Source organism: Ambystoma mexicanum, chromosome 1p (assembly GCF_040938575.1).
Source record: "Ambystoma mexicanum isolate Mex_15411 chromosome 1p, UKY_AmexF1_1, whole genome shotgun sequence".
Classification (NCBI taxonomy): domain Eukaryota; kingdom Metazoa; phylum Chordata; class Amphibia; order Caudata; family Ambystomatidae; genus Ambystoma; species Ambystoma mexicanum.
In genome coordinates this window covers 116,293,649-116,437,827 of record NC_090921.1, presented here as the reverse complement: position 1 = coordinate 116,437,827, position 144,179 = coordinate 116,293,649, and the positions used below count along the sequence as shown (strand labels likewise).

Here is a 144,179-nt window from a genome sequence, read left to right as displayed (position 1 = left end):
GAAAGACTTACTGAGGGGTGGATACAATGTAAAGTTATATTCTGAAGTGACTTGAAGGTTTATAACAAGACTGGCTGAGCTGTGGATTTCAGCAGTTTAAGTAAATTTGGACTGAAAGACACTAAAAATGTAAATGTTTAAAAGAAATGAGTGACCTACTTCTGAGTGTCACATAGGTTTCAATTGTTTAAATGTCATAGTTTTAAACTTAGAATCAGCATTCTAGCTGCATATGTAAAAATGGTTAGTTTTATTTGAATGCAGAAAACTGGGTAACTAAAAGTGACATTAGCTGGGGCCTGGCTTAAGGAACTGAATTCTGCCCACCAGCTACCCCCGACAGGAGACTTGCACAACAGCTGTGTTCCCAGACCTAGCTGCCTTTTGCTGTTCCCACCAAAAGGGATATGACACTTCTCTGATTGAATTACCTGGGCTCTGCAGGAAATTGAACAAAGCCCTGTCCTGACTCAGGCAAATGTTTTATTGGTGGGAGTCGTAAATGTGGCTTCCTCCTGGAAGGAAAGGGGAGGAGCACTGCCTGTGAGAGCAAGCTGGCTTGGCAGAACTGGAAAAACCAGAAATTCAACCTTGTGCTGGGGGGAAACCACACCCCTTTGGGGCCAGAACATAACTCTAAAAAGATGGATCATTCATAGAGCGGACTTGTGAAAATTATTTAAATGATATCATAATTCTTGTGATTTTTCTGCCCACATTTTAAGAGGTTTTTACAACCGGTGGTATGATCTGGGGGCAAGCTAGCAGTTAAGAGGGTATAACTTAAAATGTATGCATGTTAAAAATCTGACACTTCATCAATTAATGTCCATACTCCTTGCGCACATGTGTGTAAATTTGGGTTAATGTCCGATATTGCAAAACCAGTTAAAAAGTGCAAATGTTGCCATTTCTGAATGCAAGCCCCCAGGAAGAGCAGATTTGGACAGGGTATACCTCCTGTGATATGTGATGGGTGCATGTAATTTTAAACAAATGTGTACCTGTGCAAATATGTCGTTTTGATCAAATATAGATTGTGTACAATTTGACAGGGGAGTGTCCTTTCTGAAAGCCATTAAATGACATCATTCTGACACACAATCCTGCTCTCCAGTGAGAACGCAAAGAATTCTCCAACCTATCAGAACTCTGAAGGGGTTGGGCCTAGAAAGCTAGCCTCTCCACCCACTTTCAAAACACATAAAAGCAGACAGTCAGGACAGATAGGGACATTCAATTCCATTTGCTGCAACACGCTCTGCCGGACCACACAACATCCAGAATTTATTTATTTATTTATTCAAATTTGTTGAGCGCACATCAGCCCAGAGGCATCGTGGCGCTTGTTACAGACATCTTAGTTGCAAAGGAAACCGTAGTTACAAGCAGTACATAAATTACAGAGGAAATATATACAATAGCAAGGCAGTATATTTACATGGCTTCCTGAGAGTTTGCTAATTATTTGCAAGGAACGATGTTTTTAGTTTCCTGCGAAAGATGGGAAGTGAGTTTTCCGTTCGGATGTCTGAAGCGAGGCCTTAGACTTTAAAACTCCAAGGAACTTGATTCAGAACTCAAAGCAAGGGCCTAAACCCACAAACTGAGAACTCTTCTCAGTGGGCCTCAGCATCCAGCAAACCTAACAGCGATAGCAGCATCCAGGAGCCGTGCAGATCAGCGCTGGGTCCAGAGAAAGCTGTGCAGAAAGATCCAGAAGCAGTGCTGTACCCAGAGAAAGCAGAGCAGTATCCAGAACCAGAGGCAGAGCAGAGCTGACCCAGACTGCTGTTCACAGAACTAGAGAGCTGACTCAGACGCTGTGCGCAGAAACCGTCCGTGGCAAGTGAAGAAAACCTGTTGACCAGATCCGTGGCGAGGCCCATTTATTTCAAAAATATATTGTGAGTACCTAGCAGAACTGTGCAGAACCAATCTCTTAGTTAAAATAATATAATTCAATCTATTTTAATCTAACCAGAACTGTCTCCTAACTGTCACCTGTCATTTGCAAAGCTGTCACCTGTCATTTCTAGTTGCTAGCTGTAACTTGTCACTTTGAACTTTTAAAATTTCAAATCTGAAATACGACCTTTACCATATCGTTCATATCTCCGTGACCGTTTGTCTTAGAGACTTGCAGTAACTTTCCTCTGAAAGCTGGGAATCTTGGCCTTTCAACGAACCTAGAACCGCATTCCTACTCCCTATACTTGTGCCGCAATCGCGAAAAAAGCACTCACGAATTTACCGCGATTTGCAAATTTCTCCACGTGTGAAAACAGCAGCTTCCTTGCTTTCATTTGCCAAAAATTTGTTTAACCTGCCAATCATTCCTAGAACATTGCTAAAGTAAGCCTGAACTTATTTAAACCAACTAATCCTCAACCTGAACCTCCAGAGGGAATTACAATCATTTTAGCACATTTTCCAATATATTGCTATCACATTTTAAAGCATTTTGAGCCTGTGTAAAACTCATATCTATTCTCCTCTAAGCTTGCTGGGAAACTGGAACTCTGTATTACATTGTGATTGTATACCTGAACCGTGTGCTCTTCCTTCCATCTCCTTACATTGTATAGGGGGGGGTGAATTGCCACAAAGGGAAAGTGATTACCTTGTCTTTTGTGAAACCATATCAGTTTATCTTCTATACTGCATTTCATTCATTCAACCTTGCATTTCCTTGAACCCTATAAAGCATTCTCTACCACATTATTCTTCTGTCCCTATTTACCAGTGTGCTACCTTATCCATTTCATGTCAACTCCTTAGTGATTATAAAGAAGTGGGCTAGTGCCAGATTCTCCGTTGTTAATCTTTATCATATCAGATTAAGTGTGATATTCAATTATTAATTTATTATAAAGTGTGATATATATATATTGTTTAAATTCTCAAATAAACCTTTTAACTTGCAAAACAGAACTACTTCTGGCTCAGTGGGGTCAGGGGGATTCCAAGAGAGGGGTGTTATATAGGGGTAGTCATCCAGAACGCATGAACTGGACATAAAGATATATCAATAAGGGTTTCCATTCAGTATCCCAGACTAGGCATTGACTTAGCTGTAGTGTTGAATTGAATCCTCTTACAGCACTCGCATGGCTGCCCGAAATTGCAGGAAAGGTTTGGAGGAGACCAGGTGAGTACCTCTTTAGGCCAGAGACACCAGAAGATGAAAAAGAGGGAGCATTTGTATCAATAGACATTGAGGGAATTGTGGCAAGAGAGGATAGGGTTGCTGTACACGCCCTAGATGAGGAGGGGATGGCATGGAGGGCGATCATTGCACTGTCCGAAGGATGTTGATTGACACAGGAGTCCGATGAGGAACTCTTCACACAGAAGATAGGGGAGAGCGAGAAGATGTTGGGAATGAGCGTTTACTTTTGAGTATAACATATAGAGAAGTGGCAGAGGAAATGGCAATATCACTTGAGGCACCACGTCCCTTTTGTGAAGAAGACCTAGCAAATGTACCCAACACACTATGGACAACCAGTCCGTATGACGTGGAATGCATAAAAAGCATAGGGAGAGTGCAGATAAAGTTGAAACCCAGAGCAAACCTGCCACGGATCAGAAAATACCCCCTAACTAAGGAAGCAGATGAAGGTATTTATGAGACAATCAGTGCCCTTGTCGACAGAGGCATCCTAGTGCCATCAGAATCTCCATGCAACACTGCAGTGTACCCCATTCGCAAGGCGATTGGGGTGTTGTGGCGTGTTATACAAGATTTACGCCCACTTAACCATATTGTAGAGGCAGAATACCCAGTATCAGCCAACCCTGATTCACAAGACTTGATAAGTTTCATGTACCGCAACCAGAAATGGAAACACGTTAGACTACCCCAAGGTTACTGCGAATCACCCTCCATCTTAAACAGAGTAATACAGATGGACTTGGGCAATGTACAAATGGATAGCACAGTTCTACAATATGTAGATGACATCCTCATTTGCAGTACCACCGAGGAAGAATGCAGGAAAGACTCAGTACACATGCTCACAATACTGGCGGAAAAGGGGTACAAAGTTGACAAAGCCAAGCTATAATACTGCCAGAAGGAAGTACTGTACATTGGCCAGATAATCTCGCAAAATGGCAGGCCCATAGCACCAAAAAGAGCACAAGCAATACTTGACACGCCCCAACCAAAAACGATACGGGGCTGCAACAATTCCCCGGGTTATGTAATTATTGCAGGACATGGGTCTTTCATTACAGCACCTACATATGTCCTCATCTTACAGCACTCAAGGAAGCCCAGAGGGAAAGGAAGCAGCTGGGTTGGCCCAGGGAGATGACAGAGGCATTTAATGAGCTAAAGGAAGCGATGTCCATGGCTCCAGTCTTAGGGATCCCAGACTACAAAAAAGAAATCTTTCTATTCTCACACTCTGATGTCTTTTGTGTCAGTACTGCTTTCATAACCAAACCAAGTATGGGTCACAAGCCAATTGCCTACTACAGTGAGCAATTATATCCAGTTATGAAAGGACACTTCCCTTGTGATAAACACTTGGCTGCTGCAGCTTTCGCAGTAGAAAAAGCATCATCAATAACTATGGGAAGCTCCACCACACTATATGTGGAGCACACCCAGTTTGGATTTCTGCATCAGCCAAAAAGCACACTGACAACACAACGGGCAACAGGGTACGAGATAATATTATCCCGGTCTGAATTAAAGATAGTAAGGTGCAAAAATGTAAATCCAGCCCAATTCCTGACAGAACAATACGAGGTAGGAGAGTATGCTCATGATTGCACAAACAATATTGAATTTTACACAGAAACTCGGAAGGTAGAGGAAGATGCGCCTAAGGGGGAGAGGTGCTGTACATTGATGGGTTTTCCACAATTGATCAAAGCGATGGCATCAGGAGAACAGGGGCAGCTGTGGTCAGATCGAAGGAGGATTGGACTGGTGAAGTAGTGAAGAGTGTTCGACTACCCCCACAATATTCAGCACAGGCAGCAAAACTAGTGGCTCTAATATTAGCTCTCAGGGAATGTGAAGGGAAAAGAGTTACGATCTACTCTAACAGCACATACGTAAGAGGGTTCAGGAGAGCAGATGGGACACCTGTGCAACATGCGTTACTGTTGGGAGAATTAAAAGAGGCTGCTATATATCCAGTGGAACTAGCATTAGTAAAGTGTCAAGCTCATAATAATGGAGAGGACCCAATCTCAAAGGGGAACGAAGCAGCAGACTACCATGCAAAGTGTGCATTATACTTTGGAGAAATGTGGGACTTGAAAGAAAAACAAAAAGAGAGAGGAGGGGTGAGACAAATGCTGATGAAAGAGGGGTACAACCACTTACCAGAAACCCAAATCATGAAACTACAGGCAGCCGCACCCATGAATGAAAAAGAACTCTGGTTAAAAGAGGGTGTTCAATGTCTCCTGCTGATGCCTTGTGGCGCCAAAATAATACAGGAAAGGTAGTGATGCCCCTGGCTTTACTGAAAACAGCACTAACACAACTGCATCACCCCACACATACAGGGAAAGAGGTAATTGCAGCACGCATTGGAGAATCATGGTTCTGTCCCGATTTAAATGCCCATGTTGCCAACATTATCAGCAATTACCTTACGTGTCAACAATTAACTGCTGTGCACACACTAAGAGTGATATGAGGAGCAATCCCTCATCCTGAAGTCCCATTTCTGCACCTCCACATTGACTACGTGGATATGATCAATGTATGTCAAGGCTACCGCTACATGATTGTGGTGGTCTGCCCCTTTTCAAGGTGGATAGGGGCTGGGCCATGTTCCCATGCTGACTCCCGTAGAGCAGCCAAATTCCTGGTCCAAGAAGTTTGTTTGTTTATTTATTTATTTCTATAGCGCTCCGGACCCAGGAGTATAGGGGCGCTTAGTACAAAGGTTACAAGGCACAGTACAAGGTAATAAACAGTGAAGCTGGAACAATTTAAATAGCAGTTATATACAGTCAGTGAGGGTGAAAGCACCCAATAGTAACATAAGTGAGGAATAAACAGTCAATACATTATATAGCTAGGTCTGACTTCAAAGTTGGCTATTTGTCAGAAGCCACCCAATGACCAGTTTCCTGAATGACTGGAAGGAGTTGGATGATTTTATGCTCAGTGGCAAGGAGTTCCAGAGTTGGGGGGCGAGGACAGTAAAGCTCGAGCCTCCGCTCTTTTGGAGTTAAATCTAGGCACTGGAAGGCATAAGGTGTTGGAGGATCTCGTGGTTCTAACGGACGGTTTCATGGTGAGTTTGTTGGTCAGGTATGGGGGTGCTAGATTGTTGAGAGCTTTATACGTCAGGCAGAGTGTTTTTAGGTCGATTTCATGTTGGATGGTGAGCCATCTGCATGTAGTTCTGGTGGCCAAGATGTGCTCACGTCTGGGGATATTTATCGCTGCCCGTAGCGCATTGTTTTGAAGGACTTGGAGCTTGTTAATTGGCGCTTGATTGGCACCTAAGTAGAGACTATTGCAATAGTCTAGTTTCGATTGTATAAGGGCTCTGGATAGTATGAGGCAACTGTTAGGGTAGAGAAATGGTCTGCAGGCTCTAATGAGTTTTCCGTTATATGCCGTGGCTGTTGCATTGATTTGTTTGGTGAAGTTAACGTTGGCATCAAGATAGAAGCCAAGTGTTTTCACATTTTTGGCGACCGGGATGGTGTTGCCATCGATTATGATGTTAGAGTAGTTAGGACTTAATTTTTGTAGGTTATTCGGTGAGCCAACAATGAGCAGTTCTGTCTTCTCGTCATTGAGGCAGAGGCCATGTGTGGCCATCCATGCCTGAATGACGGAGAAGATTTCATTGATCCTGGCTACATCAGTATCGTAGTTGCCCGAGATAGTGAGGAGTATCTGGGTGTCATCCGTGTAGTTTGTGTAGATGACACCCAGGCGGTCCAGTTTATCGAAGAGGGGCTTTGTAAAGATATTGTAAAGGGTGGGTGAGACACATGATCCTTGTAGGACACCACAAGGTATGGGGATAGGGTCTGCTGCTGCCTCCAGAGAGAAGACCCTCATAGTTCTGTTGGCTAGGAAGGTCTGTATCCACGAGACAGCAGAGGGGGAGAAGTGGGCGGCAGAGGAGAGGTGGTTACAGAGTATTTTGTGGTCAACCACGTCGAAGGCCGCTGAGAGATCTAATAGGAGTAGGATGGCAGCCTTGCCCTTATCTTTGATTTCGTCAATCTGATTTTTAAGGTCGACAAGGGCAGTTTCTGTTCCATGCTGAGGCCGGAAGCCAGACTGACGCAATCCGAGTAATTGGTTAGACTCTAGGTAATGCTGAATTTGCAGGTAAGCAACTCTATCGAGTATTTTTAGCAGGAAGGGAACAGTTGTAATGGGCCTGTAATTAGTGGGGATGGAAGGATCCAGAGACTGTTTTTTTAGTAGCGGGAGGACCCATGATTGTTTCAGATTGTTGGGTACCAAATTAGTGGAGAAGGATGCGTTTATGAGCTTGGAAATGAAGGGGGCGATGTCTCTAGCAGCATCTTTTATGATCTGTGCAGGGCAACTGTACCCTTTACAGTTTGATGGTTTGAGGGAAGCTATAATTTTTTTCACTTCTAGTGCGGTTACGTTTTTGAAGGTGAATCCCTGGTTGGTGTTAGGGGTGGTAGGTGGGCTGGGCATGATGGGGCTAAAGGTGGGGCTGCTATTGGAGAGTTGAAGTCTTTTGTTTTCGATTTTAGTTTGTAGGCCAGTAATTCTGTTTGCCAGGACATCTTGGATATTTGTGCACCAAGATTGGTCCTTCACAGACAAGTCCATAGGTGGATTGGGGTTTTCTAGCTCCTTCAGGATAGTGAATAGCTCTTTGGTACTGGAGCTGGCATTACTTATTCTTGTGTTGTAGGCTTCCTTTTTTGTGCGGATAATTTCTTTTTTATAGAGGGAAGATGCATTTATGAGATTGACTTTATGTTCCGCGGAAGGGTTCTTTTTCCAGAGGGTTTCCATTTTGGACTTATTTTTTCTTAGTATTTTGAGTTCTGGAGTATACCAAGAATTGAGGTGTGCTTTAGGTTTACTTTTACGTAATTTTAGTGGAGCAACACGGTCAATAGCATTGGTCATGACGTTATTGTAGGTGTCGACTAGAAGGGTAGGGTCTGATGTGTTAGGGATCATGTTAAGGGTAGGTAGAACCAGTGGGATGAGGGCTTCAGCGGTGATGTTCCGTTTGTTTCTCGTCAGGCATGCTGGTGGAGGCGGGTGTTGTCTGTGGAGGGGGTTGTTAGTACTAATGTCGAATGAGAGTAGGAGGTGGTCAGTCCATATCAGTGGTTGTGGGTCCCTGCAGATGATGTTGCAGTTATGGGCAGCGAGCCAGTCTAGGGTTCTGCCTTTTTGATGTGTGGGTAAGGTGTTAAGTTGAGTGTAGTTGTGTTCACCAAGTACATTGGCGAGGGAGGAAACTGGAATGTCATGAGGGTCATTGTAACCCAGGTTGAAGTCACCGAGGATAATATTCTGTGATAGAAGTTTGGATTTTTCGGCTATGAGGGTGGTTATGTCTTCTTCGAATGAACCTATGGGCCCAGGGGGTCTGTATAATAGATCCAAGGTAATGGAGTTCTTTTCGGAAGTTTGAATTTTGATGGATAAATATTCGCAGGACTTTAGAGGAGGGGCGGTCACCGGTCTAATGTCAAGCGAGGATTTGAAAATGAGTGCTACGCCTCCTCCACGGGCATCCGGTCTGTCGGCCCTGAGGATGGAGTAGTTGTCTGGAACTGCAAGAGATAGAGAGGGGCCTGCTGCAGTATGGAGCCAAGTTTGTGTGGTGGCGAGGAAATCCAGGTCTGCTGAGCAGATGATGTCTGCAATTTCCGTAGGGTGGGCCACAAGGGATCTAACATTGAGTAAGGCTCCTTTGAGTGGCACAGCGTTTGAAATGGTGTTTTCATTAGTGATTTTAGTGAGATGATTCGTGGTCATTTTGCTAAGTAGGGTAGGGAGTCTACAACCTAGTCTGCCGTTACGGGTCAAGATGTTGGGGTAGGCTACAGGGCAATGTTCAATCAAACTGCGCAAGTTTAGGATGTTGTCAGAGTGGTCATCTGTAATGAGGCTGAGTGGGGTAGTACCTAAAGTAACGCTCGTTTTAGTAGTAAGGTCTATGGATGCGCTCTGGGAGAAAGGAGGTAGGGAAGGTAGGAAGGGTGTAGGGCAAGGAATGGGGTGATGTCTAGGCCAGGCAAGCTTAGCGAGTCCATTACTGAATGGGATATAGCTATTTCTACTGCATGGTGTGCAGTCAGGCATAATGCAAAAGGGGAACATGATGAGTATTAGCCAGGCTGGCATAGTTTGAGTGTGGATTTGGGTAGTATCTGGCTGGCAACCAGAGGGCCCAACACAATCAATGTGGTCTAGTAGCGACCAGAGGCACAACACAGTGAGAGTGGTCTGTTAGCGAGCAGAGGGCACAGTACAATCAGAGTGGTCTAGTAGCGACCAAAGGCACAACACAGTTGCAGAGGTCCGTTAGCGACCATAAGGCTCAACTCAGTTACAGTGGTCCGTTAGCGACCATAAGGCTCAACACAGTTACAGAGGTCTGTTAGCGACCATAAGGCACAACTCAGTTACAGTGGTCCGTTAGCGACCATAAGGCACAACTCAGTTGCAGTGGTCCGTTAGCGACCATAAGGCTCAACACAGTTACAGAGGTCCGTTAGCGACCATAAGGCACAACTCAGTTACAGTGGTCCATTAGCGACCATAAGGCACAACACAGTTGCAGTGGTCCGTTAGCGACCATAAAGCTCAACACAGTTACAGAGGTCCGTTAGCGACCATGAGGCACAACTCAGTTACAGTGGTCCGTTAGCGACCATAAGGCACAACACAGTTGCAGAGGTCCGCTAGCAACCATAAGGCACAACACAGTGAGAGTGGTCCATTAGCGACCATAAGGCACAACACAGTTACAGAGGTCTGTTAGCGACCATAAGGCACAACTCAGTTACAGAGGTCTGTTAGCGACCATAAGGCATGACAGGCCAGGGTAACATAATCAGGAGCCAACTGTATGCAATGGGCAGGGTGGTAGCTATGCAAATAACGTTGGGCGCAAGTCATAATAGGCAATGGTGGTAGTTTGGGGTTTAGCAGATACCAGTTTGGAAATAGGTCAAGGTGAAGTGCAGGATAAGGAAGATTGTTTGCTGTGCGTTTAGAATTAAACCGCAGATATGTACTCACAGGTGTTGTTCACTGGTAGCCGAATGAAAACTGCTCCTCCGACTTTGCAGGAGGTTTCACTCTGCCGTGCTGGTGGCGCAAAGTGGCGAACAGGGGCAAACAGGAAGGGGCCTTGCTCACTTGGGCCTTCCTCAAAGTGGGCCGGCTTCTGCCTGCCGGTGGCCCTCTGGGGGAGAAGTACGGTGTTGCTAAGCAACACAGTAAACAATAAAGGCGGCGGCCAACTTTGATTCCGAGTGCCTACGAAAGGGGGCACGGCGTGGGTGCGCACCGCCGGTGGGCTTAAGGCTCACCTGCCACGGGCGGGTGGGGGATCAGCTGGGCGCTTCCACGCGCTTCTGAAGTTAGCTTGATGATGCACGGCTGCTCCTGCAGTCCGTGTTGTAGATAGGCGGCGGGACGCGGGTGGTGCATCAGGTGCACGGTGAGGGGGCTCCTGCCCTCTCAGGCGTCGGGATGAAGTGGAAGTATTCCTAAGATGGGGCATCTGTGAGATCCTGCGGTCTGACAATAGTCCCAACTTCGCCAATGAAATGTTCCAACACATAACTGCCCTGTTAGGAATTAAACACAAGTTTGCGTGTGCATACCACCCGCAAGCAAATGGCATGTGTGAACGCCTTAATGGACTCCTGAAAGAAAGCATAGCCAAAACCCAGCAAAGCACCAAAAGAAACTGGCTACACTGCCTACCCCTGACCTTATTTGAAAAACGAAATAAACCCGGCTCCGACCACCATCTCACACCCCATGAGGTGGTGACAGGTCACTGCATGCACCTCCCACTAGCTCCACCAACAAGAGCTGTAAGGGATTGTGAGGGGGATTCTGAAATATTTGGAGCCGAGATGTATGAATACGTGAATTCACTTGTTTCTAGTGCCTCTTTTATTTCTCAACATATTCAACGGACACAGGGGAGGTCAGATGACAACATACAAGAGGGCAACAACATCCAAGAAACTACAAAGGAACTGCCCATTAAAATAGAAGACCAGGTGCTCCTTAAGAATTTTTCGAGGCACTGAAACGCGCCTTGATTTACTGGCCCCCACATAGTCGAGGCACTAGCAGAAAGGGGCGTTAAACTTGAAGGACGGTCTATCTGACACCACCTACAAGACCTCAAGCCCTACATAGCATTGGCCTCACCACAATGCACCTCCACAGAAGTCGACAGGGCCAACACTGCAGCAAGTTACGCCCCAGACAGTTGCAGTGCCCCAATCCCAAACACTCCAGAACTTGATTATTCCCTAAATATAGTGAACAAGAGTGTACTGGCCATCCGATGGTCAGATGCTCCCAGGTTCCTGATATCCCCACAGCAACCTTGATACAAATTGACCAGTAAAAAGAACGTTGTCCCCATGCCAGGAACAATCAGCACCCAAAAACGATATATACATAACTTGTATAACATCTCTTCTGTTGCCTCGAATCACATATCGCAACAAATTGCTGTTCTTTAAGTGAATCAGATCATTCCGCACACACAACCTCACAGGTCACTGCACTGTGTTAACACTGTCTTAACATTCTTCTTATTCACACATGCAGGGTTCTGCGACTGTTGATTACATGTACAAACATTGATATGCGTAGGCATTAGGATCTAATTTTGATGTTGCCTCCTATTAAACACCCTGAAGCACTATCTCATCAATTCAACCATGTTATAAGAAGGCCTACCCATTTTAGACCCCGATCACCACTAATTTTCTACTACGCATTCTTGGAGTATCTAGTACAGATATACCCACAACTTGAGCAAAGGGCATACCCAGTCCTGCCCACACTCAGACACTGTTCCATACGGAAAATTGTGGAACAAATATTTTCATGGCCATTGAACGACTATTTAGTACGCTGAGCTTAAAGGTACTTACAAATACTAATACAATAACGCTTTTATCAGGATTTTCAGGCTGGCTACTCTATCAATTCATCAGCCACTCAATAGTGGCATACGTAAAGGGGAAAAATGGTTTTAGTAATAAAGGTCATTAAAACACTTGTGTGGTTACTGTTGTCGACTAGTCTCTTAGAAACTGCCTTTTGGCAGTCGTACCTAGCTTTGAATGTCTCTGCTGTATCCAATACTAACATCCCCCCACTCCAAGCCGCAAGGACCACTGTGTCAGGTGGTACTGAAGACACCAGAGATAAGGTAAGGGGAGGTAAGTGTAGCGTTGGTGCTGATTTTAATGTGGTTGACACATACCTCACAGGCACCACACATATAACAAACAACATGTATAAGCACATGTTAATAATTGGCAAGGATACAACCCAGGAGAGCTGCTATGTCTGCTCGCTGATCCCATATGCCATGAGCACCTCCAGAACATTTGTAGCAATGGAAGTAACGGTAGCGACAGCACAATGCCTCCTATACCTCACACTGTTCCAAACAAGAGGAGGATTCCAAGGGAAGACAGCAACCTTAAGATGGAGGTCGAAAGCAACATTTCCTTATGAAGATAATTTCATCAAAACATTACCAGTGATGGACAACTACTGGCAACACAATGAAGCTCTACGATACGTAACTGATGGTGCAGAAAAGGGTGAAACTAAACAGGTGACCCTGCAAATGGAGAGCAAAGGAGATAGGATGAGAGCCCGCCTCCGGGGAAAGACCACAGTTATTGGTGTACCGGGAAAGTGTACACAAAAGACGGATGGTAGGATGGAGTAGTGGGAAGCAAGGCACTGATGTTAACTAAAGCAGCAGTAAACTAGGTACAAGAAGAAAATGACAAGTGCCTCAGGAAATGGGCTAAAAGTGCAAGCCTGCTGACATGGTTGGATAAGGAAGATGGACCACTCAACATAATCCCCTTGACGACACCTGTGTTACCAGCACAATGGCAAAGATGAAGTGGGTGAAAATGAAGGCTGCAAAAGAATAGAGAAGATCCCAGAAGTGGGATCAGGTACGGCGGTACTGATGGACCACTATTAGGCATGTGGGTCCAAAGCATACGACAAACTTCCAGAGAACTGGGGAGGAATATGCTCCTTTGCACATGCCAACATACCCTCGTTGGTAGTACCAAAGAACCATGTCAAAATAGACGACTGTCATGATGCCTACCCCCAGGAATCAGGACCAAGCCCATCAGCTCCGGGAGCAGGCATCCAGATACTTATTAAAACCCCAACAGCCCCGGCTGGGGGCTGTTTCGGTTCAGTCCTGGCGCCTTAGGCGCCAGGCTCATCATGGAAATCAGTCCTGGCGCCATAGGCGCCAGGCTCATAGACTTTACTTACCTGATGCAGACCATGCTGCTAGTGAGTCCAAGCCAACGTGAGGCCTGGATGGGACTATTTTTCTACAGGGACTATTCTTTTACTCGGGCGAGGTTCCTAAAAGGGGATATCGGGGGTGACAAGAAGGGAGAACAGTGGGAGGGAGCTATCACTCATGTCCAAGGGTGGCTAAATCCGTTTCTCCACTTGCAGGAGAATAATTCTACGGATCAAGCAGACGAGATTAGGCGGGCCAGTCCAGACAGTCATCTCGGCATTATGCATCACGTTGGTGGAGACCACAGCTGTCCGGGGCCGATCGACGCCTCTGTGGGAACCAGGTGAGCGTAACAGAACGCGAAGCCAATCTACAAATCCCCACCCGGGCGTCATGGAAACCTCAGAAACCGACCAACTAGCCCTATTGTTAGGGGAACTTAGGGCAGAAGTGCACTCTGTGCGCCAAGAAACTAATGCCCTTAGGAGAGAACTGATTGTGTCAAAGGAGCGCACTGATGATCTTGCTAGACAATTGCTGCAAAACCAAGCTGGGCAAACACCATTACCTGGACTCGGGGGGAATCCAACTCCTGTTTCATCGAGCAATCCTGTGCAAGTGGTTCTACCAGGGAGCATTCCTTTAGCTCCACCTGAACGTTTTGCTGGGGACCCGAAAAAGTTTGCCGTGTTTATGAACCAATGCCGATTGCACTTTTTATGCAGACCTGGAGCTTTTCCGAACGACCAAGCCAAAGTAGCCTTTGTACTATCATACCTTAGTGGCAGCGCAGCGGATTGGTCAATTCCACTAGTCAACCAGGATGACCCTCTTCTTCGGGATTTCCAAGGGTTTCAATTGAGCATGGAGAGACTATTTGCCAGACATTCACAGGGACAGGCCCTGGATAGCGAATTCTTATCCTTACGACAAGGTAACCAGGATCTACTAACCTATATCGCAACCTTCATTAGGTTGGTGGTGGAAACCGGATAGCCAGAGGTAAAACGAATTACATTATTTCATCGTGGACTTCGGGGAGAACTCAAAGATGTTTTGGCCCAAGTTGTGAACCCACCTCCTGATTTCACAGAATATATAGACTTAGTGGTCCAGAAAGACCACCGACTTCAGAATAGAAAGGCTGATCGAGCTAAGTTCGAGAATCGGGTATTGGTTAAACCCAATGTTACCCTCAAAGGAATAGATGCACCAGAACCGATGCAAATCGGGGGGGTCAAGGGACTAACTCAAAAGGAAAGAGAAAGGAGACGGCAGATGCAATTATGTCTGTACTGTGGGGCCTCAGGACATTTTCCTACGGGATTGCCCTATAAAACCATCCAAAAAAGTAGTCGGAGTTGCTGATAAAAATCAAACAAAGCCTGATTCGGGAAACGACCACACCCGACAAGCGTAGAGGTCCACTTGCCGAGCTTGAAGAAGGACACTCAGACCTCGCACTTCATCATACCAATGGTCCTTGTGGATCCAAGGCAGCCATCACACATGCACGCAGTAAGGGCATACATTGATAGCGGGGCCATAGGAAACTATGTGGACCACGTATTGGCTACTAGGATGAATCTACCTCTCTGCAAAAAGACCACTTTGGATGTCATCACCACAGTCGATGGAACTGAAATTGCCTCTGGGCCTATAACTCATTCCACCGCAGAGATGACATTATTAGGTCAAGATGGGCATCGAGAGACTATTGTGTTTGATTTAATCAAAGCCCCGTAGTTCCAAATAATACTGGGGATACCTTGGTTGGAAACACATAATCCTTGTATTGATTGGCGAGAGAAGAGAATAACCTTCCCGGATTGTGCACATACTTGTTACCCGGAAAAACCCTTGAACCAAGGCCTGGCCACAGTTGCTACTCTAGTCGTGCAGTTACCTCAGGAATATCAAGAATTCCAGGATGTTTTCCAAAAAGAACAGGCCAACACCTTACCACCTCACAGATTATACGATTGTCAAATCGATCTCATACCCGGTGCACAACCTCCATTTAGTAGGATCTACGCCCTTACGGAACCCGAAAACCTTCACCTGCGACAATATTTGGACCAATACCTTGCTAATGGCTTCATTCGTCCATCCAAGTCCCCTGCATCTTCAGCTTTGTTCTTCGTGCCTAAAAAGGAAGGTGACCTCAGAACGTGTATAGACTACCGCGCATTAAATCAGATCACGGTTAAAAACCGATACCCATTGCCTCTGATCCCCGAATTACTAGAACAAGTAAAGGACGCTTGCATCTGCACTAAATTAGATCTCCGAGGAGCATATCATCTGATACGTGTAAAGAAAGGGGACGAATGGAAGACTGACTTTTGCACTAAGTACGGGTTATTCGAATACCAGGTGATGCCCTTCGGGTTGTGCAATGCACCAGCAGCCTTCCAGTATTTTATGAACAATGTCCTTTGTGAACTCATAGACGTCTGTGTTGTCGTATACATAGACGATATTCTAGTGTACTCCTCCTCAGAATCAGAACATGTGAAGCACGTTCGTGCAGTCCTCGAGAAACTACGCCAGCACAAGTTATATGCAAAATTGGAAAAATGTGTTTTTCATGCTACGGAAGTTGAATTCCTTGGATTTATCCTGACTCCAATAGGAGTCCGAATGGACTCTCGAAAGGTGGACGCAATTCTCAAGTGGCCATCACCCAGTTCAGTTAAAGGGGTACAGAGCGTGCTCAGATTTCCTAATTTCTACCGCAGATTCATTCCGGATTTCTCACATGTTGTACACCCTATCACAGCACTTTTGCGAAAAAACAAACGCTTCTTGTGGACCGAAGAAGCTGAAAAGGCCTTCCAAGAGCTGAAAGCGAAATTCACGTCTGCACTTGTCTTAAAGCATTCACGCCCTGAATTCCATACATAGTTGAAACTGATGCATCCAGTTTAGCCATGGGAGCTGTCCTCTCCCAGAAGGATCCTGAAACCGGTCAACTTCACCCAGTAGCATTTTGCTCCAGAAAGTTCTCGGCACCCGAATTAAACTATGCGGTTATCGATAAAGAGTTATTAGCCATCAAATCCGCCTTCAAGGCTTGGCGGCATTATCTTCTTGGTGCCAGGCATACCATTACTGTAATCACCGAAACCAGCAGTATTTAAAAACAGCCAAGGCCCAATCATCGCGCCAACTTCGATTGGCAATGTTCTTTGCCGAGTTCGATTTCGTGATCACTTATCGACCAGGATGTAAAAATGGCAAGGCAGATGCCTTATCCCGAATAGGGATGGGAGAAGCATATGCGAACCCGGAACCGGTGCCTATAATTTCAGAACAAAGAATTCTTGGCATAACTACTCTACAGACACTAGAAGATATTCAGGTAAAGATTCAACAACTCTTCGATCCAACAGCCCTGCAGGACTGGGTAAAGAAAGGCCCGGACTACTCAGTCATCAATGACCTACCTTATTATCAAGGGCGACTATTTCTACCACACAATGAACTACAAAAACTAGTCATCTCCAATTATCATGACACCCTGATGGAACATCACCCAGGTATCGCAAAAACTGAAGCTAAAATTAAGAGACAATTCTGGTGGCCTACCTGGCGAAAAGACGTAAAGTCATTTGTGATGTCTTGTGGCATTTGCGCCCAAAACAAAAGTCAGCAGAAAAAACCAGCTGGCCTTTTACAACCTTTGGATATTCCACCTACACCATGGCACACCTTATCTTTAGACTTTATTACAGATCTAACTACATGTAATGGATTTGACATCATTCTAGTTATTGTGGATCTGTTTTCCAAAATGGCCCACTTGATCCCTTTAAAGGGATCACCTTCTGCTTCAATTCTGGCCAAGGAGTTCCTCGAAAACATTGTTCGAATACACGGATTTCCTTCCGTATTGGTCTCTGACCGAGGTAGTCAATTCATTTCACATTTTTGGAAGAAATGTTGTCAATTGGCACAAATCGACGTGAGGTTATCAACCAGTCCCCATCCCCAGAACGATGGTCAGACAGAGAGGACCAACCCGACCCTTGAACAGTACCTACGTTGCATGCTACACCAGACCGAAAGTAATTGGAAAGATATTTTATGGATTTCCGAGTATGCATACAATAACTCTGTACATTCAGGAACCGGACAAAGCCCCTTTTATACCATATATGGACATCACCCTCGAACCTCAGAACTAGATTCGCCTCAGCATTTAGAAATGCCCGCAGTTAGTCATTTACACTCAACTATTACACAAGCCTTTAAAGAGGCAACAGAACATTTGAAACAAGCAAAAGAGAAATATAAGAAAAATGCTGATCAACATAGAAATGAAACTCCACAATACCAGATTGGGGATCAAGTTTGGCTGGCTACAAAACACATACCTCTGAAGGGAACTTGGACTTTTAACCCTAGATATTTGGGACCTTACACCATTAAGGCCATTATCAACCCGGTGGCCGTTAAATTGGAATTACCCTTTTATATGCGAATTCATCCTGTCTTTCATGTTTCACTTTTAAAACCAGTTCAACCAGGAACAAGATTAACCAAACCACCCGACCCCATCTTGATAGATGGAGAACCTGAATTCGAGGTAAAAAATATCCTGGACTCCAAGATGGTTAAATCAAAACTTTTTTACTTAATCGATTGGAAGGGCTACGGACCGCAAGAAAGGTCATGGGAGCCTAGTGACCATGTTCATGCACCTCGGTTAGTGAAGAAATTCCATCGAGACTTCCCAGACAAACCAGGGCCAAGGGGAAGAACAACTTTAGGAGTGGCCTTGCGGGGGGAGTGCTGTCATGATGCCTACCCCCGGGCATCAGGACCAAGCCCATCAGCTCCGGGAGCAGGCACCCAGATACTTATTAAAATCCCAACAGCCCCAGCTGGGGGCTGTTTCGGTTCAGTCCTGGCGCCTTAGGCACCAGGCTCATCATGGAAATCAGTCCTGGCGCCATAGGCGTCAGGCTCATAGACTTTACTTACCTGATGCAGACCATGCTGCTGGTGAGTCCAAGCCAACGTGAGGCCTGGATGGGACTATTTTTCTACAGGGACTATTTTTTACTCGGGCGTGGTTCTAGGGAACTTCTTACCTGGAACTACTTTGGAGGCTATTTAAACCACGCCCGAACAACAGCACACGCTTGGCGTTATTCTGCATCCAGCAGCGTAACGCTCACCATGCCTGCAGTCTGCATCCAGTCTTCTGCCACGCCCGCCTCGAATCTGGAGCTCCTAAAACCAAGAGGAAAGAAAAGGACAAGATTAGAAAATGAACTATTTCGAATTCCTCACCTGATTTCGGCTCCATCTCGCCTCCGGACCTGGAAAGAACATAATTTCTGTATGCGTCGCATCTCCAGCTGCAGCGCCGCACCATACTCACCAGTCCTCGCAGCATCTTTTGATTCGGCACTGACTCCAACATTTCTAAGCCGAACTCCGGCACCTGAGGGACAAAAGAAAACAACAAGGTGAGCCGAGAAAACCAACAAATAAAACACTTATCATCATAGACTTACCTGATTACCACCGGAGGCATTATTCTATAACTCTCCACATCTTCATGTGCCGCACCTGCAAAGGGAGAGAAAACAACACGTTAAACACCGGCAACATTTACCGGACAGCGTCGGGTAATACAGACTCTTACCTGAGCGCCACCAACTGCCACGAGGGGTATCTTCTCACAATCTTAGTTGCAAGACAAGGAAGGAAGGGGGGAACAAGAGTGAATCATCGGACATATTGAACTCTATGAAGTTGATACTTACCGAACCTTGCCAGGAACCTCAGAGTCAATACTCTCCGGAACTCTCCCACGCCTTCAAACCAGTGAAGTAACTGGCATCAACGCGCCCCTGCAATCCACGCAGGATGGAGAGCTCATCATTTAAATACATAAGGCGAGGTTCCTAAAAGGGGATATCGGAGGTGACAAGAAGGGAGAACAAGAACAGTGGGAGGGAGCTATCACTCATGTCCATGGGTGGCTAAATCCGTTTCTCCACTTGCAGGAGAATACTTCTACGGATCAAGCAGACGAGATTAGACGGCCCAGTCCAGACAGTCATCTCGCCACTACGCATCACGTTGGTGGAGACCGCAGCTGTCCGGGTCCAATCGACGCCTCTGTGGGAACCAGGTGAGCGTAACAACGACTTCTCCCGGTGAAGTGTGCAAGAGGCTGGGCAACCTAGCGGACCCGCACTTGCTTATCTTGTTTCTGCATACTAGAGGTATGGACACCCAGCCGCTGGATTTGAGGCAGGCCACCATAGTTGTTCTTCCGAAAAAGGGTAATCACCCTGATATGTGCTCCTCATATCGTCCTATCTCTCTCATGAATGGGGAAACCAGGATAATGGCATAAAGTGCTTGCCGATCGGTTGTTACAGGTGATCACCTCACTGATCCACCCAGACCGATGTGGTTTCCTGCCAGATAAATCCACTTGTGTGAACATAAGGTATCTCTATCTGGCAATGGAGCATGCTTTGGTCTTACCTGAGCCACTGGCACTCCTTCCGATACATTTTGAAAATGCATTTGATTCTGTTTTGTGGGAGTACCTGTGTGAGGTTTTGGCAGGGATGGGTTTTGGGGAGCAGTTCATTCGCTGGGTCAAATTCTTATACACGTTGCCCGTGGCAGTGATCAGGGTAAACTGAGTAGCATCACAAAGCTTAGGGTCAATTGCCATAAGTCAGTCCTGTTCCCAGTAAAGGGAGGCGACCAGGTGATCCACCCAGACTGCCCCTAGTATGACTCATGGGAGGGCTTTATGTTCCTTGGGGTCCATATCAGTCCCGGTCGACTTGACTAACTTTCTCGCAACTGTTAGGAAGGCATGGTATCAAAATAAGACAGACACAAGTAATCACAGTTCAAGAGAGATTAGTAAACTGTAAAATGGGTGTGATAGACTCCTAATCTAAACCTAAATCTAAGATGGGAGCAAGCTACGACAATCAAATCATAATAATACAGTCCTAGTGGAGTCTAGTCAAATAAAAGGGCCTATACTAAGAGAACCTATTGCCAATCCTTACAGCTATGCTACAAAAGTGTGTGGGATAATGTTCACAAGAAAAGAAAGAAGTGTTAATAAATGATAGGTCAGGATGTTATGGCCGGGGTCTCCCTTCCCCACGTTTTAAGCACGAGACAAGGCTGGACTTCTCAAGCACAGCACACTCCTGGACTCCTCCAGTACGAGGTTACAGTTCTTCTTCGAGCATTAGGGTCTTCTGCGCTTAAGTCTCTTCCCAAGCAGAGTCTCTTGCTTCAAAGGGCCTGATATGCCAAAACAACAAAACAAGGTTTATAGTGATTCCCTCGAAAACAATTTGTCGACATGCTAAAGCAAGGAATACAAACAGTCGAATGCCAAAGCATCGACAACCTATATTTTATATGTAAAAGTGCAATTCCATCAAAACCAGTCCATCGACAATATACATGGACTGGTTTCAATGGAAATGCACTTTTACATGTAAAAAGTAGCATTTCCATGCATTTTCGTGTACCTTTAAAACGTTACATGGCGCTGTCCAGTGCTGCAATTTCCGCACTGGCCAGCCCCTTGTAGAGTTTTATTTTTTTTTATATTGGGGGGGTTCCAACCCCAGCACCCCCAGCCCCATGCCCACACCCCCAACCCTAACCCAAGCCCCAACCCTAACCCTAAACTAACCCCAGCCCCAACCATAACCCTAATTTAACCCTTAAACTATCCCTAGCCCCCAACCCTAACCCCAGCCCCAACCCTAACCCTAGCCCCAACCCTAGCCACAGCCCTAACCCTAATTTAACCCTTAAACTAACCCAAGCCCCAACCCTAACCCTAGCCCCAGCCCTAACCCTAATTTAACCCTTAAACTAACCCAAGCCCCAACCCTAATACTTACGGTTACATGTCGATGGAACCATTGAGTTTTTTTCAACTAAATGGCAATTCGATGGAATGGTATTTCGATGAAAGAAAATCGATGCTTTGACATTCGATGGTTTGGGTTTAGATGGAATGACCGGATACCCAAAACAACAAAAGTTCCTTTGGTTTTTCTTTACGGTGGGCGAATCCTCTTCACCCTTTATCCCCCCGCTGCCGGGCTCCGATGCTTTCCTTTACGATAAACTCCTTCGATCGGACTCAGACCATCAATTCACTGTGGACATCCCTCAGTCGGGTTCATGCTTGTCATCACAATGTTCACGGGTATCATACTATGTACCCCAATTCACAGGCATCACTCATTCGGGTTCACCTTTGCCAATTTCTCACAGTTCCCCTAGTTTTCACAATGTGGGATTCACTTCCCTTAGTTTTCTTTCAAGCTTCCCCCCGTCGGGTTCATACTGCCATTCAGACTAAAGATCCTCATATTGTAATATTCAAGAGTTTTAATGTCCTTTTACAAAATTGTGACGCTTATTATCGACACTTTACGGTTTCCCAAAGCACTTGCCAATTCACATCTTGTTGGATCACTCAGTTATTTTATAATAGATGCTAGTTTCACAAAATCACATGGCGTTCACCTCATCCATGTGCAAGTGCCATTTTCACAGTTCCTCTGATTTCGTGCACAATTTCACAACGTGTCAAAGACTTTCAACTGTACAAGGGGTTTGGAGTACCCCTTGTATGACCACTTTGACACTTCACGTTTTTCTTGGGACTTTCGCTAACCACAAAAGTAAAAACAAAATACTTTCTCTTTCTCTCAGGAGAGGGGTACCAACTAGAGTCTTTCGAATGAGCACCCACGTGGTGCCGGACCACTCTATTTCTCATACCAATTTTACTGACAAGAGACTATATGTCTATTATCTTCTTTCTTCACATACAATGTTGCCAATGCAACTTTGTGCTTAATACAGTCCGGTCCACTATCAGCTTCTTTCGTCTCGCTGGCTGTGCTGAACTCGTAGGCGGTTCCTTTGCCGCTGGAGTCAAGGACAGTACCACGATGGCAACAGCTTCTCCCCAGCCTGGCAATCAGTGTGGGAGAGTTCCACGTACTGCTGACATCTGACTCACCATTCGCCAGCTGCGATTCCCAGTTTTATGCTTCTTTCATCAAAGGCTTTGCGGCTCTGGGTTGAAAAGGGCAAGGGCAACTCCTCCTTGACGTCCTTTCAGCTCTTGCCACCTTTCTCCTCCGTTTGAACTGCTGTCTTGGAATGGCTGCTTCATTGTACATGCAGCCTTGCTTGGAGTGTGCTTGTTTGCTCTGCCTTTAATACCAATGAGGGAGGGAAAGGGTGGTCAGGTGTGTGTAGCTTTCGGTAATTGCCTGACTCTGCCTGACCCTTGTGTTGGGACTTGTCAGGTAAACGGCTCGGATATTGGTCTATTGTCGTCACGCTGTGAAAAGTATTTGTGTTGGAAAAAAAGGGGGCGGGGCTTCTGGATATCCTACTGGGCAGGATGGGGAAAAGGTGTCATAAGGAAGGGGGTACCGTGTCTCACCCTTCAGTGTCCCACTTCCACTCCCTGAGGACCCCTCATCCAGGTAATCCTCTGTCACAAGTCCACCCCCAGGAACTGGATCCAATAATGATGGCTGTGTCCTGGCCACCTGGATGACAGATCCATGGGGACTAGTCAGTGAGACACCTTCAAGTTTCTTACAACCTATATCCCGTGACAGAGCGTTTTTTGCAGGATGTGAGGCGCTGGCAGACCCTACCCATAACACTTCTGGGAAAGGCAACACTTTCAAGATGCTTATGTTAGCTAAGTATTTCTATGCCCTACAGAATACCCTCTTCTGGTGCCCCGGAGGGATTTTGCCAGAGAGGTTTCAGCCCTCAGGGACCTGCTGTGGAGCAGCCTAGGATTGTCCACGCTACAACGGCAGTTCAGTTTAGTGCACAAAAGAAGAAGAACACGTTCCGCGACTCAAGCGCAGCCTCCACAGTGGGCAGAAGCAGAGCGCGAGTACGGAAAAGGGTGCTGTTTGACACAGCGGGGAAAAGCAAAGGGCTCCTGCAGGAGGGCGACCAGATCCTAGCTATGCTACTCACCGGTCCCCGATGCAAGCAGACCCAGGCTTCTCCACGTCCGTTTCAGTAGCTGGCAGGTTCAGAAGAGCAGGGAACGCCTCGTCATCGTGTTGAGTAAAAAGACGTCCCAATCGAAGAAACCCGCACTGTTTGTTACCACAGCAGGGCAACGGGGCGGCCGTGTGTATCTGAACCAAATGTACACTACTCACTTCAGACCTGGGAACGCCAAGTGTACGAAGCGTGTGAGAGTGACAAGGACTCGAAATACTACACAACCTGGCGGCGGTTACAGAGCAAGACTCCCGTGTAAGCTGGTCAGTCAGCTGGATGGCCCAGAGACGCTTCCGAAGGCTTACTGGCAGGAGATGGTGAAGATGCCGAGAATAGCTGTTCCCGCTATTCCAAGGGTCGAAGTACCAGTACAGGCCTTCTGGTTCGATCAAAGGTGAAAAGGGTTTCACAAGGCGACAGCAGTGCAGAGGAGAAGTCCTTCAGCGGGTCACCAGCGATTCCTCGGTCCAGCCTCTTGGTTGCAGGATACTTGGCTCCTGTATTCCTTCGTTTGTGAGAACTCAGGAGATCGACATGGTAGTGGTGTTTCCAGCCCCCTCTTATCCACGGTTCCCTTCGCGCCAAAACGGAGGGGACCCAATGGGAGATCTGCTCGTCAACACTCACACCATTCGTGGACCAATCACGGACCACGGTGGTCCCAGGCATTCACACCACCTTAGACTCTCTGGCACCCAGGATGTGTATTAGGACGAGACATCCCAGCCCACATCCTGGAGGCACACACAAGACATGTAGAAGCCCGCGAAAGCATCCGTGTTTCGCGGGAAAGTACATGCCCAAATAAGGAAGGCCCCGGGTCGGCTCGACCTGGGGAAGGTGAAGGGACCAAGACGGTCAGCGGACAGGACAAAGGAGCCTCGTGGTCTGGCCATTTTGGGAGCCAGGCCACCATTTTGGGTTAAGCGCGAGAAACGCGCTTAGAACGCCAAAAGGAGCTCAAAACACAAGAAACGATCGCTGCAACCATTCCCGTCCCTGAATCACTTGCACCGATCAGATACAATCCTAAACGAGTATCTAGGGCCTGTAGAAGGCTAGAGACCCAAGAGAGCTGTAACTTAGCTTACAGTGCCCTCTTGTGTCATGTTGCACGAAAGCCGCAACATGATAAAAGAAACTACGGGAAACAGCGTTCCCCGGTACTGACTGTCTTAAGGGCATGTCAGTTTCCCCGTAAGAAAGGAGCGAAAGCCCAGAGGAGTGCGGCAGAAGGCTGCACTTCTCTGGCAAAGTCAAGAACAAGGTGAAAAACAACAGCAAAAAGTTTAGGGGTTGCCACATGGAAGGAAAATTACCTACAATTACGAAATCTTTCCTAACACTCGCCCCTCCCAGACTATGGACAGGGGGAACTAATTCACCCCTGGATGAGTCTCTTGTTCAGGTCGGTTAAACATTCTGGACAACCCATCAGCATTGCTATGTTGGACACCTGGCCTATGTTTAATAGTGAAGTCGAAGCCTTGTAGACTTATGGACCACCTAAGCAACTTTGGATTCTCCCCCTTCATGTTCATTAGCCACTTTAAGGGCTTATGGTCAGTTTGCACAGTGAAGTGGGTCCCATAGAGGTAGGGCCTCAGCTTCCTTAGGGCCCACACAACAGAGAAACATTCTTTCTCTACCGTGGACCATCTGAGCTCTCTGTCCTTAAGCTGGCGGCTAATAAAACCAATAGGGTGTTCCTTACCCTTCTCATCTACTTGTGATAGTACAGCTCCTATCCCAGTGTCAGAGGCGTCCGTCTGCACGATAAAAGGTCTTTGATAATCAGGGGCCCTGAGGACGGGGGCCTGGCACAAGGAGTCTTTTAAGCCATTGAAGGCCTTCTCACACTCGTCGGTCCAAGTTACCTTCTTGGGTTTCTTCGGAGTTGTGAGGGCAGTCAGAGGGGCAGCTATGGTGCCATAGCCTGCCACAAAATTGCGGTAATACCCCGTGAGCCCTAAGAAGGCTCTCACTTGGGTTTGCGTAGTGGGGGTAGGCCAGTCTTGTACTGCTTGTACTTTATTGGGAAGAGGCTGTTTCCTCCCTCCACCTACTTCATGGCCAAGGTAAACCACTGAGCCTTGTCCAATCTGGCATTTACTAGCCTTTATGGTCAAGTGTGCTTTCTGAAGAGCCTGGAGCACAATCCCGAGGTGTTTCACATGGTCTTCCCAGGTGGCACTGAAAACTGCTATATCGTCCAGATATGCAAGACAGAATTCGTCCAACCCATTCAACACATGATTCACAAGCCTCTGGAAAGTGGCAGGTGCATTCTTCAACCCGAACGGCATTACCCGGAATTGGTAAAGGCCGTCTGGAGTAGAAAATGCTGTCTTCTCCTTGGCATGTTCTGCTAAAGCTATTTGCCAATAGCCAGCAGTGAGGTCAAACGTGCTGAGGTAATTGGAGGCACCCAAAGTATCCACCAGCTCATCTGTTCGAGGCAAGGGGTGTGCATCTGTCTTGGTGACAGCATTCAGAGCCCTGTAATCCACGCAGAACCTCAATTCAGAAGTGCCTGCCTTTGGAACCAAAACCACAGGGCTGGACCAAGGGCTACTAGAGGGTTCAATCACCCCAAGGTCTAACATCTTATTGACCTCTGTCTTAATATAAAGCCGTACTTTGTCTGACATCCTGTATCCCCTACTTTTGGTAGGTACACTGTCTCCTGTGTCAATGTTATGTTTGCACCAAGGTGTCAAACCAGGCGACTGTGAAAACAGGGGGGAAAACTGCCTAAGCAAACTTTTCACCTCAGCCTGTTGATCAGAGGTCAGGTGAGGGGCCACTCGGACACCCTCAAAGGATCTATCTGAAGGACCGCTTTGGAACAGGTCGGGGAGAGGTTCAGACTCCTCTTCCTCAACATCTGAAGCCAGTAGCAGTGCTGCGATTTCGACTCTTGGGACAAAAGCCTTCAGCCTATTCACGTGAAAAACTTTTGGAGCCTGTCCAGGCCTTCCAAGGTCCACTAAATAGTTAACCTCACCCAGGGGCTCCACCACTGTGTAAGGGCCTGACCGTTTGTCCTGTAAAGCTCGAGGCCTTATGGGATTCATGATCAGGACTTACTGACCAGGTGTAAAGTTGATGAAGGAAGCTTTCTGGTCGTACCAATGTTTCACCAGCGCTTGTCCTGCCTTCAAGTTATCACTAGCCAAGCCCATCAGAAGTACCATCCGTTTTCTGAGCCCTAGCACATAATCAACTACGTTGGTAGTAACAGGGGGAGTGGGCATCTCCCATCCCTCTTTGACGATGGCTAAGGGTCCCCGTACGGGATGACCGAACAGAAGTTCGAAGGGGCTGAAGCCAACACCCTCCTGTGGTACCTCTCGGTAGGCAAACAGTAAGCATGGTAAAAGAAGATCCCATTTTCTTCTCTGAGGTTCCTCCAGAGCCCCAATCATGCTCTTTAACGTTCTGTTGAAACGTTCCACCAGACCATTGGTCTGGACGTGGTATGCAGAAGAGAACTTGTAGGTGACCCCAAATTCTTTCCACATAGCCTGCATATACTTCGACATAAAGTTGCTGCCACGATCCGACACAACTTCCTTAGGGAAGCCAACCCTAGTAAATATGCCAAGTAAAGCTTTTGCAACTGAGTTGGCAGTTACAGTTTTCAATGGGATGGCCTCATGATATCTGGTTGCATGGTCGACCAGCACCAGGATAAACCTATTGCCTGAGGATGTTTGCGGGTCAAGGGGACCAACGATGTCGATCCCTACCCTTTCAAATGGTACCCCCACAACTGGGAGCAGTACCAACGGAGCTTGGATTGCCGCGCCAACCTTACCAGACAACTGGCAGGAGGCACAACTCCTGCAGTGACTTTCTACTTGCACCCCCATCTTGGGCCAGTAGAAGTGCATGGATAACCTTTGCTTGGTCCTCTTCATACCAAGGTGACCAGCAAGGGGAACTTCATGCGCCAACTGCAGGAGGAAGGGCCTAACAGCAAGGGGAACCACCAACCTCCTATGGTCTCCTTCTGTAGACTCTGTGGGCTCACTATACAGGAGTCCACCTTCCCAATAAATCCTATGCGTCCCAGGAGGTTCACCCTCAAGCTGGGAGCAGGCCTGTCTCCTTAGGCCTTCCAGAGATGGGCACTCACGTTGGCCTTTACTGAATTCGTCCCTATCAGGACCTCCTTCAACTAACAAGTCTTTTAGTTCAGGATGATCGTTGTGGTCAAATACTTCAGGCATCGCCACCTCCTCGTCAGGCCCGGGCGATTGACCAACTTCCTCCACCGCAGTGGTAGGCGAGCTCGGGGGAATATTCTCTTTCCCTCGTCTTGACTTGTCGACTCCTTTCGCCTTGGGTTTCCCCTTCGGCTGGGGCAGCGTATTGGTCTTGGCCAATGCTGCCCGTGCTTGAGACCGTGTGTAGGGTCTTTCGGCAGTGTCTCCTACGAGCCCTAAAACTCTGAGATCATTACCTAACAAGACCTTTCCCGGGACGTTTCTCTGAATGCTCACTGGAATCCTGACTGCTGTACCATTTAAAGTAGGATTTACAGGTATTACTGGGAACATACGGAGTGGGCCGTCAGCCAACTTAGTGGGCATCAGAGTAGCTCTGGCAACTTCCTCTGAGTCTACCAAGGTAGAATCCACTACAGTGCGACTGCACCCACTATCCCTAAGAGCTGGAGTGCTTGGTATTATCCGGAATCCTAGCATAAGCCTCTGCGACTTTAGGCTCCCAGGAACCCAGGGACACTAAAACTACCTCAGCCTCTATCCCGCTGGGAAATGAGTCTGAGGAGAAGGATGCTCCTGTAATCTCTTCTTCCTCGTAGGAGGAGAAGGCCAGATTAGCAGAGTGGACCCCCAAAGGTCTAACCTTACACCGGGGATCCCCCTTCACGTGGTCAGTTGCTCCACAAGCAAAACAAGATCCATTGGCTCTTTTTACATAGGGAGGCTTATTGTAACCAGAGTTCTGTTTCGGAGGCTGACCTCCACTACCCTGTGAGTTCTCTTGTGTCTTACCCTTATTTTTCTTTTTGTGGCCCTTATGAGAAGAAGTTTTATCAGATTCTCCACCCTCCTTATCTTTGGACTTTTTCCCTTCCTCCTGCTTACCAGGATGAGTTTTGTCCTTATGGGACACTCGATGTGACACCCATAAGTCGGCTGCAATGGCCAGCTTCTTAGGATCTATCTCCTTCGAATCGGCCAAATGCTGCTTAAGCTCCGGGGAAGAAGATGCAAAAATGTGTTCCAGCATGACAAGATTTATCATGCCTTCGAAGGTAGAAACCTTATAACCTTCGACCCAGCCAGTTAAGTTTTTCAAGGATTCAGTGACATAAGATACCCAAGTACCACCTTCCTTTTTCTTATACTCTCTGAAACTTTTCAAATATTGGGCCGGAGTCTTCCCAAACTTTAAAATGAGAGTTTGCTTTAACATTGCGAAATCAGCTCGCTCAGCCTTCGACATTTCCATAATGGCACTACAGCCAGAATGGGGCAGTCTGCTGAGTAACCAGGCAATCTTATCAGCATTGTCAACTTGTTGAACTTCGCATGCATACTCAAACGCATTCAGCCAGTCCATAATGTCATTCCTTTCCTCATATACACTGAGCAGATCTTTCGGAAACCGTGGATGAGAGGAGGCCCCAGACCCATGTCCAGGACCCTTGGACCCATTTGCAACCTGAAGCTTGGCCAGTTCCAACTGGTGATCCCTGTCTTTTTGTTTTTCTGCCTGTTCGATTTTTAGTTTGGCTATGCTGAATTCAAGCTCCTGCTGCCTAAACCGCAGCTCTTGCTTCTTGAATTCAAGCATAGCCTCCCCATCAGCACTGGCAGAGGAAACATTCGACATCTCATCCTCCCTGTCCTCGTGGTCGCGATGGATCAGTGCAGCGGCAGAACCGTCGGTTCTACCAGTGAGAGCAGCCCCACCTCCTTCCGCACTGTCCTCAGAAGTTATAGCGTCAAGCTGCACTTCTTGCCACGCCACGATTCTTTGGATCATTTCCAATTTCGTGCTTTGAGAGGAAACACCTCTCTCCGCACACATCTTTTTCAAAGTTTCTGATTTGGAAGCATTTAAAGTTAACAAGGTATTTGTTTCCATACTGTTAGATAGGACTATGGCCTTTTTAAAGTTATACTACAACAATTCACTACGTGTCCTGGTTGGAATAACCTGAAATGCCTTAGTTCGTGCGCAACACTGGATACCTTCAGTCGTATCCCACCGCTGTACACCAATTTGTTAAGACGGATTTCTGAACTCTGTCCTGGTGGCGCAGAAGTTCAGAAGGCCAACCTAATTACTTGGAACAGGGTAACCTCTGGACGAGCCAGACCAATCAAGGTAGCGATCGCGGCGGTCAAGACTAGGTCTCAAGAGGGGTGAGGGTGACTGAAAGCCCGCAATGAGCACACAAAGCAAGAACACTTACAAACTACTCCAAACAGTTGTTATATTAAAAATATATACACATTTATTTCAAGGCCTTTAAAACAATGACCGTAGCGAGAAAATCACAATATAACGATAGTAAACCAACACATACCAATCAACACAATATATATACAAATACAACAAGTCTCAAGCGTTATATGCACGAAATGTGTAGTCCACCTAAAAGGGAGGGAAAACAGGCAGTGCGCAATAATGCTTAGACCCAGTTCGCCTTCAGAGGCACCTAACTAGATGGAAGTCCGAGCCCTGCGAAGAGTGGAGCCTTGTGCTCAAAAGTACCTGCACGCGCTGGTGCCAATGGGCAAAAGGAGAAGCTCTTCGAGGGAAATCAGGCAGTTCAGTTTAGTGCACAAAAGAAGAAGAACACGTTCTGCAACTCAAGCGCAGCCTCCACAGTGGGCAGAAGCGGAGCGCGAGTACGGAAAAGGGTGCTGTTTGACACAGCGGGGAAAAGCAATGGGCTCCTGCAGGAGGGCGACCAGATCCTAGCTATGCTACTCACCGGTCCCCGATGCAAGCAGACCCAGGCTTCTCCGCGTCCGTTTCAGTAGCTGGCAGGTTCAGAAGAGCAGGGAACGCCTCGTCGTCGTGTTGAGTAAAAAGACGTCCCAATCGAAGAAACCCGCACAGTTTGTTACCACAGCAGGGCAACGGAGCGGCCGTGTGTATCTGAACCAAATGTACACTACTCACTTCAGACCTGGGAACGCCAAGTGTACGAAGCGTGTGAGAGTGACAAGGACTCGAAATACTACACAACCTGGCGGCGGTTACAGAGCAAGACTCCCGTGTAAGCTGGTCAGTCAGCTGGATGGCCCAGAGACGCTTCCGAAGGCTTACTGGCAGGAGATGGTGAAGATGCCGAGAATAGCTGTTCCCGCTATTCCAAGGGTCGAAGTACCAGTACAGGCCTTCTGGTTCGATCAAAGGTGAAAAGGGTTTCACAAGGCGACAGCAGTGCAGAGGAGAAGTCCTTCAGCAGGTCACCAGCGATTCCTCGGTCCAGCCTCTTGGTTGCAGGATACTTGGCTCCTGTATTCCTTCGTTCGTGAGAACTCAGGAGATCGACATGGTAGTGGTGTTTCCAGCCCCCTCTTATCCATGGTTCCCTTCGCGCCAAAACGGAGGGGACCTAATGGGAGATCCGCTCGTCAACACTCACACCATTCGTGGACCAATCACGGACCACGGTGGTCCCAGGCATTCACACCACCCTAGACTCTCTGGCACCCAGGATGTGTATTGGGACCAGACATCCCAGCCCACATCCTGGAGGCACACACAAGACATGTAGAAGCCCGCGAAAGCATCCGTGTTTCGCGGGAAAGTACATGCCCAAATAAGGAAGGCCCCGGGTCGGCTCGACCTGGGGAAGGTGAAGGGAGCAAGACAGTCAGCGGACAGGACAAAGGAGCCTCGTGGTCTGGCCATTTTGGGAGCCAGGCCACCATTTTGGGTTAAGCGCGAGAAACGCGCTTAGAACGCCAAAAGGAGCTCAAAACACAAGAAACGATCGCTGCCACCATTCCCGTCCCTGAATCACTTGCACCGATCAGATACAATCCTAAACGAGTATCTAGGGCCTGTAGAAGGCTAGAGACCCAAGAGAGCTGTAATTTAGCTTACAGTGCCCTCTTGTGTCATGTTGCACGAAAGCCGCAACATGATAAAAGAAACTACGGGAAACAGCGTTCCCCGGTACTGACTGTATTAAGGGCATGTCAGTTTCCCCGTAAGAAAGGAGCGAAAGCCCAGAGGAGTGCGGCAGAAGGCTGCACTTCTCTGGCAAAGTCAAGAACAAGGTGAAAAACAACAGCAAAAAGTTTAGGGGTTGCCACATGGAAGGAAAATTACCTACAATTACGAAATCTTTCCTAACAGGTGGTACCAATCTGGCTTTGCCAGGGGTAACGCAACAGGTTGTCAAGGGCATTGGACGGGGAGGGAGGCCGACGCTTGCCCAGCCCTTGTGGCGGAACACGCTATTACCCAAAGTTAACAAGATTGGTGTGTTTGGGACTTGGGCCCGTCTCAGTATTCTCCCTCTAAATCGTGTACTGGATCAGAGAGGGGGGGGGTCTTATCTCCTTCCCCAATCTACAACATTCTCATGGGCATCCGGCAGCGGAAAGCTTTCATTATATCCGTGCTGTGAAACACATGTGTATGAGCGCGATACAAATAAAATATCAATATCACTGCCCAAATCACGCATGCGCTACCTGCTCAATTCTCTGATGTGCACGATGCCCACCCTGCTCCCCTTCAGAAGCCAATTTCGTGGCTCAGCGAATAGATGGAAAAGTTACCTTGGTCATGTACCAATGCATATCTTCTTTCGCGTCACAGATTTTGCTTGAACTGCTGCTTAGGTTGGAGCCAGAGGTGGAGGTTCTTGACCCCGAGGAGTAGCTGGAGGCCCTGAGGTCCCCCGAGGTAGGTGGCGATTTGCTCCCAATTTGGCTTGATCCATCTCAAAATATTACACAGAACATACTACTCGCGTATGCTGCTCTTTAGATGTGGTCGTGCGGCCCATAGGCGATGCTTGTGATGCGATCGAGCAGACGGTAATTTTTTCTATATTATATGGGAGTGTCCGAAGATACGCCACTTTATATGGGAGTGTCCGAGGATACGTCACTTTTGGGAAAGAGTTTTGGAGTTTTGGAGACGTTGGCGAGGGTGGTGGGGAAGCAGTGTCTGTTGAACCTAAATCGTGGTTGTTGGGAATCCTAGGTGCCCACTCTTACGGTGGCTTTGATAAGCTGCTGATATCTAAGGCAGTAATTCTGGCTAAAAGAAACATTGCTATGCTGTGGGACTGCCCAGACGTGCTGAAATATAGTGAATGGGTTTCAGACATGTATACATGTATGTCCTTTAAAAAAACGAATACATGATGCACGGGGTGCCCAGCTAAATTCCAGAAGATATGGAATAAATGGGAGGGAGCCGTGTGATGGAGTTCTTCAGAGGGATGGGACATGTAGTTAGACCTGTCTGTGTTTATATTCATGAACTGATCTGCTTGTTGCCTTTTGTATACCCGGAACCTCTTGTATGAGGTCACTCATGGTGCTGCTTTGGTTTTGTATGTTGTTTGTTTTAAATCACAATGAAATATTTTATTAAAATAAATAAAACTGAGGTTTTATGAAAATGTTATGAAGTGTGGGGATGACACAAGAGCTTTGTGAGACAACACAGGAGATAGAAATAGGTGGGGCACTAGCATTGTCGGCAAAAACCTGGATTGTTCTATCTTTCAAAAAGCGTGGCCATGCCTTCTCAGGTATGGCCACGTGAAACTTGAGAGCTCTGTACTCATGGTCACCCCTAACGCCATGTCTTGCGCATCCATTGTTTGGTTGGTATCTAGGAAAACCCAAGGTCTCACCGACATCTGGACCTGCCCCGTCATCCTAAAAGTCACTACGATATCTCCCTCCCCTACCATTCTGTTGGAAAGAGGGTATCTCTGAGCTTTGCCATCCTGCTGAACTCAAAGCAAGCCATTATTCTAATATTCTGCTTAATATGTATTGGCTCTATCAGAACTGTGGGGTGTGTTCTCCCCCTGGCTTCGTAGCCTGAAGGTGTGTGTCAACAGTTCAAAGATAGTTCTTTTTTAAAATCCTGAATCTGTCTCATGCTGCTTGTAATGCTGCGAGGCAGCCCAATGAAACATGGCCCCGCCACACATGCTCAGTGTGACGGGGCTAGATTAGCCTAGTTGCCAACATGACCCATTCCAATCTGTGAGGGCTTATTCAGTCCTGGTTTTTTCTTTGCATTGTGAGGCTTGTAGTTCGAGTTTTATAAAGGAAGTTTTGGAACTACAAGTCCCAGAATGCAAAGAAAAAAACTAGGACTGGATAAGCACCTACAGAGATTTTCCTGTTTTTCTTAATGTTTACCCTCAACCAAGCAACCCTGAAATGTTATACTACAGACTTTGTTGATTTTAAAATTGATTTGTTTAAATTTGTGAGAACATTGAAATAAAAAAATGTTGTACGTTCATTTGAGTCTTTACCTACCCTTGATCCCCTCAGCACTCTCACCATATCAGAACTTAGGAACATCGAGACACTGACATCTCTCAATCAGGAGGACATTACAGACATTGATACCATTTGTACTGAACTACAGATCAAATCAAGACACTTAGAAATTAAAGAATTGAAGCCTAACTCTAAATGTACCCCTCAACTATTATCGGAAAATGTAATTGAAACATTTGGAAATTATTAAAGACATGCACACCCATACGGACAGATCCACCAAAAGGAGGAAATATAGATCGAACCTCAGCAAAGAGGAATTGAGAGCTTTAGACAGTCTAGCACAAGATCATACCATCACCATAAAGGAGGGAATGTTGTTGTTCTGAATACATCAGACTATATACAAATGGGCATGAACCATCTCGCCACTCCCGACTGCTACAAATTACTTAAATCTAATCCCACTAAAAGAATAGTAGCGGAATTACATGATTTAATACTTCAATGGTATGATATGGGTTATTTGACAGAGGATGAGAAGAGATTCTTAACTATTACTGATCCTACTATGCCCACATTATATTTCCTTCCCAAAATACTCAAATCGTACATCCAACTGCCTGAAGTAAGACCAATAATGAGTGGCATAGGCTGGGCCACGGAGGATCTTTCGCAGTATCTAGACGAAGCCCTTAAACCATTTGTTGTGAAAATGACCTTATATATCAGAGACAGCACTCATACCCTACAGTTCCTGAATCTGTAGAATGGAAATCTGAGTATTTACTTGACACTTTAGATGTATCTGCATTATACACAAGCATTGGCCATGATTTAGCAGTTCAAACCTTGGACTTTACTTTTAGAAATTCATCTGCATCTTATTGGAAACATGTGGAAATGTTAAAAAGTTTTCTTATCTTCACCCTATGCAATAATGTTTGTCTATTAGATGCCCAATATTTTCTACAAGCAGGGGGAGTGGCCCTGGGGGCCAAGGCTGCACCATCTTTGGCCAATTTATTAATGGCACAGTAGGAAGAAACACACATCTACCACCAAGCACGCTTTTCCAACAATTTGATTGTGTGGAGGAGATTTATTGATGACACCATAATAATCTGGAATCGAACACAAGACTCCTTTGATGATTTTGTAAAATATACCAATGACAATACCTTTGGCATTACATTAAATGGTTATGCAAGCTCCTTGCAGATAGATTTTTTTGGATCTTCATATCTCCATTTAGGATGACATTATACAAACTAGTACCTATCGCAAACCTACTGAAGTAAATTCAGTCCTGTATGCTACAGGCAGCCATCAGCGCAGTACAATCAATAACATTCTGGGGGGTGAATTCTACAGAGTTAGAAGGAACTGCAGTTTGGATGCTGACTATGCAAAAGAAAACACTATTGTGACTTAATGTTTCTTAGATAGAGTCTATAACTCTGACATAATCAAAAAGGCAGCTGATAAATGTGCTCATGTCAAGCAAACTGATCTTTTAAGTGATAAACAATTGGGCAAAACCCAGCTACAGCACATACTGATCATTACTCGACAGGGGCGTTGCTAGGGGGGGGCTAAGGGGGCTATAGCCCCGGATCTTTTGGTTGTAGCCCCGGATAGAATCTCAGGAGCTACAGCCAAAAGACTAGCTAGCCCCCAGTCCCAACAGTTCCGACATCAGTTTAGCCCCGGGTCTTTTCCAGACCTAGCAACTCCCCTGTTACTCGATTTTCAAGGGACTCAGCTCTTTATACAAATTGGTTGCCAAACATTGGCACATTTTAAAATTGGACAAAGATGTGGCACCTTTTTGACGGAGCAACCTAAATTCACTTTTACTAGAGCACCAACCATTAAGCAGAAACTATGTCCATCTTTTTTACAAGTCCAAGCCACAAGTGCAGACAGTAATTGGCTACAAAACAGTCGCAATTTTTTCAAGTGTAGGAACTGCCATTTATGCAAATTTGCGCACGACAAGTGTAAACTGTTCACCGACCTTATGGGGAACTCCATCAAGATTAATGATTTCATTAATTGTAGAACATGCTTTGTGGTATTTGCGATCTATCTGTGTATGTGGCAAAATTTATATTGGGAGCACCATTAGGCAGTTGAGGGTACGAATCCATGAACATTTAGCAAGTTTAAGGAACCAAGATAATAAACTCCCACTTGCCTTACATTGGCAACAAGAGCACCAGTGGGCCAATAAGGATGAATTACGTTTCATTTAACTTAAAAAAGCAAAACGGGAGAAAAGGCGTGGGAATGTGCAATTGAGACTGTGTCAAATGGAATCCAAACTTATCTGTTATCTACGAACTACAGAAATCGGCTTGAACACAGACCATGAAATGTATGTCTTTTTGTAAACATTGTTTAGACATCAATCTTCTTGCCCCATTTTGGGACATCAATATGAACTACAAATTTACTTTTATTCTTGTCAAACAAGTAAACTTGGTGTGCACTGTTCACTGATCATTTCAACATAACTTTTTCAAATTACATATTTTTTCCTCATCATGGACGCTATATTGGAATTTAACTGGTTTCAAAATTCTTTGGCTTTTAGCTCAACTAGATGCACTTCACACGTGCAACTTGCACCATAGGACTGACCTTCAGTCAGACAAGTCATTCTATGGAATGCATTTATTGTGTTAAACATACATGTTTTATTGTGAATCTTTTATTTTTAGCAAGCATAGCCGTCATTAATCCACTATAATAATCAGTTACCAGACCGTACTTTTACTTTGCCAAGCATTATAAGGCTGGATACGTAGGACTGGAAGGGACGTCTTTTGTTTACCTTTAGACGTCACACGCATCCTACGTGTGATCTCATCACATTCATCTGACATCACAACAAATGCATTTCTATTTGAAGGAAGACGCAGCACACAGGCTTCTCCACTAGATTACACGTACACCATTAGGCTCATCTTATACAGCAGTCAGGGATTTATCACAGGAATTATTTTCTGATGAAGGCACACATGGTAAGAGACACAGCGTTAGAAACAGCAGTTTACAGTACTATTTTGATTAAGCACTTAAGTACAATTCCGTATTTTGGACTCTTGTCTATTTATCAGCGCATACTGCGAGGACATTCTATGATTTATTCAGATATCAAGTATGAGTTGGACATAAGTTGGACATGGTTTTCTTAGAGGGGGAAAGTATTTTTATATAAATCTTTCCTCTTGCATACTTAGATTGAAGAAATCCTTATGTTATGTTAGCTGTTGAGGATGCTCTCATTGGCATACATGGGCTTTACATGCCCCTCACATATGACACTCAATAAATGCATTCCATCAGGTTAACTGGATCATGACTACTTGAAAATTGATCTGACACAGACACGGACGTTGTTCATTTATTCGATCCATCGAATGGAAGAATCTTACACTATAATTGGTCTTCTTGCGAGTACTTCAGTTACTCAGGTATGCTTAGTCATTTCTATGACATCCTTATTGAATGTATGTGCTCTGTAATAAAGAACCATTTATACAGCAGTTTCACAAAATAGATTATCAACAATTTATTTTCAGATTGAGGTAGCACATATTGCAACAATTGGTAAGTCCCTTTTTATCTTCATGAGATCTTTGTTATCTCGGAATCACTTACTCACGACTCAACACATGGCATGCATTTATCATCCTATTTTGGTAAACCGCACTGGGGTGTTAGCCACTTAGATTTGCCACCATAATAGCAAGCCAATCAACTACATGGTCACTTACATGTAACAGACACAGTGAATGATCAATGATCTGCACACCAAATTTGAAATCTGTGGTACTATTTCATGTTTGTCTTCTGAGTTAAAACTTACTCAAATACTCAATAGTCATTTGTCAAGCAATTGTAAGAAGACAATACATGTTTACAGACTTTTCAATGTTATTTCTCTTTTCCAATGTTTTGGGCCATAACGCGGTTATTCTCTGTTTGAAACCTCTTATGTGGTATGTTTGGTTTACTTTATTATCCAATTTGATCATACATGGTCATTTATTATCTTTTGGAAATCCACATATGTAGTGATACACAAAATTGCAAATTTGCCAATCAGGGCTTTAGATGACAGCATTAGCCGCTGAAAGCCAACAGTTTCTTCAAAGCATGTGCAAAAATGCTGACAGTAATCTGTTGTAGCACTTCCATTACGCAGTAGTGAGCTACAAGGAATATGCAGGCCTAGTAGGAGTGGTAGGTCACATTATGCATTGTAGATAGACAGGCAGGGCGAAGGCCCCAGCTCTGTAGCTAATAGACATTATTGGAGTGTTTGGAACATTATGGCACCTATATAGCGCTTAGATAGCCAATCTTAAGCGCTATGAACACTAAGCTATGAGTGCATGCCTTTTAGAGCTTGCTCACATAGGGTTAATTCATCTAGACTTCTCTTAGAATATTCTGCCTTTCTAACTGTAGCCCTGCATGGCTTCGTAAACTAATCTTCTTTTCTCTGGGAAGGCACGGATAAGACATTCCTGAGCTTTCGCGCAGATGGGCTCCAAGCAGGGAGGGGCACAGAAATGGAGCACAGTGGAAATTCACAGAGTTGGGTTTTTCCATGAGCAAGCCTATATTTTGCACAGGGAAGGTTCTGGAACTGTGCGTCATGGACTGACAGCACGAGATTATAAAAATGCATGCCCACATGACTCAGGGGGGAGATCGATCTGTGGACTTGGTTCGAGCAAAATCGAGTGTCCAGAACCTGCTGCTCTGTCGGCACCCTTCAGCGGTGTCCTCTGAGCGGGGCTTGCTACAGCTAGCTTATGAGGGCCAGGGTCTCCCAGTGCTGATTGAAGGGGCGTAAGACTGTGTTTCTCTATGTTTCTCTATATAACTTTCTCTAAGTTTTGTGTTTTGTAATCTTCTCTAACTTGAATCCCAAGATGTTGCTGAAATTCACTGTTTAGAATAAATGCTAAAACTTTTTGAAGGTGTCATTTGTCACTAGCATGAGTTCACTGCTCGGCACAATAGAACCTGTATTTTGGGCTGAATTGGGTAATTTTTGCTCTCAAGGGCTGGTCCCGAGGAAGATTTTCCCAATATCAAGACATTATATTCTTTCTGTATTGTATGATGACTTGTATTTATGTTGATGCACCACATGTCATGTTATCTAACAGCCTTGAGAACGACCGGGATGGTCGAAACACGTGTCGGCTGGTTGCATTTTTGATCTTTTACACAGTGGTCGAAGCGTACGAAAAGAAGTAGTGGAACTATGTTCCCTACTTTTTTGCACCGCTCCCCACAAACCCCATTGCCACGTCACCTCCCAGGCACAATACAAACCGCAAAACACATGTGACTGCTGATTAAGGGAACGACCAGTGCAGTGCACTGAAAGTGCAAGTTTCAACTCATTCCTACACTTTTATTTTAAAACAAGACCATTCCGGAACGGTTTCTTTTTCAAATAAAAGTATAGGAACAGTAAAACTTAATTAAAAGAAGTAGAAGAGCACCGCTCCCGACCGCTCCCGTCCACTTGGACCACTGCTTTTACAATAAATCAAGTTATTTCAAGTCAAGAGGACTATCAACCTCCTTCTTTCTTCAAAAGCCCATACAGACTTATAATGCAATGACCTTGTGGACATTTCCAGAGCGCGAGTTTCTATCTCAAAACCTTTTTGTCTAGTTCATATTATTCAAACCGTAGTGGGTGGTTGTGTTGTTTTGGGATCCTCACTGCCAGAACTCATTTTTACGTTCAAATTTCTACGTCTCAAATCATTTAATAGTCACGAGCGCACAGTAACACTGTATCATACCCACTGATCTTTAATCTTTTGCTGAAATGTTATAGCGCTATATTCACAGTATGCAATGCTTGCCAGTAAAACATGTTAACACTATGGAGCGCCTTTTAAATGAACTCGTACGCCGCTTTTTTCCCTGCACATTTGCACTCCGCTCTACAAATGAGTAAACGCTGCCTACCATGCAAGCATTTACAATGGATCCCCATGAGTCTGCCTGCTGGCTTCAAAGGGATCCCCAGCACTTGCGTTGGCATGAAAATGCATGCTGGTGCAAATGCAGGGGCACTTGTATGGCGGAGTGGAAGGGAGGCAACGGAAATGCAAGTTGTGTTCAACCCCTGCTCTCCACCATACAAATAAATGAAAATGTGGTGTGCCATGAATTAAAGGTGTAAAGCCTTACGCAAAGCTTCTACACCTTTCATTCACATTATGCCCAGAACAAACTGAACACAGATGTTTATGGGGAGGCGTCCAATTTTATTTTAGGGAGGTCTTGCCATAAAAGGTTTGAAGCTCACTGCAGTAGTAAGTCAGTTTTTATAGCAACAGCACAGTGCTCTTACAACCAGTGGCTATTAAAATGTTAGCTCACCTGAGTCATACCGCGCATGCACATTATATCTAGGTCTGCTTATTATAAGCAACATCAGCCATGTTTCTGCCCAGTGTCACTTACTATCAAAGCAGGTCTCTTATTTTTTTTCAGCTTATTTTTCCCATCCTGCTGATTCAGGCCGCCTGCTGGATGAATGAGGGCCTCCCTGCTTCTCTCTGATTGCCCCAGAAGCCGGATAACAACTGCAATCAGAGGGAAGAACAAGCAGCCAATCGGGTGCTGCAGCTCCCACAGACAGAGGATGCCCCCCAGCTCCCTCGTCCCTCCCAAAGCATGGAATTGGCGATCCCTTTATAGATCTGGTCAAAACCCTCTACCATACCCCAGAGCCTCTGTGATGGTTAATAACTCTATCTTATCCTTATTGTCCCTGAACAGGGGCATCGGACAAGGATGTCCACTCTCCCTACTTCTATACATTTTGGCTCTTCAACCGCTGCTTCAGTCAATCAGAAGAGATATAAAGACTGCAGGCATACTATCCCAAAATGTCCACCTTAAAATGGCTGCATACGCTGATGATGTTATTATATTTCTCTCGACCCCTATTTCCACAGTAAGGAACACATTATTGCACGTAGAGAACTATGGAAATGTTTCCGGATACAAACTGCGTTGAATCTGGCGATGCCATCAGCCCCTTCATGGGGAAACTCTCTTCCCATATGACCAGAGACGGGAGGTTGCTACCTGATTCCAACCCTGGGGGTGGCTGTCTGTGAGAGGACCACATGACCCACGTGGGAGTGAAGGAGACTCACTGGCAGGAACATGGTATCCCCCTTTCCACTCAGGGTATGACATCACTCCGAATTCCCAAACCTAAATTACATATTGTGGCATAGATCCAGTCCAACCACTTTACACTGACAGTAGGGCTCTTTCTAACTCTTTTTTAAAAAACACTAAGACGGAGGAGAACAACAGTAATGCAGAGCACTAAGGCTGCAGAACTAGAGTCACTCTCTATTGGTTGGGAGGATCTGATAGGTGCCGGGACATTTAAATTCTAGCACTGCAAAGAAGATGGAGTTCCACTTTACCCAATGCAGGTCGGGAAGCGGGAATGAAGCCAGCAACAGCAGGGAGAAGAGGAGCTCCTACTGTTGCCGTCACAAGAAGCATAAGGGAAGAAGGTACTCCTTACCCAGGCCTACAACAGGAGACACTGTGAAAAGGAGGGCCAGGCACGGCAAGTACCTGAGTGCAGATGGGACACTGGCATAAGGAGGAGGTGCCCCGCTGGAGAGACCAAAGACCGCAGAGACCACCAAAGCAGCCAGATGTCACAGATGAGGAAAGCGCAGAGAATTGGGACACTGTGGTGCTTCACAGCGTATACCGCATGCCGAGCAAAGGCAGAGACATACACAGGACGTACTTGAGCAAGGGAGCTGGAACGCCGAATATATATTTGAGAATGAAATAAATGAAAAGGGGTCAGAGACCCAATTTCTGAGTGGATTTAATAGTTGCATGTGGAGAAAGCCCTGGCAGGAGAGTGCACCAGGCAACCAGTTGTGAGTCTAGGACCTGCACCCAAAATATAAAAGTGAAAACTGTGAAAGTCCTGGCAGGCGAGTATACCTGGCAATCTGTTGCAAGTCTGGGAGCTGGTCCTGGCAGGAGAGTATACCAGGCAATGTGATTGCGAGTCTGGGACTCACACCTAATTACAAATAGATTGTGAAATTCAAGGAGAGGAAAGAGAGCCTCTTGAAAGTGGGAATCTCACGGGAAGAGAACTATACCCCCTGGGCTGGCAGGGTGAATACATTGTGAGAATCAAAGCACAAGGTGCCGGTTGTGAAAGTTATTGCAGGAGAGTATACCAGGCAGTGTGATTGCGAGTTTGGGGCCCACACCCAATTTCAATTAAGCAGTGAAATCAACGAAGAGGAGAAACCTCTTGGAAGTGGAAAACCCAGGGGAAGGAAACCATATTCCCCCTGGACAGCATAGTTGAGTGGATTGAGGAAACAATGAAAGGAAGAAAACTCCTACAGGATGTAAGATCCAGGGGAAGAGAGCCATACCCCCTGGACTAGAAAATTGAATATTGCTGCGACAAAGAATTTTTATTGTGAATGTACAAAAATCAAGGTGAAAGAGAAACCCCTTGACGGTGTGGCATCCGGAAGAAAAAGTAATTACACCCTCTGGGTGGGGAAATAGCATATTATGAGAAAGAAACATAAGGAGGAACCATACCCTTTTAACTCATGTGTTGATTAAAGTGCTTGAAGTTTTAATACAAGAGAAACACCTCCCTGAGAATTGTGAGAGGAAATTGAAAGGAAACTGAGGAACTCAGAGGAAGGGACTCTTGAGAGTTGTGGAACTCTGTGCAACGTTGATCATTTGTTTATTTTATTTGCACCTTAGGAACTTTGTGTTGGAACATTGGAAAAGGCTACTGGCCAGTTGAAAGACTATATCCCTTTGCACATTATATTGAGTTTAGCATGTAAGGGCCATGTTAGGATTGTGTACACAGGACGGAGAACTCTTTATTTTTGGACATTTTGACACCAACATCCTTTAGTTTCATTGAGGCAAGGAAACCCCTCGTAATGATAGGGTGAGATAGGCCTTTTTTCAACCCTATTATTACTTTAATAAATCTCTATAACAACAGTCTTACTCCTGATTAAATACTAAACTAAATTAAGATAAAACAGAACTTCATTAACTCTCAATAACATGCATGAAGACTGGTCTTGATGATTTAGGCCTATGTTGGAGATCAGACCATAATAAATACGTAGGCATTGATTTCACCCAAACATCAATTCAACCATCTCCGAAATCCAAAAGCCCACAATACAAAATATAACAGGTGCCCCTGGGAGCACCGGAGACCCAAAGTGATAGCCACAGCAGGCAGAAACGCACGCGGTTGTGTTGGAAAACGCTGTGGTTTTAAAACCGCAGCGTTTTCCAACACAATAATGTTGTATTTATGTTTGCGGTCGCTTCAAAAGCGACCACAAACATAAATACGTTTTTAAAGCTGCGGTTTTATTTCTAAGTTTTCCGGGGTCCTCCAGCCCGGAAAACTTAGAAAAAAAACTGCAGCTAGTGCTTATTTTTTGTAAAAAAAATAAATAGCACTTACCGAGATTCAGCTGCAGCTTTCCTGCTCTGGTCTCCGGTCCGCGTCCTCCGAGTCCCGGCACTAATGAAGGGAAAGCCACCCAGCGGTAGACTTTGTTTACTACAGCTGGCTGGCTTTTCCTTCATTAGTGCCGCAAAAGCAAAAGCCAGCACAGGAGGGCCTCCATTTCACAAAATGGCTTGCTTTTTCGAATTTTGAGCTTGAATAGCTCAAAATTTTACATAGGAAGTTTTAAAACGGAGGATGCTAGTATTTTTTTTTTTATGTGGCCTATCTATTTTTGAAATAAAAATTTTTACTAGACCATCCCTTTAACAACTGTCATCCCAATATCAGACCCAAGAATCAACTTCCTGATGTCCACAAACTTCCCTGAATATTTTCTATTCAAACTATTTTCTATTCATAATAAATACTCTTCCTAGCAATATCACAACATCCCCTGCCACGGTACATAAATATAATAAAGAAGAACACTGACTCTTGGGCACTTTTGGCTAGCCTACCGGCCGTCCCCACCCCCAAGACCCACCCCCTCATAATATCTTCTCACACTGTTACATAAGGCATACTGATTATACCATCTCACCTTTTCAACTCTAAATTGTAGCACAAATCTGCCTCTCTCGTATTATATCACACAACTACTTTGCAAAGCTCCCTACATATGATGCACATAGATTAATACATCACTTATCGTGGTTGCCCCTCCTTATTTCTTTCTCCAGTATGCCCTTTTTTCTCTCCATCTCATTTTACTCATCTCTCAATTTTCATTCTCTTTCTTTCTAACTCTTTTCTCATATCTCTCTATCACAGGCATCCTTAGGGCTCATACTTACCAATTAAACCACTATCTCTAGGTATTCATCGAGTGTCCACCCACTCATAAACAAATCAGAAAACAAAGAGTTTAAAAAGTTGGATTGAACATTTTTGTAAGACAGAACAAGGAACATTACACCCTTACCAAGTCCCTCGGAGAGGGTGACAGAATCATGAGTAAAACGCTATACACTTGGTATACATGGAGAGCCACAATTTCTGAAATTGATGTATTTAGACAGAGCTTTTACTGTTTCTAATAATTAGCAATAGAGATGTCATAGTTACATAACCTAGACTTTACTGAGCAGCATAGGTTATATTAACTAAGACATCACTATTACTAATTCATTTTTCAGAAATAGTAAATACTCTTTCTAAATATATCAGTTTCAGATATTATGGCTTTCCATGTATACCAAGTGTATAGCGTTTTACTTATGTACCAGGTCTAATATGTACATCTAGAACTCTTCTTGTATGTGATTCTGTCACTCTCTTCGAGTGACTTGATAAGGGTTGTGGTGTTCCTTTCGCTGTCTAAATGTTTAATACAACCGTTTAAACTCAAGGTTTTGGCAGGTGTCCGCTTGTTTTGGGCTTATTTCCAATGTACAGTGAGCTTCTTTTTTTGCTTCTAACCTGGCATTGACAACACAGATCACGTGCCATATTTGTACGAAACCTTTCTCCATGCTTTTCTTATGTGTGTATGGGACTAAATGCAGTAGTTCGGGCTGTGCTTCTTCCATTCTGACGGATTTGCATCCATTGACAGACCTCGAAGTGTAACACCATTAATCCCATTGAATTAGAAGGGTCTATTTTCGTCGCAATAACGTCTTATTACCTCAACGTCCCTCTTCCTCGTCCCAGTACTTACCTCGTGAGGCTCTGCCATCGGCACAGGGCCTTCTTCCATTTCCTCCTTTCTGTATAACTTCTCCCCTTTACTGACAACACTGGGTGTTGGCCCCAGACAGAGTCAATTGGTGGGGCATCTGTTTCCCTAGGGTGTGGCATGCTCCCGGGTCACCTGCAGGGCTTAGGAACCGGTTGAGCTTGGAGGCTCTCTCCCAGGTTGCATGCGGGGCATAGAGGCCCGACGAGGGAGGCATCACTGCCCCGGGTCGGACGAGCCCAGGGCATGGAGTTAAGGAGGGGGGGCCGGCTCCCTGAATTGGGAGGGGTGGACAGGGCCCCAAAATTGCCATGAATTTGGTGCCAGCATGTTGACCCGGTTTTAAAATGCCTCAGCATTATGGTGGCCTGAGGCTGTCTTTGGCTGTTTGGAAGGCTTCCAGAGGCAGGTCATCTACATCAGTATTGCAGGCGTGGGCGCTGCTGTGGCTGCCGGTTACCGGGGGATAGAGTGGTTTTCTCCCCTATTGGTGGTAGTCTCTCCTGGGCCAGTTATGCGATACCTGTCTCACAGAGTGGTTTCCAGTCCTCAGTGAAGTGTGGAGGTGGAGCTCCTGGCAGCACTATGGGAAAAAACACCAGGAGGCTCAGGCAACTTGAGGTGTCCTCTTCCTCATCTTACACTTCCTCTGTGCACTCTTCTAGCCATGGTGTTTCTGCAATATTTTCCTTGGCAGGAAGGACGTTCAAAGTTTGCTACTTCAAGCTGGTCAAGGGCACTTGTGCCCATGCGAGTGCCCTTGACCAGCTTGACGGTGCTGGGTGGCTTTGAGAAGTTATGGAGAGCTGTGGAAGATGGGGCTCTGTCTGTGCTCTGCTCTCGGCAGGCATGGAGCAACAGTTTTTTTCCAGTATGGGCCCAGCAGTGCTCTGATTCTTGGGCTCTGGACACTTTCCAAGAGTGTTAAGAAGTGGTTTTCCTGTCAACTCCTTTTTTAAGGATGCATGGTTCGAGCTGCTGTTCCCCACCCCCTGCCTGAGAAAGCGGCAGTGTCAACGGCCCTGTCGGAATTGTTGCAAAAGGAGGCTGTTGTGCCAGTACCTCATCCCAAGCGGGGTCTGGGGTTTTACTCGAGGGTGTTTTTTGGTTTACCTGAACTTTTGGGATATTTCGCCTCATCTTGGTACTCAAGGCCCTGCACCGTTTCATCCGGTAGGAACGGATCAATATGGAGACTTTGTAGAACGTTCTACTAATGTTATACAGAGGAGACTGGCTGGCTTCCCTGGATCTCCGGTATGCCTATTGCCACGTGTTTCTCCTTCACTGTTATATGAGATTAGCCTGTTTGCTGAGGGTACTCACCGTTTTAATTACGAGTACTTCCGGTTTGGTTACGCCCCGCTTCCAGGGTTTTCACCAGACTGGTGGATAATCTCTGCCTGAGGGGCATTCAGATTTTCCCTACTTAGACGACTGGTTGGTAAAGGCAGCTCACCGGCAGATGGTCCTGGCACATCTCAGGCTGGTTTGCCAGGCCTTGCAAGATTGGGGGTTTCTGGTGACCTGGCAGCAGTATGAACTGGTGCCCTCTCAGGATCCGTTGTTAAGCTGGGCTCGAATTTGCACCAGATTCGGGAGAGTTCTGCCGCTCCTTGAATGTGCTGGATGCTCGGATCGATTTCATGGGGGAGGAAATACCTGATATCCCTGATGGCCTCTCATGTCAGGGGAGTGGACAATATTCGAGCAGATTGGCCACAGCATGCAAGGATCCCCTCCTCCTTGGCACTGGTTCTATCGGATAGGGTGTTTGTGTAGGTTCGACAGCAGGTTTGGGCGCTCGTTTCTAGATCTCCTCTCTTCTGCTCCCGCACCATGGGTCAAGGGGTGTGGATGCCCTGGATATAGCAAGCATGGCCTCTGCATCTCCTTTTGCATTTCTTCCTCTTCCCCGGGTGGTTCAGCGCTTCAGGGAAAGCAAGATTCTAGTTCTAGTGGTTGCTCCTTATTGGCCTGAGCAGAGCTGGTTTGATTCCCAGGGGTTTTCGGGTCCTGTGGTGAGTGTATCCTTGAGGCTCTGAGGCGTTCTACTCTGGAGTCCTATGACCGACGCTGGGGTACCTTTCAGGCTTGGTGTGGGCGGTCCGGGACCACCCACCCTCCAATGTGGTTTGCCTGCTGTTCTCCAGTTTCTCCAGGACGGTTATGACAAAGGCCTGGTAGTCTCAAGGGGGTGCTGCGCCTCGCTCTCAATGTGCCTCCATTAATATCCTCTTCGGGGATTCTGCTGGTCATCAAAATGGGGCAGTTTTTGCTGGGGATGTTTCTTCAGGGTCTCTCTGCTTCCCGTCCCTGTACCTATTAGGCTGACCCCCTTGGTTTCTCCCTCTAGTCTTGAGATTCCCTCAGGGGCCTCTCTTTGTGCCACTGTCTGATACTGATATTAAGCACCTCACTCTGCAAACTGCGTTCCGGATTGACATAACGTCTTCCCATAGGCTGGGGGGCAGTCGGGGCTCTATTGTGTTGCCCCTCTGACCCCTTCTGGGGTTGATGTTGGATTCTGTCGTCCTGCATTATGATCCTACATTTTGCCTACCGCTGTGTCTCAGTTTCGGACATCTCTGGTTCTCCTGGCATTCTTTCAAGATCTGCAGACGCCACCGAGGTGGCTTGGCATGCCATTGATGTGCGATGGGTTGTTCTGGAATATCTGGCTCGGACTGCCCTGTTGCGCCAGTCTGATCGTTTTTTGGTTACAATTGGCCCTGCAGGTGCGGGCGGGAGGCTTCTCTGTTTTCAATTAGCCGTTGAATCAATACAGTCATTACCATACACACACATGCCAACATTCAGATGCACCTGGGAGGGAGATTTCCACAGGGAAATCGGGAGACACACATTTCCCCATAGGAACGCATTGGGGCTACAGTTATTTTAGGCGGGAGACTGAAAAATAGCAATATTTTTCACATAAAAATCGGGAGTCTCCCGCCTAAATCGGGAGGGTTGGCATGTATGCATACATGTCAACATTCCAACGAACCTGGGAGGGAGATTTCGTCGAAAGATATCAGTAGACAAACATGTTGCCGTAGGAATGCATTGGGCAAAGATGAATTTTAGGCAGAGAACGTGAAAAATAGCAATATTTTTCACTGAAAAATCAGGAGTCTCCCGCCTAAATCGGGAGGGTTGGCATGTATGCATTCCATGGCTTACCTGGCTTCTGGTTTGCTGATGCCTGGCTACGTTCAAGGGTCGCGCTACTAGGGGTATTGCTGCTTCCTGGGCAGATGCACAGGGGTGTTTCTCTACAAGAGATTTATAGGAGGCCCCCTGGGTGGGTCAGTGGTCAACTGCTCAGTTGAATGCCTCCCTCTCGGGGTTGGTTCTGTTGGGGTTGGAGTTTTGTCTCTGGTATGTGCATTAGGGTACCCTTAGAGTTGTGCTTTGTTTTACTGCCCTTCTATCTTTGTGTCTCATTGGGACCTCTCCCCGATGCTGGTTTTGTATACCTCATGAGGTAAGTACTGGGATGAGGAAGAGGCACGTGGAGGTAATGCTCTGATTACTTACCAGTAATCTTCATTACTCCCACTAGTCCTAGTCTTCCTCGACACAGTACTGGACGACCCTCCTCTCCCTCCCTGCAGGGAGAGGCCCATGCTCTGGCTTGGTTATTATGAGCTGAGGGTTGTGAGTAAAGGGGAGGAGTTATATAGAAAAGAAGAAATGAAAGAAGGTCCTGTGTCGGAGGTGGGGGCCTCGTGAGGTAAGAACTGTGATGAGGAAGAGTAGGGCTAGAAGTAATGAAGATTACTGGTAAGTAATCAGACAAACCACCATACCTCCATTACATCTGGGTTTTCCCGAGAGACTCCAGGTTTTTAGCCATTTCACTGGGTCTCCGGGGAAAACACTGGAGTCTCTGGGTTTTCGGGTCCCGTCCAATCCTCCATCCGATTGGACAGGACCAAGAAACGGCGCAGATGCAGTATTACCGCGTTTATATTGCTTAAACTTTCATTCTTTTTGGCCAGTTTGCCTTATGTCTTAGTCGCCCTAAATTGAAGGGCGGCTAAAACATAAGGAAAACTGGCCAAAAAAGAATAAAATCTGAAGCATTCAAAAAAAATGCAGAATACTGCTTTCAATCCGGTGTCATTAATGACACCGAATTGAAAGCAGCATTCCTATTTTTTTCAGCTTCCATTCTTTTTGGCCAGTTTTCCAGGGTTCAAGTTGAGGGTACACGCGGGTGGGCGGAGTCCACCCACTTTTTTCAGAGGGTGGACTCTGTCTCCCCCAGCTAAAATGAGAAACACTGAAGGTCCTCTTTGAGTTCATGAATTAGCCTACCTCAGGGATTGAACCACAGCCATCAGGTTTGCAGGCTGAACACCTCACCACTGACCACACACTATATAACCCCATGAAAACCAACAAACTGAAGGTGACATTTCCAATGCCGGTACTGCAAGTTCCAGGGAAAACCTTTGTATTGGTTCTTGGAGTTTATAAACATGCACACATGTTAACGTTTTCAAAAACAGTATTTGAAGAAAATATCCTCTCTTGGTTTTCTGTGTGTATTGCTTTTATGGAAGGCGAATGCTATTCGTCCTGTGCAATATGGGTGGTTATGCATGTCCTTGAACATTCACATTTATTGCATTCCATTGTAAATTGCAAACTGCCAACGTGTTTATAACGACGGCTCAAATGTAGGCAGGTATGACGACCACAAATACACATTCGTAAAACTCGCGTATGCAGGTGAACGGAGGCTGCAACTTGAAGGGGCCACGTCTCTCTCTTACAACACTGAACTTGGGTGCCATCTTGGAAAAGGCACGGCATTCCTAATTCCAATGTACGAGTTCGGTTGAAGCAACGCGTTGCGCTCTTGTCATTGGTCGTGGATGCTCACTGTTTTGGCACGGAGCTTTTCATATTTTGAATTACCCAATACTTATGCTTGTGGGAAATATTGAAAGCTTTTTTATTACATTCCTTTACATAATTTTAATGTTTTAAAGACTAAAAGGGGGTGGCCTTTTAGCGTTTTTCGTTGTTGCTGTTCAGCGGTCCATATTAAAGACCCCATTGCACAATTGCGCCTGTCCCCTCATCGGCTAGCCTCGCCCTCAACGTCTAAACAGGAAGTTCAAGAAGGAGTCGTCGTAGAGCTCACTTTTGTGTCTTTCTTGTATAGTGACAGCCCCTTCCATCCCTCCAATCAGCAGCCTATCCTTGCAACACGCCCTCTCACCTTACCTTCAGTGTCGCTAGATACCTTTGCTCTTCACCAAGATGGCGGATGAGGGGGTGAAACAATTACTGGTTCCCTTCCTGATGACGGAACTGTGCTACGATGAGTTCTTCTTACAGTTAAACTTCCTGCATGGTGAGCGAGTTATTTGGGGTGTGATGTTGAAGCACAATACAGGATTGGGCTACTGTTTTGAATTTGAATAGACTTTGTAACCGGCAAGGTGTAGGCTGTCAGCGGCCATGTTGGGTGAGGGCAAATGCCACCTGAAAGAGTTTGTATTCTTGACGCCATATCGTACCATCTTTAATTTGGGCAAAGTATTCCTTCACTTGCTGGTGGTATCGCGATCATGTATGTCAACATGTACTGTTCCATTGGGCGATGCTAGTCCAGGTTTGGTGTTTCCTTTCATTCTTGGAAATCTGGATTTCCCAATTAAAAACCCAGAACTATAAGTCCTAAATGAAAGACAATAAGAATTGGCAAAGCCAGTTGTGTTCTTTTTTGCTTTTGTTTATGCACGGAGCAGAGTTTCGATCAATGGAAGCGTGGGTTGGTGTTGGTGATATTTTAGATGAATACTGGATGTCATTGTTTGAATTCATGTGACTTGGTAGATGTGAGGGTGTATCTATGGGGATGGGTGAAAAAGGATGCATGTGTGTGATTTAGGGCCTGAAACTGGGATGGAAGTGATTTCACATCAATAAAGGGGAGTTTGGGCACGTTCTTATGTTAAAAAAAAAAAAACACACACACTTTACAATCTGCATTGTATGGACGCCTTCTGCCACTATTGGGGGCGTGGGCTCTCTGAGTGGCCCTCTAAGAAATAGGGGGGTTCATTAGATGGATAGTGTGAGTAGCAGGTGGAAACAATGGAGTGTATATGGATGCAGGACGCAGCTGCTGTGGTCCAGTGTGCTTTTTATGTGTGTTCGATTAATTTGGGAGCATGTTATACATAGGGAAGTGGACACGATCTAACAGACTACAGAGCTTTGGGCTGATGTGGAAGAATGCGATAGGGCTACATATGAGAGCTTCGTTGTGGTTCAGCTAGCGAATGTCAAGTCACCAACAGTACATAGAAGCATTGAACACTTTCTATGGTGCATGTGCTCAAATATATGCTAGTGTACAACTTTCATGATACACTCCACAATGTCTGCCAACATTGCCACTGTGAAGTACATAATAATATACATGCATACATCTATTCGAGATAAATTCACTATATATTACATGATCTCCCTTACTCCTAGAGTCCATGATTTAGCAACTCTTACCACTACTGCTGGGGTTATATCAGACAAACAAAAATACATTTGCGGCAGTAAAAATAAAAAATGGTGAGATTTTTTTTATTACAATTAAGAAATAGGCCAGGAAGATAGTTTGAGGACTATGTGTTTGCTTTGAAAGCAAGACAAAGCAGAGGAACACTGGGCTTGAATCTTGGTTTTAGAGACTGCTTTCCGGTATTAACCGTGTAATAAATGATTCATAATTGCAACAATTCAACAAGATGAGCCAGTCCAAGATCGACAGACTTCCCAACCGCCGTCAGATAGATTCCCAAAAGGCCCAAGGGTGATTAGACCCTCAGAACCCGGCAACCAAAAGCGAAAACCTGACCTTGACAATACATTCGGACAGTTCAAGGGTAGGGAGAAGACTTGTCTCCTATAAAACGAAATCCTCAAGTAGAAATCCCCGATCCAAACAGGCGAGGCTCCACAACCACTCAGCGTCTGAACTCTACACTTAGCAATCGCTTTGGAAGGTCACAGGCAGAAACCTTCTACTTGGAACACGCCAGGATTCGCTCACTTGACAAGACCTGGCCCCACTAGATGGGCGGAGGCGCACTTCATCTGCCTGCAAGAGGTATACCTATCCAAGAATCCAACATTGGCTGGTTTTGTATCCTTCCTCAATCCAGCAATAGCGCATCAGGAAGGTTGCGCTTCGGCCGGTCTCCTGACTTTGAACCACTGCTCTCAGCCAACTTTGGCCACTTTATTAAACTAACCGTAATTAAGCAAAATCTTAATTACCTGACACTATCTAAGCCAACCATTAGATACCTAATTTGATCAATATATATTGGAACCCGAAGCCCCAAGATGGCAAGACCATGCAAAAAACCATAAGGAATGCTATTGACACGGCTTATACCTGGGAGAATGCCTCCATATTCCTGTGTGGACACCTTAACTTGCCTGAGGAAGATCGTAAAGAAGAAGGAGGTGAGGCACACACTATTTCGGCAGCGGAATCACAAGGAGGAATAGCCTGGAACCTACTAATGAAATCTTGCAATTTACACCGTCTTAATGGCGCATTTGAAAAGGGAGAGAGATGCAATCCACCGTGCCACTGAGGCTTGCAATCGTCAGCCATTGATTTTATCTTCGCTTCTAGAAATCTGATTGGTGATATCAAATCACTGAAAGTCGAACATATGGATCAAAGGGACCATAACTTATTAAAACTTTAATGGTACTTGGAGGAACGGCGAGGGAGGAGCTGGTCAATGGCACCTTGCGACTCAGGCTAAAGAAGAATGATATAGCCAAAATGAACAGTACACTACAGGTGCAGTCTGCCCATCAGGACGCCTTATTATCCAGAAATACACCCAATTACACTACACTTCTGGTGGAACACCGGAAACCCACGCGGATCACGCCTGCAATACAAGCCCATCACAGACATAGCTTTGAAAACAAACTAGCTAAGAAAAAGGCAGCACTGAGAAAAGAAGTGAGGCACCTAAAAAGAGCAGATGTGGCAGAGGCTATTGCAAGATTGACGGAAAGCTACAAAAAAGATCCTACAAATGCGAACTGGTAAGGAGAGGCGCCTCAAGAAATGCTGGGAAGCTTGGCTCATAAGAACAACACAAGAGAAATGTGGTCGACCATTAACTCGACCCGCTTTAATCAAAACTTACCTTTTGATAAACAGAGTAGCAGAAGGGAGATGGATTGACTACCCTAGTTGATGACCCTAATCTTACTCTCCATTTCCAGGGAAACCAGCCCTGGTCATTGTCGTACAAACTTGCCGATTTAAGATCTCTAATCCAGAAATTAAAACCCTCACGAGCACCAGGCCCAGATGGCAATTCAAACAAAATGCTGAAAGAGAACCCGGAGGAATGGGCTGGGGTGCTCGACTCCATTTTAAAGAAGATCATTGCCACCCAAAAAATCCCACCGTCTTGAAAGGGCATGACAGTAATTTCTATTTTTAAAAGTAGAGACATAGAAGACCCTGGAATTTACGCCCAATCACACTTTTAAACGTTCTGGGAAAACTGTATGTGTCACTTCTCCTAAATAGACTGAAAGAATGGGCTGAAGACCAGGGCCACGGTGACATTTGGCTTTGCAAAGGGCTGGGGAAGTTCCACCCCTCTCTTCCTACTGGCACACCTACAAAAAAAGATGCTGAAAACTTCACAAAATGTATACTTGGCATTTGTTGATTTCGCCAAAGCCTTCGACAGTATAAGTAAACATATACTATGGGAAAAGCGGAGGAAATGGAATTGTCCAGAAGATCTGCTGGAGCAAATAGAAAACTAAACCCAATCACCTTCATCAGAGTTCGTCTAAACTCAGCAGGCCTCCTTAGCGATAAATTGCCAACAGAGTGGTAAAACATGGCTGTCCCCTGGCGCCATTTATTTTAAACCTCTACATCTCTGATTTTGGAGAATTCATTAAAATCTGCAGAAGTGTTCTCCCAATAATCGGTGGAATGTAAATTTCATACCTCCTCTAGGAGAACGATCTAATCTTGATGGACAGAACGCAAAACAGTATTTAAAGACAACTTGCTAGATTGGAAGCTTATACCAGGCAGAACAACCTAGTTATTAAAATTGAGCAAACGAAGATCATACAACTCCGGAAATATAACAGGAAGACACAGTCATTCAGCTGGTACATTGGCTCAAAGAAACTGGACTGTGTACCCCATATATCTGGGCATCCAGATTTTCTCAAACGTTCTGGATAACGAAAACATTCGCCCTGAACGAAAATATCAAAATTCTGTCCAATCAAGCACTCATACTAAAATGGAGATTCTGCAACTACATGTTAGTCTAGTGTAGTGCTTGGTGTGTGTAGTGTGCTAATGTAAAGGGGGGAAATGTGTTGTGTATGGCTTGCCTGGTTAAGCAGGAATGTTGTGATGTCATGTTGAGTGTTGATGTCTGAATCTTGAAATGTGTGAATGAAGGTTCTAGCCTGGGTCAGTTGGTTAGCCCTCTGCCTGGGTGATGGGCCGCCAGTGTTTCTGTCCTATCTAACTGAGTTACTGCTTGTCAAGTACTTTAAGAAGTCGTAATAAACATAATAAGCATACTTAAGAAGTCTGGAAGCAACATCATTTCAGTTATATCCAATCATTGCATTCTACAGAGCCAGGGTCCCCATCTCAACTTATGGTACTGAGGCAATGTTTTCCATACAGGAGGAAATAAGGAATTTGCTTGAAGGAAAGTTCTGGAAGCGAATACTAGGCACCCTTAGATCCACTCCTATCTATATAATACGCAGAGAACTGGGTTTGATATCATTAAAGGCAGCAGTTGAATGGAAAATATGATCTTCAACTATGAAGCCATTAGATCTGAAATCTCTTCCGGCAAAATCATAGCGGAAGTCGCTTGGGAACAAGCCTGTAAAACTCTCTTGAATGACTTGGACGTATCAGTCGAAGATCTTCAAAATCCGGGTAGAGCTAAAAATAAAAACGATGGGAAAGAGACTGTATTACCACCAGAGAAACAGCGAACAAGTGCAACATTTTCCACCAACTAGAAACAGAAATTAGTCCCTATGGTTGCGCTCATCCTGAAATTCCCGGATGCATCCTACAGAGCGAATCGAATGAGACTGAGGTTCAATTTCTTCCCCACAATGGAGGTTCTGGCGTCAAGATCTAAGGGGAGTAACCTTCAGCCCACATGTAGATTGTGTTGCCTAACCAGCTTAGTGGAGTCCTTGCTCCACCTATTTACCAGCTGTCCAGGACTTGCAGAAAGAAGAACAGTCCTTGCTCCACCTATTTACCAGCTGTCCAGGACTTGCAGAAAGAAGAACAAAGTATTTTGCTAAACTGGTGGAAGAAACAAGATCACTTACGGCAGATGAGTCGATGATTCTGAGAGGAGAACGAGTCAGACCAACAATAGCAGCGATAAACGTTTTAAATAAGTGTCTGAACACAGTGGTAGTAGAGCGATAAACGCATGTTGAAAATCCGACGCAAATTGCCAATCCACACAAGCACAACCAGATACCATTCTAGCGTTGATTGTTGCATGACTGCTCAATGTTTCACCCTCCCTGTTCTGGTGATTAACTTCGTATGGGACAAAATAGTAGACATAACCTTGCTAAAAGTTTTATTTTAAAGCAAAGATGCAATAAAAAAAGAGTAATTAATTAGACACTACACGAATGGCGCTCAATTATTCACATATTGAAAGCAGCGTAAAAAAATGTAGGCAACAAAGCTCGGCGACAATATTGACAAATGTCAATACTCAATCTTGATTTTCAAATCCACATTGTCCCAGCACTAAGAATGTATGTGCTGATGTATAATGATACCACCATTGATTATAAAAGTAGTTGACTAACCGCGCTATTTAAAGCCTTGTCTTCTGCACATTCAAAACTATTTAATGTCTGTTATTTAGATTCTGGCATATTACTTGTCACATACGTTGTGGCAGAAGACTGCAGCCATATATCTAAAGCCAAAAAGAGTCTGTTTGTTTAGCTTGAGCTAATCACCTATTGGGAGCTACTTTTGGCTACCCGGGCCAACAGATGCCGAGAGTCTGTCTCTTTGTGATAATCTATAAATAAACTTTAGGACACATCTAATTGACATTTATAGCAAAAAGAGTCATAAAGAATTAACAAATTAACTATGCATCTTATTTAAAAGTTATATTTGCGGAACTCTATGTATTAGCTCCTTGTTCTCCAATAGTAGCTCGTGGTCACTGCTTAATGCTGGATACCCAGGAGCTGCCTTTAGCTCCTGCTCATTGAATCTCAGTTTCTATTCTAGCAGCTGACAAACTTTCAGCATATCTGGTTGCAATTGGACCTTTTTGTGCCAGTGTAGAACGCATGTGGAGTATGGGAGAAAACTGCATGTATACAGGGTTCAAAATTAGGATGCCAAGGAATGGCCACTCCCCAACACCTATATTCACACACCATGTACTCCCCACTGTATCTGATATTTGGTAGTATGCTCCCAACTGTCCCCCTTGGTTGCTTGTAGATCCCTTGTGGTCAATTGCCCCCCACGTCATCTCCCCGTTAGCTCCCCGCTCCCTTTTCCCTGCTTTCCTCACCATGTTCTTCCTCCTATGATTGTAAAGTGCTCTGTTGCTTCCCGAAGCTAGATCCGCGCTCAATAAATACCGTAATAATACTAAAGGATTTGATGAGCAGGAGTTAAAACCAGCTTCTGCATGTTGGTCATCACCCAGTAGGCAGGAGCTACATCTGTGGAACCAGGAGAGAGTACACAGTGCACCGCAAATCTAACTTCCATGTGAAATGCACACTTAAACTTTTTGTCCATTATTTATGATCCATTATGTTTAAATGTTTACTAGCTGCATTATAATTCTTCTTTATTAACATTCTCAAATACGCCAAAGTTAATGTCAAAGTAGCTCCTGGTAACTGTTGGCTCCAAGCTAGCCAGGCTCTCCTAGGCTGTGTGTATATATGCTCAGAACTGGAGGTGAACTGTCATGATGCCTACCCCCGGGGACCCAGACCAAGTCCAGCAACCCCGGTAGCAGGCATCAAGTTATCCCAAGCAAGCCCAACAACCCCTGCTAGGAGCTATTTGGGTGCAGTCCTGGTGCCTAAGGCGCCAGGCTCGTATGGAGAGTCAGTCCTGGCGCCATAGACGCCAGGCTCATAGATTAAAACTTACCTGATGCAGACCATGCTGCAAACTTACCTGATGCAGACCATGCTGCAAGAACTCCAAGCCAAAAGAGGCTTGGAAGGGACTACTTTACCTAGGGACTATTTTATTTACTCGGGTGGGGCTGGGGAGGAATACTTACCTGGGACTACTTTGGAGACTTTTTAAACCACGTCCGAAGAGCAGCACACGCTTCGCGTTATTCTGCATCCAGCAGCGTAACCCTCACCGTGCCTGCAAGTCTGCATCCAGCCTTCTGCCACGCCCGCCTCTAGTTTGGAGCTCCTAGAAAAAGGGAGAAAGAAGGAGAAAAGGTTAGAACAAGAGCAATACCTTTGATCCTTACCTGAATAACCGATCCGTTGCGCCTTCGAGCTGGAAGAAAGAAGTTATTTTATGCGCGTCGCCTCGCCTCCTGCAGCGCCGCGCTGAACTCACCGGCCTTCGCAGCATCTTCACATTCCACTGCATCCTCCTGCATGTTCCCGCCGCACTCTGGCACCTAAGGAGAAGACAAGAACAGCAAGGTGAGTCAAGGGAATACACAGAGGAATATTAGTTACCCCCCATAGACTTAGCTGATTTTACCACCGGGGGTACTATTCCTCTTCACGGGTCGGCGCAGCTTCCACTGCATCTTCGCCAAACCCCGGCCCCTAAGGGGAAACAAAAGGACAGCAAGGTGAAACAAAGGGACTAACAAGGGGAACCCTCCTCACCACAATAGACTTACCTGATTTTACCACCGGAGGTATTATTCCCTGAGACTTCATGCTTTCTCTCAGTGCCTGAATAAGGGAGAAAGAAACAGGTACATTTTGACATTATTTTATCGAACTGTGTTGGATAATACAAATCCTTACCAGAATATTACCGGTTGCCACAAGGAACTCTTCACTAGGGTCAAGCTGCAACCTGCAAGAATTCGGAAGAGTGAAAGTCAGGCATTTGAACTCTTATGAAATACATACTTACGGCGTCTTGCCGGGAATCTCACAGTCAATATTGTTCTGGAACTCGCCTATTCCTTCGAGCCAGTGAAGCAACTGGTTATCTACGTGCCCATGCGCTCAATGCAGGATGGAGAGCTCATCTTTTCAAACCATCAGGTGAGACTATAAGAGGGGACATCAAAGGTGATCAGTGGGGAGAAAAGCGGGGGTTGGAGGATTTACGCTCAACTCCACGGGTGGTTAATTCCCTTTCTCCATTTGCAAAAGAATATTCCTACGGGCCAAGCAAACGAAGTTAGGTGGGCCGGTCCAGTCTGTCATCTCGGCCCTATGCGTCACATTGGTGGAGACCGCAGCTGTCCAGTTCAGATCGACGCCTCTGTGGGAGCCAGGTGAGCGTAACATGAACTTCCAGCGATGGCTACCAGGGGCGCTGTGGAGTGTATGACTTGGATCCAATGGATTTTCCTATTTTCACATTTCAGGTGAAAGGTTTTTTTTTAAACCCACCATAACTTTCTTTGTGTTGCTAAAACAAGGACAAATGCTTCAACCACAAGGCCGTCGGCACTATACAGCACTGATGATCCCTAATGAGGGTGAAACCAGTTGGCCTGACAGCCTTGCAAAATGTTTGTCTTGGGTTGATTAAGCCACGTATAAGGTAGCACTGCCCTCTTAGACAAAGACAATTTCCTGGAGAAAAAGGGTTGCATTTGGGCTATGCATACACACAATGCCTTGCTGTTGTGGCTCAGAACTGGAGGTGAACTTCCAGCGATTGCTACTAGGGTGGCTGTGGAGTTCGACTTGGCTCCAATGGCACTGGATCGCCATCATAATTTGGCTAAGTCTAGTTAAATTTTACATATAAATATTGTTTGTACATTTTTCAGCCCAGCCATAAAAAATGGGCAATTGTACCTCTGATTTAAAAAAAGAGAAATGTCTTCTTTTCAGCAGTATAAGTTTACCCTTTGAGCCTTGATACATTTCCAATCCAGAGAATCTTGCCGCACCCATCCGCCCACATTGTTGATCAATCTCAGACTGGGAATATAAATAGCCAGGTACAAGCGGCTTTAAATTCGACTCTTCCCTTTTTGAAGCTGCTCTGCGGCAGTCTTATCTTTGGGAGCAGTGAATCCATTGTGGCTTTAAATGGCCATGCTTTTGGAATTCGTGCAGCTCTAGATTGGAAAGGAAGACAGGAGGCTCATCAAGGCATCTCCAAGAGCTGATTGCTTGGCCAAATAAGCAGTCAATGGCACTTTGTCCAGTAGCATCACTTCGTTTTACATAGTCTAAAACACAAAGGAGCAAAGACAAGGCCTTGAGTTACTTAATTGTTTGCATTATAAAGAAAAATCTGTATCCTACACTTGGAACCATTGCTTTTTAACTCCATTGTAACTGAAGAAGAACTATACCATGCCCACAGAAGGTTTCACATTGATGCATTTAATAATTCAAGAATAGGACTTAGTTCAGATATAATGGGGTTACTGCATGCGCAGACTCTTGAGCTCCTTCCATGACAGCAGTGTCTCTACAACTGGATAGAACATTCTGTCCTCCCTGTATAATATGGTATCATTTAATTTACAGTAAAGTACCCCATTATGTACTTCATTATCTGAGTGCTTTTACCAGCTAAGCGAACTGGTGTGGTGCTTGTACAATTTACACATGGAGTTTGTCAGACTCCAAAAACAGTGAGAAAAGCACAATCCAAATCAGGTAAATACACGAGAGAGTGAGAAAAAGGTCTCACTTACTTCAGGGTTGAAATTAAAAAGTCCTAAGTCCAGCAAAAGAGGGGTCTTTAAGGTTGAAGGGCATTAGCACAGAAATTCGAATTCTCCCTAATAGTGTGGTACTTGCAAAATGTACATATGTGGTATCAGGGCAGGGATAAAAAATTAAGATTGGATAATCAGGAGCTAAAAGCAGCTCCTGAGTATCCAGTGTTAAGCAGTGAACAGGAGGTAACACCGCGGGACAAGCATCTAGTGCATAGCATTATGTAAATCTAACTTCCACAGAAGATGCACAAATACTGTTTCATCCATTGTTTATCACCCCTTCTGCTTTAAATGTATCCTAATGGTAGAGTGTGTTTGTTCTGCATCATTTGGCTTGGGGAGCCAGAAGTGGCCCCAGGTTGTTGGTGTCAAGGTAACCATGCTTGTATAGGCTGCAAGCGGGAGCTAAATAACTCCAGGCTCCCCCCAATTTCGAACACTGCAGAATATGCTGCGCATGCACAATTTGTGCTTATTGCTCGTGAAACATAAAATACACTAACATACCTCTCAACCTTTTGTGTCGCAAGGACCGGTGAAATTGGATGATTTTGCTTTTTGCGAATGGGAGCCCGTTGAAGTCCATGGACAGAAATGGAGCTTGCCGTTTGAGTGTGAACCGACGCCACATCGGATGACACCTGCCGAAAGCACGTGAGTGGAGAGATATGCACCAAGGAATAGTTATCCAGTTGAACTTACTAATCTCTTGCACTTGCTGTGGACTGCACATGAGATCCGATCCTGAGTAATTACTTTTAGCAAAGTTGTACTCGATCTAAATCTGGTTCATTGTCTCAGTCTGTTAATCACAGGATTTGGATGCAACTCTGAGGTCATAGTTTCAAACCTCCCCGGCATCATCTTTCCCTTCCACAAAAGGAGTGCTGCTGTGCAATACTCAGCCCTACACCCACTTTCACTCCCTAAAATAGGCAAATACTCCCCAAAAATAAAAATGGGGAGTAAAAATACTCTCAACCAAAAATAGAAAACATACACATAAAGCACCAACCCATCTGCTTTTACCAACACAGTTCAGTGGATATGTTTGGGCCAGTAGGGCACTTAGTGCCACTGGAAGAAACTACTATGTCATTGCATGATCTTGAGAGGTAAACATTCATATTTTAATGTGCATGAATAACTAGGTACAAAGAAATATTTATTACAAAAACATCAGTTAAAACAGTTGTACTTGTGTATAAAGTACTCTCATTTGGAATGGGACATACTTTTCTACTCCCTAAAAAATCATTTTACTCCCAATCAAAAAAAGTAGGGAGTAAAATACTCTGACTCCAAAATCTTATCTGGAGTACTGCCAATACTAATAGCTTCTGCACAAAACCACAACATTGTGTGAGCAAGTGCTACATGAAGCGCATAGTATTGCAAAAGAAAGGGTTTTCTTCAATGCAGGTCAACATTAAAGCGCACAGAACAAAAATGCAGTCAAGAGAAAGCACTGTGGGTCTAATTTACTGTCCTATTTTCTTATGTGTGTGTGCAAAATGCACACAAACGGAAAACATGTGATACTACCTCTGTTTTGTGCAATGCTCCTAAAGGTACTGGTTGGTGTTTCACATGCATAAATTGCACTGCACCTGCCCTGTACTTCATTTGCAATTTGTGTCTCGAGGGCATGATTATGGGCAGTGGCCAGCTCACGCCTGACTGCATCCCCAATTCACTGAAATCAAGAAAGGACTGCTTATGTGCTTGGGCAATGGTAACCATTGTGGATTAGTACTTTGTTGGTATGTTATTTAATAACACACATAGAGGCGGCCATAAGCAATAATAACACAAGGACAATGTTATGTAGCATTAACGTGGGCAACACATTAATTAGCAAGCAGCAGGGAAATAAAATATGATGTTCAAGCCTGCGATGGCTACCAGGGGCGCTGTGGAGTGTATGACTTGGATCCAATGGATTTTCCTATTTTCACATTTCAGGTGAAAGGTTTTTTTTTTAAAAACCTTTTTAAACCCACCATAACTTTCTTGGTGTTGCTAAAACAAGGCCAAATGCTTCAACCACAAGGCCGTCGGCACTATACAGCACTGATGATCCCTAATGAGGGTGAAACCAGTTGGCCTGACAGCCTTGCAAAATGTTTGTCTTGGGTTGATTAAGCCACGTATAAGGTGTGACTGAGGAACTTGTTTTACATGGTTGGGGAAGGACAGCAGCAGTTGCAATGAATATCAGATGGTCAGTTTCGGGCAGGCATTTGTTATGGCATAGGTGCACTGTGAAGGGGCGATGCAATCTCTTTAAGTATATAGTAGTCTGTTATTGAATCACAGGTAGTTTCCGGCCACCTGGTAGGGCTGAATTTTAGGGCCGGACAATTAAACCTGATGTGGGTTGCTTGCGGGGAAAGGGGCACCGATAGATCATGGATTTTCAATAGGGTTGCCATGGTGTGGGTTTGGCCATGTGGGCTAGAATGGTAAGCCGCAAGAGTAAAATGTGGACACCAACATGTTTGGGACATAAAACCAGCAACAATGGATAAAAAGGAAATGTATTTGTTCCCCTCCTCTTCACATCAATGGTATTTTCTTGGAATAGCTGTGTACGCGTCACAAGTAGTGGTAACGGTTTCTAACCAGATGGAGCCTGTTATAATTGAAATTGTTGGTAAGTTGTGTAAACTGTCTAACTAGGAGACGAGGCTATGACCAAATATGCAAAGGCCCCAGGGACGGGTGTAGTGTAAATATGAAACATCCAATTTAAAGAGGATGGTGCTTAGATGAATGTCTCCAATAAGAAGTGTGGGAACTAAAGGGAATATGGTTATATTGTATAGGTTTAACCAATCATGTGTGGGGATTGACTCTGTAACAAAACCTTTGGGATGGTTTTAACTGTTGCAATTTGTATTAAAATGCGTGTTCGTTGTGTGGTTTGGGGAGACAGGTTTGTTTGACTCTTTGATGTCATCTAACCCCTCCCGGCCGTTTGTACAATAAACTTGCTTTACACACAAAGCGTGTATGTACTCTTTAAGGGTGGACCTGCTTTTGGTTACTGTGTTCAAAAGGCCAATTCCTACACTCTTAAGATATTGCCAGCTGTTGTAAATGAGATTTCAGGAGGATGCTCACATCTTGCTTGACTGATCAGCTGGCATATCACTAAACAAGTATATGAAATAAGATGGTAGTGAGCAAGCTCTCTTGCCAGACCAAAAACAGAACTTTAGTAGCATCCCCACATGTATGCACTGTATCCTATTACTGAGGTGCTGGCAACGCCACTGTTCATGCTGAGGAACTCTGAGAGAGATGATAGTGCATGTCATCAAGGGGGTGAATGACCGACCACAGCCAGAGCCCCCAAAAACGATATATGAAGTCTGTTTTTCCTGTCCCCTCAACACATTTTCTTTTAAAATAATGGGTTTATATTTTACTGCCCAATTTTAAATTAAAATCTGGTGCCTAGTGTTAACATAGGAAAAAATCCAACAGATGCCAGGTCAACGGCACTACAGAGTAGTATTTTACAACATTTACATGAAGCAGCCACAATGTATGCTAGCACTTCCACTATATAACATATATGCCTAGATTCCCACTATAAATCGCTTTGATGATGCACCCACAATATATACCAGCATAGCCAATGTACATTACTGATATCACACTGACAATATATGCCAGTATTTCCACCGTATAATACTTTAAAAAGCTGTGCCCACGATATAAGCCATAATTCCTGCTATGAATCGTTTGATGAGCTCACAATATATACCAGCATATCCAATGTACATCACTATATATGTCAGGATATTCACTGTAATGGACATGGTGTTTGTTTATGTGTTTATTTTTTTTCCAACACCATATACAACCAGCATATAGTAAACCCCAAAGTCTCCAACCCTCCCCTCTCCCCCGCATGAGACTGATCCATAGTCCTGTCCAACTACCACACCACTTCACTGAAAAATGCGAACGTAAGAATTCAAGGCGATGGCAGACCACACTACCCTTGACTCCCACCCCGGTCCCAAATGGCTGCGTCAGTCTAGGTCCATAGTAACAATCCTCATCCAATTGTATCCTCCACCAATAATTCCCAGCAGGTCATCATGCGTAAGTTGATTCCATAGTAAAGCGACAAGGAAAGAGAAGGGAGTGGCCCCATCTCACAAGGAAGATCTCTTATCGGTGGTGTATCATCCAGGGCGGTTGTCAGTTATTTCGGAAGTGATTCCCAAGTAGCGAGTACATTTTCCATATCTTCTCTATATGATTGGTGTTGTAGCACCCAATTCTCGGCTGCCACCCATGTTTTCACATCATTGAGCCATTGCACCATCAACGGTCTCTTGCGACCTTCCCATGATACGGCAATCCTCCTACAAGCCAACAGCACCAAAACCCGGCAGACTTTCTCATGTGCTTCTTTCTTTTACTCCCATGGACTAAACCTAACAGGCTTATGTTTGAGGTGCAATCAAAATTACCTCCCACCAGCTCATTCACCCTCCCCATCATATCTTGCCAGAAGCCCTCTATGACTGGGCACTTTCAGACCATATGCCCGAAGTCCGCATCATCTCTGCCACATTTAGGGCACGTGCGTGAGACATCCCGTGGAAATGAGTGGCGTCTTTTGGGCATCATATTGACCCTTTGTATAAAGTTATATCTAATCAATTTGAACCTTGCATTAAAGGAATAGTTCACTCAAAAATGTTATTGTCCCAAAAGATGGGCAATAATCAAAAACATACATTACACAAATTTTTTAAGAAAGTTCCTATGTAAAGTTTTGAGCAAACGAGGCTCAAAGCGTTTACATGGGTGCATCCATTTTGTCATTTCAGGCAGCCTCCTCAGCTTATGTTAAGCTCTGCCCTGGCAGCACTAAACAAGCAGCAAAAGCCCACTACTGGGAAATTTTGCTTACTGCAGCCAGAGCAGAGCCGTACATGGAGGAGGCTGCCTTCACTTTCATTTTACGTTTTCGGTTCTCCCCAAGCCCAGGGAAGCACAGAAAACATAAAATGAAAGGCAAAAAGTACAGGTGCAGCAATTATAAATACAACGTTGTTGTATTTGTGATTGCCGTGGTTGGAAAACCACAGAAATCATAAATACAACAATGTTTGATTTCTGACTGCGGTGACTTTCGCTTTGAGTCTCCTGGTCTCCCCTGTGTCGGGGGAGCCCAGGAGACTGAAAGTGAAAGCCGCTGCAGTCAGAAATACAACTTTGTTGTATTTCTGAAAATGCTGCTGTTTTCTTTCTACGTTTAATCGTAGAAAGAAAATCGCAGCATTTATAAATACAACAACGTTGTATTTATGTTTGCTGTGGCTTCAGCTATGAGTCTCCTGGGCTCCCCCAAAGACTCAAGCTGAAGCCACAGCAAACATAAATACAATGTTATAAATGCTTCGGTTTTCTTTCTTAGTTGGAAAGAAAACCGCAGCATTTATTTTGCAGTGCTTTGATAAAAAAGAATGACATTTAAAGCACGTACCAGCAGCAGCTTGTGTTAATCTCTGCTCTCCAGCAATAATGAAGCAAATGCCACCTGCTGGTAGCTTTTGTTTATTACAGCTGGCTGCCTTTTGATTCATTAGTGCCGCAAGGGCAGAGATTAACACAGGCACAGGAGGCTCATCCATTTCACAAATTGGTTGCCCCCTAGTGCTTGAAATGTGTGCCTTTTTGAGCCTCATTTGCTCAAAAGTTTACATAGGAACTTTCTTAATAAATATTTTTAATATATACTTTTGATCATGGCCCATCTTTTGAGCCAATAAAATATTTGAGTGAACTATTCCTTTACGCAAAACTGTCTTAACCTGTGAGAAAATCTTCAGTCAGCGGTGCTCCTAGATCTCTTTTCCATTTTTCTTTTGCTGAAAGTTGCAAAGCTGTTATGCTATCCTGCAGATACTGATCCACCATAGAAATCCCATGTCTCACGTCACTCGTATTTATTAGCGAATGCAATGGTGCAGTGGTTGGCGGCTCGTCTGGCATTGACGTCCAATAAGCAGCTAATTGTTAGGCTAGACTGGTGTAATTTAGAAAATGCCCCAGTGCCATTCCATACATCCCCCCTCCAGTCCGCAAGGGGTAGAAGGCACCCTATTCGCTGAAATACCCCAGTAGCACATGTCCTGATAACACATCTCACATCCTCCACATCTGCCGGGTTCCTAATGGCTCTTGAGGGAATATTTGGGCTATACAACTCCGACAAGTGAAGCTTAACACATGTTTTTGCACAACTTTGGTATCGCCTAGAAAATACACGAAGACCCTGTCATTCCCACTTGTCCCCAAAGTAATTGCATCCTGCTGCTGTACGGAGGAATTTCCGCCAGCAGCGTACCATCAATCATGTTCTGAATTTGGTGCTGTCTTGCCACAAAATGTAATTGCACCCCAGGAAATATAATTTCAAATCAGGGAGAGTAAGACCCCCTCGTTTATATGTCCCATGTCGCATATCCCCCCCACCCATTAGAACTTTGTGTCTATTCAACAACATGAAGAAAGATGCACTAATCATGTACGTATAGTCAAAAACTTGTATTAAATCCTTCCAAGGATTACCATTTTGAAGATCCCCAGTCTTCACGTCGGGGACAGAGGCCACATCGTCCAGAAGTCTATTGAATCCTCTATGCTTTTAAGCGCCCTCCCTGTGTTGTACTGAAATGTCCCGCCCATGGTGTGATGTATTTGTGTCCTCAGATACCGAAATGACTCAATTTCCCGGTGAATTCACATATCCGGCAGCTCTTACTTCGATTTTGCCTTAAGTTTTGCTATGGGTAAGAGAACCGATTTTTGTGTGCGTTGACCCGATATCCTGACATTTTGCCAAACCTCCTAAGGTCATCCAACATATACATGCTATGTACCAGTTGATCCCGCACATATAGTAGTATGTCGTCAGTGTAGAGGGATATGACATGACTGCTTCCCTCCACCCGTATACCCACCTCTGCGACTTTACTCTGGAAAATGGCGACAAGGGGTTCCAACACCATCGCAAATAACACCAGGGACAAAAGGTACCTCTTTCTTGTACCCCTCCCTAGTGTCCAGCTGGTGAGACCAACCTACCGGCGAGTAAGTATAAAAAGTAAAGGACCCCTGCGGGTCAGAACTGACGTCGCGTTGCAGGGACGGAACTGACACTGCAGTGTCTGGAAAGCAGACGCTGAAAGGTAGATGGTGGGAGGGTGGGGATGTATTGTGGGAGGGTGGGAAGGGGCATGGATTGGTATGATAATTGGGCTTGCGGCTAAACTGACTACGGTCAATTCCGCCGCGAACAATGATGCCACGGTCAAATCATACCAATCCTTTTTTTTGATGTCACAGTTCAGATTTTCACCTCATTGGTATTTAGGCGCTGCAGCCAGGGCAGGGATTTCCCATTCTTGCTTTCAAGTAAAGACATCTCATTGTCTTGTAGAGATTCTGCCTCTAGCCTTCCCCGTTAGGAGAAGAAACACAAATATGAAATCATCTTTTCTTCGTCTCTTGCACCCCCCCCCCCCCACACTGTCAAAAAATATTTTATGCTCCTGTTGGATCCAAAAGATTCTTCATCCCCAAAAAAGGACAGCTGTAGAAATGTCATAGCATCCAGGTAAAACAAATGGATCCATTCCGGCCTTATTGTAGAGTGAAAAGGAGACACCAGCCGGTGACGCCGTCCAAATGAGGATAGGTTGCAAGCTATAGTGTGTGATGGATACTGTGAAAAATCTGATGTTAGTCTCCCACCCACTCCCTTGGGATCTGCCATTGAGGTGGCCTGGGAAGGGCCATCGCTTTTGGATCCGAGTGCTAGGGGTGGACAGAAAAGGGAGGATCACCTGAGTGGAGGGTCACAAGGGATTGGAAGGAGGATACCCAAAGGCGAGACATGGTATTGCCCACAGTCACAAAAATACCCCAACCGACTCACCCTCCGCCTTTATGGGGTATTTCCAATCTCCCCCCATCTCCCCATTTTCAGCAAATACTAAGACGAGAAGGAGGCTACTACGATCAGTAAAGATTACCCATAAGAATAACATTGGGGAAAATAAGAGCAACCTACCCTAGAAAGAATTCGAGTTGTCCCACTAATAGTCAGGCATTTAATAGTGAATATTCATACCTCACTCCATTTGACTGGTTTTTTCACTATAAAAGGTGTGGTCTTGCACAGATGGGATGAGCGAGCTGGGGAGGCATACTGGACCAGAGAAGCAACGAAGCTGGAAGCCGCAGGAAGAAGGACCCGGAGGAGAATGGCGTTCTGCGATGCAGTCCCGTTGTTTGAAAAGGGCTGCAGTGTGACTGGGGATCCGTGTCTCCCGAAAGCCGGAGCGAGAAAACTGAGACCCTGCTGGCAGAGTCTGTACAATTGCTCGGTCCCTTGGGCTGTTTTCTAGGCCCAAGAGTGTCTGAGGGGCAGATGGTGAGACCCTGACTTCCACCCAAAGCATCCCGTAGAGCCCATTCGCCAGCGCTACGTTACCCGGTGAGTTTCGCATGAATGAGAGAGAAACTTGGGGGCGTGCGAGTGGCTGGAGCGGCAAAGGTAGGATTTGTTAAGCGGCACAAAGCTGAAAGCATGAAGGAAAGTTTTAAGAAACAGAAAGTAAAGAAGAAGGAGCGCGCTAGTGGAAGAAAAACGTACATTAGTGGTGTAGAAGTAAAAGTAAAGTCCAGAGTAAAAGAAAAGGGTGCGAGAGACCCAGAAAGAAGGAAACAAGTGCAGGTGTGCACGACGGAAGGAGGGCAGCGTGCAAGAGGCACAACAGAGGGAATGGAAAAGATAGTGCAAGTGTGCACAACAAAGGGAAAGGAATACATGAAAGTGGTGCAGGAAGCACTTGAAGATAAAAAGTACAAAGGAAAGCAAGAGTAATAACTAAAAGAGGCGATCAGAGTTGTCGCACTTACGACATGCAAATAGCCTGGCGTTTTCGAAATCCTCTGATTCTATCCCATGCGAGGATTGTATGTAGGAAAAGCTGTATATAAGGAAAAACCACATCCTGACCAGCTGCACCTGTGTTTGGAACTAGAAGGGCCTAAGCTTGGGGAAGGGCACCCTGAGGAACCTAAAAGGAACTGGGATATATTTTGTTTTGTGTTGAAAGCTGGAAGAGAGCTGAGCTTGGGGAAGAGATCCCTGAAAGGCCTACCGAAGAAATCCAAGTGCACCCTGATAAAACTGACTTTGTGTTTGAAAGCTCAAAGAGGCTTGAGCTTGGTAAAGGGAACCCTAAGACACTCAACCAAGTTGGAGACTTATTGATTTTCTGTATAGTGTTGAAAGGATTGAAGCGTGCAGAAGGGAACCATGAGAAGCTTCAAAAGGAACTGTTACATTGCTTTTGTGGTGTTTGAAACTAAAATAAGTTGAAGCTTGGGGAAGGGACCCCAATGAACTCAAATACACCAAAGGTATTTGAAATCACTGCAACGGCCCTGTGGAGAAGGTTGTATGAACAGCCCTTTTGATTGAGTTCATTTTTGTGACTTTGACTAAACTGCACCTGGTGAGAAGACCACCTGAAACCAACATTAATTTCCCACTTTTTGTTGAACCCCTATTTTTCCTATTTTTAAACTACCTATCACGTGAGGGCAAGCATAGGTTTGGACACAGACAGACTTTTATTTTGGACTCTTAGACAGTGACAGCCATTAGAAACATCAGTTAAGGGAATTTCCCCTTTAGAGTTAGGGCCAGTCGGGCATTACACCAACACAGGAACCCTAATAAATAAAGGTTTTAAAAACGAAAACCTTTGAGTCTGTGTCTCTCTTGATACCATGCCTGTCTCCCAATACGCACTAAATAACTTGCGTTATTACAAATCCAACTTGTTTTTAAATGACTGTTCCTTTTTTCAGAATGTCACTGGAAAATAAACTCGGTCATATTCCTCCAAGGCAAAGTTGTGGCTGATCTAATGAAACGCTTCTTTGGAGAGAGATTTTGGTGGGCTCCAAGTCATCACTGCATGAATTTGGATGCCGGCACACTATTTAAATCACTGATCCCCAATGTGTAGCTTGCGAGCAACATGTTGCTCACTTGACCCTAAAATGTTGCTTGCCAGTTGCTCTGGGCCATTGTGTGGAGGCTAAGACGGTCATTCAGGAATGAGACATCAATGGCAGTGTACCCGAGCCAGAACGGCGTGGGAAGGCTAGCCAATCAGCCTGCTCTGTTTCTCAGGCATGACATACTGTTAGTTGTTGAAGCATTAGCGGTGGAGGCATCAGGAGAGCTCTCTTTATTCTTTTTATTTTTTTGCATTTTGAAAGCGCTAGTACAGCCTGGGGGGATCGAGGCGCAGTTACAGGATATGTCTTAGTTGCGTATTTATAACGCACTTAATCCCCAGAGGTTTCTATTCACGGTCCTGGGGATCGAACCTGTGTTGCTTTATGTCGTCCTGTTTCCAAGGTGAGCACTTGCCGCAGAGCTTTCCTCTCTGTCTTAGCACTCTAAAATGTCTATGCCACTTGGAGCTCTGCTACACTGAGGTGCATCGCTGTCTAGATCAAGGACACAATCTACCAAGATAATGTTGCTGCTAACTGAGCCTTCCCCTGCTGCACTCCTGTAGACAATAAAGGGGTTAGTTGCCAAATAGAACGATAATAAGTCAGAAAATAAGTGACTTGAATGCCCAACTGTCAAGGAAGTTCCAAAAAGCTTTTTTTGTATATGTATGATTTGCGTTTGTTGCCAAAATGCAATTGTTTCGACGAGATTGTTCCACACTAATTGCTTAATCTTTGTGAAGACATTTTCATCTTCTATACTGGAAATAAGAATCGGATGTGCATTAATGGGAAAAATAATAGAACCAGATGCCCATGTTTATGTTCGGGTGACAATTGCCAACTTCTGTGCCTTTTATACAGCTGCTACCTGCGTATTGGACAAATAAGTGGCATGCATGCTCAAACTTTCCTTCTTAAACAATTTGCTTATGCCAATTTCTTTACATGTGAAGTTTGTGTTTGCGGGCCCTATGCGTCATAATTTGCACAAATGCTTCATACTACTTGTTTTGCAGTGCCTGGTGGGAACATTCACATTGTATGATGTTTTGCTTATCTGGCATGTGGTTTGCTAATGGGAATGAGTTTTTAAATTGTGCACAATTAATTAGTGTAGCTACCAATTGCAACTCACTTAAGTTACTTACTTTAAATAATTTCTTACGGACATAGTAATTATTTTTACTTTAGTATAGCGTTTCTCGCTAGATTCTTCCTGCTTCTGCTTCTAAATTGTTTAAGAACGGATATTACCCAAAATAATTTACTGAATGTATCATCCTCAAGCAATGAATGGCTAAGTCGACCCTGCCAGAGGTTTGAACTTGTCAAGTGCAGGCTGACCCCATGTCAAGGGAGTGCACTTAATAAGTGAGGTATAGAACCATAAGCATATAATGTGTACAACATGAAGGAAAAAAAAAAACCTTCTGTGAAGTCTTCAAAATTCCAATTTGTGAACGATGTTACTTACCGACTAGTATGCTTAAAAATGCACCTTTTACAACTATATTTCCCAGGGGATTGCTTGGGGAAAGAGTACCCAAATCAATCAGAAAAATGATATTTATCGCTAATCACTTGTCTTCAATGTAACATCCTTGAGTGCTTTAAAAAGCACTATTTTCCACAAGATTTCTTAGGTGGATAGCCCTCCCCTCTTCTACCATATTCTGTCAAGTGTTACACATCCCGTTCTCCTAAAAATGTACAAATTGCCCCTAAAGATCCCGACAATCCCTTTGGAGGGATGGGTGGGCCGGACCAAAATCAAAATAAGTCTTTATATTTTGGAGTAAATGCTACTGTTGAAACGTGCTTAAAAACATTTGCCATGAAATTGCTTGAACATTTCCTGCGAGAGAACTCCAAGCACTCAAATATTTTGTTACATCCTGCAATGTTTTTGAATATGTTTGCTGGCCTAGTGCCTAAAAATGAATTTTTTACACTTATTTTACTAAAGATTGTATTTCTATACCAATTTAATGTCAAATGATGTTTAAGGCCATTATGAATATCCTGGAATAGGTTTACACGTGGATGAGATTACTATTAATTACTGATAATTAACAGTGATACTAGCATTAGTGAGCTTAGTACAGTTATGATTTGTTCCAATCATTTTACCACCGACTGAATGCCGATAAATTCCATCAAAGTACTGAAGTTGCTCACCATTTCATCTGACATTACATTGTTGCTCATTGCTAACAAAAGGTTGGCGACCAATGATTTAAATAATGAAATATGCCCATGTCATCGCGTGACAAAATGCATACATGCGGTAAGCTGGCCCACTGCACCAACATGCCGCTGGACCAAGTACTTTCCTGCACATTACCTAGCCAGCAGTCTTAAATCCGAGCATGTATGTTTGTGGCTAGACAATTCCTCCACTGGCTACCAGGCAAAGACTGTATCAAGTTTAAGAGGGCTGCCTTACATGCAACTGTGATTTTAAAATTCCCCTGTATACATAGTCAGCAAGATCTCAATCAATTGCTCATGTGACTGTGTGATTTGTTAAATGTTTTCCCGTCCATAAAGCTTGCAAAGGGTACTCGCCCTCCGCGCAGTTATAAACAGTTGCGCTGGCTTACTGAAGACAGCAATTATACCTTATCCTTCAGAACTCACAGCACCATTTAATATTGTTTCCCTCCCTTTTCTGAATCTAGTCTGAAATTTAGAAAGTATTCCTCTATCCACAGCCCAAGTTTCCAACCTTTCTATGATCGGGGCCGTGAAAATGTTGCTGTCTGAATCCAGTATGGCAATTGGACTATAATTGACCGGCTCCGCACAGTTTCCTTGCTTAAAGATGGAAATTATGATAGACTGTTTCCATGTTTCTGGCTTTTTTCCGTTGCTTCACAATGTCCTTAAAGAGTAAGGAAAACAATTTTGACCGCCTTCCTTTGTTTAATTTTAATATGGAAGCCTTAGAAGACGCATCCTTTGTAATGAGAAATTCAATATCCTCTATCTCAAAGTGTATATCCCAGACTGTTATATCAGTCATGTTCATAACTGATATTATTTGACCATTCATTTCTTCCCAATATGCGCGCCAACTTGCTGCGCTAACATTATTACTCTGTAGGACGATTTGGCTAATACTCAAATTATTAATTAGGGACCAAAAATTGTGCGTGTTATTTTGGATTAAAGTATTCAACATTGTCTCTCCATCTATTTGTACCATCAAATTGTCTATATTTGAATCCAATGTTTACATGCTCTAGTAAATTCATATTTCTTTTTTTGATAGTTATCACCATTCAAATTATTTAATCTCAACAGGTGAAGTTGCTGATGAAGAATTTTCTTTTTAACCCACACATCTTTATCAAACCTGTGTGGGTGGGTAGATCTCTTTGGTTGTCAATATTTTGGAATTTCTTTAGTCCATAATAACTCCTTAAACCCTTGACTTGAACACAGTTCTGCCAGCTCTCCCATTGTGGCTTTATTGGGAAACTCTTCTATTTTCTCCACCAAAACAGTCCTTCCTCTTCTAAATACAATTTGGCTGCAAATTCCTGTAATTTTCAGATGGGTCTTTATTTATACCAATACTTATACCAATACTTAACTATGCTAACAGCATGTTATGGTCACTTAAGGGGGTATCTTTCCCCAGAAAAGATACCCCAAACATAGATTTTGATAATATTGCATAATCAATAATAAAGGACTGAACCCCAACTCTTCCAAGTTATATTTTTATGTCTCCCCTTGCAATGCCATTGCCATTGCAATAATCATATCCCACTCTCAAAACATAGCTCTCCACTTTTTCCATTACGATTATTATGACTCTTGTAATTTTTACAATTATTTAGGCAATGTGAATTAAGATCACCAGCCAAAATCACATTTGGTTCACTGTACATCAGCCAAGAACCCAATATTTCAGATACCTCATTCAAGAAGAGATCTAATTCTACCACTACTGGGTTACAATAGAGATGCACTAAGAGGCTACATACATTCCTTCCTTTCCACTATTGCTAATTTCAATTGAGACTGCCCAAATACCTGGAAAGTTTTCCGAAATTATATTCATAGATTTTATTTTGGAATTTCTGGTAGCTATTGTAAACCTCCCGACAGCCTTCCCCCATTATTGTTAGTGGCTGCTTGCTCTACTATAGTGAACCCATCACACCATGCTTGTGGAAAGCCATGTTTCTTGTACTATGTCATGGGTGTCGAAAATATAATTTTGTTCCTCATCTTTCATGAAACAATTGAATCCTCTTGTTTTCCACTCACACAAGTGGGTTTCATCTACTATCAGAGATATTGAGGAGTATCATCCTTCCTTGTAAATGTTCTCTTCAACATATCTAACAACCATAACCAGTTCCCTTACTCCTCAACATTACATATGTCTTTAAATCGGGCTATAGAAATTCCAGCCTTCGCCATACCATACCATACCATTACTATTATTACTACAGCTTGTCCCACATTCCTTTGATTGTCCCATTTGCATACTACCTTCTGTGGATTCCGTCCTTTCTAATAGAGATTTTATTTCTTTCCTCTCTTGATACACCATACATCCAAATTTTTATATTTCGTTATTTTTGTCCAATATGGTTCTTTTGAAGAAGGAAGGACCTCCAATGTACCTGTGCGAGGTCTGTACGGGCCTCCTAAGGAAAGCTGATATATTTTATATCAGACGTAGTAATTCTGTATAAGGCTGGAATTTCCCGGAGCAATCTCAAAATATTCACTCGATTGAAGATGATATCTAAACTTAGATGTGGACTAAGTTCAATGTACAAAATCCCAGCTTCGTCATTCTCTTTGATCCTGAGATTGTCCTCCAATGCAAATTTCCCTGATGTTACTAATCGGGTTTCCTTGTATATATCCGAGTTGCCTATCCACTCTTAAGTTAATTGATTAAATTATTTGAGTTGAAGGGGAAAAACAATCGCTCTCTTTCCCCCGACTTCCCACTCTCGGTCATTCAAGTGATCAAATGCAACGCCAATATGGCTTTAAACAAGAATTTGTCCATGGTTCGCTGACATAGATGGGTTAAAGCTCTGATTCTCTGTTATTACCTAGTGGTAATTAGTTCCCAGCAGAAGGAGGCATCTGGCTGGAATCCTTTGGTGTACATAAAAGTAGCGGCCCAGCGCTCTTTTGCCAAAGGTTGTGGAAAACTCCCCCTTCCTCTAAAATGTTTTGCTCTATATCAGCAGTATCCTGACTGTTACTGCACGTATCTTTCAATACGCACATCCTGGCTTCTGTTGATCTACTATACCCTCAAACCGGAGGTTTTCACCTGGGTACAAATCCCTATCCTCCTCTCTTGGTGCATAGTTTACTATAGGTTTGAGTCTCCTTTCTTTTCTCCATTGTCACAACCTCAATGATTTTTCTATCTGTTAGACATTTAGGGTTTGGGTAGTCAGCTTACTAGTGGTTAGATAAATGCAATCAAGTTGATCCTTTTCTATTTGAATAGCCATATGTGCTTGTTGAAATAGTGTTTGTTTTGTTAGGACTTTCTTTACTTTTTTCGGGTTGACAGCATCAACATTAGATCTGTCTTCATCTACAATGTGGAGGTTTCTAAGAAAATGTCTAGAATTATTCCTGAACTGATTTCTCCTCCCATTCTTAGATTTCTTCAATACTTTCTTTGACTGCCTTCCCCCGAAAGAGGACTTTCTCCTCGTCTTTCTATTGTAATATGAGCACTTTCATCATTTGTACGTTTTACAATGGAAACATCCTTTTCATCCATTCCTACTGGCTTATCCAAGCTTATTTTAGTGTTTTGCTTCGAAGAGAGGGCCCAATTACTTAATATATCTATTTTTACATTGTTCACTCGGTATTAACGTATGGGCTTTTACCTCATCTCTGATATTATCATATAAGTTGACTGATGCAGTAAGTATAGAATTTAATTCAGAGATGGACAGTGATGTGAGCTTAATGTGATCATATACATCCCTTAATGTACGATGCATTTGATTTGGTCTACTAATATCTGGCCCTAGTGCTAAATTACTGGCAGTGAGGAACTCGGGTAATTGTCAGGGGGATTCTGGAGTTCTCCATAAGCAATTGATCAAATGTCTTCATTCACAACCTGCACATTTTCATTTGATATACTTCTTTCCACCAGTCCCTCCCGGTCTTTAACACTCACCTTTTCTACATTAAATACTAGACATCCAGTATTATCTGCCCCTTCCAGAATGCTGGCATCCGTCAAATTTCCCACACTCTCCAATCAACGTGCTCTAAGGTGTTCAAGGTGTCTAATCTCTGTACTAGACCTAGCCTGTGGGAAAAAGTCAGTGATCTTCTGTCCATCTACTGAAGTTGCACTCTGATGCAGGGGATGTCTTCTCTTGGATTTGGGATTTTCTTCTGGACCCAGGATATTAGATGGTACACCCAGTGAGCTTATCTGAACAGAAAGGCTGCACAAACCGTGCTTTGGATTGTCCCTTGTGAGAGCTCGGAGGCACTATTTTAATCTCAATACAACAGTTATGTGCTTTTGAGCGAACGCTGTTAACACTTGACCTTTACGAGCGCTCAAAGGCAGAGAGGCCCACAGTCACATTCTTATGATGTACAATGGGTTACATTCGTGCAGCACTTCTTACTTTGAGAATGTTTGACTCGTATGAGAGCTCAAATGCAGAAATGCCTGCAGCCACTCATTACTATAGCCCCATTGAAACCAATTCTGGGCGTGGTACATCCAATACTTTGGTTATGTTTGATTCGTGCGAGAGCTCAAAGGCAAAATTCCCACAGTCGCTCTCGAATTTAGTCACAATAAAACCAATTCTGAGTGTAGTACATATAGTACACTCTAATCAGTTGTTGACCTATGTAGCCACAGATCTAATTACATTCCTATTAATGTTCACTCCACTAATTAACATCAGTATAGTAAGCAAAAGCTCAAAGGCATACAGCTTTTTCACTCTCTACTTAACGCAGATGTTTCACTGAGATGCATTAACCGTGCTAGAGTCCAGTGCTAGGAGCTAGCTTGAACTGAAATGATTGTCTAAAGTTCCAAAACCGTAATCGCTTTCTTCAAGAGTGTACCACACTAAAATCGTTTAGGCAGTGCTGCAATCGGCCAGCGCAATATAGTAGCACAATTACACTGGCAATAATAGTTCACCAAGCCAACAGTTAGTCTCAATCCATTTCCCTCGGAAGTTCGCTAGCCATGCTAATTCGCTAGTGGAGAGTCTGCTGTAATGTCACTTTTCCAAAATTAGATTACTAATTCTCAAGTCATATAGTCTGAAACAAACATCTCACCCACAGCGATGCAGAAGATACTGCCCCCAGCATACAGCCGACCACCGAACACGGAACACTTAGCACCACACTTTGCGACCACGCTTGGCGCAGGCTTCTGGTTTAAAAGTCTGACGCCGCCTCCTCTGTTAAAGGGACGGTAGCTGCAGGTAGGCAGGCAAGTAACAAAACAATTTTCGGGTCTTCTACGCTTCCAGGACACCACTGAACACATAGCATCATGCTTCACAGAGACTGATGGTTAAATGGTCTGACACTGCCTCCTATGTTGTTAAATGGCCAGTAGCTGCGTGCTACATTTTATTGATGCATGTTTTTATTGTCCAGGGTTCCCTTTTCTTTCCACCCCTTAGCATTGTCGCTACCTCCCCGGTAGCGGGTAACATGTATAGTTTAGGAGTGGGTTCAATTTTCATTGGCCATCACCGTTTGTATACACACACTCTGTTTTACTATGTGTTATGTTTTAACCTCAGTGCTTTCTTGACCTAACTCCGATTCTACGTGTGATTTAAAAGTGTATATTTTTCAGTGTGCCAGTGTCCTGCATTCTTTTTGGGTAAATGTGGGGACTAAATGTACTTCACTACCAGCTTCTTCCCTCTCGCGAGTTAAGCCTTACTGCTCTTCCACAGATACCACTCTAGAGAGGGGCAGTCTGTCTATTGGTTGTAACCCTATTTTGCAATTGGGTCAGATGGTTTCACATCCCTCACTAGGGCTGTGGAAAAGACCTCCTAACAATACCTGGCAATAAATGTATTTATTTATTGTGCATTTGTTAGGCGCTTATACAGCATGTCCATTCTGTTTCAAAGCCCACAGGGCAACAGGGAGGGATCATGGGATTGAAAACAATTGACTACAGTGGAAGATAAAGACAAACCTACTATGCCTTGTGAGTATTCAGAGCGTGCAAGTGCAGCGAGAAGAGGGGAAGTGCGGGTGTGGAGATGGGGATAAGTGCTGGAATGTCCGTGCTCGTGGGTGAGCAATAGATGAAGTGTGTAGTATGGTAAGTGCGATGCGGTCTGGAGCCGCATTGGGTAGAAAGTGCAAGCCTACAGGATTGAAGCCGGTGGATGCCGAGGCAAGTGCTGCAAGGTAGACTGGGGCGATTGGATATGGGAGGCCAGGGCCCCGAAGGAAACATAAGGGCCCTGGCCACCAATCACAGCGACTGTGAAATTATCAGAGGCGGGAAGAAGGGAAGTCTTGAGGAACTTTCCGGAATTTGAATAAGTCCTGTTCAAGAGGAAGGGGGAGGCTGTTCCATAAGAGGGAGCCAGCTGAAGAAAGTTATCGACTTCCGGACCTCTGTTTAGTGAAACGCTTTACACACAGGGAGTTGGTGCCAGAGGACTGCAGAGCTCGAGAGGGAGACTATTTAGTAAGAGAAAGTTGCAGATCGAGTGGTACCCGGCCCCAGACAGCCTTGTGGATGATGCAGAGGGATTTTAATTTAATCTGTGCTGCAACAGGGATCCACTGGAGAGTTTATTTTTTTGGGACAAGAGCCGTGGATAAATATCTGTGCCCTATTCTGGATTAGCTGGAGGGGCCGTAAAGTGGAAGAAGGTAGATTCCGGAGAAGGCTATTGCAGTAGTCAAGCCGAGTGAGAGAACCAGGGCTCGGGTAACATTGAGTTTCTGGGGGAAAGTGAGAAAAGGGAGAATCCCTGAGTTGAAAGTGGGACTTCTTGGCAATGTCCTGATTCGTCGTCTTTTGGTTTATGCAAAACCCTGAATGCGCACCATATTCTTCATACACCTCCACTTCACCCGGTCGAAAGTCTTTTCCATGTTGACCGAGATCAGGGTGGGGCTGCGTCCCCGGCGTCAATCGATGCCATTAAGTATAAAGTTTTGCAAACATTATCGGTACCCGGCCTCCCCTTCACATTCCCCAACTAATCACAATGCACCAAGAGTGGGAGGACCCTGCTCAACCTGTTGGTTAGGATGCTGGCGTATATGTTAGCATCCACGTTCAATAATGAGATTGGCCTATATGAGCCGCATTCAAGTCTGTCCCTCCCCTCCTTAGGTATCACTATGATTCTGGCCTCTGTAAAGCAGGGCAGGGCCTTTCCAGTGGTCAACGTGTCATTGACAAAGAGAGTCAAGAAGGGGTTGGGGGCTACCTTTTTAGCCTTTTATGGTAGGCTCTGGTGAAGCCGTCCTGACCCAGTGCTGATCCCGCCCTAAGGTTGGAGATGGCAAAGTCCACCTCCTCTGCTCTTATTGGAGCGTTCAACCCGTCGCGGTCCGAGGTCTGCATTGGGGGAAATGTGACATTGTCCATGCTATACTCTCATGGGAGGAATCGCAAGCTGAGGTGTACAGCCGCTCGTAAATTTGGGCAAATTGAGCCGTTATTTCCTTTGGGTTGTCTAGCGTGGCTCCCGACTGGGACTAGATCTTGTTGACCGCACTTTTTGCCCTTTGCTTTCGCAGTTCGGCTGCGAGTAGGGTGAAGGCCTTATGCCCCTTCTCATAATGTCTGACATATCTGAGATAGGCTAGGGCCTTTCCCTGCCAGACCTCCTCCAGCTCTTTCCTAAGCTCTATGATCTCTGCTAGGGTTTTGGCTGACTTCCCCTTCCGCCTCCTCTAGGGCAGTTTCTTTCCCACATATATTTCCCTCTTCAACTGGGTTTCTCTTAGCAGTTTAGTTCTTTTCACCGATGCCTCTTGTGCCATCAATAGGCTCCTTTATTGCGGCTTACTCCGCTTCCCATACTGACATGCGCGGGAGATCGCCCGTGTCATTTAGTTCAAAAACATCCCGTACCTCTGCGTCTAATGATTCCTTACAAAGCGTGTCGTTGCACATCCACCATTTGTCTAGGATCCTGCTAGGACCCAGCTCCAACACAACCACTACCATGTCATGGGTCGATTGAGGAGCTTTTTAAATGGTGTTCGAGTTCCCCTTCTAGGAATATATAATCTATCCAGGAAAATGTTTTATGTGGGGGGGGGAATAGAAGGTGTATGCCTTTTGTAGCAGGTGTTGGGCTCTCCAGGAATCAACCAAAAAATAATCTCATGTCAGACTCTGAAAGGATCCCTTATCTCCGGGGAGGTGGGGGATTGGCACCTTCACTATAAGTTTTCCACTCCCCTATGTTATGGCTTGCTACCATAGGGCATGCAGTGTCTCTTTTAGGCTCTCATCTCATTTATTGTCTCGGGAGGATAGCTCAGGGGCAACGTGCTCGCTTGGAAGCAAGACGACACAGAGCACCACAGGTTCGATCCCTGGGTCCGTGCTTAGAAACCTCAGGGTATTATGCGTATTATACATTTCATATCGTCTGTTTCTCGAGAAAGTGGTTACCGCTTTACTCATGGCAATAGTGCTCCCTCTTTTAACTTGATGTGTACTGCCCCTGCCCTTTTAAGTATTCCTACTTCATGGGTTCCTGTTGTCCACAAACATTTGGGCACTTTTTCCAATGTTCCTGCAACTTTTGGACTTTCTTTTCTGTTATCTGAGTAATGTGTACTGGACAAGGTATGCTCAGCTTGAACACTACCTCTCCTTCTTCATTGTCTTTTGCTGCAAACACCTCTGTGTCACTTAATACCGTCAATGTCAGTGTAGGATCAATGCATACAATTGAACACCATTCCACCTGCCCTCCTCCTCCTGCTTGTCCTCTCGGCGGCCTTCGAGGTGGTCAACCATAGCATCCTCTGCCACCACCTCACCACATCTGCCAACTTCTCCCCTGAAGCCACAGCTTGGATAACCTCCTTTCTGGAGGATAGAATCATGAGAGTGTTTGCCAACAATGCCTCTGCCCCCCAGCTCCTATCCCATGCGTAGTACCAGATCCTGCATATCGCCCTACACTCTACAACATCTTTATTAAACCCCTCTTCGACATTCTGGATTCCCTCGGCATAGCCTACACCAATTATGCTGATGACCCAGAACTCCTCCTACCCCTCTCTGGCAACTATGAAACGGACTCCACACTCTGGATGCCGCATACACAACCAACCAAGCCTGGATGGCCACCATCCACGCCAGGATTGCCACCATCCACCTATGCCTCAACAGAGACAAAACCAACATCTTGCTGGTAGGATCCACTGCAATACTCCCGAAACTCAGACCCCAATACGCAGCGTTCAACATTGGCGATAGCCAGATACCCATCACCACTTCAGTAAAGACACTAGGCGTCCACATTGATGCCTCCCTCTCACTCACTCGACACGTGAATGCTATCGCTTCATCGCCCACCTGTACAACCAAACTGATCAATGCCTCCAGAACCTTTTTATACTGAGATAGCTGCCTGACCATTGCCCGTGCAGACATCGGTGCCAGGCTTGACTACTGTAACGTCCTATTTGCAGTCACCTCTTGACAAAACAAGCAAAAGCTGCAAACCATCAAAAATAAGGCCCTCCGAGCAGCACTCGACATCCCCAAACGGGATCACATCACTGCCTCCAGGAGACCAGTACATTGGCTATCCGCGAGAGAATCACCTTCAAAACCCTCTCTATCACACACAAGTGCCTGTCCAACACTGGTCCCTAACTTTCCAAGAAAATCGCCAAAACACACTCTTCAAGACCCTCTAGAACCCCATATGCACACAGACTCTGTCTACCCAAAGCGAAAGCCAGAGGCTCTAGCTTCCCTGCCATCACTGCTAAACAGTGCAACTCACTCCTACCCCCCTGAGAGCAGAGCCCTCCTATTGGATCCTCCGGAAAAACCCTCAAAACGTGGTTATTTGACTAGGTTTAAGCCCCTCCGAACCATAACCCTCTACGGCCTTGTCTGTTGCCCGCCCTTCCACTAACTATTATACTGTCTCCCATACCTTCTATGTAATTGATGTAACTGTTTCCATGCAAGTAACTTGTTGTAACGGCGGCAAGATGCCCACGGGTTGCTGTGCGATTTATACATGATAAAAAAAAATAAAAAAAATAATAGATACAATGCTGTTCTCATCAGTGGAAACCAGTATAATCATGTTTTTCCGTACCACTACTTCCTCCGGGTACTGTAGAATGTGTGTGCCGGAGCTAACCGAGGAGGGACATTGAGACTTGAACAAAAATGTGTTTAGACAGTAGAACCCCTTCCCCTCAATCCCTAGCAACCATCCCAACAACATGTGTACCCTGTACACAAACAACTCCATTTGTGTGGGTATCACTCACACTGTGTTGTGTGCATAGTATGCCTGGATCAGTACAACCACCTGAGCTGGATACATTGCAACGTGCGCGCCTTGGAAACAAGACGACACAGAGCAACATAGGTACGATCCTCGGGTCCGCGCTTAGGAACCTCTGGGTGTTTTAGCGTGTTATAAATACACAACTAAGGCAAAATAAAAAACTACTACGCAACTAAAACAATTCCTGTAACAGCGCCTCGATGCCCACGGGCTGTGTGAGCGCTTTAAAAATATAAATAAATACTTTCCCACTGTGTCGTGTACCCATTCAAAATGGTACTTGGATATTTTGTCACGATATTGGGGCAATTTTCTGCACATGTGATTGAAGCATCCATCTAATAGGACGTCATTGTCTCCGCCTTATTCATTTCTATTAAAATATTCTTCTCTACCTTTTTCCTTCCTTCCCCTTATTATTTTAAACCTTTTAAACTCTCACTCCCTCTTCAAACAGTCCCACTTGCTCAATATTTATACTTGCCACTTCACTCGATTGCCCCAGTTTCATTCCCTCCGGCCTTCGCCGCAGGCCCTGCCCTTTCACACCTTTCACTCCATTCTTGCACATAATGGCCTTCTCTGCAGAACTGCCTTGTTATATCATCTTAGTACAGAAATTGCCTTCTCTCCAGGCCCACCACCTTAACAAAGCCCTATGTTAGTACGTTTAGAAAAAGAGGTTACTCCTCCTCAATCAACTGCATCAGTTAATCGCATGGCTCTGCGCTATTTTGGCTCTGGCTCTTCTGTTTTTTCCACCGCCACATAAAACTAATAATACAACCACTTTTCCACAACACCAAAAACCAACTGCTGCTTTTCACAGAACGTGTGCGTGCATGTACCGCCAAAAGAATTCTTCCCCAAAGAAAATAAAATGACGCACCTATACCAATTGTCTGCACTATGTGCAAGTCTAACGAGGTCCATCACTTACTATGCAACCCTATGCTCCAATGCAGATGTGCCACCTTCTACCTGCTCCCTATCAGAACGGCAGACCTAACATCTAAGACTACTACGGTCAATCACCCTCTACCACTATTGAGGGTGTGTGCTATACACCATAAAAATAATCCCTCCTGCTTTGGTGCCCAGGTACAATTCTTCGCTTCTCTCGACTTCGGAGTCTCTTTTTAAAGGCCTGCACTTCAGTCAGAGTGAAGGCAGCGCTAGAGCAGGTGGAGCTTCGGGAACTCAGCGTCCACGGACCTCCTCTTGCCAGAGCTCTTCGTACTGGCCAACTGATGCTGTCCTCCATTCCTCCAGGAGCGCGGCTAAAATTCCCACGCCATGGTCAAAAGGCTGAGATATCTCGCTTGGGCCTCCAAAAATGTATCGGCGGTCATCTCGAAAAACTCACCAAAATATTCCAAACTTAGTCAAAAAGGGGTGAACGCTGGAAGTAACGCAGTTTTATTCAGGGCCTCAGATGCAGCTGCGACAGCAAATTCAAACAGATTGCGGAACAGAACTGCGTGAAAAGGCGCTGACAATGAAACAACCCTAAAGCTAGAACTCTTAAACAATGCAAGTAATTAGTATTTGTGATTGTGTGAAATGAAACAATCTCCCCACACAAAGTTGTTTGGATTTCTCGGCTCTGGAACACTAATAGAAAAGTATACATTGCGTTCAACAATTGGGTCCACAAACCTTCCCACACCGCCCACAATTACGACATGTGACGTCAAAATCCACACCCAATTCCCACAGCACAAAGTTAATTAATGAAACATTTGAGACGACCAGCTAATCAACTACCCTGGTCACTTCATACTGGTTCTCATGAGAAGAGCTTTCCACAATGTCATCGCCAGAGACTTGAATCATGGATGTACTGCTACACAAATGTTGCATATCGGGGACACTCTAACGCTTTTCCCAGGGAACATTTACTACCGGGCAATTTGAAACTGCTGTGGTTCTTTTCGGCGCCATTAGAAAGTCGTATTTCATAAATAATTTTGAATTGTAAAATGATTATGCATTCATTATTCGTTGAGCTCTAATCTGTGACCTCGAAAAATAACCATTGCCTACTTCCTTCAGCACTGGCCTGGGACTGCGGCCTCTGCACTAAATCCCCAGCCACAACGGCTTTTTCTGCACACAAAAGGCTAACACACGCTTTCTGCAAAAGCACGCTTTTAAGGCCCATTTATCGCGTTTCATCCTACCATTAAGTTTGATTATACTTACCTGTGCCCTTGTATTTAGTTTTAGTATGGGTTCTATTTCACAAATATCATACTCTTGCAGCTAAGTGCATTCCTTTATACCGCATTGAACTTGCATCTTAATTACAATCCCACTAGTGAACCAAGCAAATGGTCCTACTTGTACCCACAAGAGCGGCAGCCAAGAAGGGGACATCCAATCCCTACAACAAAGACCTACCCACTCCACTAGCTAGCTTTATCGGAGTGAAAAATAGGAAGTAACCTAGGTGGTGTGTATATTTATTACCTCTTAGTTTCTGGTTTTATTTTTTATTCAAAGTTTATAAATTATACTCTGTCTTGGGAGATGTAAAGCAATGAAGGTGGTAAGGATGCTGATTAGGAAGTAGAGTTATTGTTAGTATTATGGTATTTATTGAGCACGGACCTAGCTTTGGGAAGCAATAGAGTGCATTTGCAAGTTATAGGGAGAAGCACAGTGTGAGGGAAGCAAATCGGAAGAGAACAGTAGAAGAGAGCAAGGAGTTAACAATGGGGCAGGGTAAAATTGGCAATGTACAGGTATGAATGTACAAGAAAACGGGAGGAAACTTGGCTCGGGTGGGACAGATTAACCAATTTCGGGTTAGCTGGGAAGAGGAGAGAGCGTGAACCTAGGTGTTAAGGATTTGCCATTCCTTGAGCTACTCCTGAAATGTAGAGGCAAGGGGAGGTCTGGTGTTGAGGGTGGAGTAGAATAAACTGTACCAATTGTGCTTTGCTTACATGTGCTAGGGGATTAATAGAACTAAGGTACCTGTTTTGTCGAGCACTCTCATGCATAGTAAATAATTGGCTTATGAGGAAATCAGACTGAAGAACTAATTCCCTAGGGTTACTCTTGGTTGAAAACCCAAGTAACGGTGCTCTGGGAGTTAATAACAACAGTAAATGCTTCTCAAATGTCAATAATGTGTGTTAATTGTCATTGTGGCCCATATGCCTATGAGTGGTAATCCTATTATTGATGATGTGACAAATTCCAGTGACAACCATATTGGGAGCACGTGGTTTCCACACAAACCACCTGACCGTAGATCCCTTCCCTACCACAGCCCCACCTCTCCTTCATCTCCATGCCATCCCTTATTTACCATGTACATTTATAGCCCAGCAAATGTAGAGAGTACTGAGACGAGGAAGATCTCTAGCGAGTTACAGCATCATGCCTAACTTAGTACTGGGAGAAGGAGGAGGCGTAGAGCAGTACAAACTACTTGACCAGAAACACTTGTGCATTCTAGTGGTTCTCAACAGCCGATTGGACGAAGCTGTGTTAAAAGTAAAGAAGGACTTGAAGAAATGTCAAGCCCTTCCTGGAGGAACCGCAAGAGCAAGCGTGGATCAGGAGTGAAGGCGGAAGCTGAACGGGATGCCGAGAACGGAGAGAGAGAGAGAGAGAGGCCGGTCCAAGACATGAGGACCACACAGGCAGAAGGCTGGTTGAAGCTCTCGGCATCCCTGAGACCCAGGGAGTGTGCATAGAAGGAACCGTGCTGCCGGGAACGCCAAAAAGATTGGGGAGCCGCCGCAGAGCAAGAGAAGCTCCCGAAGGCCAGTGGCGCCCTGTGAGAGAGCCCAGATGCTCTGTAGGAGCTTACACAAGTGCAGTCCGTGCAGTTATGGTATGCTGGTTACCAGATAGGCTTGCAGGGTGGTGACACGACCTGAGAACTGGGGAAATAGGGTCTGGAACCTGCAACTATGGAAGAAACGGTTGATTGGACATAGGCATTTACTAAGGCTTGGCAGGAGAGTGAACCGAGCCTAGAACGTGGGAAACTAGTCAGAAGCTCGAGACTGGGACCCGCACCCGTATAAGGAAAACTGTGAAACTGATAGACAGTACATACAGTACTTGGATGGCGAGTAAGCCAAGTCTGTATGTGACACCTGAGCTTCAAAGTATATCCAGGCTGTTCTTCTTTGTCGGAGTACCTGTAGGGAGGAAACCAGGTCTGCCAACCTGAGTCAGGGACCCAACACAGTTTGGGAGTGCATCCATGTTGTTTTTTTCATCGCAGTTCCTGGTGGGAGGAAACCAGGTCTGCCAACAAGGGTCAAGGGCCCACTCCAGTTTGGAAACCCATCCAAGCTCCTTTTGTGTGTGCAATTGTGCCTGGTAAAAAGGAACCAGGTCTACCAATCTGGGTCAGCGACCCAGGGACAGACAAAACGCCTGAGGATGGCCAACCAGGGGACAGGATTATACCCCCACATTTTCATTTTTTATTTATTTTTTTCCTTTTTAGTTTTTTATATTTGTTTATACATGAACTTCTCTTAATTTATTACTGTTTTTATACATTGCTTTATAAATAAAACGGATGAATTTTTCTAAGCATTAACATCAGCCATTAGCAGTACCAAATTATTACTAAACAGTCTGCTGGTAGTTTTTTTTTTTTTAAACAATTTTTATTATTCTTATTAACAACAAAACCAAAACATAACCATCACACCTGACATTTTCGTTACAAGTTTTTGACATACAACTGCACGTACTTTGTCGATGTCTTCCCCCCCCCACCTTTGTAACTCGAGCTTCCACTATTATTCCGGGCTTCCCTTCTTTGGGGTTATTCCCCTTCGCCACTCTCGGCTGTGTCACATTCACTGGAGATGGTCTGGGATGTTCCTGACAGCGTGGCTACCATTTGTCTCCATGCTACCAGAGGTCCTATTTCATCGTCCTCCCCCCGCCCCCCTGGTGGCCGACTCGTACCATGCCATTGTTTCGGCATCTGCCCACTTCAGGAGGTCATTCCACCATACCTCTAATCTAGGTCTGCTGGTTGCTTTCCAGCTCACAGCAATTCTCCTTTTAGCCAGGATGTAAGTCAGATCCTTAAGTTTACATACATGTTTCAATTTGCATGGTCTAGTGAATCCCCCCAACAGATTCCATGTCCAAGTTAATCCCCTTTCCGGCTAGCCGTGTCTTAATTTCAACCCAAAATGTTCCCACCTCCGGGCACGCCCAGAACATATGGATCATCCTGGCATCTTCCTCCCCACACTTGGGGCATTTTTGCACTTCCACTCTTCCAAACCCAGAGATCTTTCGGGGGGGGGGGGTCATGTATGCCCTATGATTGACATATAACTGGATCTGCTGCAGCCTTGCATTCCTAGACACCTTTTTGTGGGATCTTTGGGCTCTTTCCCACTGTCTGTCTTGCATAGGTTCTCCCGCCTCCTCCTCCCATTTCTGTCTCTATTGGAGCAGCTCCCTACCCACTTTGGACATTGCCAGTTCGTAGATCCGAGATGTCTCGTGCCCTCCCTCCGAAATATCATACATAGTTTCTATGACAGTATCTGGTTCTTCTGCTAATATTCTTCCGGGCCACGTTTCCTTCACCCGTCTTATTATTCTGGTATAAGTGATGTGTTGCCCCATGTGTATCCCGTTTCATCCACAAACGTTTCAAATTCTAGTGCCTCCCCTTCTTGCCATAAGTTGCCCAAGGTCGCTAGACCTACCGGCTCCCAGTATTTACGGATTTCCTCAATTGCTCTCCCCCCCACACATGCAGCGCCACAAGTGGCACCTGCGGGGAGCATGGGGTTGGGTTGTCTATAGCTCGACACATCTTGTGCCACGTCTTCCACCCCGTTTCCAGCAATCTTAGTCGCCCCCTGATCTCTGGTTTGTGTAGCCATATCAATTCTTTTAGGAAATAAGGGTCACGTTCGCCCCTCAACAATCTGGATTCTGTTGTCTCATCTTCCGACAGCCACCTCGCAACAAATTGTAGTTGCGCTGCTATGTGATACATTTCAAAGGTCGGCAAGTTTATACCGCCTCTACCGTACGTGTTTTGCAGTTCCTGGAATTGTGCCACAGGAAGCCTCTACACATGCTCTGGAGTTTAGTAAAGAATCGCCTTGGCGGCATATGTGGGATATTCACAAAGAAATGTGATTGCACCCCACAGTTGTTGAACTTTTTACGAGGAGCCGGAGCAAGTGTAATGGAGATATTTCCCAATTCCTCAGGGTCTGAAGATTCCAGAACTATCTTTTGTCCATGAGATGCGTACCACTCCCTTTGGCCTGGAAAGACCAAACTTTTACTTTAGCTTAAACTTAGATGTGAGGGACAGAGTTAGGATTCTGAAATAAGACATTGGGACTTTTGCTTTGGACATTCTGACACTAGTTATTTTAGTTGAGGCAGGGAGCCCCCCTCTTAGAGTTAGGAAGAGTTGGGGTTTTCATTTCCTTATTAACCTGTGAATAGAAGTTTATAACAATCGCTATAACCCCTCCGTGTCAGTCTTACTTCTGCTCCCTTACAATAACGATAAAATAATCGCTGGTGTAATTGTTTTAGATTAACAGAGAGATTCCTCTTCTAGTGGGCTGCAATATTCTTGTGTGAATTTAGTCTAAAACTTTTGAAACGTATGTTTGGAAAAGCTTAAGTTGGAAGATAGCCAGGCTGTCCATAATGCCGATGACTGAGGATTGGATTGAATATATCTAAAATTGTCATATCATCGGCTTTCAAGAAATTTGGTCTATTCCTCCAATCCATTAATTGAGTTACTCTACGCGCTATATATCTGGCTCAAAATGCACAAGAGGCTGCACTAGTGGAAACGGGGATACTCATTTGGATAAGAACTGACATGGACATAAATATTATGACCGTTCAAACTGGACATGAAGGTCAATTGCTTTAGTTGTTCACTAGGATGTCTCTGTGTTTGAGATATATCTCTTATTTCTCCTATTGTAAAACAACAAACATATGCTCGTGCCTGATATTCGTTACTCTAGAAGTAGATGGGCTTACCCTTAGCAGTGGGGGATCAACTCATTTCAGAGAGCTGCCCTTGAAGGCATGTAAATTGGGTCCAAAAATAGTGATGCTGCATTAGGATTCTCTAAAGAAAAAAGTTTTTAGAGAAGTGGTTTATAAATTGTGATGTTAAGGAATTGATGCTCATTTTAACAACTGAGTTTCCAAGTAGGGTGTTACTTAAAATGAGTTACTTAGCATGTGGTTTCCCATCTCAAAAGTAGTTGTAATACATCCTGTTAGAATTGAGCAGCAGGGGAGTTTCATATGAATTCAAAAATTACAGTCAGTGTTTTGACTATCCTAGTGGTCAGGATAATAGTAAAGTATGGAGAGAGGGGTTCTAATCAAGGAGTAGATAAGTGCTTACCATTCAGGAAAGTGTATGTTCTTTTTACCAGCACGTGGTACATGCATGTGGCTGGAAACATGTGGTATCATTCTGCCAAACGTTCTTCGATATTGGAGCTGCGTCCCGTTTCCAAACTACATTAGTGTATTTAAAGTATCTGTATCAAGACAAGCATTGTCTTTTGTGTTACGTTTGTGGTATATTCTACCTGATACTTGGACTACAAAGTCAATTCTTTGATCAACAAGAACATATGCTCAATTAAATGAGAATGGCATTCTTCAAACATGAGTATCATTGTGTACTTTGTGACGAAATAGTTGCAGATGTCATAGAAACGCATATAATTTGTGATCAGTCATGAGACCAAGTAAGCCTATGAAGAATTATTACAATCCAAGAACAAGAAAGAAAATCAGACAGTTAGCCATAGTGAAATTCGGCACACAGTATAGTTCTGCTAATTTTAAAATGGGGAAAAAATCATCAAAAAGCATTGGCATGTATTAAAATTGGATCATATAAAAACAAAATGCATAGAGGAAGTTCCCAAACTCATTAATTTATTTTATCTTGTAGAAGCTCAATGTTTGAGTGTTGGCCACATCTGTATAAACCTAAGATTCATCCAATATTTGATCAATTATATTAACATTATTTGAATAAACTCATTCTATGAATTTATCTCCCATTAATGTTCCTGTCAATCCAATATACCATAAGATAAAGAGACAGACCTTAGCACAGCAAGTCACAGATGAATCTCTTCCCATTACAAATTAGTTTGATAGTGGTACTTGCTTGATTTTAAATATATGGAGAGCAAACAATTCCCCCTAGAGTAGTCATTGTTTTCTTTAACCCACCGGGTGGTACAAATATTTTCCAGATACCAATTATAAAAGGTTATTATGTGAAATCATCAGTCTTTACAGATGTAGTTTACCTGAGTTGTTTGGTGTTACTGGATGAAAAGAGATTGGTATAGATACCTATGAAATTATTGTTGCGATAGTTAATCCTTTAGTTACAAAATTGCATAAGATGATACATTCTAACTATTGCATGGTCCAGTCTTGGTATGATAAAGATTGTCTGCAAACCAAAGAAGACTTCTGATAGAGCTAAAGAAATTAGAATCAAATGCAAGTTTTTGATATTTAACAGACAAAATATTCTACCCAATTATTGCAGGAATTGACAGAACCTAGCATCTCTAAAGGTCAGTGTCATTTTTTTGGTGTTAGTTCACCCAGCAATTTAAATACATTAGTCAATTTGATATCTGAAGATTGCTGGTTTGCGCCTTCTAGTTGTCCCTATTCTTCTCATAGAGATAAATATGTTGAGCCGCCAATTACTAATACTTTGTGTGTCACTTATCATCCTCCTCGTTTTTGTCTTCTTACAAGATCAAATCAGTCATTGAATTCCAACAAACCAAGGCAAAAGCCTTTGTCCCATCCATTTAACAATTGACCTATTTAAAGAAAAATTAACAATGTGGGTACCATTTAACACGAGTTGGCTCTTTCGCTTGTCATTCTCAAAAGCAGATATTGTCCCATCTTGAAAAAAAGGGATAGGGACAATCCAATTAGTGCTCCAGATAAGATGTTGAAGTGGGAGTATTTTATGCCCTATTTTTTCAAGTTTTGAGTAAAATTATTTTTTCGGGAGTAAAATAGCAAAATTGCGCAAACAAAATGCTTGAACTGTAAAACAAAAATGTTGTGTAATAAATATTTCTTTGCACCTAGTTATTCATGTACATTAAACGATCAGTGTCTACCTCTTCAGATGAGACAGTTATGATGGTGTTTTGTTCTGTGGCTCAGAGTCTACTGGTCCAAACATATCCATGGAGCGGTATGGATGAATGTAAGGGGACAGGCTTTAATCTGCCAGTTTCCTATTTATTGCTGGGAGTATCTTTACTCACGGTTTTTATTTTATGAGGGTTTGGCCTATTTTTAGGGTGTAAAAGTGGTTGATGTACCCCTAACCTGTAGGGCTGAATCCAATTAGAGGCCCATCATGGATAGCCTTGCAAAGATATATTGCAAGGTTCATCTGCATCGGCTAGAAGCATGGCATATAAAGGTACTGTAATTACACATGTACAATCTGGGTTCTATAAAGGCATTGGTACTGTGGATAAAAACTTCCGGTTATGTCTTATGCTTCGGAAATGTATGTGTTTGTGTCCTTCATTGACTTAAGAACGGCTTTGGACTTTGTGCCAAGAGATTGTCTCTGGAACGCTTTGAAGGTGCCCCTTCTATTTTGGTCATAATTCAGGCTTTATACTGTAACTAGCAGGTGTACCCATGCTTCACATGGTAATTCCTACTTCAGTCCTAGTTTGAAGTTTATTTAATGAACTAAACCAATGCTTCTTTGCAGACAATATTGCTAGTCTTTAGGAGCTAGTGTGAACAAATTGACTGTGTTTCCATCTCATGAGCAAGCCACATAAACCTGCCCGTGAGAAAAGCATGAATCCCCTGAATCGGTTCTAGCTACTTTGAGTTGGTGCATTCATGTTGCACAGCAATATTATTGGTGTCCTGCTCTTCGGCCGAGGCAGCAGCAACCCCAACATAAGTGCCGTACCGGTAGGGCTGAGGCGTGTAAGCTTCGTACTGTTCAGATGGCATACATTCATCAACTTCCGTGGGAAATTAAGTTTCTGTAATTATCGTGAGAGATTTGCCACGATGTGACCGGCAACGTCATTGAGGATACTAATGAAGTGATATGCACCGTTTCCTGTCATCCGCATTACTACAAAAGCACCGTATTGTGTCGCCCGCATGACTTCAAAAGTGAGTGCTGCTATGTCCGCTCGAATGCTGATAGTGTTGAAAGTTTAAGAAGAATGAACTAGTGACATTTTCATGAACTGCTCAACCTTAGGAGCAATGAACGTAGAACTACGGCAGAACTATGGCACAAAAGAGCCATATGGCAGGGGTAAGCATTGCATACTGCTTAAAAGGATAGATGCATCTGAAAAGGGTATATTTTATACTTCTTACATCGTCTACACCATGGAACCTAGCCACATGCCAAATGTCAGGTCTGTAGCATGTTGGGTAGTATGCTGAACATTTCGAACCGACACATATCCACAAATTTCCTGCGGTAGCGGCCATGTAGTTATGGTTAAGTTGCTAAACCCATATGAAGAACACTTTTTGGGCGGCTTATAACTTTGCTCCCCGTGGACGGATCCTCACCACCTTTGCAAACAACGTATATGGCCCACTCTGAATTACTTTGCAAAGTTTGGTGAGGTGTGGTCAAGAGGGGGCAAAGGTCTCAAAATTTATTTTTTTCCCATGGACATAATGGGAAAAAAACTTTGCTCGCACCTACAGCCCAAACTGCTGGACGGAGTTTCACCAAATTTGCGGCAGGAACGGCGGCATGGTCCCGAAAGCGTGCTTTTGTTAATTTGGTCTAAATCCATCCAACCTACCCTCAATCTACTTGCAATAGGAGCCTATAACCGCTGAAATGGGCTCCACACCCATTCCTCACATGCCACCACCCTCTTACTCATGCACATTGCAAAATGCATTACTGGTGTGTGTGCCCTCAAGGCCTAGGCTCTTGAATGCATGGCCTACGGCCTTCTGCCATGTATCCAAGGTCTAGGCCTTGAACACAGTTTGCAACACTAACACTACTGCAACCAATCGGCACACACTGCACTTTGCAAGCACCACCGTGCACCGCATGAAGACTGAAACATGCCTTCCTGCGATGCGTATGTGTCAGAACGCGCCCTGCCCTCCCCCTGCTCCTCACCTAGTCCTTCAGGATTGCTGTCCTTGGAGTAGGATGACGACTTCTTCCGGGATCTTTGGGTTTCTCTTAGTGGTCTTTCTTTTGATCTCCTATCATGCAAATAGGGTCTGGCTCCCTCGGAGGCCACCTTGACAGGGACTGGGACCTGTCTTTGGGGGACCCCGAGGAGCCAAACCCCAAAACTCAGGGGAAAAAGCCGGAAGGCACCAAAAAAACCCTGATGTAGTGTAGAGGATTCACACCGCTGGAGGATAGTGTCCCAGGAAGAAAATATGTCGAGTCTTGAAGTAGATTAGGAGAAAACACACCGGGGCGTAGTTCTTGCAAGATGGCGAAGGTGAAGAGGTATTCTGCTGCTGAGTGAATACGAGGAGCTGGTCTTGTAAACTGATATAGAAGCAACGGGACACTGCAGTCGAGTGGCTGGAGAGGTATGGTCTCGCCGGTAGGAGGAGAGACGGCTTGAAATACAGAGGTCTATGAAAAGCAGGTAAAGTTTAGACATGCAAGGAAGCAAAGAATAAAAGGTCCACTTACCAGATACAGATAGATACCACGAATGAAACAGGATGGAACACGGAGGACCGTGGAAGGAGGCAGACCCGAAAGAACGGATTCGAAAGCTAGAATGGCAGAGAATGCCGACAGGTAAGTAAAGTGAGGAAAAAGGTAGCGGACGAGCGCCGGAAAGAAAAGGAAACACAAGCTCAAGGAAGAATCGCAGCAAGGGAAGCTGGCCGAGACGCCGGGAGGGAGGCAGAACATTATCACAAAAGGCAATGGACGGCTGCTAAACGAGGTTAGCTGCGGAGCGATAGTATCGAAGCACAGATACAACGCACCAGGCGATGGGCGGGGTTTGGTATTATACACACGGCGGCCATGATAGGTAGTGAGGACTAGACCACATCACAGGAACTCTAATCGGCACTACGTTTCCAGTAATGCCAGCGTCTCCAAGGTCGAATCCTGACGGTATGATGCAGCCCTATGCTTCTCGGTGCATACCCTACAGCCTACGGGCTACGGTCTTCGACCATACATCCAATAGTGTAATCCTTCCACAGACCCACCGCACCTTTATTGACCTATGCATGCCTCTATGTGCCCAACTACAGGTTCCATCCACAGCGCACTGCCACTCGCGCTCCCACCCAATCTATCTAGTGTGCAATTCACTCCTCATCTGCAAAAGAGCTGCCACCACTCACCACAAAAGCAGTTCCCCACAAACAGGTTGCGGCAGAAACTAAGGGACCATTAATACAGCTGCCTCCAATCAGCACAGAAAATAGTAGCCTACGTATGTCACATGAACCACTTCTCATTCCCCCAGCCATTCCTTCCTTTATGGCCTCCGACACATGATGCTACATTTAGCAGACCCTGCCGCCGCCGCACTGTCTTCCGATGCACCATGGCAGCTTTCCCCAAAAATGTTGACGCACAGCATGCTTACCTCCAACCAACCACCGTCCGCGTCCAAACTTCTCCGACACCACGCCGTACCGCGATCCAATGACACTTCTGTCTGCATTTCAGTGTTTTGTAACAAATGTACCGGTCGGATTTCCACCAAACACACAAAAGCACGCTTTCTGGGCCAAACCCCCACTCATGGCGCAAATTTGGTGAAAATCCATCGAGACGTTTGACATGTAGCCATGCGCAAAGTTTGTCCCCATTCTGTCTCTGGGGGAAAAAAATCAGAGCTGCCCATATACTTTTTTTGTAAAGTTTGGTGAGGATTCGTCCAGGGGGAGCGAAGTTATAAGCCGCTGAAAAAGTGCTAAAAAAATATATATATATATATCGAGAGAGAGAGAAATAATGTTGCCATAGATCGGTTGTTCGAGGGAAACTGCTGCTTTCTTCCCTGTGACCTTAAGTGTGGGTTTTGGCCCGCCTGCTATTCTCAATGATTTGGTAGAGGAGATATTTGATTTGAGGGCAGACACCCCTTTTTTGAATGGCAGTAATCTGTGGATATCTCTATTTGCAGATAATGCCAACCTCATGTCCAGGACCCTATCCGGCCTATAGATCATGGGCAACACATTTCAAGAAATGTGTATACGCAAGGGGTTGGAGCTAAATGTGTCATAAAATGAAATGTATGACATCCCTAAAAAGCAGACGAACTAGCCCAAAGAGTTCAAAAAGTCTTTTTTTTTTTTCTTCGATCATACAACCGAATATTCAGTCAGCATTGTAGTTGGAAATGCCAGATTAAAGTGAGATGACTCTGCCAAAGTATGTTGGCGATACCATAAATTTTGCTAGGGATTTAAGGTTTTGGACTATTCTGGATGTTGATAACCGGCCGCTGTATATGGAATGGAGTTAGGGGACAATGTGATTTTGAAGGTCGGCTTACGAGTAAAAAATATTTTTTTAAACCACTGTTTTATTGAACAGAACTGTTGTGTTCCCCTTTTTTATGTACTTATTGATAAGATATGAAGGATCTTATTAATACAGCGGGTTCTGGTTTCACACATATTCGTGATTTAACTTGTACTTTTGGCCCCAGAACATGTTATCTTAAACCAGAAGCGATTTAGTATGGGAACCTATGTTTAGTTAAATATGTATTTAAGTATTGAATTATAGATTCCAACATTGACTAAAGGTTTGGTGTCCCTTCACAAAAATAACAATTTAGGTTTTGAGAGATACCATACTATTGTCAAGCCTTTCATGCAATAATTCCCCTTTCTAGGCTACATCTTTGTATATTACCACCAGCTGGTTTTACCATTCGTTAGTCAACTAATGATGTGATTTGTTGTCCTTATTGCAATTACTGCAAAGACAATAAGGTTCGCATTTTATGTGGAAGTATGAAGAAAATGGATATGCATGATTTTAAGATCTCTGGAAATAACCTTCAAAGAGGCCCTGGCCGCATTTTCCACAGCAGTCATCTGATTCTATTTGTATCAGACATCCGTAAAAGAGCCTGGTCCTTAAGGAGGACATTAATTAAATAACATTTTAGAAGGCACAATAGCTTTATCTGTCATGATTGTTCTACTATTTGAGCACTATTCAATTGTATGCTTGAAGAGAGAAATATACTATGTATCTTGGTGTATGTATGTATGTAATGAATGGCAGCATAATAATTTGAAATGTGATTCAGGACTTTGCTTATTGTATCTTTAGAGGGAATGATTTCATACGGATGTAAGGTTGTTCTAATCATATGATCATTTTTGGGTATGATTGAAATCTGGTGAATAATATTGAAGGATTGAAAACCATAAGCAGGAATGAGTTCATTGCCATGATATGCGGTCTTTTGAATGCATTATCAAACAAACATTTAACCTCTTCTGCAGCTGATAAAACGGCTGCACTGTCACCTGCAATTTATGGTGGGTTCTGCAAGGACATGGTCACCCACGCCCTGTGCAATAGATGGGACTTATTCAGGGCGTGGACGGCCACATCCTGATTAGCAGACCGATTTATTTTATATGGATGGTTAATGGTATGTTCTGACTGCACCCTGATAAGCAGGGGTCTAAATGTATATGGATGACTAATGGGATGTTATGACCACAATGTTTTGCCGGTGTTTCAGATGTTGCATGAATTCTTTGTCTTCCTAACTCCCACAGTTCCCTGTCTAAAGATCCTGCTCAGTAAAGTGTTGGGTATCGGAATCATAGCAGGATCGTTGATGGGTATGTACCACTAATCTGTTTTATTCTATTGAATTCAGTTGGCCCGTCTTCCCTCCCACCCATGAATATATACAAGTAACCGCTCTCCAGACTGTGCCTTGATAAATCGTGTTGGAGCAGCTATCGGGTTCTGCTGCCTTTCTTTCATGAAGCGTGAGCTGGCTCATGGCATGGCAGAGTTGGGAAGCCAGCCTACACAAAACCCACTCTGGTCTGAGGCCTTGGAACTAAAATACCCAATACACATTGATCTGAAGAGAGATCACATTCTGCCTCTTCTAACACTATCCACTGTTTGGCATGACTCTTGACATGACCCAAACGCATTAACTGTCTAAGAGGCTGGCATCCTCGCCTGTGCCTGCTGCATCTTCAAATTGTTCCCTCGTCGCTATCATTTCTGCTCTCTACCCCCACTGTGTTCTACTGTTCGGGCCTGTATGATCTACCCAGCACTCTGACAATGGTAGTAATTCTCTGCCCTGTTCCCCCACATTGATAACTGCCACAACCTGGCAGTGTCTGATTTGGAGCCACCCGCAGTATTTGCTGGGAGGGAGTTGAATAGGAATAGGGAGCAGCAGCAGCTGGGTGGTCTACTAGAGGGGAGCAGCGCGTTACCTTCAATCACAACATTTGTAAATATATCTCTCTCTCTATATGCTCTATGGATGCAAATAGTTTGAGGAAACCTCTCCCTGATCCCCTGCAAGTATCCAAAGCTCACATTTAGTAGACATTTACTGTGTTGCCTGGTCACTCTGGGACTGAATTCTTATCCCTTATGGTGTGGATGGACCTCTAGTGTTTCCAACACCTCCATACAGCTTTGTGCCATTTTCCATGCTTCCCTTACTTTACGCTAGTGTATTCTGCCGTCTCTGTGCTTTCCTTTGCTACTAGGTATTGCAAGTCCCTTTCCTGCACCAATCGTCATCCTCCAAACCTACGATGATGGCATAACCGATGATGCAAGTCTCTCGTGTTTGGCTTTCTCCCACAGTGAAACTCCCACAGATCTTTAAGATTATTGGGGCCAAGAGTGCAGAGGGCCTGAGCTTCAACTCTGTTCTGCTGGAACTACTGGCCATCACTGGGACCATGGTCTACAGTATTGCCAACAGCTTCCCGTTCAGGTAAGGACTGGTGCTGCAAAAGGTGGACAGGTGGTCCTTCAAGAGGCATGATGAGAGCAATTATAAATCATGCATACGATCTGTCCAAGATGGATGAAGGGTAGCAGTGAAAGACTTAGTGTGTAACTCCTTAACTGCCAAGGGCATATATTTTCTCCCTCAAATACATAGGAAGTCAGCGGAAGCTCCACCCACTCCTGCACTTAAGAGGGATTACTATAAGACTTAAAGGCAGGGGGGTCCAACTGCAATTCTCTATAGTCCAATCTACCCCAGGGTTTCAGAATAGCCATACAAGATTGTATGCATAGAGTAGATTTCAGTGGCCACTATTTAGGCAATGAATGGTTATCCTGAAATGCATTCTTTATTTGTCCTTTGAGGAGAGTGGATTGGAACGCCCTGGCTAAAAGGAGAACCAATTGCCCCCTTGCTGTCGGCTAGGGTTTGCCTGCTGATGGTAGGGACACATGTCTAATCCTGCAAAGAGCAAGATCAAACATTGAATAGGCATGCAGGCTAACCATGACGACTGGTGGCTTTTTTTTTTACCTGGAGGGTTGTTCAAGTTTGCACAGATTATGGCGAGTGATCAAGACCCCTCCAAGAATAATTATAAAATAAAGGTAAGGTAGAGAATTTTACATCATGCTTTTTTGTGAAAACTTGGGTAGCAAGCCATGCAATTTACAACCGGTTCTATGGGGAAACATGAAAAATTCAGGTTCCACCCTCCAATTAACTACAGGACACATCCGCGTTTTGCACCACATTTTTAGGTTGGCTTTGCCTGGTGTGCACAAAGTAAATTGGCTCTGTAAAATGTTGCTTAACGCTGTTTATCGTTCCAGTTATGCTCCATGCCATGTCTCTTGCTCTCTGCTCAATTGGACCCCATGTGGCTACACCTGTCCTCGTCCTGTCCCAGCTCTTATTTCCCAAGGCTTTCATTGTTCAGTTCTATCCCCATTTGGCTCTCGGTGCCCCAATTTTTCCTTTGCATCCCGTTACTTAGTTTGGATCTTTGCTGCCTCACCTGTGCTTGGGTCATCAGCGTTGAGGCAGACAAGTATATTGCAAAAGAATTCTTTATTTTGACTTCAAGTGTGGAAATACAGTAACTCGATAACAAAATAACTTATCATTCTCTAGAAATGTACCTTGCACATTATTATGATATTTATTGAGCACGGACCAAGCTTCGAGAAGCAACAGAGCTCTTTACAGGGGAATACAGCAATACAGAGACATAACGGAGCGCTTTACAGAGGTAAAGAAAGAGATGTACATCGAGGGTAGGTCACAGAGGAGGGGTACAGCTGTTCATGGTGGTGGGGAGGAGAGTGCGGGTGGCGTCTAGCGAGTCAGGTGGCGTGAAGGGCGACATGATGTCCTAGGTGGTGGGGAGGAGAGACTCCTTGAAGAGATGGGTCTTGAGTCCTCCTCTGAATTGTGGGGGGCGTGTCTGATGCTGCCGGAGACAAAGTTCAATAGTATTGGAGTTTAGGTGGAGAAGGCTTGTTTTCTGGTTCTTATTCTTTTTGCAACAATGGATTTCAAGTCTGCATGTGTCCTGGCTTCTAGTTATGCACTGCCTGCCAGAGATGCTGAGTTTTTCTGTGAGGTAGATGAGTGACTTGAGGGCAACTGCCTTATCGATGATGCTGCAAGATTTAAAGGTGATTTGTGCATACAGTGGCAGCCAGTGAAGGTCGTTGAGGGCTGGGGTGATGTGGTTGTATCTGCGTAGACCTTTGAGTGTGGCCGCGTGTAGGACGCTTCTCAGGAGCACAAGGGAGGATGATGGGAGGAATTCAAAGAGGGCATTGCTCCCTTCCAGATGGATGGGATAGAACCAGTGCATGAGCGGTGGATCTAAAGCTGTCCGGAGGGAGGGAGGTCTTAACTTTGCACAGGAGGGAGAGCTGATGCGAGCTGCCTGAGTTTTGTTAGCTATGTGTGTCTTGTCTTGAAGGAGAGATGTTTGTCGATGTGGAACCTGAGGGACTTGACACAGGAGGTGAGCTCAGGTGTGAAGCCCAAAGGTTTTATGGTTGATAGCCAGGTCTGTATGTGTGGGTGTTCGGTGATGTTGTTGAAGAGTAAGAATTCGGTCTTGGAGGGGTTGAGCTTCAAGTATGCACTGGACATAAAAGATCAGTGAGAGGCAGGCTTTGAGCCTGTCGATGTCCTTGATGGAGTCGATCTTGAGGTATACCTGTGTGTCGTTGTGATATTGGTGGATGTTGTGTGTGGCTAGGAGGGACTCCCAGTCGCTCAGTGTATAGATGGAAGATCATTGGTGAGAGGATGGAACACTGCTGGACCTCATATACACAGGTGACGGGTAGCATTGGCGATCTGGAGGAGTCCATCTGAACAAATTGCAGGCGGTTGATGAGGGTAGGACTTGAACCAGCGCAGGACAAGGTCACTGATCCCCATTTGCTGATGTTGGAAAGCTGTGAGCATCTGGTGGTCTACTGTGTCGAAAGCAGCCCATAGGTCGAGTAGTATCAGGAGGCGGGGATGGCCGTCATCCAGGATGTTGAGAGTGTTGTCGACCACCTGTATAGTTGCTGCGTCTGAACTCAGATTGGTCAGTTTGGAGGAGATTGTTGGTGTTGATGTGTTGCTGCAGTTGCGTGTCTTTCACTTTCTTGATGATCTTCTTACCCAGGAAGGGAAGATGGATGATGGGGCGATAGTTACCTTTGTTGTCTGGATCCAGAGACTATTATCAAGAATTAACTTAAACCGAACAATGGCACCAGTAGCATACTGGAATTCTGACCACCTATAAATTATGTGCTCCGTGCGCAATATTTCTTTTTTTTAGCCTGCTAGCCTGCAGTAACTTTGTACAGTGCTTTGGTAGGAAAAGATTTTGCTTTTTGACAAGCTCACTTTGTAATAAAGTGCCACTCACAAAATGTCCTGTTACAAACCGTTCCTTTTTACAATGATGATGTCACGTGCCTTCTGTGCAGCTCATGTGAAGGCAGGGCTCATTTTGATCAATTCTGCTGGTAGCCTTGAAGTCGAATTGTCAGTTATATCCCCTCACCTTGTTGATGCTTATGACAAAGACCCTAGTAGCGTGTTGTGTGTAGAGTTATCAATGTCTTGCTTCTGTAGTTGCCTGTTTGGTCTGTCCACATGAGGCATTATGCCATGAAATAATGAAACCAGTCTGTCTGTCTTTCAGTGCTCGCTCTTGTCCAGCGGCCTCAGATATAGAAGTTGGGTCAAGTCTGTTACAAGTTTCAGTGGTGTGCCTGCATTTAGTGGTTTCACTCTGTACTGCCCCAAGCGGAAGCCTCCTAGCCACTATTACTTGCTGAATTATTTCAGGAGAGTGGGAATAGAAATGTGGGATATAGAGAAAACTCAAACGAATAATTGTACTTCAATTATTTTCGACGCAGCTTGCTGCATTCATAAACTGAGCTCTCGGGCATAGCAATGGACATAATGTGCATTGGAACACACATCCATGATCACCCTTATTTTGGACGCTCCCCACATTGCACGAACAATAATTTTTTCTTTGTCAAAGTGCTCATGGAAAACCTGTGTAATTTTTTCATGACAGTCGTGGCAATTGTTTCAGCAGTTGTCTTTCAAATATTCAAAACCAAAACTATCTTTCAACTACTGTGACTTTACCATCTATATAACGAACGATGAGCACAGCCGGAGTCGTAGTAGACACACAAGTCGCTTCACCAGCCTGGATAGCTACGCAGTCTGACTTATTCTATCTATCCTGTCTTATAACTTCCAGTAAGCTGTGGCACTGAGGTCCAGCGGAATCACAACCCATGTCTGGAACATGATAAAAAGCCAACCGATTCCAAAGTTAGATTAGATTTCATTTTTGAGGTGCTCTTCAAATACGGTATCAGTTTGTATGTGTACTTCCACTGCACTGTCCATGCTGGAAACAAAATCTACCAGGCCTGTGAATATTCCAGGATTTGATGAAACTACAGTTTCGCCAGAGCCACCTAAGGCCAATTCAAAGGTACCATAAAAAGACACGCAGTCGATATATTTGAATAAAATGCACCGGTTTTTATCAACCTCCTCATTTCACTTCTTCACTCCTATGAGATGGCCTTCCTCCAGTTGGGTTTCAGTAGTCACACATCAGAGCATCGACAGCTTTTTTGACACTGGTCATGTTCTTTGATTTTTCCAGACAGTTGTTTTGTCGTTTGCTCCTGTTTTTGTCCGTGCTGCATCACCACCAAAAAGAAAAACAACAAATTCCTAGAAGTGCTTACAGTCAGCCCTATGAATTTTACTCTACCATGTTGCTGAAAACTACATGGTGGAGTAAAATAATTTGCAGATTGTTCAAGGTTTAATTCACACTGATAAGGTCCTAACCTTTCCACCTGAAATTTATCTTCATATGTTTAGTCCGGACTTATCAGAGGAAGGAAGTTTAAGCAGAGACTGTTTCTAAATCAAATGCGGATACTCATGTATCTGGAGAACTGAGTGACAGCAGATCCTGTCTGTATAAAGGCCCGCCTTTGCACCAGATAAGCACTCCTATTATGATGTCCTTTCTTCTTTGCAAATTGTGGTCCATTCGGTAAACAAGAAAGAGAAAGCGGGCTGCAGGGAGAGTAGGGGGTCAGGGAGGAGGGGGTCAGGGAGGAGGGGAAATGGGTTTGCGGGGGCAGGGGATAAACGGGGTGGCAGGTGTGCTGGTGGTGGCTCCCGCAAACAATGGAAGATGGGAGCTGAGAGGAGAGGAAGAAGATCAGTGGGGAGGTCTGGTGTCATAAAGGGTTTCTGGGGGTGAGCCCTGAATAGTGAAGAGCTCCCCTAGGAGGACAAACTGGTTGTGTGAGTGATCCAATTCGGAACTCCCCATTGCACAAAGAACAAACTGCAGAGAGAGTTTGAAAGTGTATGAATTACAAACCATATAAATCTGAAGCATGATAGGCATATATCAAACCATGAATGCGGCCTTTGCTTTTAATGGTGGCCAACACTGCAAAGACTGAATCATTTGCAGGTAATGGCTCAGTGGATTCGAATGATTCACCCAAGATTGCACACCTTGGTTAAACCGAGCTGGAATTTCAGCCATGACCTAAAAGTATACGCAGTTTTAAAGAGCTGATTTGAAGAATATTGTGTGAACGCTAAACTACATAAGAGATCTGTACAGAAGCTAGAAAGTTGGAAAGTTTATGGAAAAATAATTGGACTCTAGCTTTATTTTCCTCCTCCTACCTAAACTGAAGACTAAATGTACGAAAATGCAAAGAAGAATCTAGATGGACAGCTGTTACCCTACTGCAATGCACGCAAGCGCAGTTGTGAACAAAATGCTCTTGGGCTCGTGCCGAAGTCTGTGCCTGGTAACTCTGTTACATCTCCACTCAGCTGTGTTACTTATTAAAGAATGCTGTCACAATGTACTTGCAAGCAAGATGAAGTTAGAAATACAGTTTTCTGCACCTTCCAGTTTTTTTCCAGTTGAAATCTTGAAGTGATCCTGTAAAAGCCATGCAGGTGAGGCACAAGCCCTGAAAGTTAAAGGAGATGATAGTAATTAAGGGTGTTCACAACAATGCAGCGCAGAACGAGAAGGCAGTTCACAGCACACTATAAATCTGAATGTAAAGTATCTTCTGGGAAGAACCTGCTGAAGCGCAATGCATGTTGCTCTCACCAATCGCTGACCTATTCTCCCCCTCGGGAGTTCCCCACTTCTCCGCTCCCCCTACCCTGCAGGCAACCTTCTAGTTAGCTGGAAGGAAGGTAGAGGCTTTATTCTGTCTGGACTCAGTAATGCAGTATCCAACTCAATACTTGATACTTCCTTTCGACTTAACTTCCTTTTTCTGTGGGTCACCGAAACATGGATTCTCCCCTTGGGATCCACTACTCCTGCCTCTTTTTTTTCTTCAGCCACAATATGTTCACAACCCCTCAGACATCCGTTTGCGGTGGTGGGCAGGTATATTATACCATACTTCTTACATACCAACCGCTTGCTATCGCTTTACCCCATTTCTCTCTTCTATTCGTCTGCCCTGATATATGCAATATCTTTCCCCTTTCCAGCTTCCAACCATTTGTGTCGCTTCCCCTTCCCCCTATTTCACCCCCTCTCGGTCTAACCTCCTCTCCTCTGCTTGCGTCGCAATCTGTCTGCCTTTAATCTACTTTTATTCCCACTCTGTTAGCCTCCCTCCTCCACCTACACATTTTCTCTTCTTTCTCCTGATGATGCACTATCCTCTCTGAACTCTAATCTTGTAAATACTCTTAATGCATTTTATCCTTCTAACCCTTTTCGACCTTCGCACTGGCCTCTTTACCTTTGGCTCTCCCCTGAACTTCTGTCCATTCGCTCTTCTCTGTGACAGGCAGAACATAAGTAGGAAAAGAAAACTTGCCGCCATATCTCTCTCACCTCTGCACTCCTCCTATGACTCCTGTCATGATTCATGCCCCTGGTCATCATGGCCAAACCATCTTTCGGCTGGGGCCAGGTTAGAGGCTTCCATTGTGGCCTCAAGGGCCACTAAACACCATCAGGGACTCTCTTGGAGCCAGTCCTGGCGTCTTTGGTGCCAGGCTCATACTGTTATGTGAAGGACAACAGTTGTTGAAACAGGATGGCCTGAAGATAAAAGGACCACATTATTCCACCGGGGTCTACAGGGAGAATTAAAGGATGTCCTAGGACAAGTGGTTAATCCACCAAGAGACTGGGCAAAGTTCATCATTCTTGTTGTTCAGTTAGATCATAGGCTACAGGACCGAAAAGCCGATCGGATCTGATTGGACACTCATGCCATGCATGTCTGGGCAAAGGACAATGGCTCACGTTCAGTGGAGAACACTGTAGAACCCATGCAAATCGGAGGGGTATGGGCTCCCTTAAGTAAGGCTGAAAGAGACAAAAGAACGCAACCGCTATTATGTCCATACTGCGGAAAGTCAGGCCATTTCCTCAAAGAATGTCCAATAAAGCCTCAGAGGAGAACTGTTGGAGCTACAGAAAAGGAAGACGACAACAAGAAGATGGAAAACTACCAATTCCGGCAAGCGTAGAGGTCCGTTTGTCGAGCGAGGAGAATGAGCCACAGACCTCACACTTTGCATTACCTGTGATTTTGATCCATCACCAACAACTATCGCGGATGCATGCCGTAGAAGCATACATAGACAGTGGGGAAGTTGGAAACTACATAGACCAAGATCTGGCAGCAGAGATGGGGCTTCCCCTATGCAAAAAGCCAACTACTGAAAAGGTCACCACTTCTGATGGGACTGAAATAGCTTCTGGTCCAGTAACCCATTGTACAGCAGTATTAACCCTTCCTTGCCAGGATGGACACTGAGAATCTATTGCTTTCAACCTCATCAAGGCTCCTCCGTTCCGGTTGATTTTAGGGATGCCATGGTTAGTAGCTCACAATCCTCAAATAGACTGGCTTGCAAAGAAGTTGGCCTTTTCCAACGACTGTGCTCTCACTTGCTACCACAGAAAAAAGCAGAAAACGTATTCAGACATCTGTTCTGGGAACAGCAACAGTAGTACTGGGGGTTACAGCTACTCTACCAAGCGAATACCAAGATTTTAAGACGTTTTTCAGAAAGAACAAGCTAATACCCTGCCGCCACATATGCCTTATGATTGTCAGATCGATCTCATACCCGGTGCACAAGTTCCTTGTGGTCGAATTTATGCACTCGCAGAACCAGAAAACCTCCATTTGAAATCTTATCTAGATCAGTACCTGGCTAATGGGGTTATCCTCCCGTCTAAATCACCGGCAGCCAGTCCCTTATTCTTCATTCCAAAGAAGGAAGGGGACTTGAGAACTTGCATCGACTATCGCGCACTGAACCAAATCACCGTAAAAAATTGCTATCCAGATCTACACTAAATTGGACCTTAGGGGAGCATACCATCTCGTTCGTGTTAAGGAAGGAGACAAATGGAAAACTGCCTTTCGTTCCAAGTATGGCCTGTATGAATATCAGGTAATGCCCTTTGGACTTTGCAATGCGCCCGCTGCATTCCAGTATTTTATGAATGATGTCTTAAGGGAAATAATTGAATTGTGTGCTTTGGTTTATATTGATGACATCTTAGTATACTCCTCTTCAAAACAAGATCATGTCAAACATGTTCGTTCAGTTCTGCCAAAACTCTGTCAACATGAACTGTATGCTAAACTTGAAAAATTTTCATTTCATGTTACCGAAGTTGAATTCCTCGGTTTTATCCTCACTCCAAAAGGGATCCGGATGGATGTGCACAAAGTAGATGCCATGCTTAATTGGCCGTCACCAACTTTGTTCAAGGGAATCCAGAGCATGCTGGGCTTTGCAAACTTTTATTGCCGATTCATCCCTGGCTTTTCTCAGATAGTGCACCCGATCACGTCATTGTTCCGAAAAAACAATAAGAAATTCCAATGGACAGAAGAAGCAGAAAGGGCTTTTCTAGAACTCAAGAAAAGATTTACTTCCGCCCCAATTCTTCAACATCCTCGCCCAGATCTCCCTTATGTGGTTGAAACGGACTCCTCTAGCATGGCAATGGGAGCAGTTCTTTCACAAAGATATCCTGATACCGGCCAGCTGCATCCTGTGGCCTTATGGTCACACAAATTCACGCCTCCAGAACTGAAGTATGCTATCACGGACAAAGAACTTCTAGCTATCAAATCAGCTTTCAAGGCTTGGCGACTTTATCTCCTAGGTGCCAGACATACCATCACTGGGATTACTGATCATCGAAATCTTCAATACTTAAAAACTGCAAAAGCTCAATCTTCACGTCAGCTGTGATGGGCACTTTTCTTTGGAGAATATGACTACGTGATCACATATCGATCGGGAGTCCGAAAACGGAAAAGGTGATGCTTTATCCCGCATGGGTATTGATGAAAAAGTGTACACAACCCCAGATCCAGTAGCTATCATTCCGAATGACAAATTATTAAGCCTGACGACAACACTAACCCAAAGTGAACTCCATAACAAGATCCAACTCTTCATGAATCCCGAGACCTTACAAAAATGGAGTACTCAAAACGAACATCACATAATTAAGGATCAACTACCATATTTCAAAGATCGTTTATATCTGCCAAGTAAAGAATTACAAGAGCAAGTCCTCTCCGGTTATCATGACTCTTTGATGGAAGGTCATCCAGGAATTGCCGAAACCTTAGCCAAAGTAAAAAGAAACAATTGGTGGCCAACATGGTGCAAAGACATTATTCACTTCATCCTTTCCTGTGGTGTGTGTGCGCACAAAATAAATCTCAAAAGCAAAAACCAGCTGGTCTCCTACAACCCTTGGAAATTCCACCCGCACCTTGGCATACACTTTCTCTCGATTTCATCACGGACTTGCCTCCCAGTCAAGGATTCAACACCATCCTAGTGGTTGTAGATTTATTTTCTAAGATGGCACACTTCATTCCATTTAAAGGTCTTCCAAATGCATCCAGTCTGGCGAAGGTGTTTCTGCAACATATAGTACGAATACAGTTTTCCTTCTGTCCTGATTTCAGATCGAGGTAGTCAATTTGTATCTAGCTTCTGGAAGAAGTGCTGTTCAATGGCTCAAATCGATATTCGATTATCCACCAGCCATCATCCCCAAACGTATGGCTGAACAGAAAGGACAAACCAGACGCTTGAACAATACCTACGTTGTATGTTACACCAAGTTGAAGAAGGTTGGAAGGATTTACTATGGATAGCAGAATATGTCTATAATAATTCCCTGCATATCAGCATGGGACAAACTCCTTTCTATACCCTATATGGTAGGCATCCACACACCTCTGAATTGATGCTCCCAGGGCTCTGAAGATGCCAGCGGTGAAAATCTTACATACAACCATTACTGAAGCCTTCAAAGAGGCAACTGGACATTTACTTCAAGCTAAAGAAAAACAAAAGAAATTCCCTGATCAACATCGCAGAAAGGCTCCTGATTACCGAGTTGGAGACGAAGTCTGGTTACCGACAAAACATGTGCCAATAAAAGGAACCCGGACCTTTCGTCCACAATATCTAGGACCTTTTACCATTAAGTCTCTAATAAACCCAGTAGCTGTTAAACTAACCCTGCCACCAAACATGAAGATCCATCCTGTATTCCATGTATCACTCCTAAAACTTGTGCAACCTGGAACTCGAGTGACAATACCACCAAAACCAGTACCAATGGAGTGCTGTCATGATTCATGCCCCTGGGGCTAGGTTACAGGCTTCCATTGTGGCCTCAAGGGCCACAGAACACCCTAAGGGACTCTCTTGGAGCCAGGCTCACACTTTTATGTGAAGGACAACATTTGGATTGGGACTTCAGTTAACATGGAAGCACTCGCATAGCTCATTTCCAAAGAACTGAGCTATGCGGTCTAGTGTTTCGGGTGTGGCCGGGCCTGGGTCTTCTTTACCTGGAACTACTTTACCTGGGCTATATAAGCCACACCCAAACGGCAGCACATGCTTCGCGTTATTCTGCAGTTAGCAGCGTAATGCTCACCGTGTCCAGTTCTGATCTCCAGTGTTTCTTGCATCCTGCCACATGCTGAATCCTGTATCTGGAAGAAGAACACCACCATTATTCAGCGCTTACCTGTCAGTAGCAGCCTGGCTTTGGTCTTGAATCTTCCATCTTCAAACTACCACCTGCTGCTCACCTGAATACACGCAATCCGGGGATTCTTTATCACAACGCCTCATCCATCTTTAGAACACTGCAGCAACCTTAAAAAGACTTTATTAGTGAGCGCTCACTCACGGCCACACAAGGACACCGAAGACCACTTACCAGGTGCAGTCTCTCCTTGATCTCAGAACATCACAGCGGCCCGGAACATCATAACGACTTGCAAAGGAAGCGGGCGCAAGCACAGCTTAGCAAAAGAAAGGGCAAGAAAGCGCAGCGCACCGCGCATTCACTTACCTTGCTGGGATCCTCATCCTATACAGCAGAGCAACGCCAAAACTCTCCAACTCATCTGAGGGAGACATTAATAACAACAAAAAGGGAAAAGGGGAAAAGGGGAAGATAAAAGACTGTAAAATAGTAATACCTACCTCATCAAGCAAATCGGAGTCACAGCAGGCCTGGACCCGAACATAGGGCAACGCACCAGTGAAGCAACTAGGTTGTCGAACGCCCACACCTCCAATGCGCTCCTGCACAGAGACGCAGGACGGAGAGCAAACCATACCTAATATTAAGGTGAGGAGAGAGACTAGATTTAAGGGAGGAATTTGAGGCTGAGGGAGGTGGGAATCATTCCAAGAGAGACATTTAAGCCTTATATCCAGTTCTCCTATATTGCAGGCGGTATCCACGTCCAACACACTATCAAGGGAGAGGGTTCGAGAGTGCTAATCTTCCAACCAGGTCTGAGTGGCGTCCCCGTGGATATCAGGTGAGCGTAACACTCCTCGCTGTTACTGGCAAAAAAGATGTACTATTCCGATCTCATCCTTTCATACTCTCCCCACACTCATCGACTTTTTTTCAGCGTCTTCATCAAATCCTGTCTCTGCCCTCCCAGCCTCTCTGCTCTCTTTGTTCTCTGTCGGACTTTGCCACCTTCTTTTCTGAAAAGGTCTGCAAACGTCGCTCTTCTGTCTCTTCCAACCATTCCTTTTTACCTCTCTCTGATTCCAACACAGCTCACAAGCTTACTGGTGCTCATCCTACTGCTTCTTCCTCTGACCCTATTCCCTCTATTCTGATCCCAGAAATCTACCCTTGGTTACTACCTCAACGAGTTCCCTTATTAATTCCTTCCTCTCCTCTTCTATTTTCCTTCCTCTTTCAAGAAGGATACTGTCATTCCAATCTTAAAGAAGCCTTCCCTTGGTCCTCCATCCCCCTCTAACATTTGTCCTCACTCTCGCTCTCTGTTTCCTCTCCAAGTTAGTTCAGCGGGTGGTCCATACCCAAGTATCCTCCTATTTGTTTATAAACCATTTTTGAGTTTTCAATTATATCCGATCAATCAACATGATACAATTAACAGCAGCAGACCTTCCTTCCCTCTTCTTCTCCCTCCCAGAACCCGCTATCAACAATCATTCTTTATTGTCCATCCTATTGGTGTTTATTTAACAGCAAGGTAATCTTTTTACTCTGTTGTGCCTCCCCTTGCTTTTTCGCACCCATCTTGGATGCCCTGTCTCATATGATTGAGACACACTTCCCCCATATCTTTTGGTACTTTGTCAGAAATCCCCAATTTCTGTATATTGTCTCTTCCAGTGCTCAAAGGTCCATTCCCTCTTTTCAGTTGCCCACTGTTGGCACCTCACTATTTCCCCAGTTAGTTGCCAAGTCACCTTTGGCTATCATCATAGAGATATTGATCAGTTCCCCCCCCCCGTCCCTCCTTTAGGCTGCTAAGTCCCCCAGAGTATGGAGAAGTGTCGGATTGGGGCACCGTGGGATCGCATAGTCTGTCTAGGCTTTTTAATACTCCTATCCAGTAGGGTCTGAACCTCGTGCAGCCCCACAGTAGGTGGAAGAAGCTCCCTATCCCCCCGACCCCTCCTTTTCAGGCAGATATTGTCATCAGTCCTACCCATCTTGTGCAGTTCTTCTCTGGGATGGTATACTCTGTGAAGGGTCTTAAATTGCACAAGCTTTACATCTGTAGGCATATTTGCCTCTCTCATGGCTATCGGCGCTTCCACCCAGTCCTCCTCTTCTAGCAGGACCAAGTCCTGTACCCATTTTGATTTTAGTTTTGTGAATGTCAGGGACGTGAAATTTTTTATCACCTTGTACAATATAGTTACCACTTTATCTTCCAGCTTTTCAGTTGGTAATTGTACTTCCAGGTGGGTGTTCTCTGGTATATCAGAAATGTTGCTAGTCCATCCTATTTGTAAAATATCCCCTACTTTATTCATCTCACTAAAGTCGACGCCAAGTAATACTTCCAGACATCCGGCACTCGCCGGTCTACCTCCCAAACCAACTTTGTCAATGTTGCTAGCGATATCCGTGGACGGCCATGCTCCTATATAAATCTGGAAGTAGTGAGTTGACCTTGGTAAACACTGCTATAGGAACCTCAACTTGGATGTTTTGTAGTATGTATAGTAAAGTAACTGATGAGGGACTATTTTTGACACCTTGAGGGGCAGTATCTCACGACCAGTTATAAATTGATGTAAAATGCAAAATCAAGAAATGAAAACGCCTTGAGATAGTGTTTTGGATTCCTTTTAATTGAAGGTTTTAAGTATTGTAGCCTTTGTGGATGACACATGTTTAGTCAAGTTTACATTGCCTTTTTCAAATCCAGGCCCTGCTCACTTTCGTGAATGTCATCATAATGCAAGTGAAGGAAGTAAGTCATGGGTTCAATCCCACCTCATACGGATATGTCTTCTGTTTTCGAAGTGGTCCCCGTTGAGTGTGACTCAACCAAAGTGAGCAAGGCCTGGATTTGAAAAAGGCTAATTTGCCAGGGCATTATGCACCCATCGTATGTTCATTCTTGTGGATCTGATGGGAACAAATCCACATTGGTATGAATGTATTAAGATGTTTATTACACGTATCCCCCTATTTGGTAGAATTGTTGCCAGGATTTTAGTCTCACCATTTAAGAGGGAGTACGAAGAGCATAACTCCCTAGGTTTGCATTGTTTGTGGATGACCACTATGATGGTTGTCCTATATCATCTGTTAGTTCCCCTTTGTCACAGCTCTCTATACACTTGTTTAGCATTGGCTTTACCACCTTATTTCCCACCCTCTCCCAGTACTCAAGGGGAATCCCGTTGGGGCCTAGGGTTTTTTCTGTGCTTGCAGTTGACTAATCACCTCCTGTACTTCCTCAGGTGGGATTTCTTTGTCCAGTTGTCTTTGCCTGCTCTACAATTGTAGGCATTTGTACCCCTTATCCTTTCCTCATCAGGCCCCTCTACCTCTCTGTAGAGTCTCTGGTAGAATTGCGCAAACCTCCCCGTTTGTTCTCATTTCCCTGATCCATCTCGACTCATCCTCCCTTTTCCTTAACCAGACTAGGATCTTCCCTGCTTTAACTCCTACCTCATACACTTTGGCTTGCCTTCCTTGTCTCATCTGTTGCCACTGTTGTATATTGCGCAGTGACCGTCAATAATTTCCTTTGCGCCTTGATTATATTCTGTGTTATATATTTCTTTTCTTTCTTCTTCATTTCTGTGCCTATGTGCTTGCGTCTGTGTGCTGTGATGAAGCCTCATCCCTAGTTTAGGGACATCTAGAGGTGTGACCAAGCAGGCAGGTTGCCTCTCCAACCTAGCAGATTATGTGCCCGGATATGGCAAGAGGAGGCTTCGCTAGTAATCCCTACTTTGTCCCCCATCTCAGGGACAGCCACATGTCGCCAAATGGGGCCTGGGCCCCCATCTTTAGGGTTCAGCCCTATACCTCCAGAGCTCGGACCATATGGGATAAGGGAAATGGGACTCTGCCTACCTCCAAAGCACAGTGTTTTAGCCTTCACTGAAGATGGGGACTCTGTAGTCACTGTCCCTTTAAATGCGAATCCAACCTCTTGTGACCTACGACATTCTCATAGGCTGGCCAACATTCAGCTTCACAATAAAGAACCCAATCAGACAGCCACAATTACTGTTTTTGTTAGCCCCACAGTAGAGAAAACCACTTCAAAGACCCAGAACATGTTTCACCGTGCTCTATGTTCCCACAAGTGAAACAATCTTACCAATCCATTGTTGCCAGTCGGAGTTTCTACTCACAAGTGGAAAAGAAGTTACTGTTTCACTTACAGTTTTTTATACAGTTCCTTACAATTGAATGCTTTTAAGTTCTTTATGATAATGTATTTTCTGTTGGACTCTGACTTTGGTGAAACACTGTATTCCATTCTGTAATTACCATTTAATTGACAAATGCTATAAAATCAATAAAATTGTTTGAGGAAAAAATGACTTGCCTACATCCGTCTTACACACACAGCAGGTAGGGAAGCTATGCCCTTATCAAGCTATGCTCTGCTGCAACACATAATGGGGCGTGATTTCCAAAATGGTGGACAGGCCAAATAGAGTCTTGGTCTGGCCCCCTAAACCCAGATTAGACGCGGGTGAGGCCTTTAATTGAAGCCTAGAGGTGAAGTATGGAGAGGTTTTGAGGAGAAACCAAGAGATTGGGCTAGCCCCCAGAGACTGGAGGAAAGGTCCAGGAGTCTAGGTAATTCTGGAATCTGTGAGCTGTGGGACGGATTCAGGGGAGCCATACTACCCAGTCAAGAAAACTGAAAAGGGAAGCAAAGAGGGTATTAATAAAAAGGAGGATGGTCTGAAAGGTGGAGAAGATATCCAGAGGGGTTGAGAAGAGCGAAATTTAGAAACGTTGAGTTGGAGAGTAGCGAGAATATTGATTGTCGCGTCCAAAGGGGTGACGAAGGGTACAGAAGCTGAGCTTGATTTAGAAATCTGTGAAATGAAGTTAAGGTGTTGCTGAGAGGCTTGAAGAAGGTTTCAAGAGGGTTAAGAAGTTGAAAGTGATATGGAGGTTATAAGGCTTTGAATAGAAAGGAACAGAGTGGTGTTCACCGGTACGAGGAAAGTGCCTGACACAGTAGGGAGATTTGGAGAGAGATGGCCGTGTTGCCCAAAGGGGTGGAGAAGGTGCAAGAAACAGGCAAGACTTTGAGAGCATCAAGGCTAGTGCCCAAAAGGTTGAAGGTGTTGGGGAAGGTTTGAAGACTTGGAGAAGAATACGTCCAGAAGGAGGGGAGAAGGGTATAAAGAGAGTGGAGAGTGGAGAGTGGAGAGTGGAGAGGGGAAAGTGGAATATGCAGAAAAGATATGGTCCTTCAGGGAGAAAGAACTGGAAGAGCAATCCTGGTTAGATTTTAATGGGGCATTATATGCTAGACCTGTAACTGAACCAACTGTTGCTTTCCCCTTCTACTAACTCTATTGATGATGTGGATTCTATTGGACCTATGGTGATTGTAAAGCAGTAGACGGTAGTCGGAATGCAGGGTTCACAATGAATGATTTATTGCTGAGTTAAACTTTCAAACAGCCTCTCATTATAAACAACAAAACATGCTTAAATGTGGTTCAGCAGGCTTGCTCGGAAAAATGGGTGAATCAATTCAGAGTTCGCATGAATGTCCTCTTAAGCTTGTCTCCTCTTTGAAAACAAAATGATCAGGTCACATAAATTCCTTTCCCCGGACACTAGCTTTCCATTCCTTCACCAGCTGTCCAAATTGGGTTTAAAAAAAAAACAAAAAAACAAAACAGAGAGGGTAAACCCACGGAAAACACTGTCCTTTGAAAATGGTTTACGGCCAGACTTTCCTCGTCCGTGAATACGCTTCGGTAGTGTTCCCGGCGCTGCCGCTCTTCGAGCCTCTCCTGGCAGAGGGTCTGCCTCCTGATAAGGATCTCCGCAGTGCCGAGCCTTCAGCCTCCTAGTACGTCCAGTGTACATCACCTGGGGATTCCTCTCACTTCTCTGTGGTCTCCCGTCAGGGCTGCTGCTGTAATGAGAGACACCTGAAGAGTTTCCTGGGGCTTCTTTTAACTCGTACTTTGCTCTTGCTCCTCCCCTCCCCTCAGGTTCCACACGCCTTTCCTGCCCACTTTCCACACCTGAAGCCAGTTTGCCTTCACTCCTCCACCCTGCTCCGTGCACTTTGTCCATCCCAACCTGTACTGCTATGGGAGCATCTGTCACTTTACCGCATGACACGGCTGTATCTATACCGCTTCCCTTTGTTCATTTTATCTTTTCCCCCACCTGGTCTCCATTTCCCGTGGTGGTTTATGGGACATGTAGTTTTGTTCTGTCCTGCTGACGTAACATTTTGGGTGCTGGTTCTGAAAGTTAGAATGGTGCTGTCTTTTACCTCCATTGCCTCTTTGACCTCCTCACAGTGATGTAAGGCTAGCTATAGTTAAGGCTAAACCTTCTGGAGCCCCTGGCACTGATGACCATGGCCGGCCACATTAAAAACGATCCAGAACTATTGTTGGATAATTTTCTTTTTTTATTTAGAGAGATTCTATGTCTATCGCAAGTCCTGTAGTCATGGACCTCGTCCATTATTATAGCGATTTTGTATTCATGTATTTATTTTAAAAAAGGGAGACCATGGGAATCCAGCCAACTACAGGCCTAAAGCCATACTTGGTGCCTCCAGTAAAAGTTTTGCTTCTTTAGTTTTATAAGACTTGAATTACTGGGTGACTAGACTTGGAATCCTTTCCCCATTTCATGTTGGATTTAGGCAGCTCATAGGTACCTCATTAAATGGGGTAATATGTCCATTATTCTGGCCGAGGTAAAACGAGGAGCCATTGGCACATCCTGTATTGTACCAATGGGCATGAGCAATGCTTAGGACCGAGTCAACAGGCATATTCTTTGGAGTAAACAGTTGTCTTGGGGAATTCCGTTGGCTTTGGTCCAGGTACTCTCCTTTTTACACCGGAACTGAACTATAAAGATCGGAGAGGGTGCCCTGTCTAGAACTATTGCTGCCCACATTGGTCTGAAGCAGGGGTGTGTCCTTGCCCCAACCCTTTTAAACTTGTATATAACGGATATTGTCAAGCTGTGGTCATAAGGTAATACACTACCAAGTTAGGTTGTTTACAGGTAAATTGGCTTGCCTACGCGGACGACTTGGTTTTCTTTGTCCAAACACCTCTGGATTTGTAGAGAAAGCAAAATTTGTTCTCAGAGTATGCCATTAAGAACAGCCTCTTGGTAAACGGCTCCACATTTAGAATCGTGGTCTATTGAACTAAGACTAAGCCCAAAACGATGGCTTGGATAGTTGTAGACTTGCAACTGGGTAAAGTCCCATCTATACGCTGTTTAGGATTTAATTTATCCAATACAGCGTCAGTTTCTGATTTTAGGGATTGTTTGAGAGATTGGTCACAACCTCTATTAGCTAAGTTGAAAAGGATCCTTACTAAGTTGTATGCATATTCTTATCTTCCATTAATGCGTTGGCTATTGCGTATGGTTTGTACATTGTCATCCTCGACCTGGGGTCCTATTTGAATACTCTCCAAGGTACCCTTTGGAAGAAGACATTTAGACTCCCTATGTCTATCCCAAACGCAGTGATACGCCACAAATTGGGCCCGATTTCACTTGATACCAAGGTATTGTGGAAAAAACATATTTATGCTAAGTTGATCAATCCCTCTCCACAACACGCTGTACGTTGACTTGTACCACCCAGACCCAAGAGTATCGCTGCATTTGTACAGTATATGCAGGTTAAAAGTACAGTAGCAGCCTGATGGAATCGGCCAGATGGTGAGCGGTAGGAGTAGGTATAAGTGTTGTTAATATTCATTGAAAAGCCAGGTTTTGACAGTTGCTTGAAGATGGTGTATGACGTTTTATCTCTGATGCGTGGCGGTAAGGAGTTCCAAAGTGAGGCGGCAGTGACTGTAAAATGTACTCCACCTACTCTGGAATTTTTTATTCTTGTGGTATTAAGCGTTTTGCTATCAGAAGAGCGGAGGGCACCTGAGTTGGGTTTCGGAGAGATCCTCTTGTTAAGGTTGATGGGGCAATGTTGTAGATGCAGCGATGTGCTAGTGTCAGTGTTTTGAACTCACTGCAAGCTTTGATGGGGAGCCAGTGGCCTTCACGTCCGGAGGCCGAGATGTGATTGGTGCAGCGCAGACTCAGGGCTGCATGAAGGGCTTTGTTCTGGAGGAGTTGCAGCTTTGCTAGCTTTGTTGCAGAGGTGCCCATGAGGAGGACGTTGCAATAGTCCAGTTTGCTGATGATAATGGCTCTTGCAAGTGTGAGACGGTTGTGGACAGCAATTGCCTGCTCTGGAAAATAGTTTTGCAAGTGTATGCTGTGGATAAGGCCAATGCTCTTATGTGCTTGGACATATAGTCAGATGCTGTGGAACGACTGGGAGGTCCTATAAAGAATATGCAGGGTTTATTGGGAGGAGAGATCAATTTCCTAAGTAGATCCATCTTTTTCCTTCCAGTAGAGCATGTTATATTTATTTGCGTTTCCGGCTGAATCAATTACCTACCTTCCAACACTTGGGTCCCAGGGTACCTTGGAAGGGTGTCAGCAGAGCCTGAAGACTATGTAATGTGGAAGGTGTGATGGAAACTCTCAAACATCTTATGGTCTACTGCCTTGCTGTTAGCAATCTAAGAACTACTCACTTTATTAACTTTGTATATGTACATGCTGCCATCCTAAGTGAATCCCTGTGCACTTGTTTAATGCAAGGAGATTGTATTACTTTGATTTTAGCTTTATATAGATTTCTATTCGAGCTTTTCTTGTCGTTACAGGTTCAGCTCTAATATTAGGTTTGGAACTATGATATTGGCCGATGTCAATATCTAGCTTGGAACTAAGGAAGTGATTGTTCTGAATTGTATAGTGATTTTGATTATTTAAATTCCCACTAAAGATTTTGATGTAATAGAAGATTTTAATGTTTTGTATTCTGTGTAAACTGAATTGTTTTTATTTCTGAAGTGTCCTCATTATTCAGGTAAGTCACGCTGGAGGTAAGGATGAGGAAGGATACTTGAAGTATAAAAGGAAACTTTGTTTCTGATGCTTGTTAATCTGCTTAGAATCACATGCTGTGCATATGGTCCGACATCCAGTGGTAACCGCAGAGTATTGCATCTTGTCTTTCGGGGACTGAAAGGGGACGTCGACATAGGCGTGTCTGTAACACTATCCCTATCGTGACGTGTGTAGTACCCAAAATCCCTCCACGTGGTCGGGCCCTGTGGCCGACCTATACAGTAGGGAGAGTGGGGTCGGGGTGGCCATATTGTTTAGTATGTCTTTCCTCCTTTCCCCTATTTTCCTTGTCGGTCTGGTCATTCTTCCCTTTTGCTGTGGAAAGGACTCCTTTTAGATTCTGCCCTAAGTGTAGGGTCAGATATCCTTGGAAGGACGAACACAGGACGTGTAACACCTGTCTCCCCCTAGAGCACGACTCTGGTCTTGCTACAGGGACTACACCCGGCGACAGGGGCGTACAAGCGCATCGCACTAAGCACACAACTCCTACGCCAATTTCGACGCCTTCGTCGAAAAAGGCGAAAGCGCCAACGGGGTCGCCGAAAACTTCGCAGATTCCCTCGATCATTCTGATCCAAAGCCTTCCCTGCATCCGCAGCAGCGTATTGCGACTGGGCAATCGAAACAAACTAAGGGCGCTACTCAAAAACCTACACGCGTCGAAGTTCGGGAGCCCGACGCTTCAACGATTTTCAAGGCCTCAGTAGGCCCGAAAACTACAGCTAGGCCTCTACCCAGAAAACCGACCGCTAGGCCCCTAGTGCCGCGGACGGTATTACAACTGCCGATAAATCATCGGAGCCTTTGTCTCACGACGATTCGGTGACTATCGAAAGTAGCATCGGAAGAATCGCAGCGGCGGTCGGCCTTACTTCGGTTTCGCCTAAGGTTATGGGCCAAGCTGCGGAAAAAGTTTCAGCGGATTGGGTTCCCGATTCCGATGGGGCTTACGAAGTTAGTCGAGAGCCTCTTTCCGACACCCTGAGAGGTTCCTTTCGACGCCGCAGTGCGGAGAATGTTGTTTCTCCTCGTGTAGGCCCGTTTGGGTCCTCTCAATGGACTACAGAAAAATTTGAGGGTTGTATGGATTGGCTGGAGCAGATTATCAGTTCTTCTGATCATCCTCCCTCAAAAAGGGCTCGGGTAGACCCTAACCTCCAAATTCAGGAAGATCAGTCTCATGTTTTCCAACAGGAAGACGTGGTCCATATGGACGCATATAGAGACATCTATAATGAATAAGAAGCAGCTTCTTTTCTCAAACTATGAGGAAGATCAACAGGATATTATGGACAACTGGGAAGAAACCCAGCAGGAAGGTCAAGACCCTTGGACACAACAAGATCAGGATACTGATTTTTTGTGCCTAGACTCTCCTCAGTCCACCCCGGCTCGCCAGGCCTCCCCTGTGGATGACCAAATGGCTTTCAACTCCATGTTGAAGAAAGCAGCTGAATACTTCCAAATTGCCACTCAAGAGGCGGTACCTGAGCAGGACTTCGTGGAGGATATTAAGGAAATACCTGCGGCGAGCCAATCCATCCCCTCGAAAGAGGGCAGGGGCACCACGGGAGAATCACCACCGGAGAAGGAGTCTGAGCAGTTGTATGCCCTGGGCAAACGTGTCACGTCAGCAGCTGCATACACCATTCGGGTTTCTAATAATACTACTCTATTAGCAAGCTATGCTGATGCCCAATGGAATTTGCTTCAGGAAGGCGCCTCCAGGAGGTTCCTGAACCCGCCAGGACAAAGTTTCTCGCCATTGTTTCGGAAGGAAGACTGGTTAACCAGAAAGTGGTGAAGAACACCCTGGACACTGCGGAAACTACAGGCGGGTCTCTTGCACAAGGAATTCTACTGAAAAGACACACCTGGCTCCGTACATCAGGATTTAGACCTGAGACTCAGGCCTCCCTCATTAATAAACCCATTGAGGAGACTAACCTCTTCGGGAAAGCAGTGGATGAAGCGTTGGAGACAGCCAAGAAGGAGCATGAGACTATAAGGTCTCTGCACCAAATTACACAGAGACCCTCCTCCCAGAGGCGTAATAACTCTCGGCGGTCCTTTCGAGGGCAAGCCTGTGCTGGTCAAAACAACTACGGTACGGGTAACTTAACACAAATCAAACATCTGGAAGCCCCACTTACTACCCCTCAAGGGGTCAGAAACGCGGCAAAGGTAGAGGCAGAGGCCCCAATCCCAGAGGAGCCACGGCCTCTGGTCAGAAATGACCACCAAGTCCAGGTCCCCTCCCATGTCACCCAGGTCGGGGGGCGATTAACATCTTTCCTTAAGGCATGGGAGGGGATAACTTCCGACCAGTGGGAATTAAAGACGTCGTCCACAATATTGCGTGGAATTCGCCCGACCTCCACAGTTCAGACTGCTGCGCTCACGGCACCTTTCACCGGACCATCTGGAGATCCTGATCCGAGAGGTGGAAGTACTGCTGGGAAAGGACGCCATAGAAGCCGTCCCTATTCTTCAGGTAAACAAGGGTATTTATTCAGTGTACTTCCTTGTACCCAAAAAGCATCTCACCATGAGTCCTGTTCTGGATCTGTGCCCAGCGAACAAGTTTAAAGTTTCGCATGGTAACCCTGCAGGAGGTGGTCCCATTGCTGAAACAAGGGGACTTCTTGGCAACATTGGACATGAAAGATGCATACATTCATATTTCAATGTTGCCAGCGCACAGGAAATATCGAAGGTTCATGATCCAGGACAAACATTACCAATTCAAGGTACTCCCCTTCGGCATCGCCTCAGCACCAAGGGTGTTTACCAAAGTCCTGGCACTGGCAGCTGCACACCTGCGCAGACTATCAGTCCCAGTTTACCCTTACCTCGACGACTCGCTCATCACAGGGGACTCGTTCGACGTTTGTTTTTTGAACACCCAAAAAACAGTAGATCTCCTTCAGTCTGGGTTTTTCAATCAACGGAAAGAAATCCAGCTTAGTCCCCAGCCAAGTAAAACAATTTCTGGGAGCGCTAATTCGGACGGAAGACGGTCTTTTCTTCCCCTCCAGCGAGAGGGTTAAGAACATGCTCTCTCAGATTCCTCAATATGTAGCCAGTCGGGAGGTGACGGTACGCAAGGCCATGCGTTTGCTAGGGATTATGGCGTCATGTATATACTTGGTTCCCCACGCGCGGCTGCGCGTGTGCCCTATGCAAGAGTGGCTCAACAGCCAGTGTTATCGGGCCAGCGGACAATGGGAAGATATGTTAGTTGTCTTGCCAGCCCTCGTTCTCTCTCTGCAGTGGTGGTCATGAGAAAATCACTTCAAGGGGAAGACCTTTACCACCCCTGCAGTGGAAGCCGCTCTCACGACAGACGCATCTCTCACAGGGTGGGGGGCTCACCTGCTTCAGCAGACAGCACACGGAGTGTGGTCCCCTCAAGTAGCGTCCAATCATATAAACTTACTGAAGCTATTAGCGGTGTTCAAAGCATTGAAAGCCTCTCGGGTGCAACTGCAAGGGAAGACAGTGCTGATCCTAAACGACAGCACTACAGCAATGTATTAACTGAACAAACAGGGGGGCACTCACTCTCCAGGGCTATCCAAGCTGTCCCAAAACATTTGGATATGGGCTCTCAAACACAAGATGTTTTTGTTGTCCCAACATGTTCCAGATGAACTCAATCATCTGGCAGACGTACTCGGCAGCGATTTTCCTCTGCCAGAAGAATACGAATGGCGTCTGCATGAAGACATTGTGTCCAACGTCTTTCTTCGCAGAATGAGGTTTCCTAAGAGATCGACCTGTTCGCTACTCAGGAGAACGCCCAGTGCCAAGACTACGCCTCTAGGTACCCCCAGAACCGGTCCAAGGGGAACGGTCTCTGGATAACATGATTGGGGAAATTTGTCTACGCTCTCCCCCCGCCACCCCCCCCGACTCCCCTTCTCAACAAGATAGTCCACAAGATGCACCAGGAACCAGTTACCATGATACTGGTGGCCCCCATGTGGGCCCGCCAACCCTGGTTCGCTCACCTGATTGAAATGTCCCTCTCCCCACCAGTCAAGCTACCCTGCCGGTACAACATGTTGTCTCAGGACAGGGGGGAGACCCTACACCCATGCCCCAAACTCTGAACTTAGTAGCCTGGCTCCTGAGATCATAGAGTTTGGACACCTGCAACTCCCTCAGAGGTATGGACATACTCAGGGAAGCGAAAAAACCTTATACACGTTATTGCTATGCCAGCAAATGGAAACGTTTTGTCATCTGGTGAAATTCCAAGGACGTCAATCCCATCACCCTCACACGTTGTGCTGTATCCAACCCATCTATTGGACACTGGGTTAGTCTTCAATTCCCTAAAGGTTCATCTGGCTGCTCTGTCAGCCTACACCACATCACAACTAAAGGTATTGTGGTGGAAAATTCCGGTGATTAAAGCTTTTATGGAAGGGGTTAAGAGGATTTATTCTCCCATCTCTCACCCAGCCCCTGGATGGGATCTGAATGTAGTTTTGACCAGGCTCATGTGAGCTCCCTTTGAGCCTATGTATAAAGCAAGTCTGAAAGACTTGACTTCTAAGACAGCCTTCCTAGTGGCTATCACTTCTATCAGAAGGGTTAGCGAACTACAGGCTCTTTCTGTTACAGACCCCTTTGTTACAGCCCACAAAGATAAGGTAGTTGTGCGCACACATCCCAGGTTTGCGCCTAAATTCATATCGAAGTTCCATGTGAACCAATCAATCGAACTACCCACTTTCTTCCAGAACCCTACTAACATGGCCGAAAGAACAACTTCACACACTAGACGTGCGCAGGGCAGTCGTGTTTTACCTGGAAAAAACGAAACCACTAAGGAAGACTAAACAATTCTTCGTTTCAGTGGCAGCTGGTAGAGCAGGGGATCCTGTCTCTAAATCAGCTATCTCAAGGTGGATTGTCAAATGCATCACACTGTTACACTCTTGCTAAAAGAGAACTGCCCTTCAAGCCTAGAGCACACTCTACTCGAGGCATTGGGGCATCCATAGCATTCATTGCAAATGTTCCTCTTGAGTCCATTTGCAAAGCGTCAACCTGGAGTTCTGTACACACCTTTACAAAACACTTTTGCCTAGACACTCATTCTAAGTTTGATTCTCAGGTGGGACAAGCAGTACTAAGACATCTTTTCTCTACTGTTCCTTCTCACAACCCACCTCCAACTCAGAGTACTGCTCGCTAGTCTATGCACAGCATGTGATTATAAGCAGATTAACAAACATCAGAAGACATGCATTACTTACCGTAATAGCATTTCTGATGATTGTATCTGCTTAGATTCACATGCGCCCTCCCTACCTTCCCTCTCGGGGTGGAAGGAACATGGACATCTTACTACTTTCTCTCTTTATGTACTCACTCACTATAGCCTTGGGCTCCCTCATGGCAGAAGAAATACAATCGGAGGGACCTCGGCACGTGGGGGATTTTGGGTACACTACACGTCACGATAGGGATAGTTTTACAGACACGCCTATGCCGACGTCCCCTTTCGGTCCCCGAAAGACAAAATGCAATACTCTGCGGTTACCACTGGATGTCAGACCATATGCACAGCATGTGAATCTAAGCAGATACAATCATCAGAAATGCTATTACAGTAAGTAATGCATGTCTTATTTGGTTACAGGTTAAGAATAAGGTGGGAAATAGGAGAAAGAATAGAGTAAAAAATAAAAAATAAGATACTGGAAGAAAATGACGAGTTGGTACAGTTATTGGTTAAAGGTAAGACTGGAGAGCAGGTGTATGGTTAGGAGTACAAGAGGAGGAACTGGGACCGAAGTTGATGATAGAGATAGCGGACCGAAGAAGGTGTAGGGTAAGACAGCCTATAGAGGGCAGCAGAACCAGGAAGAGGAACTAGTAGGGGAGTGATCCAACATCTGGATTGGGAGGGGGCACTGAAGTACTTGGGAGTATTTCTCGCCCTGCTATGCTTCCCACCCAGGACTGTGGGAGTTGCCACCTTCTCTGCCATGTCACTCATTGTCGATTTCACAGAGCAAGACAGGCTCTAGGAGCAGATGTTGGGGATCCTGAGGGAGGACAACAGACTGCAAACAAGTAGGTTCCGGTCGCAGAGTGCAAAGAAAAGAAAATGTGAGATATTCCAGTGAAACCAATGCTGGCCAAGAATTGTCAAAGAACCTCCTAATACAGAAGAAGTCAAGACAGGGCCCTGGGAAAACCTAATAAATTGTTCTAAGACTTTTTATTTTAACCTTTCCTCTGGAAGCGCTTCTTGAACACCCAAGGCTGGAGAGAAGCCGTGTTTTTAACTTTTAGTTTCCTGTAAGCCTTTGGTTAGTCTAAGCACTCTGAGCCTTTAGGCGCACTTCATTCCTACGCGGTTTAAGAGGTCAGACTAATAAAGCAACTCGTAGGTATTCTGTGTTGGGTCATTTTATCCCTGCAGCATACATGATGGAACATATTTCCCAGCATCCAAGCAAGAGGCCCTGTTTGCAAGACTGTCTGGCTTTTGTCCATTGTAAATCTTGGCTAACAAGACTAGATGTGACCCCCCTTTCTTGGAGCTGCTCTCTGTGCATATGTAGTTCCTCCCTCCCCTTTATCTAAAGCTCTCTATTCTCCTTGCAGTGCCTGGGGTGAGGCCTTGTTCCTGATGCTGCAGACGGTGGCCATTGGATTCCTCATGCACTACTACACAGAGCGCACCGTGAAAGGTAACCTACTCGTGCATGCTCAGTTGGAGGGGGACTACTTGTGCGCTCACTGGTCAATGTTGCAATATCTCTCCCATAACCCTACTCAAAAGCATCAGCACAAACAGTAAAATGTGCAGTGTGCATTATAGTGCAAACTAGAAAACTACAGGAATCCCATTATTAGATTGTCAAGCAGGGCTCTCGACACAACTGAGAAAGAGGGGGAGAGAGGGAAAATGACCACCTGCGATTGGCCTCTGCATAGACAGGGTAAATGGATTGCTGAACACAAGCTACAGAAGGGGGAAGAGTTCATCTTGGCCATCGTAAGAAGGCTGGCAGACAACACTCTCCATGTCTGTATGTAAACAGCTTTCTGTCTGTAGCACGTAATGATTGTGGCTGCCACTGCAAAGGTAAACACTGGCTCTTCCGCCAATATCACACAATTCTGTTAGCTGTGAAATCCTGTATTGGAGAATAGATTTCAGGGCTCCAGAGATGACCACTAAGCCTCATGTCTCAGTTTCCTCTTCATGTGTACATACTACCTTTCGTTCTGCCACTCCTTTTTTCCTGTGTTTCACATTTCCTGTATCCTTGTTTCCTGTTAACGTTACTGTCTTATCCACCAAGCAGCTTGTCCTCCCTTCCTCTTCGGACGTACAGACTATCTTCCGTTCTCTCATTTCCTAATATCCACCGTTCCCTGTGCTCTCATTCTGATGCTGTCCTCCCTGCTTCTCTTTTTCAGGTGTGCTCTTCATGGCGGTGTACTTCGCAGTGTTGTCTGTGTTGCTGTGCCCCATCACCCCTATGTCTGTGGTGACATTGATGCAGGCGACGAACATGCCGGCAGTCATTTTCAGTCGCGTGAGTAGGCTCTCTTGAAGTAGTATTTCGGGGTTTTTTTTCCCACTGGTTGGTCCATCCTAAACCTTTCATGGATCTTCAGATGAAGGTTACTGAAGGCCTCAACAGAAAACTATTGATTTATTGACGTGGAAATTGGGTGCCTGAGCCTTCACGCAGTTTACAGACCCCATTGCCATAGGTTAACCACTCCCAGACTGCCTTCATGTTTCGCTGCGCCTGGAAAAACCTGGGCTTCTGGGTCTTATGGCTTTTCTTTGTCTTTCCAGCTGATCCAGGCGGTGACGAACTACAAAAATGGACACACTGGGCAGCTTTCAGCCATAACAGTCTTTCTTCTTTTCGCCGGCTCCCTGGCCCGGATATTTACCTCCATACAGGTAAGGAATAGGGGGGACACGGAGGGATTGGGATTGGCTGCCCTGATCCACGAGAGGGCCGTGAAGGAAGACTCGTTCACCAGTACATACTGGTCATCCTTTTCATCTTCAGTCGCAGTAAAAGGGGCCGAGACAGCCAGAAGAGTTATGAGATGAGAGTTCCAAGTAGTGGAAACAGGAGTAGTGTGTCAATCCTCATTTTACATTCTTAAAAAGCACGCTGAATTTAGGATTGTTTAAGTGCAGACTGTCACCAGTAGCCTGTAGTTCTCACATGCGCCACTCTGGTCAAGACAGGGAGGTCCTTGTCTAGACTGTAATCCACTGCCTGCCCGTGACTTGCATCACCATAGTGTAGGCAGCCTGGGGCATGACATATGCCGTTCTAGTGAGGACACAGATCTGCTGCCAGTTCTGATTTGTACCCAGGAGGAATGCGATTCCTGTCCTGGAGTTCTAGCTCATGCCATTTAGTTCAGGCAGGAATCTTCCACTGAAGGTTATAACTGCGACACCCTGGTTGAGACCCACATCTGCTGCCTGTGCTTCTGGCTTGTGCAGACAGGCATCTGCTGCCTACATTTCTAGCTTGTGCCACGTAGTACAGACAAGAATATAGCGCATGTAGGTTTGGCATGTACTACTCTACCATGGACCTTGAACTACTGCTTGCGGTACTCTCTTGCGTCCTTGTTCAGATAGGCACCCGACACCTGTGATTCTCCTTTCTCGTACTGAGTGCATAATGTGTCATAATTGCCTGTACTCCCTGTGTAGCATGGAATCTGCAGCCAGGTAGCTTGAACTAATCCCTCTCCTTGTGCAGACAGAAATGTACTTCCAAAGCTCTCCCTGTCCTCTAGCACAGAGCGGAACATGTCTGTAGTTCTCTAACACTCCCCTAGTGCATATAAGAATCTACAGCCAGAGGCCTGTCTACAGGAGTTGGCCACCTATAGCATTGACTCATGATGCCCCTAGTGCAGGTTGGCATCGGTCCCATATAGTCGTGGATCATGTTGCTCCTGATAATGACCGCAATCTGCCACCCATAGCACTGACCCATGCCACCCCTACTTCCAGACCGGGACCTGCCGCTTGCAAGTCTGACTTATGCCACCTTTACTTTCTTTACAGGAGACCGGTGACCCACTCATGGCCCTTACCTATGTGGTGTCTTCCTTATGCAATGGGATCATCACTTTCCAGCTGCTCTACTACTGGAACACAACACCCGGCACAGTCGCTGAAGAGAAGAAAAGGAAGTAGAAGCACACTGGCAGCAGTGCAGGGCCCGAATGCACTGTTCACCCACCATCCATGGCACATCGCCCCCTTCTTGCCCCCGACCGTCTAGTTCCATGTCATTTTCAGAGCAATGCCACTGTCCTAACTCTTTCAAGGGCACACCGTGCATGCTCTACTTACTGCTGGCGGTTTCCTCTGCCCTACAGAGGGACGCCAGGTGACGGGCCGCTGGCTGAAAGGTCAGGTGTGGCTACTCTCGATATGGGGGGAGTATCTCACACTTCAAACTGCACACATTCCTCTAACCTGTAGGCATGCGGCCTTGTTAATGGATCGCTTAGGCCTTCAGTCAGATGATCTATACCTTACAGAAACAGCAAATCCTGTCCCTCTTTTTTACTTCTGGCCTCTACCTAAATTCTTTGAGAATGCTTAGCATGCTGTGCCGTAGCCACTGCTGCCATCTGGGTGCAACCCAATTGACAGCAAAACAAGGATTGCTGGTGTCTAATGCAGAGCAACGTGCCACCAACCAAAACCACCTGAAAGCTTAGTGAGCCTAAACGGAGGATTCCTCCTCCTCCTCCTCCTTTAAACGTCTGGATTAGTGAAATGGATTTCATCTCTTCAGGTGCGTCCTTTGCCACAGCCATTACGAAAATAACCCATCAAAAGAACGCCTTGTTTAATGCATGTTTCAAAGCACAGTGGGGAGTTTGAAGAATTCAGGCCAGTAGATGGGTAGGAGATTCAACTTGGGCACGCTTTCAATTTAGTTCTTGAATGCTTTTATGAACTCTGGGGCGATGCCATCTGGAAATCCTATTTTTTTTTTCGCAGTCCTCTTGGACAAAAGCACATTTGGCCTCCTTCCTGGATCAGGTCCAGAGGTGTGCTCGCCTCTTCCAGGAAGCAACTGGATAGTAAGGCCCAGGCCTTTTCTGCTTCAGTGTGCACGCTCAACAAACAAGCACCCCACATTACACGATCTCTTATTGTCTGAGGCTGCAGAAGAACCCCCCCCCCCCTCCTCCTCCCCGCCTATTGAAGAGCAGGAGGGACATGGGCGGGAAAAAGGAAAGCAAATCATTTACAGTCCTGATTGGGGCCGCTCGCTCTTGAACCTCCAGCAATCACCCATTCCTTTACTTTGACTTTTAAAAGTAATTTAATGATGTCGACTTATTTTTTTACCAAATTTTCAAATGTTCACATTGTGAAACTTATTTTCTCTCAAATTCTCCCCTGCTCATACGCATGTGGGGGCTTGCCACAAAGCAGAGCCATGCTGCTTAGTTAAACATCTGTGGCAGAACCTAACAAGACAGTCAGTACCTATACAGATCTGCTAAGGCTTGTGGCAATCTGTCGGCTGTTGTGCTAGCAGCCAACATGTGATTGACTGTAAGGGCATCCCAGTTAAGAGGGGTGTGGCTATGCCTCTGATTGAACCTGTTTGGCACATCTTGCTGTTAGAGATGGGAGGGCAACGCACAGTGTGCCAGATGTATGGTGCACATCGTAATGATCTAGTCTTTGCCTGGGCATTGTGCATGGATGGCTCCAGTCTAAAAAAAGAGTCAGCAAGGTGGCTCAGGCCTCCTCAGCCTCACACAGCCGTATTCCAGACCACTTGCCGAGACCAGTCCTCTTATCTTGGTTGTCTGCTTGCATCCATTTCCCTTCTTAGGTACTGCTATAACGCTGTTCGGTTCTGTACTCCACTGCAAATAGAACGGTTCACTTTTTTTCTGCTTGTAGTCACATGAATCTATGGACCAAATGTGGGAAATGAATGTGATATGTTGAACACATTTGAGAAGAAAATCGATCTGAAAATATGTGAATTGCTAAGTAAATATGGAAGAAGACGAACATTAAAATAATAAAAACATGTATAAAACCCAGTTGTATTGTCCTTTGTACCGCTTCTCTTTTCTGTTTTCAGACCATTCTCAATATGACCTTGGTGCCCTAATGTACTGCACTTTGTCCTCTGTCATACTTGCAGGCGAGCCGCATCTTAACCTGTCATCCCAACATTTCGGTCAGATAGGGACACATTTTGTTTCCATTTTTGCGAGATTTATCAGCCTGAGCTTGTCCTCGAGAGGAAGCAACATAGCTGCTGCTCTGTAGTAAACTTAAAAGGCAGTGGTGGGAAGCCCTGTAAGTGCGTGGAAACCCCCCACCACACTGCCGTGACTACATGACTGCTTCACTATCCTGCTGCAGCTGGACACTAAGGTAACCCATCTCTGCGTGGAGAGATGCCGGCCTGTTTGACAGAGGTCACCAGCATGCCCTGTAGCTTAACCCGCTCACCACCACCGCTGGTCTTCTCTCATCACTATTCTAATATAGTCTTCCGGGGGAAATCAAAAAGGACTCCAGACACAGTGTTACTTTCAAATGTTTGTGGATTATTGTGGTGAGTGTGTGACGAACTTCTGTTTATGTATTTCAGATGTTTTTGCAGATGAGAATGATATTATAAACTTTCAAATGCTTGTGGATTATTGTGGTGAGTGTGTGTCGAACTTCTGTTTATGTATTTCAGATGTTTTTGCAGATGAGAATGATATTATATGATAGGTTATTTTTCCAGATGTTTCTAAGCGCGGACCCGGAGATTGAACCTGTGTTGCTTCATGTCGTCTTGCTTCCAATGCGAGCACGTTGCCGCTGAGCTATCCTCCCGGGACTAGAATAATAACAACAAATTAATTATCCCGCAATAACAATCCTACTCCACAATCTGAGGACAAGAACAGGGTATTCTGAACTGCAGCGTGCCTACTTTTGTTTCACTAGTCCGTTTTTATCAAAGCATAGAACATCAACTTGACTTTGCTAATTCACACAGAGATCGGTACATATATAAGCAGATATGACTGGCTATTCTACATAATAATATCCTTAGAAATTTCATTTATTTTCAGTAGTTAACAAAAATAGTGGTGAAAATTAAATGAAATTTGCTTCAAAGCGTAGGTTCTGCAAAATGGCTTGAGAAAACCATTGCAATGAAATCAAATAATAACATTTGCAATGTCTCAGCTTAAATAATTTCTACTTAAAGGCTATCCTCTTTCACTGGCACCTTAGTGCTTATGTGAATTCAGGCATTTACTTTCTAAATTACCATAAACAATTGGGAAATGTGAATGAACTATTTTAGTGGGACGTGCAAGTGAAAAGCTACACCAAAGAATAATCATTGGACAGAAAAAGAAATGTTTGTGTTTTTTTTAAAGTTGGGAATACATGAAAGAGAAATTCGAAATTGCTTTGATATTCTTTTTGGAATGAGAGCTAGTAAAAAAGAATCCATTTGAATAACCATTTTTCAATATTGGTTTTCCAAACAAAGTTCAAATATTATGAACATTTGGGGACAAATATTCGACTTCTGGACATGGCTGGAGCTGCTACAGGGACATTCCTGTGCAACGGGAGTAGTTTCTGTTTCGGACTCCCTAGAAGTGGTACCCAAAATGATGACCCAGTTTTTTCTAAAATGCTGTTTATGGCCTCTTGTATAACTCCTATTAATATAATCATCTGTAAGATATAAGCAGATTATTTCTTTTTTTTTTAAAACAACTTATCTTTTTTCATCTTGTTCATTTCTTTGGTAGTAGTAAGTTTAAACTCCTCTTGTAATGTTTTAAATCAAGTTTTTCTTTAGCCTTTTGCACTGTCCTGTCTTGTAAGAAGTTTGCTACTGCCACTTCTCTTTGTTCTGCGATTGAAGAGCCATGAAAGAGACGTGGATACAGAGGACTCATGGTTTTGGCCATAAACCTTTATTGAAACAAAAAGGGGTAGGCAAATACCTCATTATGCCTATTCTAGGAGGTTTTTACCTACCACAATCAAAAACAAATGGGTCTGTCCTTTTGTCAAGATGTCCAACAAAATATGTCCTGTGTCCGTAATCCTATTCTGGTCATCACAGTATAAAACTGATTCTAAGGTGCAAAGGGCATCGTGTTTGGTCCCCCTGTCTCTCGCTCATGGGCGTTGAGCGGTCTTCCTTTCCGCTTCCTTTGCTGCTGTTTTTGCTGCGGTCCGACACTGTATCATGCAGCGTTCACTTCCCTGCTATGCCGGTTGCCTTCTGCATAGTACGCAGTGTCCTTGAGCTTCCGCAGCTCTCCCAACTCCTTTGCCGCCTCAGCTGCTGTGACTGCAATTTTAAAATTCCTGGGCTGATTGAAGAGTTTCCAACTACTAGACCGCTCTATGGGTTTGCTGGCCTTTGTGATCCTCATTGCTCGATCTTTCTTCCCCCGTCCCAGTGATGATTACGTCATCCCTTATGTAATTCTGAGGGCAGTGGTATGAGACCCTGTTGGGAGTGATGATTACTGCTCCTGGTCTCTTCCTCACTCCGTAGTTTGTCCTGTCGGGAGTGTTTAAAGTAAGTCTGGCATGGGGTTGATGGAGAATGTCAATATGCCATTACGGCAAGTGGAATGGATGGTACTTCCCTAAAAGGGGCTGGAGGGATATGACTCCAATGTCACCACACTTCCCCGAAGGTCACCTCTGCCCAAGTGGTCCTTCTTCATATAGCCAACCCCAGGGTCAGGATCTGGTAGCGGCTGTTGTCCCCTGGCCACCTGAGGAGAGACTCTCCTAGAGAAAGGAGTGATGACGTCACTGGATTCATCACATACATTTAATGCTGCTGGTTCTCTCTGTATCTATTAGGAAATGGGAGAGGAAATCTACATTTCCCTGTCTCGTCCTATCCGATGTGCTACCATAAAACAATGAGGCTGTATTTCTAAAGAACCAGCGCATGACTTGTTCATTGGTGTCTTTGTGTAGGCTCATCCATGTTAATGGAGAATGGTCGGTGACTGACCTAAAATACCTACGAGTAAAATAATATTTTAAATATGACACTGAGCGTTTAATGGCTAGGGCCTCCAGCTCAATCGGGGCATAGTTCTTTTCTCCAGGGTATAGTTTTCGACTGATATAAAGAATTGGGTGTTCAATGCCATTGTGATTTTGGGACCTCTCCTCACAGGTTTCCCTCAACATATCAACCACATCCCAGAGGTCTCTACCATACAGTCATTCAAACAGTAAAAACCCTCTAGAGGATTGTGGTTTTTTACAGATGGCAAGAAGATGATTCTTCCTAGGGATCCTTTTTACCATTAGCAAGGATTTCAAGGATTTCAAAGGGATGGCTCTTTCTTAAGATTCGAACAGTTCCCAATCTCAAGGGCTAATACCCTCCTTTTTTTTTGTTATTGTTGAGATGTACACGTCAGGGGCCTGAACTACTCTCCTGCCCCCTCCCCTGACAGTGCTTTAGGCAATCCTTCCACAATACTTATCTTCACCTGCTAAACTATTGTTACACAGGCCTGTTACACAATTGTTTGTAAGCATTTACTTTCACCTGGTATACTCTCCTGCCAGGACTTTCATGCATTTACTTGTAAGCATTTTTACTTTGGCCCATTGCTGGCATATCGTTCCTGTTTTTACTGCATTTGCTTAAACAATAATTCTCTCTTTCATACAAAAGGGCTTTGCCCCTTTTCCCAGTTCACTGTCATTTACGTGGTCTCTTCTGTTCTTATAATATGGGTTCAGCAACTCTTCTGTATTGCAGCTTGCAGGTATGTCAGTTTTCTCGTTATTTTCAATGTGTTCTCTCGAGCAGAACACACTTTCAGATAACCCGGTAACCCCTTTGACTTCCCTGGGATTACCGGGTGCTGTTAGCGGATCCTGGTCTTCTCTGCTTCTGCTCCGGTTGCTGACTTGGCATGCGCCCTATCAACTCGTATACCTTCTCTGGCTCTGTACAAGGGTCCTGCCGTCTGCTTTTTTCTGCTTCCTCTGCTGCTGTTTGGCTGCACTCCGACACTGTCCCCTGCAGCTTTCACTCCCCTGCTATGGTTGCCTTCTGCGTAGGACGCTGTGCCCTTGAGCTTCCGCAGCTCCCACATCCTTCTCGGCTGCTGCGACCGCAGTTTTAAAGTTCCTGGGCTGATTGAAGAGTTTCCAACGACTGGACCGCTCTGTGGGTTTACCAGCCTTTGTGATCTTCATTGTTCGATCCCTCTTCCTCCCAGTGATGATTACGACATCCCTTATAGAATGCTGAGGAAAGTGGCATGAGATCCTGCTGGGGGTGATTACTGCTCCTGGTCTCTTTCCTGTCTCACTGATTGGTATATATTTATTTGTGTCCTGTCGCAGAGTGTTTAAAGTAAGGTTGTCATGGGGTTGAGGGAGAATGTCACAATATGCCATGGAGAATGGATGGTAATTCTGTAAAAGGGACTGGCGGGCATGTGACTCTCTCCAGCGATGTCAACCTACTTCCCTGAGGGTCACCTCCCCCAGGTGGTCCTCCCACATATCGCCACCCCCATGGTCAGGATCAGGAAGCAGCTGCCTTCCCTTGGCCTCCTGGGGAGGTACTATCCTGGGCAAAGGCGTGATGACATCACCGGATTCATCACATAACTTTTTGCGCAGTTGTGATCGTTGTCATTCTTTGTACACCTTTAGGTCACCCTATGAAGAAACACGTTTATCTTTACGATACAGGTATGGGAAGGTGTTATACTCTTTGAGAATGAAATTCACTTTCATTGTGACATGTAGAAGAAGGCTGTTGGAGATTGAGGGATCTCTTTTGCTTTCACGGCTACATAGCAGGTCACCTATCTTGGTTGTGGACAGAATATGGTTATTTATTTGAGCATTTTTAAAAATGTAATGTGCCTATACAACAGAATAGTGTTTCGAGCGCCATAAGGCATAGTGGGGAAGGAACAAGGGGAGAAAATAACAGTGGTAAAAACAGTAAATATACAATCGTGGTCCTAATATGCCTAGTGGCATTTGGACGTGCAAGTGCAGTGAAGAGAGGTGTCGCAAATAAGGAGGAGAGAGGGGAGTAGGGTAAGGACAAGTGCTGGTGGGGGCCCGGAAGGGAAGTGCTAAGGGGGGCCAAGGGTGGAGGCCAATGGCTAAGTGCTAGGGCGGAGGGATCCCATGGGAGGGATGCATAGCAGCCAGGCTGGGGGCCCGCACAGCAAGTGCTGAAGGGGGTGCGGTGCTGACGTCGACTGGGTAGAGGGCCTGGTAACCTGTGGGATTCTTGAAGGACCAGGCCACCAGTCTCAGCGGCAGTGAGGTGATTAGCAGGGAAGGGAAAGAGGTGGAGAAAAGCAGAGTTTTGAAGTTTTCCAGAACTTAAGGAGGTCCGGCTGGAGTCTTGAGAGGAGCAGATAGGCTGTTCCAAAGAGAGGCACCAGCAGAAGAGAGACTTGCACTCCACTCTCTGCTTGGAGAAGCGTTTGACACGCAGAGAGTTGGAATTAGAGGAGTGGAGGCTCTAGCGAGGAAGTATTTAGAGAGGGAAAGTTGGAGATCGTGTGGTCCCAAGCCCAAGAAGGTCTTGTGGATGATGCAGAGGGTCTTGAATTTCATCCTCGTGGCCACAGGGAGTCATTGGAGAGATTTTAGGACTGGAGAGATTCGGTCCCTGGGGTGGAGACCAAGGATACGTTTTGCAGCCCTATTCTGGATTAGCCAGACTGGGCATAGAGAGTAAAGGGGGAGATTGAGGAAGAGGATGCTGCAGCAATCTAGCTTACAGAGGACCAGAGCTCTGGAGACGTGCTTGTGAGGAAAGGGAGAATGCCTCTAAGGAGGTGAAGCTGGAAGTGGGCCTTTTTGGCAGGGCATGTGAGGGGTGAAGGAGAGAGCAGAGTCCAAGATGACCCAGAGGTTTTTTTTTTGGCCTCACAGGATGGCGAGGGAATGGGGCCCAAAGAGGGCGGCCAGATGGTAGGAGGAAAACAGGGTGCTGGTGTCCCTAATGTGAAGGATCTCCATCTTACTGGCATTAAGACAGAGATGGTTAGCTGCACACCATGCTTGGATGGCGGTCAGACAATTGGGGATAAGAGAGGAGGAGGAGGAGGAGGAGGAGGTGGAGGTAGTAGAGGGAAGCCTGAAGGAAAGCTGTGTGTCATGGGCATAATGCTGAAGTTGAGGAGAGAAGGAGGTGATCAGGTGAGTAAGAGCTGCAAGATAGATATTGAAGATCCATGGCGATAGGATAGAGCCCTGGGGGATGCTGCAGATAGAGTGAGGTGGAGGAGAAAGGGTTAAGAAGAGCCGCTGATATTGCAAAGTTGAATGTTATCATTCAAACTAGTTTGGATACTAGTGTGCTGGCTGTGTTGAAGGTTAGATTTCCATTAATTTTTACTACATTATCGCTGACTTACATGTTAAGGTTTTATTAAATGATTTTCTCACATCATTATTGAGCATTTCCAGAAAAACCGTGGACTACATTCCTAAGGAACGGCTTGCCCACAAAACATGTAGAGTGACTACAGGACAGCAATATTGTTTTGTTTCATGAACAATACCAAATTTTGACAAGTGTTAAATACGATTCTTCCACATCTTTATAAAATTGAGTTTTTGACCATACACGTTGGTATACCTTATGTATGCATTTTGCAAATTATTTAGCTACATACTTTGACTTAGTTCCTCTTGACATGAATGTATCTAATTATTGATCATTTGTTCAAAATTTTTGTATGACGTTAATGGATGATTTAATAACAGCTAATATAGATCGTTTTGAACGTAATTATCTGTGATAGGTTAAGCAGGAGGACTCCTACACTTTGTGGTAAAAAACTAAATAATTATTTAAAACTAGTCACACATTTGTTCTGACTTACATTTGGGGGATTTCTCATTATGAGTGCAAGTCTATGTGGCTGCTGGATTTTCTGTGTATCACTTGTACTTTAGGAGTTTGCAGGCTAAGAATCCCTTTGATGTTAGCACCGATACTTTATGGAATATCATGAAAATTGTTCAAATACTAACAGTACACTAGTGTGTGATCTATAAATTATTTTTTTATTTACTGAATGGTTTTAATGTCGAAAGCCAATGTATTTCTCCAGCCATTTATCTATGACTAGATACTTTTTGTGTCAATGATCATCATCATCCATCACCACTAAAGTAATCAACGCCGTTAAACCCTTCCTATCCACTAAAAACTGCCTGGCCGTAGCCAGAGCCACAGTAGGCACCAAATTGGACTACTGCAACGCTCTCTTCCTGGGCACGTCTGCACAAAACCTAAAAAAAATGCAAGTCACACAAAACAATCCCCTAAGAGCAGCCCTAAGCATCCCTAAAAGGGAGCACATCTCTTAAGCCAGGAAAGAAGCCCACTGGTTACCCATAAAAGAAAGGATACTATTCAAATCCATGGCCATCACCCACAGATGCCTTTCCGCCAAGGCTCCCCCCTATCTTTCTGAAAGAATCACTCTTAACACATCCACCAGACCCACTAGGTCACACTTGACGAACCAGATCTATGTACCCACATTCAAAAGAAGAAAAGCCGGTGGGTCTAGCTTGCAACACTTAGCACCCAAAAACTGGAACGCACTCTCTACCGCGCTAAGGAACGAAAACTCATGCCACGCTTCTGCAAAGTACTCAAAACCATGCTGTTTAATTAACCCCACCCAATCCTACTGTACCCTCACAACTGTATTTAAATAAGCACAACTGTAAGTAAAAATGCAAAAATGTTCTGCACTGTATCTATATATACTCCATGTACGCCTGTAACAAGTAAGATTGCTTTGAGCGCCACGATGCCCCTGGGCAGATGTGCGCTATACAAATCCAAATAAATAAATAAATAAATCCATCCAGGTTAGGGTTTAGGCGAAGTCAACCTTTTAATTTCTGTGTATTTCTTTGCTTTAGAAATCAGGTACATTGCATTAGCACATACAGCTTTCCTATACCTCCCAATCATTAAAATTATATATATTAGTGGGTACATGGTTTCATCTGGATTTAGATCAGCTCAGGTGATGGGTTTATAGAAAGAAATACTGTTTGATGTATTTTCTGTCATATCTAAAACACAAATATATATTGTTTTCTCTTTGCTTCAACTCTACCAATTTCACATTTGATGAATAATACAAATAAACATAAGCAATATTCCTCTGTTTATATACACACACATTTCCTTTGGTTCATACTGAAATGTTCGTTGCCGTAGTCTTTATTTGACATGCTTAATTGTGTAACTAGTCCAAACATTTCTGAATGAGATCTTTATTTTAAAGTCCTGAGATGTGAACCACTACAAGAGAGCCACTACAGAACGTTTTAACATTGTGATGAGTGTTTCAAAGGATTTGAGGACAGAAATATATTGATAAGGATATAGCAAAAATTGAATGATAACATAAGAAAATAACTGAGCACCTGCTGGGGGTTATATCCCAGACACTGGCAGCTACCACTCTTAACAAGGGGGAGAACAGAAAGCCTGCGTGAGCGTGTATCCCAAGCACTGGTGGAGACCAGACCGAGGAAAGCGAGAGCAAAGTCTGCTGGAGTCTATTTCCCCGACACCAGTGGAGTCCAGGCCATTGAGAAAGCGAACAGAGGGGGGGCGATGGGCACTGTAACCTTGGGACTGAGTAGACAAGTACATGTTGTGTTTTAAGTCCACAGAACAAGGGACACAAAGGATTTCCATTGCAAAAGGGAGCAAATATGTATGTGAATGCTCTGAATACTTATTGGCAATCTTCATGAGTTCTAGTCTTCCGCTTTCTCGTTCTAGTCCTTACTTCTCAGAGCCACTTAACTAGTTGCCTGGATACACCAAGAAAACACAGCACCAACAATGAAACCGAATGAAACTTGTATTCCCTGCACAAGCTATTAGTGTATCTCTCCTTGTAAGTGCATGCATGATTGTTTCTACTGACCCTGGAAGGTGGAGGCGGTAATGGTGAATTAATGTCTAGAGGGAGGCCTACGTGGGGTGGCTGCTCTTTAATTTTCCTGAATGGATGCCCCACTGGCTCCAGTCTGGAAAGTAACATTCATCTTGCTGAGTGTCCCTGTAACACGGTGGGCACTGCTACCTCCCACCCCCCATAGAGTAGGTCAAAACTATTAGGTTTTGAAGTCACTAGCTGAATGATGAAGAAGCCTTGTGTACTTTACATGATGCCTCAAAGGTTGCAAACTACTATCCGATTGCCTGAAATGTGCAGTTCCTTCCAAATAAGTTAGCAGGACCTTTCTAACGCCTGTATGGTTCAGGATATCTGGTTCACCTTCTGAAACATTCAGCGAGAGCCCTGTTGGTGATCTCTTGCCATAAATGAAACAATGAAAATCTTGGGTTACATCTCACATCAAGGTCATGTATTCATTGGGGGCTGTAAGGAGGGCATTGTATCAAACAGTGAAGACAGACACAAGTGATCACAGGTCAAGGGTGTTTATTGAACTTCAATGGGTTGGTTTAACGCCTATCTAATCCTAAATCTAAGGATGGGAGCAAGCTACGACCATCTAATAATAATAATGCAGTCCAAATGCAGTCTGTCAAAATAAAAGGGCCCATTGCTAATCCTTACTTCTAAATACAAATGGTGTGGGACAACAAAGTATTCAAAAAGAAAAGTGTTCGAGAAATGATATGCAAGAATAGTTGAGCAGTTGGCTTCCCTTCCACACGTTTTCAGCACGGAACAAGGGGCATGCTCGACCTTCGCACACACTCTGGCTTCTCTGCCACAAGGATATAGTTGAAAGCATAGGGATCTGGATTTCTGCGCCAAAGTCTCTTTCCCAAAAAAAAACTTATTGCAGAGGGCCTGACATAACAAACACGCACCAAAGTTCTTTTCTTATAAGGATTTTAACATTCATAAGTTCTTGGGTCCACTGTTTACCATGCATCTCCCTCCTACAGGCTCAGACACCCTTTTAACACAATATTCACAATTGGTCTCCCTCGATCGTGCTCGGAACACAGATCTCCCTCCTTCAGGCTCGGACCCCTTAAGCACAATATTCACAATTGGTCTCCCTCCATCATGCTCGGAACACAGATCTCCCTCCTTCAGGCTCGGATCCCTTAAGCACAATGTTCACAATTTTCATTTGGGCTCGGACCATGTAACTCGGACTATGTAACTCACTTTCTAAGCTTTTCCGCTTTGTATGCGATGGATTTTGCTTATACTGTCACAGGACCACTTGATTCACTTGTTTTCTCATTCTCATATTTTACTTTCACTTCTGCCACTTCTTGGCTTGATACCTCAGAGACCTTCGATTGCGGTGCCGGACCACTCTGTCACTGGTATTGTATCTTTCTTTGTTAAAGTTCATCCATCTATCAGCAATTAAGATTCCTTGCGTCTTTCAGCACAAGTGTTACCAATCTTCGTTCTTGCAGTCTTTATACAATATTGCCGCTTGCAACTTTTATACTTCAACACAGGCCGGTGTTGCACGATCTCCCCCAACTCACCGGGTGGGTTGATCTCTCTGGCGCTGCTTTGATCCTGGAGCCAAGGACGGTACCACAGCGGCTGCTGCTCCTCCCCGACACGGTCAGCCATGCAGGAGGGCCCCGGGTATCTCCGATACACAATGCAGGATTCTTCAGTCTGTTTTCCTGGCCTTGCGCTTTTTAATCTGAAGGATTTTGGAAAGTAACGGTTTCTTGCTGGAACGGTCAAGGGCATCTCCCTCCTTGCGCACTCTTCTTGATTTGCCGTCTTTTTCCCCTCGTTCAGCTGCCGTCTGGAAAACGCTGTTCCTTCGTGTGCTTTGCCTCACTCAGAGTGTGCTCCAGAGCTCTGCCCATTATCCCTGTGGGGAAGCTTAACGCAAGTCAGGTGTGAGTGGTTACCAGTAATTGCTTGATCTTGCCTGACCATAGTAGTGGAACATGTCGGGTACAATGCTCGGGTGTGAGCTCTGTTTTCTCCCAGAGTGGACTGTCCGTGTGAAAGTGTTTGTGAAGGGAAAGGGGGTATAGTTCCCAAATATCCTACTAGGTAGGGTGGGGTAAAGGTGTTGCAGGTAGAGGGATACCGCGCCTCGCCATCATGTGTCCCATTCCCCGACGACCACTCACCCAGGTGATCCTCCTGCACTGGTCCACCCTCAGGAACTGGATCCAAAAGCGATGTCTGTGTCCTGGCCACCTGGATGACCGATCCCCAAGAACTATCGGGTGAGACACCTTCTGGTTTCTCACAGGTGCTTTGGGCTTAGTACCCTTGGGGCTTTAAGCACCAATGGAAGATAGAATTGTATCTTCTAAACAAAGTTGTTCACCAACATCTGGCTCAGTACCAGATGAAATGCTCTTGATGTTTTGGTCCCCAGAACAACTAGAATTAAGCTCTTGTTTTGTTTACCTGCTGGCACCTTGGTGAAGGTCACTTTTTCAAAATGTTCTTGGCGGTTGCCCACTAGTCATCTCCTCTTTTCTGCATTCCTGAATCAGGGTTTGACAACGTCACCCGTACCTGGCAGTCACTGCTAAAATTTGGTTCAGTAATTATTTTGATGATGCCCAGTATTAGATTGGTCACAGATTCTTACCATCGCTCAAAAGAGTAGTTCAGCCTGCCCCTACTTTTAGGTCCCACAGAGTAGTCTGTATTCGTGCAGAATGTCATTTTTGGGTGTTCTTTTCATTTTAAGAGTTCCCTAAGCATTTTGCCTATATCACTCTGTATTGGTTTTTGACAGTTGGTAGGTAGCAGCTGTAATTTAGTATTGACTTCACCAGGGCTGCAAGGCAATTCACAGCATTAGTAGCCCAATGCACCTTATTGGTAGCCATTGGGACACTAATGTATATTGAAGTTCTGCCCTGAGCCATTTTCATTTTTTGGACCATTCATTTGTTTGGGGAAACCATAAGGCAGGTCTAAATGGGTGTTGTACAAATATGGGCTCACTCTTAAACCATCTCTGCACCCTCAGTAGTGCTTTGGATGAATTTAGACCAATCCCTAGATGTGCCATTACACAAACTGTTTGGGTGGTTCAGGTGTTTGGCAGCTTTTAGGGCCAGACTGATCAGCTGGCTGGCACAAACTTTGTGTGAGAGCCCCTGTGTGTGATTGGACATATATAGCCAATGAGCTTTGGGCATATCTAGGGGAGACCTCAACTCTGCTGGGATTTTGGCGGGTTGCTTACCTGCCTACTGTAGGATTTCTGCCATGCAGATGCCTCTGGTGCAATTTTGGGACCCGGTCTGGCAATGCTGGCTGGACCGGGGTGTCCTTAACGTTAGTTTTGTTTTTGTTTGTAGCTGCTGGACCTCCTTCCCAGGCTGTTCTTGCCTTCACCCGTATCCTCCACCTGTGGCCTGGGATCCCCTGCTAAGACTGTTTCTGGGTGATTTTAATGCTGTCTTCCTGAATTGCCACATTGGTCCTACACTATGAGGGTGAAAGCTGCCATCACCCCAGGAAGGTAGTGGGACATTCTCCAGCCTAGTCCTCCTTTGCCCCAGACAATAGCCTTTGCTCCAGTCTGCCTCCTTTGTCCCAGGCCTTCTCCCTTGTCCCAGGTATTCTCCTGTGTCTTAGTCCTTCACCTTTGTCCTAGCCCTCTTTCAGCTTGTCCTTCTCCATAAGGCTCATTCTTTTCCTTTCGCCTCATTTTTTCTTTTATCCTTGTCCTATACCCACGTACCTCTACTTCATCTTGTTCTTTCTCCCAGTCATTGTGCCAGGCACAGTCTCTCAGTCAATCCCTCTCATGTCCCCCTTCTGTATGTCTTGATATTTCTTTTCTCCACCGTATATCCCTTGCTTGCACCCTCTCGCTCTTGCTTTCCCTTTCTTTCACTCAGGAGTGTAGTGCACGTCGGGGTGGAAACGGTGCAGGTGAATGTGAGGAAACACAGGCAAATGGAAGCATAAAAGGTGTTTTAATCTGTAAGAATGTTGCTCTATTTTGTTGCAACAACCAACCCCTAGGCCTGCATATGCATCTCTGTGTTGAATTGCTATTTTTTTGCAAATATGGGCAAGGCTTGGTTGCAGGGTTTGAGGTAGGTATGCAGTTTAAACACTGTTATTAAGTGTGAAACTTACAGGAGGGGGGCGCTGTCGCGCACGTGAGAAACTGGCCGCTCCCGTGTGAGCTCTGGCAGAATCCAAGGCCGAAATGCCGTTATAAGCTCAGATATCGTCCGGTTCTGCAAAAATTCTACATAGAATGTGTAGCAAAGGTGGCTGAACGCACACACAAAGAAAGAACGTGAGACTGCTGAAATACAGTGCAGTTTGTATCCCACGCTAGCTGCGAGGCGAGAGTCAGCGGTGGGCTGAGGAGAAGAGCCGGGCTTTGATCAACACGTGGGTGCGGCCTGCCGGTGTCGGGGGTGAATCTCTCGCAGACATACGACCATCTACGCTCTACTGGAAGCGACCTGCTGGCACTGGCATGTGAGCCGGACGAGGTGAGGAGGGGCTCTGCGTCCTGCAGTGTCCCAGGGCCCGTGCTGCCTGCGGGCCGGACGAGGTGGGGAGAAGCTCCATGTCCCGCAGCGCCCCTGGGCCTGTGCCGCTCCCCGGCTGCGCATCGGGCCTGGGAGTCAGTGAAAAGCTCTGTGGAGGGGGGCTATGACAATCACAAGTTTCCCTGCGACCCAACCCCCCCGTTCTATCAGGAGATTGGCGGATTAGCCTTTCCTCCCCGCCCCCCACCCAATCTCTCGATCACGGACAGATCTCCTCGCTGCAAGCGGGCTAAACGCTACATCTTGCGCCACGCGGGAAGGGTCCCACTCATCCCTCCCACTATACGGCAAACAGACGCTGGTGGAGGGGGCCGGGGGCAGGTCAGCAGAACCACGACCATCCGAAAGGCATCAATTTACGAGTAGGTGTGCAACCGCTAATGTGTGGGCGCCCCGGGCTGCATGGAACACATAAGGAGGAAGCTCTTCCCCCCCCAAACATTAGCTCGCTCCGAGTGGGCGCGAAGACACGGCTGTGGGAACCAACAACCCCCCAGTGAGGTAATAAGACACTACCATCAAGCGATTAAAGAAATCAAGGGCAACATTTACCCCCCCCCCATGCGCTGGCCGATAAAGGGTGCCCCCCACCACAGGACTCAATGGGCCGACAGAGTGCAGAACCCACCGCACAGCCCATGTGCCCATGACCTCACCGTGCTTGGGCAGCAGAGAGAGCTGCTAGAAGGAGCTAAGAACAAGCCTGAGATAGAAGCCCACAACGCAGTAGAAGAGCACAACTCTACACAATTATAGCGCAAGTGCACACCCGATCAAGGATGAACTGGCCCCCTTTGTCACGCCGGTGATAATTACAAACCTGTGCAGGGGTCGAGTGATGGCTTCATGAAGTAGCTACCAACAACGACGCAAGCAATGTTAGCACCAATCTACACAGGCGAGCAGTATTGATTCTAAAGACGGACCCCCGAATCATCCTG

At 45.1% G+C, this 144,179-nt stretch overlaps 1 protein-coding gene across 2 annotated transcripts; it reads left to right on the top strand.

The window, feature by feature from the left end:
• The first annotated feature begins 50,570 nt into the window (after positions 1–50,570).
• Positions 50,571–129,724, top strand: MPDU1 (mannose-P-dolichol utilization defect 1). Of its 2 annotated transcripts, XM_069644593.1 has the most exons (8): positions 50,614–50,731; positions 60,875–60,998; positions 97,802–97,867; positions 98,871–99,003; positions 125,249–125,334; positions 126,071–126,189; positions 126,459–126,569; positions 127,707–129,724. In XM_069644593.1, the coding sequence occupies exons 3-8, from the start codon at positions 97,864–97,866 to the stop codon at positions 127,836–127,838; spliced, it is 585 nt and encodes a 194-aa protein (XP_069500694.1). In that variant the 5' UTR covers positions 50,614–50,731; positions 60,875–60,998; positions 97,802–97,863; the 3' UTR covers positions 127,839–129,724. The 2 variants fall into 2 exon arrangements, with proteins under 2 accessions (XP_069500687.1, XP_069500694.1); XM_069644586.1 differs by lacking the exon at positions 60,875–60,998 and having other exon boundaries at positions 50,571–50,731.
• Positions 129,725–144,179: the final 14,455 nt, after the last annotated feature.

Excerpts from the sequence above, each read along its gene's own strand:
- MPDU1 (XM_069644586.1), top strand. The coding sequence starts at position 50,638 with ATGGCGGATGAGGGGGTGAAACAATTACTGGTTCCCTTCCTGATGACG. Across the intron at positions 97,868-98,870 it reads CATAGCAGGATCGTTGATGG|TGAAACTCCCACAGATCTTT; the intron begins GTATGTACCACT and ends TTTCTCCCACAG. Across the intron at positions 126,570-127,706 it reads GGATATTTACCTCCATACAG|GAGACCGGTGACCCACTCAT; the intron begins GTAAGGAATAGG and ends CTTTCTTTACAG.